This window comes from Bos javanicus, chromosome 8 (assembly GCF_032452875.1).
Source record: "Bos javanicus breed banteng chromosome 8, ARS-OSU_banteng_1.0, whole genome shotgun sequence".
Lineage (NCBI taxonomy): Eukaryota > Metazoa > Chordata > Mammalia > Artiodactyla > Bovidae > Bos > Bos javanicus.
In genome coordinates this window covers 8,183,354-8,326,376 of record NC_083875.1, presented here as the reverse complement: position 1 = coordinate 8,326,376, position 143,023 = coordinate 8,183,354, and the positions used below count along the sequence as shown (strand labels likewise).

The following is a 143,023-nucleotide window of genomic DNA, read 5'->3' as shown; positions in this document are numbered from 1 at the left end:
GTGTTAGTCGCTCAGTAATATCCAACTCTTTGCAACCCCATGGACTGTAGCCCTCCGGGCTCCTTGGTCCACGGGATGCTCCAGCAAGAATACTGGAGTGGGTTGCCATTTCCTACTCCAGGGGATCTTACCAACCTAGGGATTGAGCTCAATTTTCCTGCATGCAGGCAGATTCTTTACCATCTGAGCCACCAGACGAGCAAAGTCTCGTGCATAAAAGATCAACTACAACACATCTGAAGCCCCTTTCCACACCAAGCAATTTAGTACAGTCTGTGTTATATGGCTGAAATCAGGGTACACACCACGGTTGGGTTCTTAACTTGATGTAATTTCCCTGAATTACTTTCTTGCAGAGATATGGTCCAAATTGTAGACGGTGAACTACAATGCCTCCTTAAGATGGTCATGGGGCACTTTAGGGAGCAGAGGGCCTGAACTACCTCCAGTGTCTAGATGAGGACAGAGTCACACCCGATTCCAGAAGAAAGCAGTGGATGATCCTGGTCTTGGGTCACTTTATTCTTCCCAAAAGGATCAGAACTGTTCCACTGCATCCATTTATGCCTGAGGGCTAGCAGGGGCTGGGCCTGGCAGGGATGAGGAGCCAGAGAGAAAGGGCAACAGGAATAATTACTTGGGCTGGCAGCGGCTGGCTAGGTGGACCCTTGGGACCCCAGAGGAGAAAAGAGTGAGGGTTTCTTTAATGGCCACAGGTGTTGGAGTAGAAAATTTTCCATGAAAAGGGGGCTGTTCCACATGATTAAAATAACCACTTGGTCAGCTTGGCAAGTTCAGACCTTGTTTGTTTCACACTTCGCAGCGTGTCCTTCAACTCCATTCAGAGGCTGTTCCAATTGCTAAAGGAATTCCTTTTCTTTTTACTCACTAATAAGGAAGGAGTGGGAGAAACTAGGCCTCCAAGGGCAGGCAGAGGCAGGGTACTTGGTTTTGTTGGAGTCGGAGGGGAGCGAGGCGGGGGATGCAGATGAAGGGAGCTAACTTGGCAGCTGGGAAACCTTGGGGTGGGGGCGGGGGAGGGCCCTGCAGAGACACTGTCCAGTTGGTGGCTGTTTGGCAGGAGAAGCCAGCGGTAGAGTGACTCGGACCAAAGTCCGTCCAAAAGAGAGAGCTCAAGACCTGGTCTTCGCAGTGGTCACAGAAGGGAGTGTTTCAAGGGAAGCTGGGGAGGAAGACAAGCGTGCATGCCCTGGGGTGTTTAGACGCTGTGCATCCATCTATAGGGAGAAGCAAAGACAAGAGGCAGCCTAAGCACATGCGCGAGCTCCACACCCACTGTCCTGGAGGGTTACTGGGTGACTCCCTGTCTAGGGACACCTTTGTAAAATGGGGCTGCTTGAGGAGTGAAGAGGGCCTATTTAGAAGAAAGCATGTGAACAACCAATAGTGTTAACGGTGGTGGGGATCCTTTCTTAGTCCTCATCCAACCTGAGTCTCCAAGGTTCTTACCTGTTCTCTCCATCTAGGATTTAATTGCACTTAACCCACTCCAGTACTCTTGCCTAGCAAATCCCATGGACGGAGGAGCCTGGTGGGCTGCAGTCCATGGGGTCGATAGGAGCCAGACTCAACTTCACTTTCACTTTCACTTTTCACTTTCATGCATTGGAGAAGGAAATAGCAACCTACTCCAGTGTTCTTGCCTGGAGAATCCCAGGGACGGGGAGCCTGGTGGGCTGCCGTCTATGGGGTCGCACAGAGTCGGACACGACTGAAGTGACTTAGCAGCAGCAGCAGCAACAGATAGATGATAGATAGATAGATGCTGGGTGGATAGGTAGGGATAGATAGGTGATGGATTGATTGATATGATTTGATAGATGGGTAAATAGATGTGCTTAATCGCTCAGTCGTGTCCAACTCTTTGTGACCCCATGGACTGTAGCCCACCAGACTCCTCTGTCCATGGAGATTCTCCAGGCAAGAATACTAGAGTGAGTTGCTATGCCCTCCTCCAGGGGATCTTCCTAACCCAGGGATCAAACCCAGGTCTCCAGCATTGCAGGCAGACTCTTTACCATCTGAGCCACAAGGGAAGCCCATGAATACCGGAGTGGGTGGTCTAGCCCTTCTGCAAGGGATCTTCCCAACCCAGGAATTGAACTGAGGTCTCCTGCATTGCAGGTGGATTCTTTACCAGCTGAGCTACCAGAGAAAGCCCAGGTAGATAGATAGGGAGGTGTATAAATAATGGAAACAAACCTTACCAATTCAGCTCTGGTGTCTCCCCGAACTGAAGTGCAGGATGTAGAGAAGTGCTTCATAAAAGACAAGGCCTGGATCCATGAAGCTCTTTAGAGCAAAGGTAGATAGGGGGCTCTGCTTGGACTTGATAACCTGGCAGGACAGGGTTCAAATCTGCCCCTTACTGGCTGAGTGTGGTTGGGGGAGTTGCTGGATCTCCAGGCCTGACTTGCCCCATCAGTAAAACAGGATCCCAACAGTACCTGCTCTCGGGACTACGGTGAGCTCTGACTTAGTGTGGGCAGCAAAGGTGGCTGTATGCTGGACATGGGCTCCAGTTCCTATTCGCTTTCTTCTTTCCTGCTTTCTTGCAGCTTTGCTTCCAGAGCTCCTCCCTACATACAGCCATCTTGTAGCTGGTTTATATCTTTTCAGAGGCAGCACTTCAGACAGGGAAGCATATCTCACTCAAGTCCTGAATGCAAGTCTCTGGAGAAGAGAATCTGGAAGGACCCTCCAGGCTCCGTCACAACTGTAACCCCCTCCAGTCAGAAGTAAAGGACCCAGTGGTGCAAATGTGGACGCAGCTCCGTACCCTCAGCTCCTGCCAAGAAAAGAAACAGTTCTCAGAGAGAAAGGTGGATGCGGGTGACAGGATGCACAGACACCCCTCAGCTCTCTACCGTGGCTCCCCAGAAATAAACATTCTCTCCAGATCGACCCCCATACTGCCTTTCATCTCAAAGTCTGCCCTCCACATCTTCCTGGAATTAAGTCCTTCAGCCCCTACCTTCACCCCAATCTGTCCCCTGTTCCCCCATTTCATCCACACTGGTATGATCCTTCTAAAGCTTCCAGTATGCCCTCCACTGGGTGGGTTAGGGATGATCCCCAAGTGTGAGCCCTACCCCCAAAGTGCTGACAATCTAGCTGGTGACAGCAAGACAAGACATGCAAACCAATTGAAGAAGTGTCTGGTACTAAACCATGAGTCGTGACCCTGAGGGCTCCAGGGATCCAGAGAAGGGAGAGATCCATGTAGACTGGAGTGACCAGAGAAAGCTTCCTAGAGGAGGAGGAACCAGGGTAGGCTTTTGAAGACGGCAGGGATTGGGAAGAACATTCTAGGCAGGCACTAGAGGAATGGAGAGAGTCCTACTGATAAGCTGCCCAGGTAGGGAAGGGGGTGGTGGGAAGAAGAGGAGGAGGAGTCCAGCTCTGGAGGAGTCCAGCTCCGGAGGAGCTGTGACTGTGGTGGGCCTCATGGCCACGCATGGCCCTCCAGATTGCGTGCTGGAGGTCAGTGTGTCCCGGCTTCCCTCCCACCCAACTCAGACAGGCTGGCTATCGGGCTCCCGACCCCAGAGCTGCCCCATTGATTGGCCTGTGAAAGGCCACTTGGTGGGCTGGTTGCCGAGAGACGGCCCCAGAGGCCAGGGCTGGGATTAGCAAGTGGCCCTGTTTGCTCTCATTGCTGGGAGGAAAGAGGACTTTGGTCTCAGCTTATCAAACTGCCCCGGGTTTGAAAGCCCAGGAATGCAGCCTTGGCCAAATGTGCAGGTTCACAGGACACCCATTAATCAAACAGTTCCCTTCCCTCCACCCCAATAACCTGGCCCCCGCTCCACACACACACACACACTCACACTCACATGCGCACACTGCCACTGCACTTTTATATGGCGTCTTGGAAGGCCAAGCCCAGCTGGCTGCTGAGCCTGAAACACCTCAGTGGGGTGTTTCAGGCTGGGCTGGCCTGCATGCTATGTCTTTCCCCTAGCTTTCCTGGGGGCCATGGAGGAGAAGAAGCCAGAACACCACCTTGCTGCCTCTCTTCTCCATACAAATGGAAACTCATTGTTTCCTCAAGATGGAAAGAAAAATATCCTGGGAAGTAACTTATTAAAGTTTGTTAAAGTTTCAAGTAGTAAGCTTTTTAAACAAACATTTTTTTTAAGAAAACAAAATTCCTCTTACACAGTGGGTGAAACTACAGTGGGACGTCACATATCAACCCAGAGGCCAAGCGTCACAGCTTCTAACCCAAGGTTGCTGTGTCTTCAGGGTAAAGGGCTGGAGGTGGAAGCGCTGAATCTAAGAAAAGTGAACTTCTTACAAAAAATACAAAGAAAAGTAATAAATGCGAGTTCTTATTAATAGGTTCTAAAAACCAGCTGCCTGGGTTCCAGACAGGGGCACATGGCTCGAAGCGATCCAGAGTGAAGGTTCACGGCCTTGAGAAGACAGTGTGTTTCTATGCGCAACTGTGGGCTCCAGCTACCAGACCTCGGATGTCAACCTTGGTGGCAGAGAGGGCACAGGCTGGAAGGAGAGATAAAAGGCTGAAATAATCCACACCATCCAGACAGTAGCTGAAATCCTTTGTTCTACTCTGGGCACCATGCTTGAAGTTACCTTAAATTGTAAACAGGAGCCCAACCCAAGGGGCTGAGTTGGCTGGTGAAGCACTCCAAGGTTTCATCCAGTGAGCATGTGCAGACCTGACGTTGCACATCCAGAGAAGTTTGCCAACTCCCCTTGGACCCACGTGTTACCGTCTCTCGACCCCACCCATTGCCCTCCACCCACGGCTGCCACCTTAGCCCAGGCACCCAGTGCCTCTGGCCAAGCTGCCTGCAGCCACCTCCCCTGGACTCTCTGCTCCAGCCAGAGGACACCCTGGAAATGCCTTCTCCACCTGGCAGCTGGCATGACCTTGCTAAATGCCACACCTGATCCTGCCTTTCCCCTATCAAAACTCCCTGGTCTGTGCCCACCCTCGCCCCTGCTAGGGCCTCAGAATAAGGTCCAGCTGGTGCCCTGCCTGGGGTAAGCTGTCGGTCTCCCCACACATTCTGAATCACCTGCAGTGCAGGCGCCAGGCTGCACCCTGGACTCCCATGTCCCAGCCCTTCTGTCTGGAGCACACAGAGCTCCAGCACCCCGCCTGAGTAGCCGTCATGTGCCCTCCAGCACGTGGCTTCCTCTCTTCTGGGTACTGCCCAGCCCCCAGGGGCTCTCCCAGCCTGCAGACTATCACCCTACAGGGCCAGCTCTCTTCCTGTCCTCGCCTCCACCAGACCACCAAGCACATGTCTGCCCTCAGCTCTCAGGCCTGGCCCAGCACCCAGCAGGAACCCTCTCGGTATTTGCCAGCGCATGAATGCCAGCTGTTTTCCAATATCACAGGGCTGTCTTGGGGAAGGAGGGTTCATCCTAACCCACGTGGCACGGTCAGGACGAGTGAGTGGAAGTGACAGAGGGGCAGGAACCCGGTGGGCCTCCCCTCTGCCATAGGCTGTTCCCGGAGGCAGTGAGGACCCTGTCACCTGTGGTCACTGAACAGGACAGGCTGGCCCCTTAAAGGGATGACGACAGAGGGGATTACGTTTAGATGAGAAAACCTCCACAGCTTCCAGTCACACACCAGTCATGCTGAGACTTGAGCTGCCCCAGTCAGGCCCAGCCAGGCTGAGCCTCTGAGCTGTTGAGGAGCCAGACGCAGCCCTGGTAGGACCCAGAACCTGTCACCATTCTGCAGAGGCACGCTGGGTGCCTTTGGGAAGACAAGGAGGTTGGTGGACATGTGACCATCAGCCTGTGGCCTCCAGGGAGAAAGGTAGAGTCTCGTCCCCCAAACTCTCCTCCCCGAGGGCTTCCCTGGTGGCTCAGATGGTAAAGAATCTGCCTGCAATGTGGGATACCTGGGTTCAATCCCGAGGTCGTGAAGGTCCCCTGGAGAAGGGCATGGCAACAACCCACTCCAGTTTTCTTGCCTGGAAAATCCCCTGGACAGAGGAGCCTGCTACTGCTAAGTCACTTCAGTCGTGTCCGACTCTGTGCGACCCCAGACGGCAGCCCACCAGGCTCCCCCCGTCCCTGGGATCCTCCAGGCAAGAACACTGGAGTGGATCACCATTTCCTTCTCCAGTGAGTGTAAGTGAAAAGTGAAAGGAAAGTCGCTCAGTCGTGTCGGACTCTTAGCGACCCCATGGACTGCAGCCTACCAGGCTCCTCTGTCCATGGGATTTTCCAGGCCAGAGTACTGGAGTGGGGTGCCATTGCCTTCTCCAACAGAGGAGCCTAGCGGGCTACAATCCATGGGGTCGCAAAGAGTCATCAGGCACAACTGAGCGACTAACACACTTCGTTGTGGGCCCCCAGGGGCAGAGAAGGAGTCTCCTCCCCCTAAACCTGCAGGGCCTCCTTGAGAGCAGAGCTTCTCACCCAATGCTCACCCATCAGAGTCAACCCAGGTGCCGCAGGGGAGGGGAAGTGACCTCAGCCCAGCCAGCGAGGCTCCTTGGCCTCAGCGGGGCTGTCCTCCCTTGCCAGCAAGGTCACTGTTATCTCCTCTGCGAGTGCACTCGCAGGGCCTGGACGCCCTCCAAATATGTAGAGGGAGTTTTCACCTAACCCAGGACTAAGAGGCCTCCCACGCTTGACATTTTCCAAGTGCTGTAAACTCCAGGCGAGGACAAGAAGGAAAAGCACCGCGAAACACCTTTGCAGCACGGGCTGTGGACGTCACCTGCGTGAGGGCACTGGTCTGTGTGTCAAAGTGTGTGTATCAATGTGTGTGTGTGTGAGCATGTGCCATTGTGTGTCTTGTGCATGTGTTAACGTGCACACATGTGCCTGTGTGTTCACAGGGGTACAGAGAAGCAATTTCCTTTGATCGCAAGGCTGGACTTATGGAAACGTTTTGTCCAGAACCCTCCCCCAGGCTGGGAAGCCAGGGTAAAATGGCTCCCATTCTCAGTCTCTAACTACTCGTTGGATGTGGCCACTGACAGTGCCCTCAGTTCCTTTGACATCTTTCACTGTGAGCCATCTTCATCCTCTACAGAAACTTCCGCTCCCCTGTTGCTGTCAGAGGTGTCACCACTTTGCTGGGTTAAGGGTCTAAGCCTCAAAGCCACTGGGAAAGAGGGGGACGTAATGATCATTGAGAGTCCTGACTCCGGGCCGTCCCACCCCCGGCTTGTGATGCCAGTGAGCTAGCCTCTCGGCTGGCAAATCCAAGAGCGGCCTGAATGTACGATCACACGTGAGCACCTCTCTCCACGTTTCTGTAGTTCCCTGCATTGTAAATCCACTTTTCCAATGTAGAATTAAAAAGCAGAACAAAAACAATAAAGCTTTCTGATCCGTGACTGAATGAACTATCCTCTGTGCCCTGATGCACCCGACACAGAAACACTCACAACCCCCTGGACGTGCTTAAGACTACTGGACGATACACTTAAAACAGTTATGATGTAAATTTTACGTTATGTATAATTGACCACAACTAAAAATGAGAAACATTTTCTGCACCAAATGGATGTTATCTGATTATAGCAACATGTTACCCACTGGTCTCTGGGCTAAAAGGGCAATTTTATAGCCCTGTCATCTCTCACCACGCCTGGCACCTAGTGGAAACCACATATCTTTTAGTAAACTGCAGGAGGCTTTGGAAAGAGGGGTGGCTGGGGTTAAGGAGGACAGAGTGGAGCCTGGTACAGAAGCCACATTCAACCATGAGCACTTGCCTTCTTTCTCTGAGAAAATCTTCTGAAATCAGGTGGGATTCCCTGAGGTAGGCAAGTAGGCAGGTTTAGAGTCAGAGAGACTTGTCTCTGCTCCCTGGAACTGCTTTTCACCTGGGTCCTCTTGCCCTTCAAGGAGACTTAGGTACCAAAAACAAAGGAGGGGGCAATTACTTGACAATCCAATGGCTAGGACTCCATGCTTTCATTGAGCATGGGTTCAGGGAACTAAGATTCCACAAGCCACCTGGTGTGGCCAAAAATAAAAATAAATAAGTAAAATCAAAATAAATGAAATAAAAATGTTTATAAATAAATAAAGGAAATAAAATTTAAATATATTTATATAAATAAAATAAATAACCGTGTCCTACTGTATAGCATAGGGAGCTATATATAATATCCTGGGATAAATCATAATGGAAAAGAATGTACATATGTGTATATGAGTCACTGTGCTGCACAGCAGAGATTAACACAACACTGTAAATCAACTATAAAATGTAAACTTTAAAATAATTAAAATTAATTATTTAAATTATAAAATTATTTATTATTAAAACAAAACTAAAATAAATTTAAAAATAAAAGGTAAATTGTTCTTGAATATCTGTAAAACACAAAAACTTGTAATAGTCACACTATTTTTGATGTCTTCACTTTTAAGCAATATGAAAAAAAAGCAAAACATGACACCTGGCTTTCACTTATTAAAATGAAAGTAAATCTTTGAATTAGAAAAAGGCAGAAAGTAAAGATATGTTGGCTTTAAAATATAAACAATATAGTCTATCTTGAACTAGAAGTGAAAATAAATGCTGCCTGTAATGGGTTTATCATTTTATTTTGGCTGTGCTGGGGTTTTTCTCTAGTTGAGGAGCACAGGCGTCTCATTGCGGTAGCTCCTCTTGTTGTGCAGCACAGGCTCTAGAGCACAAACTTAGGTAGTTGCAGCTTGCTCAGTAGCATGGCTCACAGGCTCAGTAGCTGCAGACCTGGGCTCTAGAGCACAAGCTTAGGTAGTTGCAGCATGCAGGCCTTGTTGCCCTGTGGCATGTGGAATCTTCTCACATCAGGGATCAAATTAGTGTCTCCTGCATTGGCAGGCAGATTCTTTACCACTGAGCAACGAGGGAAGCCCATGTTTTACAAATGATACATAACTGAAGGTGACTATAATAGAATAGCCTGAATGAGTTTATTTCCAGGGTAAATCAAAGCTGTTAAAATATATTTTTTATTTTCCTGCATTTCAAAAACTCAGCAGTTCTTGGGTGCAAAGGAAACCAAAGCATGAAGAAATGTTCTTAATCATTATCAAAAATTATTAATAACCACTTAAGTCCTTAGAGGTATATTTAGTCGACATCCAAAAGAGCCACTAAGAGACATATTTGAAAAGTCGCTTGTGGGTATGGATTGGAGTGTATTTTTCTTGCAACATTCAGAAAACTAAGATCGTGGCATCTGGTCCCATCATTTCGTGGCAAATAGGTGGGAAGAAAGTGGAAACTGTGACAGTTTTTATTTTCTTGGGCTCCAAAATCACTGCAGACAGTGAAATTAAAAGACACTTGCTCCTAGGAAGAAAAGCTATGACAAACCTAGACAGCATATTAAAAAGCAAAGACATCACTTTGCTGACAAAGGTCCATGTAGTCAAGGCCATGGTTTTTCCAGTAGTCATGTACGGATATGTGAGTTGGACCATAAAGAAGGCTGAGCACCCAAGAATTGATGCTTTTGAACTGTGGTGCTGGAGAAGACTCTTAAGAGTCCCTTGGACAGCAAGGAGATCAAACCAGTCAATCCTAAAGGAAATCAACCCTGAACATTCATTGAAAGGACTGATGCTGAAGCTGAAGCTCCAATACCTTGGCCACCTGATGTGAAGAGCCAGCTCATTGGAAAAGACCCTGAAGCTGGGAAAGATTGAGGGCATGAGGTGAAGCGGGGGACAGAGGATGAGATGGTTGGATGGCATCATTGACTCAATGGCCATGAGTTTGATCAAGCTCCAGGAGACAGTGAAGAACATGGAAGCCTGGCATGCTGCAGTCCACGGGGTCACAAAGAGTCATATACAACTGAGTGACTGAACAACAACAACGAATAAGAGAATGTGACTTTTAGAACCAGAACAAAGTTTAAAGAAAATATCCTGAATATAAGAGCCTGCCATCCTTGCATACAGTAGCTGCCCAGTAAATGCTGTCCTGTCCAGTCCTCAGATATCCACTTTGAGCTATTGATCTGACCCTCAAAACAGACCCAATTCTCTCTCCTTCTGGGCCTCAAACTCCCCTTTCTTTCCAGTGAGTAGCAAGCTCACTGTTCCTCGGTTTCCCTCTGCGCAGAAGGAGGGCTTTACAGTTAATATACTGCCGCCTCTGATTGCAGCTTTAAGAGGTGTAACATTTGATAAGCTCCATTTAGCTTGGCTGGGCTGCATTGTTTAAATTATTCAAAGACAGATTGCGCCCCTGCCGTCCCCTCCCCCACCCCAAGGATTTCTGCTCCACTGAGCCCGCTGGCTGCCAGTTACCAGGAAGTAAGGAAAGGGAATCAGCGGGGCAGTTTCTCACTCTAGGACTGAAAATCAGTTCCAGCCGTTGTTCGACACCCATCACACCCCATTATTCCTTGCTAATTGCAAGCCTGGTATGCAGTTAACTCTTTGAGAACAATGACGGCTTTGATTGCCGGGGAGACGCAGAGCTGTCCCTCCAGCCCTCCCCCCTACTCCCGTTGCCCTCTCCCACCATCCTCAGCTGACTCCGCCTATCTGGGATTCCAAAGGTCTCACTTTGAGGAAGAGGAAACTTGGAGAACGGGCTTACCAGGTGGCTCAGTGGTAAAGAATCCGACTGCCTTTCCAGGAGACTTAGGAGACCCCGGTTCAATCCTTGGGTTGGGAAGATCCCCTGGAGAAGGGAAAGGTAACACATTCCAGTATTCTTGCCTGGAGAATTCCATGGACAGAGGAGCCTGGTTGGCTACCATCCATGGGGTCACAAAGAGTCGGGCACAACTTAGAGACTGAGTGTGCAGGCGAAACTTGAAGAACAGCTTGCTCCCCAGGCATTCTGATGGTGGGGCATGTAGGGGGGAGTGAGACACTTGGGGACAGAGCCTGTGTGTAAATGACAGGAAGAACAGACTGTCTAGACTTAGCACCTGCTCGACAGCGCCTGCCTAGGCTGTCATACTTTGGCCACCTGATGTGAAGAACTGACTCATTGGAAAAGACCCTGATGCTGGGAAAGACTGAAGGCAGGAGGAGAACAGGACAACAGAGGATGAGATGGTTGGATGGCATCACCAACTTGATGGACATGAGTTTGAGCAAGCTCCGGGAGCTGGTGATGGACAGGGAAGCCTGGTGTGCTGCAGTCCGTGGGGTCACAAACAGCCAGACACAACAGAGTGACTGAACTGAACTGAACTGAACTGAGGCTGTCAGTCTCAGAAAATGCTTGCTCCTCCTGGCCTGAGAAACAGGGATGGCAAGAACTCAGGCATCTCCTGTGGACAGATCATTCACTGGAACAGTTTGCTTAAAAGCCACTGAATAGGGACTTCCCTGGTGGTCCAACGGCTAAGACTTCATGGTCCAAATGCAGGGGGCCTGGGTTCAACCCCTGGTTGGGGAACTAGATCCCACAAACCTGGTGAAGCCAAATAAACAAATAAAATATATATAAAAAATAAATACGGAAGGGGGTTCAAGAGGGAGGAGATATATGTACACCTATGGCTTTTTCGTGCTGATGTATGGCAGAAACCAACACAATATTGTAAAGAAATTATTCTTCAATTAAAAATAAATAAATATAAAAAAAGACAGTGACTAAATGCAGATGGTTAGCAGGAACTGTGAATGGGAGATTGTTTATTTCCATCTACCGAATTCATTGAACTTAATTTGACAGCTATTCCCTTAGAACAAATAAAAATAATTGTAAGAGAGGGCACATGACCTGCAAAGACTAAAATATCTACTCTGATCCTTTACAGAAAATATTTGCTCACCCCTGACCTTGAGTTTGGATGAAAGGAGACTAAGGCCACATAGCCACTAAATATAGCTCGTGAGCCTTTGTTGAATTGGATCCTGGACCAGAAAAAGGGCGTTAATGAAATAGCTGGAAATTTTGAATAAGACCTGCAGATTAGATAAGAAAGTGCATCCATGTCATTTTCTTCATTTTGATCCTTATACTGTGGTTCTGTAAGATGTTAATATTTGTGAAATCTGGGCATGTGGGAGTTCTTTGTACTATTTTTGCAACTCTTTTGTAAGTTTAAAATTATTCCTAGAGGGGAAAAAAAAAGGTCTACAGAAAAACAGTTACAAAGAGATGGGGCGTTGTCTTCCTCGCCAGAACCCAGGGGCCCGAGAGAAGACAGTCTTACGGTAGGGAAGCACCCAGGAGAGGAACACAGAGTTCAGGAGGCTACCCTCCCCAGAGGACCCGAGTTTGACCTCACGGGCCCAGATGCTGCAGAGAACACAGGTTTGGGGAAAGGATGTGAAGTGAGGGGGGAGGGAAGAAAGATGGTGGAGGGATGTCCATGTGGTGACCCCTCTCCATGAAACCTAGAGCCTCAGCCAACTTACTAACCTTACGAAATACAAGTATGATTAGATTTCTCATGTAAGTTCAGGGCCCAAAGTGGTGTCAGCTGGCAGGAGGGTGAACAGAGCTGGTATACCAGAATGCAAGGACAGAGACCATGGCCCATAAGGAAGTGAGGCTGGTCATTCACAGGAATCTCGGGAGGCCTCAGGGCTTACCCAGGCTGGGAAACAGGAGGGGAGAAAAATGTACCTAAATTGCTAAGGGGCAGATGGAGAAGGAAATGGCAACCCACTCCAGTATTCTTGCCTGGAAAAATCCCATGGACAGAGGAACCTGATGGGCTATGGTCCATGGGGTCAAAAAAGTCAGATACAACCTAGTGACTGAACAACAACAGAGGGGTCCCAAGGGCTGGGCTCCCCTCTCAGGCAGTTGGCACTGAAAATGTGCATACATCCTCACAAGGGGTAACCAACTCTCCCTTGAGAGCATACAGCCAAGAATGGCCTCAGGATGATCAATGGGGCCCCAGCGAGTCAGCCCATTGGAAGTCGATAATGCCTGATTCACTCACAGCCATTCCCGGTGCTGTTGGCTTTTCCGACCACCCAAACCTGGTAACCACTCTGGCGGAGGTCCACGTGCTGTGGTGTAAGCAGCACAACTGATCTGTGGATTCTGCAGCTAGTAGCTAGCAATGAAACAGAAAGTTCTGCCCCCGCCAAAGCATCTTTAAGGAAAGAGGGTGGATTCTTCCCTCAGTGGTAAAGAATCCATCTACCAATGCAGGACGGGTTTGGTCCCTGATCTGGGAAGATCTCACATGCCACGGAGCAACTAAGCCTATGTGCCACAACTATTGAGCCCACATGCTGCAACTACAGAAGCCCTCGCACCCCAGAGCCTGTGCTTTGCAACAGGAGAAGCCACTGTGGTGAGAAGCCTGGGCACTGCAACTAGAGACTAGCCCCACTCCCCATAACTAGAGAAGAGCCCTGCAGCAACAGCACGGCCAAAAATAAATAAAAATTTTCAATTGTTTAAAAAAAGAAAAGAGGGCATATGGAAAGCAGGAGATTCTCACCAAACAGTTCCCTGAGAACAGCTAAAGAGGCAACAAACCTCAAAATATTCACACTGGGAGAGGTCCTGGAGCTTAGGGGAGCCAGCCCACTGCATTGGGCGTTAGAAAGGCTCAGAGCTACTAAGCCAAGAGCTGGGATTCGAACCTGTCTGCAGGCATGACATTGGTGTCATGACACCCATCCTGTGACTCAAGAAGGAATTTCTGGACTGGTCACCTTGGTGACTCCATCAGCACTCACTTCCTTGGCTTTATTTTGGACTCAAAGCTGCCCAAGTGATGAAATCATATTTGTCTTTGCCTAAAGCAGCACTGTATTCTTGCCTGGAAAATTCCATGGACAGTGGAGTCTGGCCGGCTACATTCCATGGGGTCGAAAAGAGTCAGACGCAACTGAGCAACTGAGCATGCACACACAAAGCAGCACTTTAGCTTTTTTTTATTTTAAAGCACAATTCATGGTGAGAAGCATCTTTTTCACTGCAGTCCAATACACATATACTCGTGGAGGTGTATAAAATATCTGAAACAAAGGTCACACAAACTGATACTAATCCTATTTGCAAAGCATTCTGGTGTTTTCTCATTTAGTGTCTTCTTTTCTCTATCATTTAAAAGTAAAGCTACTTGCAGTCAGACAAACACCAGCTGAAGGGAGGACTGTGGTGAACTGAGTGACCCGGAAGTAATGGCAGGTCAGCAGTGAGGCTGTGCTCAGGTGTGGCTGAATGTCCTTATCAGGAAGCTGGAGTTCTGACCGCAAGAGGTTCCCACGGCCTCCGTGGATCCTCTCACTGCTATAGGTCCAAGGACATGCCTCAGCCCAGATGCCTGCTGCACAGTCTCTGATTACAGTAACAATTTATACTTCACTCACATTTTCTCACTAGAAATCCCTCAGAACAACCCAGCAGAATAGGTGGAGTTTTTCCTTTGTTTAACCAGTGAGAAAAGTAGAAGTCAGCCTGCCCAGGTGACTTGCCCACCGTCACCAGGTCTCAGGGCTGAGACCTGAGTCTTCTGATGCTCTTTCCACCACGACCCTTCCCCAACATTTTGATGGTTCTCTGTTGGGACTAGGGGAATCTTCTCTCTTCCTTGGGAAATCTCTCCTAGTTCTTAAACTCTGAATAGACTGGAGAGGTCCTTGAGGAGGAGAAATTTCTAATAATCATCTTGCAGCAGTCTATCCAACTGATAGCCTATAATGGGGGCTTCCACTAAGCCCTTGAGCAAATATTGAGGATTTATACAGAGACAGTAGGGGCTTCCCAGGTGGCCCTAGTGGTAAAGAGCCTGCTTGCCACCAATGCAGGGGACCTAAGAGACACAAGTTTGATCCCTGGGTTGGGAAGATCCCTTGGAGGAGTGCAAGGCAATCCACTCCGGTATTCTTGCCTGGAGAATCCCATGGACAGGGGAGCCCGGTGGGCTATGGTCCATAGGTCAGCCGCTACCGAGTGACTAAGCATGCACACACACATACGGAAACAGTGGATTGCTCAAGAAGAAATATGGGAAGGCAACAGTGCTTCCAGCTCTGCCTGGGAACTCTTTTAAGCTGCTAAGGTCAGAAGTGATTTGCAAAGCCCTCCAAGAAACTTGACCGAATGATGCTCTGTGTTGGGAGTTAATGTTTTTATTAATTGGTTGTGTTTGCAGCTTCTTGAAAATATCGTCGACCCACTGGCATCCACCCCCCGTCCCACTGTAACAGCCTCAACCCAGCCGTCCATTTATCAACACAACCACATCAGGGGATCACCTCCTGGTCTCATCCATCAAACAGGCCACTGTCTGCAGACGTTCCGGGATTTGTTGTATTTGGGATTAAATGCGGGAGGGGGTGGGGTAAAATTAACGGGATTTCTATAAATATAACTTCTCTGGCTCTTGTTAAAACTCGGGGTCACAGGAAATCTCTGGTTTCAAACAACTTCATGTGGAGTGATCCTGTTTACTTGAAATGTCTAGCCAAGATCTAACTTTGCCCCATTAATACTGAATAAATAATTTCCACAGAAGCTATTTTTTGGTCATCTTTGCCAAAAATGTTGAGAAAAGGGGCCAGTACAGAAGCCTTACATGCATGTTTCATGTAAAAGCCACAAAATCATTCGGAACTAGGCTTCCTTAATTTTTTAAGCTGTTTCATGACAGATAAAACTCAGCTGGTGGTGAATCCATCCATACAGAATGATCCATCAGGGCTACCATACTGTGAGTAAAGAGAGAAAAAAAAAATCAAAGCCCCTTGTAAAGGTGGGGATGCTGACTTTATTCAGGACATTCAGGACAGGTGTAGGGACCACTGCAATGGGATTTTACAGTGGGAGAGAGAGAGATGGGATCAACTCCGAACATATCAATGACTAGTGGGGATTTATAGCCAAGGAGCCTGGTGGGGACTAGTGGCTGGAAAATTCCTGGGAGGAAACATCAGGGCTGAGGAAGTTTCTTCATAAATTGACATAAGAGGATTCGTTTTTAATTTTCATTTACTTATTTATTTAGGCGGTACTGTATCTTTGTTGCTGTGCACAGGTTTCCTCTAGTTGCAGCAGTGGGGTGTGGGGATGGGGTGGGGGGAGGGGGAGCCTACTCTTTTACTGCAGTGCACAGGCTTCTCACTGCAGTGGTTTTTCTTATTGCAGAAGTATGGGTTTAGTTGCTCTGAGGCATGTGGGATCTTCCCAGACCAGGGATCGAACCTGTGTCCTCTGCATTGTCAGGCAGACTCCCAACCACTGGGCCACCAGGGAAGCTCCAGGATTCTTGATGAAGGTGAGACAGGACAATCAGACATCACTGGGGTACGGTGTGGGATGAGGAAACTGATCAGACATCAAAGGTGATCAGATACTGAAGTTGGGGAGATTTGGTTAAACTGACTTAGCAGGGTTCTTCCTAAAACTAAATTTTGCAAGGAAGCACACAGATGGGCTTAGGAGAAGGCTCGGGACCCTGACTACAGTTTGGTCAGGCAGTCTTTGTCACCGGTTACCACCAAGAGGCCGTTCCATGAGCTCCATGTTCTCTTCGTGTCCAAAACCAGCTCCCTGAGAAGGGCCTAGCAGACGAATTTACCCAAGAAGTAAATGGCTGTTCAGTATGGTGGTCAGATTGAGCACATAAAAAACACAGAACATCCCGGGACTTCCCTGGTGGTCCGTGGTTAAGACTCCATATTTCCAATGCATGGGGCATGGGTTCAGTTCCTGGTCAGGGAACTGATTCCACATGTGGCCAAGAAATAAAACAAAAAAAATTTTTTTAATATGTCATGTCCAGTTAGATTTGAATTTCAGATGAACTGTGAATAATTTTGAGTATGTCTGTCCTGTGCAGTATTCAGACCCACTTATGCTGAAAGTTTTTTGCTGGTGATCTGAAATTCAAATTTAATTGGGTGTCCTGTATTTTATCTTGCCACTCTACTTGGTAAGGCCCACTATGCTACCTTTCCAAGGGCATTTGATTTTTAAGAGGACAAGAGTAGACAGTAATGGGGTGAGAAGGGAATTTTTGTGGGCCTGTGCTGGTGTGCCAGGTAAGAGGTTTTTGTTGCCCAAGAACTTGCTTGGATTCAGAAAGAGCAGCTTGTCCACTGTTCTCTGCTGTGTGGCTGAGTAACCAAGCTCTGCACCTTGGCCCCTGGGATGGGTAAAAACTGACATTCCTGAGCACCTGGCACTTGACATTTGAGGTGAGGTAGGTATTCTGACTCCATTTTCATAAAAGAGGAAACTGAGGTCAGGGAGATCAGAAAACAGGCCTCAGTTCTCCACCAAGACAAAGGCCCCCAGAGACAGTCTGGGTCATCTTGAGAGGGAAACTGCCCTCCCTTGCTGGGCCTGCAAGGGACAGAGGTAGACACGGATGCAGAGGGATGACCAGACGCTTAGTGGACAAATCTAATAAAATGGGCTCTATGCAGAATGCTCAGAGGGCACTGATACTTACTGGGGAGACTGACGAAGCTTCAGAACCAAAGTGATTTGGGGGCAAATCCATAAAGGAAAAGAGAAGGTTGAATTTGGAAGGAAGTGGAATGAGTATGGATCCAATTTCCGAAAATCATCATCCCACCTGCCATCAGAGCCTCTGCTTCCTGCATGTATGTCCACTCCCACTGGTTTTGTACCCAATGCAATAGGAAATTCCAGCCAAAATTTCAGAAAATAAGAGTTTCCTCAACTTTATTCCTAGGTTTATTGCCCCTGCCTGGCTACAACTGTCTCACACACAGAGCCTCCAAAAATTTCTATTTTTCTCTGATTTGTGTTCTAAGAAAATCAAGGTCAGCATCATTCCAACCTTGAATGTGCCAACAATGCTGCTCTTGAGAAGTTCAAATATCATTGCAGGCCTCCCAGTAGTTCTCAACTGGGGCAATTCTGGGCCCAGGGACAATTGGACGTGACTGTAGGTAAATGGGCTTCCCTGGTGGCTCAGAGGGTAAAGAATCTGCCTGCAATGCAGGAGACCCAGGTTCAATCCCTGTTTCGGGAAGATCCCCTGGAGAAGGGAATGGCAACCCGCTCCACTCCAGTACTCTGGCCTGGAGAATCCCATGGAGGTAAATGGATTGTTACAATTTGACAGCAGTGGGTCTACCACCTCCAGTGGGCAGAGGCCACAGGGGCTGCTAAATGTCCTACAATGTGTAAGACACCTCCCAAATGGCATTATCTGGCCCCAAACCCTGGCCTAAACTACTCAACTAACCCGTGCATTTGAAAAGCAGCTACTGAACACCAACCAGGCCAGACGCTGAACTAGACGCTTGGAATGTGAGATAAATCAGGCCTGGTCCTTGATCTCATCCACTCACACTCTGGGTGAAGAAAAAAGGCCCAGAGACAGAGCTGTCAAAACTGCCTGTAAATGGGGGCTGCACACAAGTCCACGTGGGCAGAGAGAAGAGGAAAGGGTGATTCTGCCCCCCAGAAAGTCCAGGAGGACTTCCAAGGAAGGGCCATTAGAAAAGGGCTGTGACAGATGAATAGGAGTTTGGTAGCAGGGAAGAGAGGAAGAGGACTCAGGCAGTGGGTCAGAGGCTCAGAGACCTGGGGGTGTACGAGTAGCACTGCACATTGCAGAACCCTGCAGTGTCTGTGCAGCTAGAGCATGGCTTGTCGTGAAGGAGACAAGAGGGGCTGGGCAGGTGGGGAGGAACCCAGTCACATGGTCACATTTGAACTTGGAAGATGAACTGTGTGTGGAGGGTGGTCTGGAGCAGGCAGCCCGTGAGAGAGGAGGCAGTGGCAAGAAAGCAGAGGGCGCAGCTGGCTGACAGGTTACGACAGTGATAGGAGAATCTGGGATATTTTAGAACTTAGCGACTGATTCTGTCAGGGAGCGGGGGAGGCAGAGGTCAAGATTTAGAAGTTGCAGGAGAAGGGAACATGCCAATGCGGTTGACATGGAGTGGGGTCTGGAGTGGGGAGTTGCACGTATACTAGGGCTGCAGTAGCAAAGCCCCACAGACCTGGGGCTTCAAAGGCAGAAATGCATCCTCCTACAGCTCTGGAGGTGTCAGCAGGGTTGGTTTCTCCTGAGGCCTCTCTCCCCAGCTTGTCGAGGGCTGTCTCCTCCCTGTGTCCCCATGTGGTCAACCCTCTGCATGTGTCTGTGTCCTCATCCACTCTTCTTAGGACACCAGCCATCCTGGGTTAGGGTCCACCCCAATTACTTCATTAAAAGATTAATTTACTAAATTAATTATTAAATTAAATTAAAAGGTGCCTGTTCCTTAGAAGAAAATCTGTGATCAAGCTAGATAGCATATTAAAAAGCAGAGACATCACTTTGCCAACAAAGGTCCATACAGTCAAAGCTGTGGTTTTTACAGTAGTCATGGATGGATGTGAGAGTTGGACCAGAAAGAAGTCTGAGCACCAAAGAATTGATGCTTTTGAACTGTGATGTTGGAGAAGACTCTTGAGATTCCCTTGGACGGCAAGGAGATCAAACCAGTCAATCCTAAAGGAGATCAACCCTGAATATTCATTGGAAGGACTGATGCTAAAGCTGAAACTCCAATACTTTAGCCACCTGATGTGAAAAGCCAACTCACTGGAAAAGACCCTGATGCTGGGAAAGATTGAAGGCAGGAGGAGAAGGAGGCGACAGAGGATGAGATGGTTGGATGGCATCACTGACTCAATGGACATGAGTTTGAGCAAAGTCCAGGAAATGGTGAAGTACAGGGAAGCCTGGCGTGCTGCAGTCCATGGGGTCACAAAAATCAGACACAACTGAGCGACTGAACAATAATAACAACACACTAGATTAAGGCCCACACCAATTACCTCATTTTTATTTAATGCTTCTTTAAAGATCTTGAAATACAGTCCCATTTTAAGGGCCTGGGAAGTCAGAACCTGGGGTCTGGGAGGCCATCAGCCCCCAGTGGGAAGGCACTGAGCTGTCTCCTCCAACACTTCCCTGGGAGTGGTCAGGGTCCCACTGGTTCAGAGATGCTGACTTACCAGCAGGAGGACTGTAGAGATGTCCCACGGGCAAGGCAACCAGCAGGCTCCCCAGTCCAGAAAACAAGACAAGTCATGAACTGAGCCACTGCTGAGGGATGGGTATGTCATGTGCGGTTCCATTTCCTCCTCACAGGGGGATGCAGGCAGCTCCTCTCATCCTTGTTGTAGAGATTGGAGATGGATGTCCAGAGAGCTCAGAACACTTGCCCATGTTCTCACAGCTCACAGAAGCGAGTTCAGAAGCGGCGCTCCTTGCCTTCTCCGGCACATCTGCCGGGCTGCCCACCAAGCCCAGTGTCTGCTCAAGGCCTGGCACCGTGCCCCTCGGGGGGACCTTTTGCCTCTGCATCATCCATCTCTTGCCTGGCAGAGCCCCCACTTTGCCAAAGATGTGCCCGTGGAAACAACAGGTAGCTCCCAGGCCACCGGAGCCGTGGGTCAATATTTACCCAGTAATTCAAGCGGGCAATAAACAGCTTACAGGTAGCCTCCCTCACACACCACACAAACTTCCTCGGCCCTTGGACTGGGCCCAGCCCCGGCAGGTCTGGGCCGGGGCCTCCCCTCCTCAGCCCCGGGAGCACAGTGGAAACCCCCAGGGGAGCTTTGAAAAATTCTGGTGCTCAGGCCACCACAGACCAGTGAAATCAGAGCCTCGGGAGTGGGACTCAAACCTCAGGCTCTCGGATTCTTTATAAGGCTCCCTGGTGGGCAGCCAAGGCCAAAGGGATGCAGCCATCTACAAATGTGGTGGAGAGATTTACTGTCCCTGTCCCCAAGAGGCGTGACAGTCAGCACAGCACAGCACTCCCTCTCCCCCACATTTCCACCTCCAGCGGACCCCAGGCATTTACTTGCACATGCAGACCCACAATCAGGCATATGCAGGCCCACGCCGGGACCTTCTGTCCTAAACCCATTGGAGACAAGTTTTCTGGGTGATGGGGCATGAGTCAGTTGCCCTGGCTCACCCCACAGATCACCCCAGCATGGACTGTCCTGGCAGTGGGCTCAGCCCTCTGCTGGCAGAATAGACGTGTCAGGTCCCCCTCAAGACGTCCATTCCAGGCAAGGGGATTCCCGCAGGCAGCCCACATGGAGCATCACAGCTGGGGAATGACAGGGGACTTGGCAGTGGTGCCAGTCCTTCTTTTCTGCAGCCCAGAGAGGTGCAGGGGTGTGCCCGGGGCCACACAGGAAAGCCAGCAGAACGACACTGACGTAGCTGCCAGCTACTGGACACTGGTAGCTGCCAGCATCTCTGGCTGCCACTCTGGACTGGCCACTTCTCTCAGGGGACGGCTCCATTCACACACTCAACCCTGACAACCTCAGAAGTACAAGAGGTTTTCCCCCGTTTTAGAAGTAAGGAAACTGAAACAGAGGGGTTTTTTCCCCTCCCTCTTTTTTTCAATTATGGCATAGTGGTAAAGAACCCCCTACTAATGCAGCAGACATAAGAAACACTGGTTTGATTCCTGATAGAACCATTCCTGATAGAATGGTAGGATTCACCTATGGACCCATCTGGTCCTGAACTTTTGTTTGTTGGAAGTTTTTAAATTACAGATTCAATTTCATAACTCAGAATAGGTCTGTTTATGTTTTCTATTTCCTTCTGGTTCAGTCTTGGAAAGTTGTACGTTTCTAAGAATTTGTCCCTTTCTCCTAGGTTGTCCATTTTATTGGCATTGAGTTTTTCGTAGTAGTCACTTATGATTTTTTGTGTTTCTGTGGTATTGGTTGTAACTTCTCCTTTCTCATTTCTGATTTTATTGATTTAAGCTCTCTCCCTTTTTTTTCTTGATGAGTCCATTAAGCGTGCAATAGTATTATGTCTAAAAAATACATATATCTTAATTAAGAAATACTTTATAGCTAAAGAATGCTACCATCATCTGAGAATGCAGCATTGCCACAAACCTTCGATTTGTAAAAAGAAAAAATAATAGTAATCCCCTCAAAAAAAACCCCCACAAAAATGTAGTGAATGAAGAACAATAAAATGAGGTCTGCCTGTACGGATTTCCATAGAAGCTGCTTTATTCCCACCAACAGTGCATACAGGTTCTCCACAGGTTCACCAGTATTAGAGGGGTGACGTTCACACCCAAACATCTAACTGCAAGAACTTGCTTTTAACCATTGAAATAACACGTGTGGAGCTCTTGAAACAGTGGCTTGGGCGGATTAAGTACTCTGTCAATGTTAGCTATTACTGCCATTAACAGTACATTAACAGTAGGGCCACTCGACGGTGCCAGCACCGGCACTACCGTTAACATTACCACTACTATTACTACCCGTGGTTGTTACTACTACCATTGCTACTATTAACTGTGCTGCCACTCCTGTGCGTGTGTGTGTGTGAGTCAGTCAGTTGTGTCCAGTTCTTTGAGACCCCATGGACTGTAGCCTGCCAGGCTCCTCTGTCCATGGGATTTCCCAGGCAAGAATACTGGAGTTGGTGGCCACTGCCCTCTCTGCCGCTAGCCTTATTATGATTAATATTACCATGACTGCTTTGACACAGCCACCACGATAACCACCACACCAGCAGCTGAGTTCTGTCGAGTACTTGCTGTGTACAAAACTCTTCTGCACACAGTATCTCACTGACTCCTTGCAACAACCGCATAGGATGAGCCATGATTACTCTTCACAGAAGGCACAGAGGGACCCGTTTGCCCAGTCACCCAACGAAGGCGGGGCAGAACCAGCATTCGTGGTCCTACCTGAGAGCTTCCCTCCGCTGGAAGCCCAGAACCAGCACGGAAAAAGTGCAGAACTCATCTGCACACTTGATGATGGCGCTCTCATCTGGGGCGTCAGCCTCCAGTCTGGGAACCCCACCCCCAAGGCTTTTGGACAGACCCGCGTCCTATGCTGCTGCAGATCCGAGGCCAGACAGCCACAGCCTGCTGGACTCCCTCATCACAGGAGCCGACCCGCAGGTCAGGGTAAGTGATGGGGTGTGGTGGTGGCTGAGCCGTCATCTGCTCACATTCGGCTGCACCAGCATTCTCTCCTGTTCGCGGGAGACGCCTGACCCAGTAGTCTCGGAAGAGAAAGGTGCCTCCCACCACTCCGAGCAGCCAGGCACGGAGCTGTCTTGTCCTGCGTAATAAACTGAAAGGAATTTTGAGTATCTGGGCAACCAGACAAGGAGGAAACAAAGAGTCTGGGAAGGAGGAAGGTGAGACCAGGAGGAGGGTCAGGGGAGAGGGAAGAGCATGATGGCTGGTGCCCTGCACAGGGGAGCTGCCAAGACGAAATCCTCCTGTCCAGGCCACAGAACCCCAGACAATATGCCCAATGTTGCATTTATTTTAAAGATTTTTAAAATATTTATTTATTTGACTGTGCCAGGTCTTAGCTTTGGCACAAGGGATCTAGTTCCCTAACCAGGGATTGAACCTGGGCACCCTGCATTGGGAGCACAGAGTCTCAGCCACTGAAGCACTGGGAAATTCCCACATTTATTTTTAAACTTATACAATTTTTCTTAAAGCATGGGATTTGTTACAATGTTGCTCTGTTTTATATTTGGGGGATTTTTGGCCCTGAAGCACATGGGATCTTAGTTCCCTGATCAGGGATCGAACACAAACCCCCTGCATTGGGAGGGGAAGTCTTAACCAGTGATCCTCTAGGGAAGGCCCCCAATGTTGCATTTTTTCAAATAACAAAGTAAATCAAAACTTTATTCTTCCTCTGTATATTAACTATATTATAATATTTTTATTACTTTTAATTAGCATTCCTTTTCCAATGTTGCATTTAAATGTGTTTGCTGTGTTTTGTCCTGAGAGGTGACACCCTTTTCCAATTACCCAGGCCTTTAGCAAAAGTCAACCTCACTCAAATGTGGTCCATCTTTGACGCTGTGGGACATGAAAGAAGAGGAGTGTCATCCAGCAAGTTTGAGAGAAGACCCTTCTGTCAGTCATTACTGGAAAGTAGGGGCCACCCATCTTTCCCAAACGCCTGAGTCAATTCTGCCTGGATCCATGTCCTCAGCTCTTTTTCAAAATTAACCGCAGTAACTGGAACTGAAACTCCGTATCCACTAAACACTAAGTCCCTATTTCCCCTCCTTGCAGCCCCGGGCAATCCCCTATTTTACTTCTGTCTCTATGAGTTTGGCCACTCTGGATACCTCGTATAAGTGAAATCTACAGTATTTGTCCATCTGTGGCCGGATTCTTCAATGACCATAATGTTCTCAAGATTCCTCCATGCTGTAGCCTGGATCAGAATTTCCTCCCTTTTTAAGGCTGGATAGTATTCCACTGTATGGATGGACCGTATTTGGTTTATCTGTTATCCATTGATGGACACTTGAGTTGTTTCCACTTTTTGGCTTCTGTGAATAATGCTGTTACGAACAGGGATGTCAAAATCTTGCTTTCAGTTCTTTTGGATTTATACTCCAAAGTGGAATTGTTGGGTCATCTGGCAATTCTCTTTAATTTTTTGAAGAACCACCATTCTGTCACAGCAGCTGCCCCATCTTATAGTCCCACCGGCCATACACAAGGGTTCCAATTTCTCCACATCTTCCCCACACTTGTTACTTTCTGTTTCCTCAGCTCTTTTTAAAAAGTATTTATTTATTTAGCTGAGCTGGGTTTCATTGCGGCATGCAGGATCTAGATCCCTGGCCAGGGCTTGAACTGGGCCTTCTGCATTGGTAGCACAGAGTCTTAGCCCTCGGACCACCAGGGAAGTCCCCTGTTCAGCCCTGTCTTCCCCACTACAGGTCTCAACCTCCCTCGACTTACTACAAAAGTGATCAGTGGAAATATTCACTCTCCCAATGTATTTTCCCTCCAGAACTCCCAATTTCTGTAGGGTTCTGTGTGCTCAGTGTTTTACTTAGGTGGTGGTGGTTTAGTCGCTAAGTCATGTTTGACCCTTTGCAACCCCATACATTGTGGCTTGCCAGGCTCCTTTGTCCTCCACTATTTCCCAAAGGGAACTATATTCAATTTCCTATGATACCGAGATAGTGGAAAACAATATTTTTAAAATGCATATGTGTATAGAACGGAGTCCCTTTGTTGTATAACAGAAATTGGCGCAACAGTGTAAATCAAGTATACTTCAAAAAGAAAAAGACACCTGACTCTGGAAAACAAAAAGTGTGGGTGGTGGGAGGCGAGGGAAAGGTAATCAGCACCTGTTGAATAGTTCCTCTGGGCAAGCACTGTGCTCTATGTTTAACATACTCTACATCATAGAACTTTCACATTCCTGAAGAATATGCAATATTAGCCCTTTTACAGATCAGGAAGCCAAGGTTTACAAGGAGTTAGCAGCTTGCTCGTTAATGTTGGGGATGTAAGCTCAGATGTACCCATAACCCCAAATCCTGCTTCTTCCAAATGGCCAGCTGCTGCCTACTTCTGTTTCCCCACCTCTCTGCTGTGATGGTGAAGAGGGCAGGGTCGGGAGGGTTGGGGTGGAGGGTTTGGGTGCTGAGACTTCAGACCATGGACCAGTGCTGAGCAGGCCCAGGGCTGACATTCACCTTCCCCTCCAAGTGAGCAGTCTCTGGAGGTCTGACCTCCACTCAGACGAGACTCACTTGAAAGCAGGGTGGTGTTTATACATTTATTATGACCAGATGGTGACAGGATGCCTGGCTTCCAATCAGTCACCATCTCCTGGCTCAGGAAGTGAAATCAAGGTCAGAGTCAGACTGATATGCAGAGAGTCCATGCAAAGTGAAATCAGCACTTTAAAAATTCGTATTTATTTATTTGTGACCGTGCTGGGTCTTCACTGCTGCGTGGGCTGCTCTCTAGTTGCAAGAGCAGGGGCTGCTCTCTAGCTCCAAGGCACAGGTTTCTCATTGTGGCAACTTCTCTTGCTGTGCAGCACATTTCTAGGGTGAGTGGGCATCAGTAGTTGGGGCTCCGGGCTCTAGTGCACAGGCTCTCAGTAGCGGTGGTGCTTGGGCTTAGCTGCCGCCACGGCATGTGGGATTTTCCCGGATCAGAGATCGAATCCGTGTCTCCTATGTTGGCAGGCAGATTCTTTACCACTGAGCCACCAGGAAAGCCCCAAATCAGGACTTTTTGTTGTGATAAAATGCACCTGAGATGGACCATCTTAACTGTTTTCAAGGGCACAGCTCAGTGGTGTGAAGGACACACACTGCCGTGCCGCCACCGCCACCGTCCATCTCCAGGAGGTTTTCATTCTCCCAAACTGAAACTCCATCCCCATTAAACCCTAACTGCCCCCCTTCTCCTCAGCCCCCTGGCACCCACCCTTCTACTTTCTGTCACTGTGAATCCGACTATTCTAGGGACCTCGTGTATGCAGAATCATCCAGCGTTCATCCCTTTGTGGCTGGCTTATTTCACTTAACAAAGCATGTTCAAGGTCGAACCTAGGAATTTTAAGAATCCTTTGCATCAAGTGCTTCAGCCTGGTGAGTCACCCGCTCTGTGGAGGGATCCCACACCAATTGGCCTGCACTAGACAACCACCCAGGAGCCCACCCCGGCCTTGCCCTGTGGACCACACCTCCAATACAGCCGTGCTGTGACAGCAGCTCTCCTTTTTGTGTCTGCACCCTTCCAGACCTCGCTAAAGCCCCCAGGTGTCCAGATTACTTTTCTATTTTTTAAGCACTTCTAAAAATTATTATTATTAATTTTTGCCCACACCTTGCAGCATGCAGGATCTTATTTCCCTGACCAGGGCTTGAACCCATGCCCCCTGCAATGGAAGCACAGTCTTAATCACTGGACCACAAGGGAAGTCCCCCGGATTACTCTTCACTAACTTGCTTTGGAGGATGCTTCCCATGAAAGCTTCGTGGGTCCCTTAATCTCATCAGGACTAAATATATCCCCAACCACAGAGGGGCTTCCCAGGTGACTCAGTGGTAAAAGAGCTGCCTGCCAAGCAGGAGACTGAGGTTCCATCCCTGGGTGGGGAAGATCCCCTGGAGAAGGAAAAGGCAACTCACTCCCGTACGCTTACCTGGGAAATCCCATGGAGAGAGGAGCCTGTTGGGCTACTGTCCATGGGGTCACTAAAGAGTCAGAAGCAACTTAGCAAATAAACCACCACCACCACCACAGGGAGGAGGGGTGGAGGCTCCCTTGGGGCAAGCATCCTTAATTAGGAGCTCCTGGATCTGGAGGTTCTTGGTCACTTTCTGTAGAGCTGGGCGGTTGCGGCCCTTCTTCTAGTCTTCTGCCTGCTCGAGCCATCCGCTGAAACACACGCCCCTTGCTTCACTTTTCCAGAATGAAGATGACTCCTGGGGCCTCCCCACCCTGCCTCATGCCAGCTGCCCCGCCGTCTGGCTGTCTGCCTGTGCCCACCTCACTGCTCGGGGAAAGAACTTCTGTCGGCCATCCCTTGAGGGTCAAGGTCACTTGCCCCTCCTGCCCACCCTCTGGCTGCCCAGACTTCCTGGGCAGCTCCACCCTGCCCTCCTGGGAGCACAGGCCTGGGATTGCATCACGCACACCTTTAGACTGCCAGTGCCACATGGGCAAGGACTCTGCTATTTGTCTTGGCTACACCTTTTTCATTAATTCCCTGCTGCCCTCGTTTACGGCCCCATAAAACGACAGGATTAGAAAGAAATAAATAACCAATTGGCTGTTGGTGCTCCCTTTAACAGGGGAGAGGTTGGGAGGGTCCTCCTTTCCAAGTCCAGAAGTGAAAATGTCACCTTTCACCTCAACAAGGTGAGGAGCCCAGGAGACCTTGTGAAGCTCACCAGGTCCCCTCTGAGCCGGGTCCTGTCTGCTTCCAAAAGGCCCTTCTCCCCAGGCCAAGTTGCCTTCACGACCCCTCTGCTTCTCCTGCCTCACCCCATCTTCCAGCCTATCTGTATCCCTGTGGTCTTGTTACTTGTAACAAGGGGGTGGGAGCAGCTATGGGCTTCACCCCAAACCTTCACCACCACCCCATTTTCCTTCCTGGATCCCAGGAAGGAAAAGTCCTCCCTTTTCCTGCTTTCCCAGGAAATCCATTCTACAGAGGCTCTCTCACCTTGTTACTATTAATAACTGGTGGAGAATAAAATCAAGAGACCATCCCCAGAAGCACCCTCCTCATCTCCTTCCAAGCCCGGGGGTGGGGCACTGGGGACCACTTGCCCCAAGGGGCTTGTGGGGAGCAGCAGGACCAGCCTGCCCTTGTTCCCAGGGAGCCCTGGACCTCTCACACCCTCATCAGTCATCCCAGCTGACTCTCTGGAAGACCCAGGTGACAAACCTCATCACCTCTCTCTGTGGTGGAAGCCTCACTTCCAGGACGATGTCCCAACTCTGCATTGTAGAAATCACCTGCCTTTGCATCTTCCTCTCTGGCCCATTTGTAAAAAGTGAGGAAACCGTCTTTTCATAGATAGTCACACACGCTGCTGTCATCCCCTCCCGTCTGGGCCAGGACACTGACCTCCCCACCCTCCTTACTGCTGCATATAGTAACCTTGCTGGGCAACACCAGGGGCCCCAGGGCTTCATGCCCAGAAGTCCTAAATGATTCCCCACCTTACACAGAACGGAGCGCTCAAAGCCCTGAGCACCCTGACCCCAGCTGGCCCTTCTAGCACTTCCTCTGTGACCTCGGTATAAGTACCTCATATGCCACAACCAAGAGCGCCTGCTCATCCTTCAGAGAATGGGTGTATGGTCTTCACTTTTTTCAGAGGAATATGGACTTAAAGAAGAATTTAGTTCTAAAGAAGGAGTTACCATACTGTGTCTGATGGTGGTGGGAACAATCCAGGAAAGAACAGGTGAGTCTAAAGAGAGAAGGGAGGTTTGCTAGAGCCATGTCCTTGAACGTGGGGAAGGAATGAAGTCAGCCAGAAGACAGGGAGACAGTGGCTCATGTAAGAGCAAGGACAGTGTGGGTATGCCCAGACGAGAAGGAGAGGCAGACAAGCCCAGAGGCAGAGGCAGGGGCTGGCAGCACATGGGTGGCTCCTGTTTTCTCAGTGACATAAGAAGCTGAGACAGAGTGGGTGGATGTTGGAGGTCTAGGAAGAAAGAAGGAATGAAACACAGGCTGACGGCAACTATGAAAACACACATCTATGTCTGTGTAGCTGCTTCTCTGTCTACATACCAGCCCCCTCTCCCTCTATGAAGCCTGGAGAGAAGTAAATCAGAAGGTGATGTGAGGCTCTATCTGAACACATGTTTTATGAGGGGTTCCTGCTTTCTTCTTTGCATATGTTTTCCAAAACATATCCAGTGAGTGTGAATTAATTTTACAGTTAAAATATAATTTTTAGCAACAAAAATAAAATTAATCACAGGCTGGCGTCTGAAGTAGACAAAATGGTCACCTTAGAAAGTAACCTAGGAGGATCTTAAACTAGAGTCAGTTGAAGGGAGAAGGCAGCAAACACCTCAAAGACAAGTGACAAAATGCCTCTGTCCAAGCTAGTCTAATATTACAAGCCCTAGTGGCCACACAGACCAAGAATGGCTTAAAACTAAGACAGGCTGACGCTAAAGCACAGACAAGAAAAACAAAAAATCCACTGGACTACATCAAACTTTGGTGCATCTGAAGACTAGGATTCTAGGCTTTTACTGCCGTGGCCTAGGTTCCATCTCTGGTGGGGGACCTGAGATCCTGCAAAGCCATGTGGGGAGTGGCCCAAAAAAAAATTTTTTTTTTTTTTACAGATACAATCAGTGAAGTGAAAAGGCATCTTTCAGAATGGCATCAAATATTTGCCAATTCTATTCCCGATTAGGAGTTACCATCCAGACTATGTCAAGAACTCCTACAACTCAGTTCAGTTCAGTTTACTCAGTCATGTCCGACTGTTTGCATCCCCTTGGACTACAGCATGCCAGGCCTCCCTGTCTATCACCAACTCCTGGAGTCCACCCAAACTCATGTCCATTGAGTCAGCGATGCCATCCAACCATCTCATCCTCTGTCGGCCCCTTTTCCTCCCACCTTCAATCTTTCCCAGAACCAGGGTCTTTTCAAATGAGTCATTTCTTTGCATCAGGTGGCCAAAGTATTGGAGTTTCAACTTCAGCATCAGTCTTTTCAATGAATATTCAGGACTGATTTCCTTTAGGATGGACTGGTTGGATCTCCTTGCAGTCCAAGGGATTCTCAAGACAGTCCTACAACTCAACAATAGAGAAATCAGATCACCCCATTTAAAATGAGCAAAGGACTTGAATAGACATCTCTCCAAAGAAAACACACAAAGAACCAGTAAGTACATGAAAGGTGCTTTCACGAATCATTCAGTTCAGTTCAGTCGCTCAGTCGTGTCCAACTCTTTGCGACCCCACGAACCGCAGCATGCCAGGCTTCCCTGTCCATCACCAACTCCCAGAGTCCACCCAAACCCATGTCCATTGAGTCAGTGATGCCATCCAACCATCTCATCCTCTGTCATCCCCTTCTTCTCCTGCCCTCAATCTTTTCCAGCATCAGGGTCTTTTCCAACGAGTCAGCTCTTCTCATCAGGTGGCCAAAGTATTGGAGTTTCAGCTTCAACATCAGTCCCTCCAATGAACACCCAGGACTTATCTCCTTTAGGATGGACTGGTTGGATCTCCTTGCAGTCCAAGGGACTCTCAAGAGTCTTCTCCAACACCACAGTTCAAAAGCATCAATTCTTCGGTGCTCAGCTTTCATTATAGTTCAACTCTCACATCCATACATGACCACTGGAAAAACCATAGCCTTGACTAGATGGACCTTTGTTGACAAAATGATGTCATGAATCAAGGACATGCAAATCAGAACTAAAAAAGGAAAATAAGTTTACACTAAACAGCTGGTGAAAAAATGCCAGCAGATCTATGCAATTTTGAAGTGCTTTATCCAGGAAGGGTGAGGCTGTTTCACTGCAGTGTTTGAAGCATGAGTTGAGACTCCTTGCTCACCCTGTGCAAGTTCCAGGGCCATGAACTTGAGCTCAGGCAAAGCTGGCACTGTTGCTGCCCTCCTGCATCCCTGGGCACACTCGCCAAGGACCAGCTCAGGAGCCGGGGTGGGAGAGGCTTGGGCCAGGCCTCCCTGCAGGTAAAAGGCAAAGCCCCGCCCAGCTCTCTGACTCCACCTCCCGCATCCACTCACCACCCCCAACCGCCTTCCGGACACCAACAGACTTCAGAGGTCAGCAAAATCCCAGCCAGCCCTTCACATCTAATTTCAGCCACCCTCCCTCACCACCTTCACCTCTCTGCTTCAATCCATCCCTATTTCTTTATCTCCAAAACTCAGGCTCCCTGCTCCCCCAAAGAGCCATCTCCATGATTGTCAGGGGTGCGCTCTTTTCTGCATCACTTTGTTGCTGGTATGAGGCAGCAACTTCTCCCTTCAAGCCTATTCTTTCCCACCAGGGCCCTTGAATCTCACGGACCAATTTTTAAGTCCCTCCAATCTATAAGTCTTCTTCCATCAAGCGAGACGTTACCTGTCCTCTCCCCTGGGGTAGTCTAAACATGCATCTGAAGAAAAAGACATTTATTGCCTAGACAATTGAAGATAAGACAAGATTGTCTGTCTGCCCAAATGCCTTGGGTTGGGCCAGAGTTGCGGCATTGTCAGAGTGATTTTAGCACAGACTCTGCTAGACATGAGGCTCTTACAAACTCTAGATAAGGCCCTGGTCTTTATAAGGCTTGGAGGAGTGGAAGAGAGGCTGGGAGTTGCATGAGACTTGCCACTGTAGATAAGGAGGATATATATTTTGTTTAACCAGACCTGTCCTTTGGCTGGAAACCCCAATGAAGTAGCATCCATCAAATCCTTTTCTGATTTACATGAATCCCTGATTCCCCTGATAAGGAAAAGTGTAAGTCAACACAGCTCTGTTGTAATTGGGTGTTACCTGCTCAGATACCAGACTTTTTATCTATAGATTCTTTTGCAGGCTCCCTTTGGCTTTATCTGCTTTGTAGGTGCGACCAAATTATCGAGTGTGTGTGTGTGTGTGTGTGTGTGTGTGTGTGTGTTCCAAGGACCTGTTCATGAATATGTCCCAAAGAAATGCATCAGAGAATTAGTGATTGGAATCCAAAGAGGGGGGGAAAAAAAAGGAAGATGGCAGAAAGATGATGAATCTATTTAATAATCATACCTAAGCCTTCCCATATTGTCTGCTCCATGAAGATATCTGCAATCCATCAACCATACCACAGGGAAGCCAAACTCAGGGCTGCCCTGATAAGAGGCTGATGCTGGGATAAATCACCCACACCTCCAGACTCAGTTTCTCCACCTATGAAAGGGAAAACTGTATGTACCACCATGTAGCTATCGTCAGGATAAATGAGCTGTGTTTCACCAAGTGATCTTAAAACAGGAAGGCTGGTGGATTAAATAAAGATTTACAAAGAATTATGTCTAAATGATCATTATGTATGATGTGCTTTGGGACGGTGATAGATGATGCCTGGAGAGATCGCCAGAGAGAACCTACTTCCAGTGGCTCATTTTCCAAACGGAAAAAAAGAAAAACACACATACTCCCCTCCCCACTTTCCCTCTGCTGGTCAGGTCAGTATCCAGGGAAGATAAGTTCGAGCTACAAGTCACTGGGAGCTCAAAGTCCATCCTTCTCTCCTGAAGAGTGATACTTAGAATTTTTAGCAAGGTGGAGAATCAGCAAGGATACAATGTTAAGCAACCTAGCAGAATACAATGGGGATTGACATATATACACTACTATGTATAAAATGGATGGCTAGTAGGAATCTACTGTGAAGCACAGGGAACTCTGCCCAATGCTCTGTGGTGACCTAAATGGGAAGGAAACGCAAAAAAGAGGGGATATATGTATATGTATAGCTGATTCACTTTGCAATACAACAGAAACTAACACAACATTGTAAAGCATCTGTACTCCAATAAAAATTAAAACAAACAAAAAGCAGACGTATACTACAATTGCAGTTGTGCTGAGTGTGTGTCTGGGGAAAGCAGTATTTCAAAATGAATGGAAATAGTCATGCTTGAGGGTGTGTTTTCGTTTAAATGTTAGTCTCTAATGTTACTGCATTGGCACTGGTCTCAAGTTGTGACGCTCTCTTTGCCAAAGTGCTTTTATACAGAAGTGTAAAAGTGTACTCCACCGTGACTCCCCAGTCTCTTATCTTGCTCTCCCCGGTGAACTAGCTTTAAGTTAGACATGTATTTCCAGATCTTTCCTAGCTACAAACCTGACTCTGAACGTTTGTATTGATTTTTTTTTTCATTGAAAAGGGGGTGAGACTCTCAAGTCTCACTACTCAACAACCAGGAGCAACCTGTCCTGGGACACAACAGTGTGTGTGGGGCGGAGGACGGGGTAGGATGTACTCTCCACTGGAACCAGGAAAATGTGACTGTGGACCGAGGTGAGAACAGTTCATTCACCTTCCTAAGGGGAGACTTTACTCCCAGAAAAGCACTGACTCAGCCTGGCTCCTCCTGGCTCGGTTTCTTCCCCTTTAGCCCAAAAGCACCCAAGTGTGTTGGCCTGTGGACTCAGCCACCACTGATGAGTCAGAGGCCAGTCTGACGGAGGGAGGCTCGGAGGCAGCAGTAAGTCAGTGTGCGTGAGTGACCTGAGAAAAACAAATCGTAAAAGAAGAACCCTGAGGACAGCAGGTGCAACGAGCAAGCATCATGTGGCCTGTATGTGGATTACCTTCCTGGGAAATCCACCAGGACCCAATTCAAACACCACCTCATAACACACTCATTTATGCTGAGCTCTGGGTGCGCATAATGGACTAATCCAAACCTTGGAACAGGTTTCTTTCATGAGCAGGTGCTCCAGTCACCCCCAAATATAAGGAACCCACCCCCTATTCACACACAGGGCTTCCCAGGTGGCACTAATGGTAAAGTACCCGCCTGGAACGCAGGAGACAGAAGAGACATGGGTTCGATCCCTGGGTCTGGAAGACACCCTGGAGGAGGGCATGGAAAGCCACTCCAGTATTTTTGCCTGGAGAATTCCATGCACAGGGGAGCCTGGCGGGCTACAGTCCATGGGGTTGCCTGGAGTCAGACACAACCGAAGTGACCTAGCACACACGCGTGCATACACATACCATTCCCATCAACACACCCCTCCGTCCACGGACCCCAAAATTGTTGCAAGTTTTCTCCACACTTAGAGTTGCCACATTTGCAAATAAAAACTCTGTACACCCAGTTAAATTTGAATTTCAGATAAATAACAAATTCTGTTTTAGTCTGGTAACAAAAGAGTTAACATTCAAGTCACTGGAGCTCCAGAAGAGAAAAGAAATGGGTACGGCTGAAAATAAATTTTAAAAATTTAAAAAAATAAAAATTAAAAATACTTAAAAGTTCCAAATCTGAAAAAAGATATAAACTTGGAGATTCAAAAAGTTTAGTGAAGCTCAAACAGGATAAATCTAAAGAAATCCAGTTCCTCACAACCTATTTAATATAAAATAGACCTTTTGAATAGCCCTGCAACTCTTAAGAAAGCTGAATTTATAATTTTATTCCCCCCCAAAGAAATATCCAGGCCCAGAGGATTTTATTGAAGAATTCTACCAAGTGTTATGAAGAAATCTCACCAGCTTCACACAGTCTCCTCCAGAAAATATACATGGGGAGACGTTTCCCAGGGCATTTTATGAGGCTAGCGGTACCAAAAGAAAACTAAGAAATACACGAAAAGAACATGACAGACCAATGTCTCTCATTTATATAGATGCAAAAATCTTAACAAAATGTTAGCAGATAGAATACAACAGCTCAAAAGAATTACGTACCATGACTAAGAGATTTATTGCAGAGATGCAAAGTTGGTTCAGTAGTTGAAAACTATTCAGTGTAATTCACCACATTAATAGGCTAAAAAAAGGTAAGTCATGAGATCATATCAATTGGTACAGAAAAAAGCTTTCCACAAAATTTGACATCTGTTCATGATGAAAACTCTCTGTAAACCAGAAACAAAGGAATATTTTCTCGTCCTGATAGAGAGCATTTACAAGAGACCTACGGCTAACATCATACTTAATGGTGAAAGACTGAATGGTTTCTCCATAAAATTGAGACTAAGATGAGGATTTCCACTCCCAACCCTTCCGTTCAACATAGTGTTACCAGAAGTTCTAGCCAAAATAATAAAGCAAGTAAAAGAAATAAAAGGAATACAGGGAGAAATAAAAGCATGGCTATTCGCAGATGATACGGTCATATAAATAGAAAACCCTAAAGAACCTATGAAAGAAAGCACTCTGGAATGCATAAATGAGTTCTCTATGGTTGCAGAATACAAGATCAACCGTTAATTATATGGGATCAAATGACACAGAACTATACACATGGCACTATGTCAGTCTCCTGGTTTTGATGTTGTACCTTATGTCAGACGTAATCATTGAGGGAAACAGGTAAAGAGTACATGTACTCTGCGCTGTCTTTGCACCTTCCTATATGTATGCAAATCCGTGGTGTATCAGCAGCCAAGGGACTTTCCTATGAGAAAAACCTGTAAAGAGAAGAGCCTGGGGCTGTAATGAGTTTCCTCCCATTTCAGTACCATGTCTCTCTTTCAATTAAGCATAGATGCTGGTCTGGGATGAGAACAATAACTGCACCTTCTTCCTTTTAAAACATGGAATGTCAGAGCAAGGCATGATCATTTAGAATTTGATATAAATTGCTTGTCAAACCATTAGAAGAAAGGAAATTTAGTTTATTTCATTCCACAGTCTCCACATTTATAAGGACCAATCAAGTCAACAGAATCCTGGATTCTTCTGTTTGTGCAGCCTAGGACTTTTTCAGTTCTAAGAGTCTAAAATAATTCAGATTATCTTAATAAAGGCAGAGTTGAATCTAGGGGATTAAAATATGTCATAAGAGTCTTCACGATCCAGCAGGCTCTCTTCCAAATGTGCAGCCTGAAGACATACATCCCACCAACTTTGGAACCCAGCTGGAATAGACAGATGGCTTTCTCCGGTTAGAAAGTCTCAGGAAAATTCTGAATACATCTTCAAATTGGCCAGCTTGGGATACCTGCTCCAACTAAGCCACAAGGAACAAGTATCCCATAGGAAGGAGGATTCTGCCACTTGAAGAAGGGATGAGAGAAGTCAAGACCCAGGACCAGCCCTCCAAAGGAGTCCTCTCTGCCCTTGAAAGGGAAATTACCAAGTGGTCCCCATCCCTGCAGACTTCACTTTCCAAAAAGAGAAACAAGATGAACCCAAATGCACAATTCACATATAAACACGAGAGGTAGGAGATCGGGTGGCACCAGCAGTAAAGAATCCACCTGCCAATGCAGGAGACATGGGCTTGATCCCTGGGTTAGGAAGATCCCCTGGAGAAGGCATTGGCAACCCATTCCAGTATTCTTGCCTGGAGAATCCCATGGACAGAGGAGTCTAGCAGGCTCCAGTCCATAGGATTGAAAAGAGACACGGCTGAAGTGACTTAGCAGTAGCAGCAGATTGCAAATATGAACACACTGAATCTCAGCTTTATGAAGACATGGGTTGAGTAAAAGGCCAGTAAAGCGTTAATAATGAAGTGCTGAGCTGGAGTGTCCGGAGGGACAGGACTCAGATGGCTCTCATGTGGGGAAATGCCCAGGGGCAGTTTCAAAGGAGGGAGAGGGCTTTGCCTCTTGAACACACAGGATTAATGGGAAGGTCCAGTGAGAACAATGTGAACACTTGGTCACCGTCACCTGTGACACAGTTGGCTGTTGGTGTGATTTACCAGGGAGGATAGGAGGACATCCCCAAGCTGAGGAGGGCACAGTATCAGAGTTAGCCAGTTCAGAGAGTCAGCAGCACAGTGAGCAACATGTCAGGGTTCAAGGGATTTCTGTGAACCTAGATAAAATAAAAGGATATGTTTGTTCTCTATGCCCATGTCTCATTTCTGCTTTGAAAATAGGTTCATGTGCACCATTTTTTGGAGAAGGCAATGGCACCCCACTCCAGTACTCTTGCCTGGAAAATCCTATGGACGGAGAAGCCTGGTAGGCTGCAGTCCATGGGGTCGCTAAGAGTCGGATACTACTTAGCGACTTGACTTTCACTTTTCGCTTTCATGCACTGGAGAAGGAAATGGCAACCCACTCCAGTGTTCTTGCCTGGAGAATCCCAGGGACGGGGGAGCCTGGTGGGCTGCCGTCTATGGGGTCGCACAGAGTCGGACACGACTGAAGTCACTTAGCAGCAGCAGCACCATTTTTTCTAGATTCCACTTATATGCATTAGTGTATATATGGCTGGTTCGCTTTGCGGTATAGCAGAAAAGGATAACACATTGTAAAGCAACTGTACTTCAAAAATATTAAAAAATAAATAAATAAAAGGATAAGAAAACATGAACATGGAGAGCTCAGGGTGGTGCCTGGCGAGGGTGAGAACCCAGCGCAGAGCCACCATTCAAAGCCGAGGTCCTGGTTCACCAAGTCAACATGAAGAGCAGGAAGGACCGGGTATGATCAGGTGGGAGGCAGACCCAGAAGGTGAAGCTGGAATGGGGTTAGACCAAAACAACCCCAAGGGCCACGAGAACTAAAAAGTCTGGGACTTTCTCTAAGAAGTTTTCAATAAACCTGCAGCTGCTGCTGCTAAGTCACTTCAGTCGTGTCCGACTCTGTGCGACCCCATAGACGGCAGCCCACCAGGCTCCCCCGTCCCTGGGATTCTCCAGGCAAGAACACTGGAGTGGGTTGCCATTTCCTTCTTCAATGCATGAAAGTGAAAAGGGAAAGAGAAGTCGCTCAGTCATGTCCGGCTCTTAGCGACCCCATGGACTGCAGCCTACCAGGCTCCTCCATCCATGGGATTTTCCAGGCAAGAGTACTGGAGTGGGGTGCCATTGCCTTTCTCCGAATAAACCTGCTAAATCCAATCAAATTATGACCCCAAAACATTCTGAGTTTAGATGGTGGTGATGGTTTGCACAGCCTTGTGAATATACCAAAAGCCCCTGAACTGTACATTTTAAAGGATGAATTTTACTGTTTGATTCCACTTATACAAGGTACCTAGAATAGTCCAATTCATAGAGTCAGAAAGTATAAGCATCTCCGGTTATAAAGTCTCAGGAGAATTCTGAGTATATCTTCAAATTGGCCAGGGGCCAGGCTCAGGGTGTGAGGTGGGTTGGGGAGACAGGAATGGGGAGCTAGTGTTGTTATTAAGAGGAACAGAGTTTCCATTAGGAAGGTGAAAAATTGGGGAGATGGATGATGGTGAAAGTTGAGAGTTGCACAATAATGTGAATGTATTAAGCACCATTGAACTTTATAGTTAAATAAGATTAAAATAGTATGTTTTATATCATGTGATTTACCATAATAAAACAATACTTAAAATTTTTTTTAATTAAAAGAATGAATTTTATGATATTCAAAATTTATCTCAATGTTAAAAAAAAATCAAAGCCTGACAGGCTGGGACAGAGAACAAAGGTCTGAACAGAGTGAATATACAGAGCCAAGCCAGAGCCTGGCCCAGAAGGCACTTGTCTTCAAACTGTCCTTACCTCTGCCCACATGACAGGGACCTCCCAGCCCCAGGGGACACACTTACCAATACTTCTGTCACAACAATGCGGGGGAGCCACCTGCCGAACACAGCACAGCCACGAGCTCCAGGGCCAGATGGAGCGTTCACAGATGGTCAACGCTTGTCAGGCAGCTGTCCACAGAGCTCCAGCCTGGACACAGGTCAGCACAGGTAGCCTGAACAGGGTCACTGGGCTGAATTCAAGCTTCCCCTTCTGTCCACAGTTAGTAATATTTTATTTATTTGTTCATCTATCGATTCATTCATCTATGTGCCTGGCAACATACTAAGTGATTCCCATCTCAGGAATCTCAGGTTCACGGGAACCCTATGAGATAAAAATTATTTTCATACCCATTTCACACATTTGAAGGCTGAAGCTGAAAAATATCCATTAATTTGCTCACACAAGAGTAAGAAATGTGATTTCTGGAGGCTATCTCTTAATCACACGTTCAATGTCAAACCACCCGGGAAAATAGAAGTCTTCAGAAGAAAAGTCAGAATTTCAGAGGGATCTGATGAAGGGGGAGGTGAGGGCGATGAGAAAGACCATCACTTTTCACGTTCTACAGTACTTTTAATTTTAGCAGTGGCTATGCCACACTTCCATAATAAAAACTAGTAAAAAAAAAAAAAAAAGTGTGTATGTGTGCACGCGTGTGTATGTTTGAAGATCAGGGACAGCAGATCTGTAATGAATGTTCCTCAGAAGTTCTCTCTCTGATCTTCTCCTAGGGGTAGGTTTTGAGTGGTTTTTAGAGAGTTCTGGCTGGTTTCATTAGCAGTTAACATCATCTTCATCATCCCTGGGTTTTACCCTCTGCCCTAATACAGAACAAGCAGGGGTGTGTAGATGACAGTAAGTTTTTTGTCGAACCAACATACGAAGGAGCAGCTGGCAGGGGGCTTCCTTACCCCTTGCCTCATCTGAGTTCCTGGGCACATCTCACCACCCTACTCCCCGCCCATGGGCAGTAAGAGAGTAAGGGCTCCCATCCTCCCAGGAAAGACTGGCCCTGACCTGGACTGTATGGCCAGAGCCCCAGCTAGGCCTCAGGACAACTGAGTTTCAAGTTCCCCAAAATATACAAAACCTCTGGAAAGTTTGAAACCACAGGGGACAAAAATGGGCTTGCCTCTACCTCACAAAAAACGTTCAGTAACATGGGAAGAAACAAAGACACAGGAGATTGCATTAATGCTCCCGTGATTAGTTTTGCTTTTTAAATTTCTGAACATAAAAGCGTGCTGTCTGGAACTTGTGTTTCTCTCCTTGACCTTGTTGGCTGGACAGTGAAGCTGTGAGGACCCCAACTTGTGGTCACGTGTGGAAGATGGAGGGAGTGGACAGCAGAGCGGATGTTGGGAGCCTCTGAGCAGGCATCGATCTGCCTGGATAGAGCCCCAGCTGGAGTAAGTAGGTGCAGCTGCCTCAGCTCTTCATTTTTTCAGGGGGATGGAGACATCCTCTACCCATTGTAAATCAGAACTCCACAAGGGGTGGGAAAAAACAGCATGACGGGGACTTCCCTGGCAGTCTTGTTAAGGCTCTGTGCTTCCACTGCAAGAGTCACGGGTTTGATCCCTGCTGGCGGAACTAAGTTCCCACATACTTCAGGGCTGAAAATAAAACAACAAAACAAAAACAGTACGCAGCTCCTCAAAAAATTTAGCTTACACTGGTCCATATGATCCAGCAATTCCACTTCTGTGGATATAACGCAAAAGAGCTGAAAACAGAACTAGAATAGATGTTTGCACACCCCTGTTCATAGCAGCATTATTCACAATAGCCAAAATAGCCATTCACAGATGATGATAAACAGAAGTGTTGTATATGTGCAATAGAATATTATTCAACCTTAAAAAGGAAGGAAATTCTTTTTATTTTTTAATTGGTGGAAAATTGCTTTACAGTGTTGTGTTGGTTTCTGCCATACAACAATGCAAACCAGTCATAATTATATTAATATATATATCCCCTCCATTGGCTCAGATGGTAAAGAATCTGCCTGCAATACAGGAGATGCGGGTTTGATCCCTGGGTTGGAAAGATCCCCTGGAGAAGGAAATGACAACCCACTCCAGTATTCCTGCCTGGAGAATCCCATGGACAGAGGAGCGTGGCGGCTACAGTCCATAGTGTTGCACAGAGTCAGGCATGACTGAAGCGACTTCGCACACAGCCCACCCCTCCATCTGGAGCCTCCCTCCCCTCTTCCCATCCCACCTTTCTAGGTCGTTATAGAGCGTCAGGCTGGGCTCCTTGTGCTATACAGCAACTTCCCCCTTGCTATCTATTTTGCACATGACAGTGTATATAAGTCGATGCGACTTTCTCAATTGATCCTACTCTCTCCTTCCTCCATTGTATCTACAAGTCCATTCTCTACATCTGCGTCTCCATTCCTTCCCTGCAAATAGCTTCATCTGTACCAGATCACGGCATCTGGTCCCATCACTTCATGGGAAATAGATGGGGAAACAGTGGAAACAGTGTCAGACTTTATTTTTCTGGGCTCCAAAATCACTGCAGATGGTGACTGCAGCCATGAAATTAAAAGACACTTACTCCTTGAAAGAAAAGTTATGACCAACCTAGATAGCATATTGAAAAGCAGAGACATTACTTTGCCAACAAAGGGCCATCTAGTCAAGGCTATGGTTTTTCCAGTGGTCATGTATGGATATGAGAGTTGGACTGTAAAGAAGGCTGAGCGCCGAAGAATTGATGCTTTTGAACTGTGGTGTTGGAGAAGACTCTTGAGAGTCCCTTGGACTGCAAGGAGATCCAACCAGTCCATTCTGAAGGAGATCAGCCCTGGGATTTCTTTGGAAGAAATGATGCTAAAGCTGAAACTCCAGTACTTTGGCCACCTCATGCGAAGAGTTGACTCATTGGAAAAGACTCTGATGCTGGGAGGGATTGGGGGCAGGAGGAAAAGGGGACGACAGAGGATGAGATGGCGGGATGGCATCACTGACTCCGATGGACGTGAGTCTGAGTGAACTCCGGGAGTTGGTGATGGACAGGGAGGCCTGGCGAGCTGTGATTCATGGGGTCACAAAGAGTTGGACACGACTGAGTGACTGAACTGAACTGAACTGTACCGCTTTTCTAGGTTCCATATATATATGTTAATATACAATACGTATTTTTTCTTTATGATTTACTTCACTCTGTATAATGGGCTCTAGTTTCATCCACCTCAGTACAACTGACTCAAATTCATTTCTTTTTATGGCTGAGTAATACTCCAAAGAAAGGAAATTCTGACATAGGCCACAGCAATGGATGAACCGTGAAGACACTGTGCTCGGTGAAATAAGCCAGTCACCAAAGGACAAATACTGTGTGATTCCTCTTTGTATGAGGTGCTTAGAGTAGTCAAATTTAAAGAGACAGGAAGTAGAATGATGAGTAACAGGGCCTGCAGTGAGGAGGAACGGGGAAGTGTTATTTAACGGGGACAGAGTTTTGGTTGAAGAAGATGAAAAAATTCTGGAGGCGAATGGTGGTGATGGCTGTACAGCAATCTGAATACAATTAGTGTCACTGAAGTGAAGTCGCTCAGTCGTGTCCGACTCTGCGACCCCATGGACTATAGCCTACCAGGCTCCTCTGTCCATGGGATTTTCCAGGCAATAGTACTGGAGTGGATTGCCATTTCCTTCTCCAGCGGATCTTCCCGACCCAGGGATCGAACCCAGGTCCCCCGCTTTGTAGACAGACGTTTTACCATCTGAGCCACCGGGGAAGTCACTGAACTGAACTCTTAAAAGTGGTTAAGATGGTAAATTTTATGTTATATATATGTATGTGTGCTCAGTCACGTCTGACTCTGCGACCCCATGGACTATAGCCTGCCAGGCTCCTCTGTCCATTGAATTTTCGAGGCAAGAATACTGGAGTGGGTTGCCATTTCCTACTCCAGGATATCTTCCTGACCCAGGGATCAAACCCACATCTCTTGCATCTCCTGCACCGACAGGCGGATTCTTTATGACTGTGCCTGTGTCTACATACTGTGTATATATATAAGTATATGTATTTACCATAATAATTGTTTAAACTTCATGAAGAGAGGCTACAGGGGAAAGGGCAGTCCTCTGGTAAAATTAAGAGACCCCCCCCCAAAAAAAAAAGCGGGTATGACCGTGCTTCTGCATCACCATCTTGTCCTGCTCAGCCCACACATTAGGAATTTTAATGATCTGACATCACAGGGAGTTGTACACTAAAATCTTCCTGTGGCATAGTTTCTACAAGTTATTTGGCAGGGGAAGAGTATAGAGACAGATAACAATAATAGACACCTTATTTATCACTTCCAAAAATATTCATAACTAAAAATTCTTGGAAGGAAAAAAATATTTATCTTCCCTTATGTTTTCCCTTTTTTCCCAGGCCTTCATCTCTCTAGTTGCTTTTCCACCAAACATTTGTTCTTTAATTTCTGGCAGTTCTTTCACCTTTTCTGTTCTGGGTTTCTGGACTACATTTGGAAATAAGTAATAACTTGTATTACTTATAAATTGTTCTTTCCTTTCCTTGCAGAGATTGTTGTAAGAATTCTGGAGACTGTGAAGAGGGAAATATGTTAAAAATACAAAGGCATTCTGTTTCTTCTTATTATTATTAAGAATTGCCTTTGAGGGACACTGACTCCACAGGAGAAACTTACCCTAAACAATGCCAGACATGACAGGAGAGAATTCCACAGCAGACCTGTCAAGAGACCTGGTTTGCCTGGTTCCTCAAATCATGCTGCAACTGCCTCTTCCTGTCTCTTTCTGTGTGCCTGGCATAGCCCACAATTCTGGGTCACCTGGGGGACAGGGAAGTGTGGTGGCCAGTAGAGCTGTACCTCCATGCAATGTAAAGGGATGAGCTCCCCATCACCAAGGGTATTCAATTAGAGTGCAACTAGTCACATCACAGGGAATTTCTGCTTTGTGAAAGAGACTGAATTCTGAGGTCTCTTTCAATTTTAAGAACCCATTGATTTCTTTATTACTGGACTCAGTTCATTCGCTCAGTTGTGTCCGACTCTTTGCGACACCATGGACTGCAGCATGCCAGGCTTCCCTGTCCATCACCAACTCCTGGAGCCTGCTCAAACTCATGTCCATTGAGTCGGTGATGCCATCCAACCATCTCATCCTCGGTTGTCCCCTTCTCCTCCCACCTTCAATCTTTTCCACATCAGGGTCTTTTCCAATGAGTCAGTTATTCACATCAGGTGGGCAAAGTATTGGAGTTTCAGCTTCAGCGTCAGTCCTTCCAATGAATATTCAGGACTGATTTCCTTTAGGATGGACTCGTTAGGGGAGGGAGGTAGGAGGGGGGTTCAGGATGGGGAACACATGTACACCCATGGCAGATTCATGTTAATGTATGGCAAGACCAATACAATATTGTAAAGTAATTAGCCTCCAATTAAAATAAATAAATTTATATTTAAAAAAAAAGGATGGACTGGTTGGATCTCTTTGCTGTCTAAGTGACTCTCAAGAGTCTTCTCCAACACCACAGTTAAAAGCATCAATTCTTTGGCGCTCAGCTTTCTTTATAGTCCAACTCTCACATCCATACATGACCACTGGAAAAACCATAGCTTTGACTAGACAGACCTTTGTTGGCAAAGTAACATCTCTGCTTCTTAATATGCTGTCTAGGTTGGTTATAACTTTTCTTCCAAGGAGCAAGTGTCTTTTAATTTCATGGCTGCAATCACCATCTGCAGTGATTTTAGAGCCCCCCAAAATAGGAGTCAATTGATGTGTTCTTATATGGGCTCCATCCCCTTCCTTGCTGTGTGACTGGACCACAGGCATGTTCCTAACTTCTCTGAGCTCAGTTGTCTCAATTATCTCTTATTATTATGTAATCTGCCTTCCTGATCCTATCCTGAGGAGTCCAGAAAATGCTACAGAGCAAATGCTTTGAAGACCTTATTTTTTTTAATTGCCATGCTGGGAAGAATTGTACTGCTGTTATTATTACTCCTGCGCTCAGAGGACGACTGCACAAACCAACCAAATACCACAGGGCAGCCCTCCCCGCTCAGAAGGACAAGACTAGAGTCTGAGAGGGACTTGGGGTAGAGGAGCCATGCTCTGAATCAGCATTTCTCCCCAAGAACAGCGATTCCTTCCGTTTCTTTCCTGTTGATCTCTGGTCCTTCTGAGCGGGCGAACTTTCAAAAGCATCTCTGGAACCGTGTGAACACTGACTATTATTTTTTTTAATGTCCAACTAGGGCTTCAGTTCCTAGGAGGGTTTCCTTCCACTTGCACACATACCAAAAAAAAAAAAAAAGGCTTGCTGAATTAATGAACCACTTCTCTTATCTATTTTTCCTGTTATCTAATTCCGAGGGGAAAGCTGGGAGCTCCGAGGGAGCTGGGAGACAGCTCACAACGCCTCCCTCCCACCCGCTGAGAACAGCCTGGAGTCCCCGGGACTGAAGGACGCTTCGAGGAGCTGCAGGAACATCGCTTCTGCTCCGGGTGAGTCCCCACCTGGCCCCCTTGGTGACCCCTTCACCAGGGCAGAGCAGGAGATGCACCGAGGGAGTCGGGAGGGCCAGGAGCAGAGAGGCTGGAGGAGAGGCGGTCGGTGGGGGGAGGAGGTCAGGGAGAGGACCAGCCAGTGTGGAGCGAGGGTGCACAGGGCTCTTGGGCCTTGGGGACAGGAAGGATGAGATTCTTTGCAGGCCAAGTCACAGAGGCAAGGCTTCCTTTCCCACTTTCGCTCTCTGGTTCATTTTCTTGGTTTCTCTTTCTTACAATCGGGTGGCATTTTAGTTTCTCATTTCCTGATTCGGCTTCCTGCTTGAACAATCAGAAGTTGATGGGGATGAGCAGTCTCTCAAGAAAAAAAAAAATAAATGAATATGCACCATGCAAAAATATCAAGTGATTGGGCCAGTTGCCCCTGGGCCCCTTGCCTCTGCTTCCTCCAACACACCCAATGGCCCTTCTTTCCCCTGGAGTCCCTGCTGTGGATACTCTGTCTTGAGAACCTGGTTGGAAAGCTTAGGAGAATCCTTCCTGACCCAGATCAGACTTGCCCAGGATGCTTTCGGGGCAGAAAAAAAATCTCACTGGCATTTTTTGTTGGTTTCATTGGTGAGTTAGTGAACAGGCCTCACGGCCTTCAGGATCTGATCATTTTCTTTACCTATTAACAGGTCGAAAGTCAACCAGGCTTGGTATCCGGTTTAATTTTTCGTTAATTCTGAAGCCAGACTTGTGGTGGGAAGGAGGGGATGAGGGTGGGTCTTGCAGGTGTACCTCAATGATCATGCTTTTCTTTTCTGAGTTCAGTTTGTACTTGCAAGAGTTTGGTTGCATATGGTTTTTGCAAACACATCAAATTTACCTCTGCTCCCTATAAACCCATTCCTTGGACAAATGAGCTTTGGATCTTATTAGTAGTTGAGAAAAGGAGATACAGTGGCAAAGACAGAGGGATAGCTTTGAGAGGGCACGGTTGAGAATGACAAATTAGTGCTTAAAAAATGAAGGCTCTGTGGGGTTTGAAACCAGGCAGGTTGAGCTTTTTCCGCTGGCCCAAAAGTTGGAAATAGATAATGGCAGATTTTAACTCTGTAGCCTTTCAAGGACTAGGCAGCGTTCTTCGGGAACTGGGAAGGAGTTAGTGCAAAGTCTCTTGGTGTCTGTACAGTTACTACAAATATTAGCTCTGCAAAGAAGAGAATGGAAACTTTTCCTGTTTCCCTCTTGCAGTCTTTCAGCCAGGTGGTTCAAAAGTTCTGCCTGACTTATCTTTCCCCTGCCCAACTCTGAGTCCCTTCACCTTCCCCATTTCCCCCAAAGGTTTTTATTCTCGGGCTTCTGTGTGTTCTCCAAAATTAAGGGAATTTGAGAGGTTTTTAGCTCGGCAAAATCAAGGAAGTGCCCCTCTGAATTGAATGAAAATCATACTGTGAAAGGCTACTAGAATCCCATGATTTATCATCACAAAATTGATTTTTTTTATTATTAGTAGTAATGTGTTGGTTTTTGTTTGCTTGTTTATTTCTGTTAGTCTTATTTGAATAAATAAGCCTAGCATAAAAGGATATATAAAAGTCCTGCTTTATAAACTTTTTAAACATAATTCATTAGAGTTCATTTGTAGCAAAACAGACATATCCTGTTTCTTCTAAAGAATTCATTCCTGAAAGTGACTTTGCATTTGTGAATTCAATTGGCAGGGAGGTGAGAATCTCAGTTTCCTGTGGTTGGTACTGAGGAAATATTAATAAGTTGCTCTTTATCCCATTCTATTTCTCAAGCCCAATAAAATATCCATTTCAAATGACTTTCTAATGCTTTGTTATATTTGCCAAGTGATTTATGGGGCGGAAAATTGTAGTTCAGCGTGTGTAAGTGCAGAGATGGTTTAGCGCTGGGGACAGTAGAAAGGAGGGGGTTTAGGGTTGGGGCAGCACAGAGACTGAAGAAATTCAAGCTATCAATCTCCAACTGTCTAAACACAGCACCAAGTGGAGATTTGAGACAATTATCCGAATAATTGGGGTGGGGGTGGGGAGGCACTTTCACCTGAACTGTCTGGATAAAGGGGAGGGCGACACAGGAAAAAAACTAGCACGGGGAGGGCTCTGCTTCGGCTTTTTCCGGGATCACGCGAATTCGAACGATTTTTCTTTAAATTCTCCGAATTAGACTTAGGGATGGCAAAGAAAGCTTTCCAGAAAAAGCTTAAAAGGGGCTCCCGTCGCACCACTGGGCAAGGCGGAGGGTGGGTGCCCCGCCCGCCGGGCCTGCGCCGCGGGACGCCCCCGCCGGGTCTGATAAAGCCCCGAAGCCGATCTAAGGTCAATAAACCAGGCGGCGTCAGGCTCTGGCGGAGGGTCGGGAAGGACAGGGGCGGGAAGGGAAGACAGCCGTCTTGAGGCTGTCAGCGAAATGGAAAGGAACGGAGGATCGAGGAGGTCCGGGTCCGGGCGCCGGCGTGGGGCGCGCGGGGCCGAGACTGGGCCGCTGTGTGGGGCGCGCGGCCCACAGGAGGGAGTTGGGCGGCCCGGCTGGGTGGGTCCCCTCGGGCGCGGCCCCCTGACCGGCAGTGAAGGCGGCGACCTTGAAAAGTAAATCGGATCCCCAGCGATCAATCGTAACTTCGCCGAGAGTTTGAAGAAGGAAACGAAAAGTTTGGGGAGGGAACAATTCTTTTTTTTTTTTTTTAAGAAACGGAGGAGGGGTGAGGTGGAGACTCTCAAATAATGAGAACACTCAATAAAACTTCTGGGATGCTTGAAAAAGCCAGGGAATTGTCCCAAAACGAGAGAAACTAGGAGAAGGATGACAGTGTTCATCATTAGTCATCCATTTTAATCCCTTTTGTATGGCGTTTAAAAGTTTACAAATTCCTTTTACATATAGTTCTTGTTCCTCCCACTCCTCGCATGGCGAGAGGAAAGATTGGAAGTAGTTATTCTGCCCAAAGTTACAGCACGTCGCCAGGGTTCCCCGCAAAGGGACTCAAACCGGTTGCTAAGTCACTCCTCGTCATCAGAGAAGGTCTTCCCAGGCAAGAGCCCGGATAAGTACGCAGCCCTGCGGAAAACCGGTGCACGGAAGCCTGGACCAGCGATTGGGGTAGTTAACAGCCGCGATCTGGTCCTTCCCGCTGAGCAGTCTAGTGCAAAGCCCGGACGAGAGCAGATGCGCGATGAGCTGCTGCTGCTGGTGGTGGAGGGGGCTCCCCTGGAGGCTCACAGGATCCCGGCTGACACAGCGCCTAGAACCGACGGATTTCCGCAAATAAACACCACCCGCCTTGAGTTCTTTCCACTCTCCCACGCTTGGCCCACGAGGCTGCGGGGTCCAACTTATTCGCATTCCTGGCGCGGCCGAAGCTGGTTTGGTTTGAACTTATTTCAGCTACTGTGGTGCTATGTAGGCCAGGCCACCTCGGACGGGTGTCGAGTCCGAGGTCTCCAGGGTCGGGTCTCAGGCCCTGGGAACCCCGCGCAACCGAACTTCCTGAGCGCAGCAGGGCTGGTAGGCGAGAAAGCCCAGGCCGCAGGCGCGGTCAGTCGAGTGACCTCGGGCCTGAGTGTGGCGCTGATCAGAACGCCGCCCTAGCTGCCCTCTGCAAGGGAGACCCCTTTAGGGGTCTGGGGATGCAGGATTCAGGACGCACTCATGGCGGGGGCGGGGGTGGGGCGCGGTACAGGTTAGGTGGCGGGCAGGAGTAGGTGTGCTAACTTTGCCTGCCTCCTCCGCTTCTCCCTCTGTGAGCTGAGCTCTAGCGGCCCCAGGCGCCGTTGCCCCCGTGGTCGGAACAGCAAGGCTTGTAGTGCAGCCCCGTCCCCCCTGGTGTCTTTCCGGTCGCGACTGCCCTGTGAGGTTCCTAAACAGTCCAAGAATCACTGTAGGAGTTTAATCAGAAAGGTTATTCTTACACACAAATCCCCAGTTAGGCTGTTCTGCATCTCAACATCCCGTACGGAGCATCCCCTATCCCCAGGATCGAGGGTCGCAGCGAACCTCCGCAGACTCCGAATGGCACTGGATCACTCATTTCTTGGGCCGGCTTTGGAGGATTATGGGATCTGGGAAGGAAATAAATGGCAAACACCCCGGGCTGGAAGGCTTAGTGGCCGCGGACACCTGGTTCAGGGAGTCTCGCTCAGCCCGGCTCAAAGAGCCGTAGTATTTCAGGCACGTTCCCTGCCCGCGCGGGGGCTGGAGGTAGATTTTGCGCAGCTTCTGGACTTGGAACTTACATAGGATAAAGGGTTCCCGGGCCTGGGCACGCGGATTTCTGGGGGTGGGGGGGGGCAGTGTTTTAATCACTTCTCAGCCCGCTCGCCAAACTCGACTGTTCCCCAGCGAACCTCCTCCTAGTCTTGGATAAAAACTCCTGGCAGATCCTTCCCATACGACCCGTCTCTAAACTCGGGGGCAGAGGCTGCAAAGCCCACGCAGATGCCCGCTTGGGGGTGAGGGCGGGGAGAGGGGGGGCCGGGGTCCAGTAAGACGTGGGCGGGTGTCGACTTGAGGCTGGGGTTGGAATGGCTGGTGCTTTTTCTTTAGCTACTGAGAGGTGTAATGTCTCCCTCACCCACCCCAATCGTCGTTCTTAGGGATTTTCTTTATTCGTTTAATATTGTCTTCTTAACTTAGACGCTCCGCCTTTAAATTTTCCTCTGGGTCTGGCTTGATCTTTCCTCATCCCAGCCCGAGACCCTTACTCCTTATGATAAATTCGTTTTTATTAATTCGGGTGTCCAGTTCCCACCCAGAAATTACCCGATGATGTCCTGTTGGATGAATCAGGGGCCTTCCTGTTCGCGACTTATTTTAATTCATGAATGTTGAACTACATGGTAGCAGTTTTTCTCGCCTTTAAGGAATTTCTTAAATTCCCACCTCTAATTAAATAGCACCCTACAAATTATTTTCCAGCTTCTAGGTGGACGTCTAACAAGATTCATTCTCTCAAAATCATGATGCAATGGTGTTGATATTGTTGTTTTTTAATGTTGTAGAAACATTTACTACTGAGCCAGTTGATTTGTCCTACCACACGATTTATTATGGCTTTCCACTAACTCCAAAGATTTAGCAGGAAACTGATACGGTATAAATAGATAACTTTCAGTTGTTCATCAGCTAAGATTTTGTTTGCTTTCTGTTATATCAGAGTAGTTACAGTGTAATAATGATAGAACAATTAGTCTCTCCTTGTAGATAAGTCATTATTTTGAGCATTTATTATATGTTTTCTGCCGAATTTGTTGTTAGAGCCTACTTGAAAATGTAGTTTCCTGTAAGAGTGCTGATTAATAATAGATCCTTTTCATTTTCAGAAAATGACTGGAGATCACGAAAAGATAGCTCATACCAGGGGAAAATGTATTGAGGTTTATTTCTTCAAGAAACTTTAACAAAGAAACTCTAAAGAAACAAAATCATTAACAGATAAAACTTGACCACAGGGAATTCAGAGTGGAGGTCAGAAAACATAGAGGAAGCTATGCTTCCTCTGCAATGATTCAAAAACAACAAAAATTAAGAAAACTACTACCCTACTGGTCACCGTATTACTGCAAAAGTCTCTCTCTAGTATTAATTGAAGGGAGGGGAGCGGAGTGCATGGGAAAGGTGTTCAAAGTGTTCCTAGCTTCTGGAAATTTGACAAGCAGAATCTACCAGTCTGAGAACTTCTCACTAGAATTCAGCAGATAGTAGCTACTGAGCACATCGGATACCTGCTTCCTAAAATGCTATGGGAGTAGCGGCAGGAGTTAGGGTTCAGGGCAAGTTCTGAGAAGAAGTTCTAGGAGGAGACAGCCTGGAAGCCACAGGGATTTGTTAGCTCTCCCGGGCCTGTCGTTTCCCGGGCTTGGCACGGGGCTGCCTTAGAAAGCTCTCAGCATGGTGGCCGCTCGGGTTTGCTCCAGCTGCGATAACGAAGGGGCCGGCTATCTAATCTGGACAGCAGCATGAACAATCCATTAGACCTCGACATTTATCTGAGGCGGGGGAGGAAGGAGGGATAGGGGCTGGCGTGCCCCACCAGGACTAGGAGGCACTGAGCTGGCCCATTGGAGCCTGGATTGGGTGTGGGTGGGGGGTGGGGGGAACTGGTGAAGCAGAGTTTGTGTGGACTCACAATTCACCCTTGCTTGGTGTGCTTCCGATGCTGGTAAATTACAATTTACCTATTATCAGTGTAAGGACGAATTAGGATCCCTTTGAGTTTGGAGTATTATATGTTTTATCTTAGGCAGTTCAGTGTACACTTCACAATGTCTCATTCATACTCCACCCCAATTGCAGGGCACTGTAAGATTCCAATTTTCACCAGGATTCCCAGGACCTGGGAGACCTAAATCCATCCACCCATTCTTTCATTCAGTCATTCGGCAAACATTTACAAAGCTTCTCTCTGCCAGGCATTGTGCTTCGTTCTGACAGGTTAAATTATTTGCCCAAGACGAGGGCTATGCTGGCGACAGAGGCGGAACCCTAAATCAACTATTCCAGCCCTGTGACTGCTCACTTCTTTCCCCTAAAACACACAAATCAGAAACACAGGGAGTTGCAAGGGCCTCAGGGGTTATCCGGTCCAGCCTACCATTCAATGCAGGAATCCCCTCCTCAGAAGGCAGGCTACAAGGCCTGCGTGGGCTTGAATGTGGCTCCCAGGACTGGAAAGTCTGTTCTGGGAGAAATCAGCCTCTGCCTGCCTTCACCTAAGCTCAGGATGCTAAGCCCCTCCAGCTACTGTGAACCCCCAGGTGTCCTGCTAACGAGCTGGGCTACCTTCCTTTCAGACTTCCCCTGGGAATGGAATCTGCAAGTACAGGATATTAACCCCCAGGTAATGCTTGGGCACTATAGGCCTTAGTCCAGCTGACCTGCCTCCCCCTCCCATAGTGGGTATTTGCTGCTGGGTCAGCAATAGCCAAAGAATCTTCAGAGCTTGGATTTTTGTCTCAACACAACTACCTACAAGCTGGGTGACCTGGAGCAAATTATTTCACTTCTGTTTCTGGCATATTCTAGAAATAAGATACATGAATGTGCTTCTCAGTATTGGAGGATACCACCTTCTTCAAAGATAAAATACCCCCTCATTAGTAATGAGATTGTTGTCATTTGCTGTTTAAAAACTTCAAAGTTACAAAAGGCAACTTCTGGACAATGACCTCATCACAGAGAACATTCTGGAAACTTTAGAACTGATGAGAAACTAGGGGCACACTGTCACTCGGTGAGTGTGAGAATTTAGGCTGTGTTAGAATAATGTGATTTGAATCCCACCTCCACTGCTTACTGGCTAAGTTGTGTTCAACTCTTTGCACCCTCACGGGCTGTAGCCCACCAGGTTCTTCTGTCCATGGGATTCTCCAGGCAGGAATACTGGAGTGGGTTGCCATTTCCTTCTCCAGGGATCTCCCCAACTCAGGGATCGAGCCCACACCCACATCTCCTGCATTGGCAGTCAGATTCTTTAGAACTGAGCCACTTGGGAAGCCCCCGCTGGCTATATTGTCTTGGGCAAATTACTTACCACTTCTGTGCTTCTGTTTCTTGTATTTTGAAATCTTCACAGACCTTAAAGGGCAGAGAGGACCTCTCCCAGTCCCTAAAATAATCTCCATAATGTTAGTTCATTATCATCAATATCCCTTGTGGGTTTGGTTTTGTTTGTTTCTTAACCTGTAACTTCAAAACACTTCAATAGTTAAATTTGTCTACAAATGGGTAGACATTTACTGTAAAATTGATAACTATGTTTTAAAATTATCTCACCCAAAATGGAGTGTTGCTGGTGGGAATTTTAGGTGCAGCCTTTCTGAAAGGCAATTTAACAATATGTATCCCAAACCACAAATATTCATATTTTTTGACCCACTTTTTCCAGTAGTAGCAATTTACTCCAAGGAAATAATCAGAGGTTTACAAGATGCTTTGCTTGCCAATATTTGTGTGAACTTGACAAGGACCCTTCAAACATATATTTAGTTTAGTGAAAAATAGAAAATAATATAAACTCTTAAAAATAAGTTACATAAACTGTGCAAAATCCATAATGTAGCCATCAAACTATTTTTTCTTAAAATATTTAACTCATGGGAAATCTCATAATATATTTTTAAAAAATAAAAAGCAGATTATAAAAAAATAAAAAGCAGATTATGGAATACTTTATACAGTGTGAGACTGGCTGAGTGGGGTGGAGGGAAGAGAGAATCAGATAGATGGAGAATATTAATGTTCTCTGTTTTTCTTTCTAGGTGATGTGGTTAAGGATAGGTTGTGTTTTCCTGTGTTATACTTATTTGTATTCTCCAAATGAACTACAATGAGCTCCTGTTTCCTTGAAACTAGAAAAAGAAATTATTTGAAGGGGGTGGGGATAATTGGTCAGCTCCAAGATCAATTCTCTTGCTTCCTAAGATTTCATGACTATCGTGCTTATGACAAACACTTATTCATTTTAGAGAATTTAAAGTTTCCAAAACTCAATGGACTCAAATTCCAAAAACAGTCCTGGACTCTAGAGACGTTTATACTTGGTGGGAGTGATTTTTCCACACAGATTCCCCCTCCTCCTTTAGAAAATCTTTTCAAAGTCATCCAGATTGTCTCAGAATTTCACTTGCAACCTTGAGTGTTTCTGAAATTGAAAACAACAGTCTAAGTTCTTGTAACTTTTTCCTCTTCTCAAAACTCCCTTTGCTGGCAGAAGGATGTGCTGGAATGTGAGGCCAGGTGCTGGTCCAACTGCAAATAAAAGCTGCTTATTCAGACCCAGGAGAAGAGGAGGAGGGAAGGCAGACATTTAGTGTTGGCCCAAAAACCGGAGAGGGTTTTCAGAAGGGAAGACCTCTGTGAAAGCAAGGAAGTTAACCACTGAGAATGCATTGTAGGACAAAATAAATTACAAGTATCTAGTGAAATAGTTTTAATTTGTAGAGGATTAAGTAGCAATTTATAAAGAAGAAGGCTGCCTTCCTTCTACTTTATATGTGCATTGTGTGATGGGGTTGCAGGGGAAGGTGGTAACACAAATAAATGGAAACAAAATCCCATCATAAACTCAGAGAGCCTTCAAAGGTCTTGTATTGAGATTTTTAATTTAATATAACATATTGGGTCAACAGAAGATAAAAGTAGCATGGAGCTGAAGGCTGATTTCATTGATATTAATTGTGGAATAAACAAGCAAATTTTAAAAATTGGAGTCTGAATACAGTAGGGGATAGAGATTTAAAATACCGCTCCTATCCTCTCTCTCCAAGCTCTATACTTTTTGTTTGTTTAACTTTGAGGTCAGCCTTTGGTTGGTTGGTTGGTTGGTTGGTTTGGTAATAAAGGCATAGGAATAGAATTTTGGTAGAACTGCAGAAGTTTTTTGTAAACTGGAGTGAGTTTCTGTCCATCCTGCCCCATCTGTGAGGCAAGCAGGGCTCTAGTAAGGCACCATATTCATCTTCACGCTATATTTGCAGGCCCCCTTCGCTGCACAGTCATGGTAGTAGGTGATGTCTTAAAGACTGATCTCACAGGAGCACATTCTAGACATCTTTGCTAACTGAATTCTCTACAACAAAAATTCTTATCAACAACTGATTTCCCTTGTCTCGGAAGGGAACAAACTTAAGCCTTGGACAGACCATATGTACCTTCCATCTGGCCAGGATACATCCCAAAGCAAGGGGTATAAGAAGAAGTAAGGACAACCAGAGTTACGAAGGGTGCATATTTCCAAAGCCTTTACAAAATGCTTTATTTTTCTATTAACTAGGATTTTCCTAGATCTGTGGGCCAGTAGATACAGGCTGATTTTCTTAAGACTGCGCCATTTAGCATTCTCATAAATGTCTCATCAGGCAAGATTTTCTTGAATACACACTGACCCCAGGGAAGTATCCTTAAGTACTTTATATAGTTTTAAAATAATTTCCACATGTAATCAAAATAGAATGAGAGAGGTCAAACAAACCTTCCCTTGACCCCACTACAAACTGATTAAACAAACTGCCTCAATCGATTGCCCGATTTGTAAATTGGGGACAAGGAGTAGCATTTATTGGAGTTCTTTCAAGTACATATTACATTTGATCCTCACGTTTGATTGCTCCCTGGGGCAATCAGTGTGGATATTAATAGTATTATGCCCGTTTTATAGGTGAGGAAACTGAGACTTGGAGATGTTGCATTGCCAAAGGTCACATCGCTAATAAGTAACAGAATAAAATTCAAAATGCCCTGCTATATCTAGCTTGTGCTGCCTCCTCCACCTTCCAGGAGTATGCCAAGGACTCCTGAGATGGTCCGTATGAACTAATTTGTAAATGATCTCATCAGGATCCCTTAATTTACTCATCTGAAAATCTGGAAATCAAGGAATGACAGAGCTGCAAGTCTCTTAAAGCCTATTTAACTACCCCACTCCCTTTCATTTTACAGGTGAGGCTCAGGGAGGTTAAGTGATTTGCCAAAGGTCACCCCACAAGTTGGTGGGAAATGACCAATGTCATTTTTAAAAATTAGTTAAAACAATTTCCTACCAAGCCCATTTTTATGGCTTATTTTAAGCAGGTTAATAAGTATACCAGGCATAGCTTTAAACCCAACTGAGTAAATGCTGACACTAGTTTATAGATTCAACAGATAAGTAGCAATAAGGAATTATTCATCTCTCATTTATCATCCAGCCTCTCCAAGGTGCAAGTTATAAAGTGAAGCAAATAGCAGTTTAAGAGCCCCCATACATGGGAGATCAAAACAGTGAAAATAAAGTGGTTCAGGAAGCCATCATTTACAATGTGGCTTGGCCCCCAGGTCTCCTGAAATGTGAAAAAAGTGAAAGAAATTTGTGCATTTCACAAATAGACACTTTCGTGGTACAGACTTCCATATTTCGCTTCCAGATGCATCCCGTCTTAATTCATCCTTTGGAGTGTGTATTGAGCACCTACTGAATGCAGGGCACTGTGGAAGGTATGGAGAATGATTAAATACTATTCCAGCCATCAAGGACCTTTTGCGCTTAATAAAGTGGCAAAATAAAACACACACACACACACACTTGAACCTCAGTTAGTGGGTATAAAGGAGGAAAGGGAGACTGCCCTGACTGCTGGGGAAGCCACAACAAGCAGCACACTGAGGAGGTGTCCTTGCCACAACCTTGTCCCCAACAACACTTCTTTATCATAAGCACAGTGCTGGGAACCATCACGGGCAGGAAAAAAAAAAAAAAAAAGGCTGTGAATTGACTGCCCCAGTTAAGAAGGAATCAAAAAAACCACATTTCCTCCACTCAGCTCCATGTTAAATACAAACAAACTGGTGAAGAGATGGAGGGGGTCCCCTAGGATGTGAACAGATGTTAGAATATTTGTAACATATGCTGATGATGAGTAAAATTAACAGTTGATTTGCTTATTTGGAAGGTGAGCTCTAATGAATTCTCATATTGTTCTTCAGGAGGACTGGCTTATTTTATTATTTTTTAAAAGTCAATCCCAGTACCCCAAGGGTAAGCCTTGAGGCCCAAAGGTCAATGTCAATAACAGGGCAGTCACAGATCCGTAGTGACTTTGCTCTCGCTGCCCAGACAAAAGACACTGTGAGGCTCCTCTTGGAGCCCCACTCTCAAAAAATGGAAGCATTTTCCAAGATATTTACTCAAAATCCTTTAATTTATGGGACTTTCCTGGTGGTTCAGTGGTAAAGAATTCTCTTGCTGATGCAGGAGACACAGGAGACATGGGTTCTATGCCTGGATCAGGAAGATCCCCTGGAGGACGAAATGGCAACCCACTCCAGTATTCTTGCCATGGACAGAGGAGCCTGGTGGGCCACAGTCCATGGGGTCACAGAGTCGGACATGACTGAGCGACTGAGCACAACAACATCAAACTTTAATTTGTAGATGAGGAACCAAAGCTCAGAGAGTCCAAGTGGCAAAAGGTGACCATTCAATATATGTGAAATGATGAGTGAAGTGTGTATTACAAATAATTACGCAGGACGTGGGGGGCATAAACTGGGACATGGGATCATCCCATGAAACAATAAGGGTCATGACAAGGACCTAACCCAGAACCATGTCCATTATACCTCTCAACCTGCCCACAACTCGGCTATCTTATTTCATTTTGAAGGCTGGAATGTTTATGAGGATAATTGAAAGCCATTGTGCAGAAACATATTATGTACCCAGTGCCCCTTTTGGCTTGGTTTATCCTCTGTCTAGGAGGTGCAAGGAATGACTGTCATTTTGAATGTCTCTGACTCCCTGAGACCCTTTACTGCAGCCTCGTTCCCCCGCCCACCCCCACCGGGGCTGAGCCTGGTCACCATCTTCACCTTCCTGCAAAGCGTGGGGGTGGTGGGACTCACCATGTACTCTGGCTACCCCAGAGCTCAGTGTGCCTTATCGCTAATCCTCTCACCCTGGTGATAGCATCAGGGTGAGGAAAGCTTGGCCTTGGGATTCAGATTTATAGAGGGGAGCTATCAGTTCCTACAGCAGCATATTGAAATGGAAGAATAGGGTACGACCAGCTCTAATACTGGCTCTGCCACTAAATAGCTGTGTGACTCTGCACAAGCCTGTAGCCCTTTTCTGGGTCCTAATCGCCTCATCTATTGAATGAGTGGATTGGACCAGAATCCCCAAGGCCCCTTGCAACTCCAGCTCTCCATATCAGTGTCAATGTCAAAATAAGAGACCAAAGGTACATGGGTCATAGTCACTCCCACAATAGGGGCACTCAGGCTAAGATGCTTGTGAGGCCTCATTAGGCATCTTCTGTATGTGAGCTTTTCTGTGTTTGCACAATGGAAGGGACCACAGCACACGTTTTGCCGTATCCCACCAGTGGCTCAGCAGTGAAGAATCTGCCTGCAGTGCAGGGGGCACAGGAGACACGGGTTCAATCCCTGGGTCAGGAAGATCCCCTGAAGGAGGGCATGGCAACCTACTCCAGTTTTCTTCCCTGGAGAATCCCCATGGACAGAAGAGCCTGGTGGACTACAGTCCATGGGGTAGCGAAGAGTCAGACGTGACTGAAGTGACTTAGCTCGCATGTAACATGGTACATCATCTTCAGTCATAAACGATAGGGGTTTATACTGTGTGAAGACAAACTGAAAACTTCCATTTTCTGAGCTCAATTCAACAAACTTTTAAAAACATCTATTACATATTAGAAGCTACGGCAAATACAGAGATACCAAATAGGATTTCTGCCCTTGATAAAGCTGAAATTTGGAAGAGAGGGTTATGGAGACAGGCAGACATGTGGAGAGACTAAAAGGAACTAATGTGGTAAAATCTGGATAAGGAGGGGGGAAGGGATCGATTCTGGGAATTGAAGTCTTTAAAAATGGATTTTCATTCACCTGTCAATGCAGGAGACATGGGTTCAATCCCTGGCAAGATCCCCTGGAGTAAGAAATGGCAACCCACTTCAGTATTATTGCCTGGGAAATTCCATGGACAGAAGAATCCGGTCTGTGGGGTCACAAAAGAGTTGGACACGACTTAGCCACTAAAAAACAACAATGTGAGGTTAAAGCTCTTGTTTTTTCCCTTTTTCATCCCTCACAGTACCAATGCTTTGCTCATAGTAGCAGCATTTGGGTTCTGGAATCAAACTACTTGCTTGTAAATCTTGGCGCTGTCGGCTAGTAAGCTAGGCAAGTTATTTAACAGTGCTGTGTCTCAGTTTCTTCATCTGTAAAATGGGAGAATAAAGTGATTGCCTAGATAAATGAGATAGTCAATCTGTCCCACATCGTTGGCACCATGCCTGGATATAGTAAGTGCCCAGTGGTAGCTGTTACTCAATAAATGTTTGTCTAGGAAATGGAAGTTTTGTCTGCAGTCTGAGCCTTCTATCATAGACATGCAGATGTCTATGATATAGACATTTTGGGTTCCTCATTGAACACACTCATTATCTGTGGCTAAAATTGAGTTCAGACTTAAAGGTCTGGTGTTCCTACCCTCCCTCTGTGTGGGACCAGCAGCGAGCCCCTTGTTACAGAACCTTTAGAGGGACAGAATGGAACCATTTGGAGATGCCCACCTGGGGAGCTTTAGAGTCACAAAGTGTTGATGTAGGAAAGGATCCAGCCTCTGCTACTTACAGACAGAAAACTAAAGCGCAAAGAAGCGATTTGCCTGTGGTCCTGCAGAGTCAGGATTAGAACCCCAAACTTCCAACTCCAAATCAATGAGTTTCCACCAGACACCTGACCCCTAGATCCGACTCCCTGGCCAAGGCTGCTTTTTGCTGTGAGTCTCTTGGGCCACACTGCCTCCTCCCACTCTCCCTACTGTGTCCCAAAGAAAAGGCTACCTGTTCCCAGTTCTTAGGTCACATCTAACGTAGAATGAAGGCCCTTACTTGTCAGAGCTAGCCCCCAACTCAGACTGGGGTGAGGGGCGGGGCGGGGTGGGGGGAGACAAAAGAAAAATCTGAGCCCTTTAGCACTTCCTGTTAAGTTGTCTCCAGAGCTGACTTACTCCTTCAATTCTCACGAAAGTGCTTTGCAGGTGCTATGAGCATGGCCCCTCCCCCCACAGGAGTGTCACCAACAGAGAAGGTGACCCTGGGGGCTTTCAGTAGAAAGTCAGAGGAAGAAGACAACTTGCCCTAGTTACAAAACCTGTCAGGAGGTCAGAGTGCCCGCTTTTCTGGTCTGAAAGACAATGGGAAGGAAAACTGACCAAAAACAAGATGGAGGAGGGTGGAAACGGGAGAGTGAGCTTGAGGTTGCGCGTGAACTAAGGTGGATCATATTTTTTCAAGCGAGTAAAGGGTATTCGCTATTATAAAAGCGCAATTGAAACATTCAGTTCAGTTCAGTCGAAATGTACAAAAATGGAAGGGGGGCGGATTCCAAGCTGGAAACGTACCGTCTTTACATGTAGGTGCACTGACTTTCATTTATCTACCTGTCTTGGTTTCTATCATTATGTAAAAATTCGATGAACTCAAATGGAATGTGCGCCGGGGTCCTGATTTTGCTGCGCTCGCGCGGGCGTGAGTGATACCCGAGAAACTGACGATTCCCGTCCTGAGCTGTGTAGCCAGAGATACTACGCGGCCCCTCCGCTGGGAAAGGCGCTCCTCTCCCGCGGCGCGCGGTTGGAAGAGGGCGGGCTACGGGCTCTGACCCTGGCACGGACCGCGGCTGCCGGGTAAGAGCCGAGGTCCGGGCGCGGGACCTCCGCCCAGGAGGCTGCGATGTCGGCCAGGGGGAAGTGGCGCGGGCGAGCGGGGGCGGGAAGCTGGGCCACAGCCTGGAGGAAGCTGGGCCGCGCACCGGGCGCCGGGCTGGGGAAGTGCTTCAGCGCCCGCCGCCCCCTCCGCGGAGCCGATCCGGGGCGCGCCGCGGGGCGGGGGCGGCCGGCCGGGGGCTGACCCCGAGCGCCGCAGAGTCTGCGCCCGCCTGCCGCCCCGCGCTCGCCGCCCGCCGCCTCGGGTTACGCGGCGGCTGTCGGCGCGCACCTCATCAATAAGGCCTGACAGGCCGCCGGCTCCGCGGCCATCCATCACCCGCCCGCGCGGCCCGAGGCTCAGGGCACCCGGCGCGGGGGGCGGGCGCGGGCCAGGAGCCGACGGCCCTTCAGGAGAGCAGGACAGGAAAGTCCAGCCGTCACCGAGGAGCTGGACCGACTCCACGTGGCGCGAAAACAGCCCCGCGCAGCTCGGAAGCAGCGTTTTCTATCCATCAACAAATATTTGACTTTATTCCAGTTCTTAATTTCAGAGTCTTTTAAGGACATGCTCATTTGTTTTTAAAGAGCCACAAAGGTGCTTAGAAATGATTTAACACAGCCCGCCCATATCACAGATGAGGAAACTGAGACAGAATGGGAAGCGGGCATGCCTGAGGTCACGCAACCTGGTGGCGGTGAAAACGACAGCCTAGGTCTCCTGACCCCGGATTCCCAGCCCACGCGCCGGCCACTTGGGCACTGGGCGGGACCCACGATCCATATGCATGATTGTCATCAAATATGTGGAATGAACGAAGTCCTGCGTGTTGTAGGTTCTCGGTGTGCCCGCTAGTGCATGAACTCTACAAGGTCGACACAATCTCTTACCCCGAAGTCAGATCGCCTCCTGCGTGTGTGTGTGCGCGTGTGTGTGTGCACGCGTGTGAGTGCGCGCGTGCTGAGGTCTAGAAAGAGAAGAGTGAATGAGGCAAATGTATGGGCGTCGGGGGGGGGGACACCTACATATAAAAATAATAGAGTTCCTTGAATTATTTACTTCCTCTTCCCACCTACTCCCCTACTCTCCGCCCCTCCAAGCATTAAGGTGGTTTCTCTTCTAATTTCTCTGTTGCAGCACTTTTCCGTTGCCTGTTTGCAGGGTTCTTTTTCCTCACTGGTCTGAACCAGTTTGGAGGTGGAGACGTGTGTTCATCCTTAGATCTCCAAAGTTTGCCTGATGCATGGCATACAGCAAGCATTAAATACATGTTTGATATGTAAATTGCAATTCTTGTAAGGGAATCCAAGTAATACAAGTTCAGTGGACACTGAAGCTGAAAGAACTCTCAGATTACAGTGTTTTGTCTCATTTCAGGAGAGACAGAGACTGACTCTTGGTTTACTCAAGGTTGCCTGGTAGTAGGATCAAATCTCTCTTGGTCACAGGCTCTCCCAGTTGTGACTTCCTGCATGCTTTTTACTTCTTCCCTTTCCTTCCCACCTTTTGGATCTTCCACTGCCAAATTAGCAAGCTTTCAAAGGGTGGGGAGGAGAATAAAAGAAATCGACAGAGCCAATCTGTTGGCTTTATTTCTAACAGGAAACAGTGTTTTGTGGGGTTTTGTTCTGTCTTTGTAGATGGTGGTGTTTTGTGATTGTTGGTGCTATTGATTTTTTAATTCACGTGAACAGGATGAGATTAAAGCCAAAGACCAATGGGTGTCTGTTAATGTTAGCATTCGTTTGATTGGAGTTAGAAACAATGATATCAGCAACTCTTGGAAGGGGTAGAAATGAATGCACACACACTCACACCACTTTTGTTGAGCGGGAAAGGCATCAGAGCCATCCTATGGTCCAGGTAGTCAGTGGCTTTGGGCTGGCTTGTGATGTCCACTAGACCGTGATTTCTGTAGATACAGGTAAAAAGTGTAATTTTATCTGGAATAATGTGCACTTTTTTCTGGTTACTACCTACCTGGTTATCTACCTACATGGTAGCCCTTCCACAGGCAGGAACTGCAGCTGAATGTAATGAAAATTGATATAAGAATCAGAGTCAGAACAACTTATCCTGCAGAACTGTTGTGAGGGTTGAATATGATCGTTTACAGAAAAGGTCATGTTTCACCCAATGGAAAGGGAAATACAGTTCTCTTCTTGGGGCCAAACTCATGCTCTCAAGGGCACACTTTGGCTTACTCTTACTTCATGGGACCAGCCGGATAAAACCCAGTCTCCTGACTGACTAGGTTCTGGCCAACTGGGTCTCTCCACTCTTCATTTCCTGCCAGCTGGTTGCCTTGGGGAGCAGCAATGTGACTGAAAGTGACTTAGCAATTTCTGAGCTTCTTCTACATGGTCCGGGGACTGTCAGGATGAGAGAACAACCATCCTTCCTGAAATAAGGAGGGCCAAAAGAAGAGATGCAAGGTTGTCTTCTGTATATAAATCACTTTTCTGAAGTATCTTAGGTGGGAGTGAAACATGTACCAGGGATGTGAAGTCTCACTAAAGACTGGAGATGTGTGTGTGTGTGTGTGTGTGTGGAGACAGAGAGAACAGGGAGAAGAATTTTATCCTGCCCCAGAAATACTCTTCAACCCCCTGGTTTTTCAAAGATACTTTTTCAAATCCCCTCTTTCTGATTTATTGAGGTAAAACTTACATACAGTAAATTCACCCTTTTTAGTGTACAGTTTTGTCAAATATACAAATGGTGTAACCACCACCACAATCAAGACATAGACTAGTTCTAACACAGCCCCAAATTTCCTCCTCCCCCTTTGCTGTCACCCCTCCTCCACACTCCTGCCCCTGCCAACCTCTCTTTGCTATCCCTATGGTTTTGCCTTTGTGACAATGTCAGATAAATGGGTTCATTTAGTCTTTTGAGTTCCACCTCTTTGATGCAACCCTAGGGCACTTGACATTCTTTCATGTTGTCGGGTGTATTTGTAGTTCATTCTTTTTTGTTCCTGAGTCGTATTCCCTTGCATGGATGTCCCTCCATGTATCTATTTTCCAGTTGAGGATCATTTCTGTGGCTTCCAGTTTGGGACAATTATGAATAAAACTGTAAATTTAAAGATGCCAGCAATCCTCTTTTATAGGTTAAAACACAACTTACATTGAGCTTGTCTTATCCTGAGGCCAGTCGCAAATAATTCATCTGCTGAGCAGCCATGTTCAGGAAGTCTGGGGAGGGGATGTCACAGTATGTAGAGGTAGGGAGGTTGGGAAGGAAGAGAAGAGGAAAGAGAATGAGAGTTCAGGGCTTTTGAAGAGGAATAAAGACCAGTTACTCACCTAGTGAAGGAGAATTTGATTGTTCTTGTCACATAAGGCTGTGTCTTATGTGACAACCCTCCATCCCATCCTTACCCCACACCAAGAAGTGTGTGGGCGATGGGAACAGGGCATCTCCAGAGACTTCCTGGGGTAGAGGTGCAAAGATTCTTGCCCTCACAGGGGAAAGATTCCAGCCTCTGTGAGCGGTGGTATGAGATGGGAGCAGGGAGATAGGCTCTGTGTGCCGAGGCTCCTGGGGTTGGGCTCTCCACCCCCCAGAGCAAAACCCTGCCAACTCTTCCCCAGCTAGGTGCCGATTATTCCATTTCATTTGGACCCTTGCCTCTCTATTTTTCCCCCTTTAGTTTCTGGAGCTTTGGCATCTTGCTGTTGATTAGCACCTCTGCTACAAAGGGCTTGGGCTGTGGAAGAAAGCAGACTTTAAAGGTAGAGCACCCTTGTCTTTCAGTCAAACAGGCGGATGCAGGAGAATGCACAACAGGGAAGTTGAAACTAGCCTAGAGAAATGGAACATCAGGGATCTTCCAGTCTTTCTCTTCACTCAGGTAAAAATACAACAAATACTCTTTTGACCAAAATAGGTAGGTCGAGCTGTGTGGGAAGCTCCATGCCTTCCACTTCCTTCTTCTGCTGTTGCAAGAAACCAATCATTTACAAATAATTAATAAATAACCAATACTCTGGCCACCTGATGCCAAGAGCTGACTCATTAGAAAAGACTCTGATGCTGGGAAAGACTGAGGGCACGAGGAAAAGGGAATGACAGAGGTCAAAATGGTTGGATGGCATCATTGACTCAATGGACATGAATTTGAGCAAGCTATAGGAGATGATGAAGGACAGGGAAGCCTGGCGTGTTGCAGTCCATGGGGTCGCAAAGTGTTGGACACAACTGAGTGACTAAACAACAACAACAATAAATAATTATCTCTAAGTGCCCAGTGTGTGAAAGAGGGCAGTCCACTCCCTTCAGGCACCTGCTGCCATTGAGGAGTGGTGGCCTCTGATCTAACTTTGGGTCCATTACAGGGAAGTCCAGGCCTGGGCAGAGAGGCTCCTCCCCCACGTGCAGGATCACAGGGCTTCCAGCCACCAGCCCCCAGGTCTGCTCAGCTCAGCCCTGCAGCCTCGGCTCTGGGAGCGGCCTGCCCGGGGTGGAGAGATTTCCAGGGAATGGGGGGCAGGGAGGAGATGCTGTTTTTGCACTTGAGCTTTGCGCTTCCTTGACACTTTCCTGTCTCTCGCTCTGCCGCCACGTCGCGGCGCCTGCCTGGGCGTCTTCTCCAGCTCCGGGGTCACCTAGGGCTCAGTGGCCCCGGGAAGGGTGCAGGGGGAGGCCTGTGCGGAAACCGGCCCAGGCTGGCGCTGGAAACACCGCCTCTCCGGTGGCCCCATAGGTCCCGATATGCATGTTGGGGTATTGGACTGGCAGCTCTCCAGGCGCTGGATCCCCGTCACTGCCCGCTGCCCTCCTGGGAACGGGGCGAGAAGGGTGGTGGGGGCACGATTTGGAATTGAAGTTGCCCTGCGGGGTCCCCTCTCCTCCATCCGGCAGCCCTGGCCTTTCCTTCCCAGTTCTCTCCTTGGCCTCGTCTCTCCCTAGGGGTCTCGCTCTCTGTTTCTGTCGCCTGGTCTCTTGACTCCTATCTCTTCTTTCTCTGAGTCTGTGTTTCCCTCTCCTGTCGACACCCCCTCTTTTCCAGGGTCTCTGTTACTCTCTGCCCTCTGTCAGTCCTTTCCCAGCTGTTTTTTTCCCCTAACACTCCACACGGCCTAATACTCTGTATTTGACTTACTTCTTCTCTTTCTCTTATAGAATGTAAGCTTCCCAGGAAGAATTTTTCTCTATTTTGTTCTATGTTGACTCCCAGCAGCACAGAAAGCTCCTGGCACCGAGTAGGTGCTCAGTAAAAATAGGATGAATGACTGGATGAATGAATTGTCTAAGGACGGAATGAATCCTGTCCCCTGCTGAGTCTCTGGGGAAGCCCCTCTGGGCTCTCAAGCCAGTCTTTTCTCTGTCCTTTCTGCCTGCCTTCTTTGGTCTCAGCTTCCTCTTGTTTTTGTCTCTCTCCATTCCTCCCTCACTTTTTTTCTTGGTCCTACTAACTGACATGGTCCCTCCAGCTTTCCAAAATGTAGGGGTCCACGCCCTCCACCCTCCCTACCGGGAGACAATACACCTGGCATCGCTTTTCGGCCTTTGTCCCAAGGAGCCTGGCAGCTCACGTCTCCAATTGCTGTAGGCTCAACGCCTAACCCGGTTCCTAGCAGAACTCAACCTCTAAAATCCTGACTACACCTGGAAATCCCTTCTTCCTGCAGACCCCAGAGTCCTTGGTCCTTAGAGGCAGCCTAGATTTGGGTGGGAGATTTGTAGGCAGCTGCACAGATTAACACTCCCCAGAGACTCAGAGTGGGCCTTCCTCTCCCCGTGTCTGGCCTGGGCCTCAGGGTTCTACTTAGAGAAATGGCGGTGACTGAGCACCTACTGTATGCCAAGAGACTCACTCCCTTTTGAGACAGTGTTCTGTGCTCCAATTCCCAGCAACCCTGAGAGATTCTATTAGCAATTCCTTTTGTAGTTGTAATCATTCAACAAACATTTACTGGGCAGCTACTATGTGCCAGCCCCTGCTGCCCTCATACATCCTGCATTCTGGCATGTATGGGGGAGGAAGGGGTGTGTACAAGCAACCACAGATAAACGAATTTCTAACTGTGGGGAACAGAAGGCCTAGGGATTAAGCTAATTCACGTTTTTTTGTATTCCAGGAACATTTACTGTGCTCTTCCGCTGCACTGGGCACAGCCAGTGCTGCAACTTCAATAGTCCCTGATAGAGGAGGAGGGAGGGAGAGTCCACAAGTGAAAGAATGGTGCCCACATCACCAAGAGAGAGCCCAGAGGTGGCAGCTTAGGTCTCAAAGAGTAGGGCCCCGCCAGTCAGCTCAAAGACTCTGCAGGCTCAGGGCAGCCAGGGCAGTGGGTGCCAGAAGCTTCCGCTAGCGCTAGTGTCTGTTCCCTTGCCCTCCAGCCCCACCCCCCACCGAAGTCCTCTGTGAGGAAGGGGAGAGGGATCCAGGCTGGGAGAAGGAAGAGGAGGCATGAGAGGGCGTCAGCCTGGCCGCAGGGCGCCCGGTGCTCCGCGCCCCGCGCCCCGCTGGCGGCAAAGCCGGGACTTGCGGGCGCCTGGACCGGGTTTCAGTTCTGGCCTCTGCTGCCCCGGGACCTGAGGATCACTCTTCCCATTCAAAAAACTTTTGGCATCCTTCCCGAAATTAATGAAAACGTAGAGACTCCTTTTAGCCTTTCTTTCCCTTCCCACGGGCTCTTAGATTATGAGACAGGAGCTGTTTTATTTAACCTTGATTTTAATTTTTAAATGTGAGGCATATTCAATGAAATTTAGAAATATTTGAAAAACAAAACGAGGGTTTTTTTTTTTTTTTAAAGCATTTCGTTGTAGAAACTCGATATTAAATAGAATGCTGCTGGTGCTAAGTCGCTTCAGTCGTGTCCGACTCTGTGCGACCCCATAGACGGCAGCCCACCAGGCTCCTCTGTCCCTGGGATTCTCTAGGCAAGAATACTGGAGTGGGTTGCCATTTCCTTCTCTATTAAGTAGAATAAATAAAAGAATTAAGACTCAGAAATCTAGATTTGAGACCTACTTCAGAGAGCACTGGCTTTGCCACCTCCAACAATGGTTTTAACCGCTCTGGGTCTCTGAGTTTCCGTTTGTTCGAGGACGGGAATCTCTCTCCCTCTAGCACAGCGATGCTGTTGTTTCCTCGAAGGAAAAAAAAAAAAAAGGAATTCGAAAGTGTTCTGTAATCTGGAAATGACTCTAAAATATGGTAGGATGTGCCAAAAACTCTAGTCCTCAGGGCCGGAAGCAGGAGGAAGCGTTTGCGGTCTTTGAGTGAGAGCATGGCTTCGCCTTGCAACACCGGGTAGTATTTTTACAAGTTTGACAATTAAGAAGCCGAGCTGCCTTCTCCTCTCACGTCTGCCGGCCTTGAGGCTGGTAATTCCTTTCCGGGGTGCAGAGCACTCTACCCTCAGGAAGGGGGCGAGGGTCTCTATGCCCCCCTCCCACCAAGAATTCCCAGTGCCAAGGCACAGGGTTCAGGAGGGAAAGAAGGTCTACTAGCTTAATTCGTTCTGCATTTTTCCGTCCACCGGGATGGCCCTGCTCCGCACGCTAGTCCTTGGTGCTCCACTCGCGGAGGGTCGCGCTGCGCTCAGTGCGGGCTCCGCGAGTGAGGACCGACTGTCGGAGAGGGAGAAGGAATCGCCCGCAGCGCGAGGCCCCGCGGGGCAATTGGAGGGCAGCGAGGGGACTCGAGCCGGAAAACGCTTCAGCGCGGGTCCCTTTGCCTGTCTGCCCAGAGTCCCTGTGCACAGACTCGCAGAGTATCGTCCACACCTCGAAAGAATTCGTTACACAGGACGAGGGGTGACTTTTCTGGTCCCCTCTCTGGTTCTCTCTCTTTGCGGGTTTCTTGATTAGAAGACTTTGGGGGCCCACTGTTCTTTCCGGCGTCGTTGGTTTTTAGGGCTGGCGGCCGCCGAGGCTGATTTCCGCGGGGTCCCCAACGACTGCACCAGCCAGAACCGAGATTGTGGCACCGCCTTGCGCTTGGCTTAAAGCAAGCCCACTCCGGTCCCACCAGGAAATCCGGAGAACCCCACACGGAGAGACCCTCGCTGGTGTCACTGTGAATCCCATCGTCCACTGCTTATTAACTTCTTTTTTCAGGGAACTAGAGTTCCGATCCCTTTGTCCAACGTGTCCTGCCTACAAACCTGTCTCTAAGGTATGGACCGGCTCAAGTCCCAGAGGGCTTAATGGAGCAAGAAAACGCATCTTACTCTTGTGTCCAGGAGATTTTTTTTTTTTTTTAAGCGTAAAGCACATTTTAGTAATTCTTATTTCTCTAAAAATCTCACCACTTGACTCTTCATTAGACCCAGACTCCTAGTAAAAGAGGTCAAAGAATTTCACAGTATTACATTTTCCTTGCAGTCTATGGGAAAGAAAAGCGGAAAGAGGACGTGAATGGGGTTGGGCCATATCCCAGGCCAATTCAGAGCCTTCTCCTTAAAAATAGCCAGGAGTTCGAACCTCCAAACACAACCGCCCCCCCTCCTCCGACCCCCCTTCCTAGCGGCCTCCTGAACGTGGGAGAAGCCTGGGAACTTAGCGGCAGCCGATAAACCTCCTCCAGCCCGCGGGCCAGCGAGGCCTTGAAATGCTCTCTGCTCCTGGCAACGGCGAGCCGGCCCCAGCGGCTCCCGCCTCGCCCAAGGGAGGGAGGGGGCGAGCGAAGGAAGGAGGGAGGGAGCGAGGGAAAAAGAAACACCCTAAAAGAGTGGGCGGCTCGCCAACCACCCTCTGGACTGTCCTTGAGCTGGGCCCTTTGGGAAGAAACTTGGGGCGCTGGGCCCAAAGGTGGGAGCACACAGAATACATCGACACAAAATTCTCGGTCCCAGTAGCCTTCGTAGAAGCAAGGAATCTTTCGTGGACTCCTGGGCTTCAGCACACAGGAGAGCACGGGGGTTGGGGGTTGGGGGCGGTGAGGTGTGGCGTGGGTGTGGGGGCTGGTAAAGGAGCTCTAGCGCAGGCCTTGCCTGGAGCGGCCCCCTAGTGAATCCCGGCTGCCTCGAAATCAAGCGCTTAGAAAAATCAGGCTCTTCCATCAGGGGTCTCACAACAGCCACATACAGCAGGGACTGCTAAGTGACCCCTCCATTGCACTGGAGACTGGAGGTTGGGGAAGTGGGGCGAGGCCCCCCGCCGGTTACCGGGCTAATGCGACCCTCAGCACGCGCTCTCACGCCGCGGCCGACCCGGCACTGTGAAGGTAGCCTGCGTGGGAGTGGCCGTGTCCTTGGCTTTGGGGAGGACGCCCAGATGGCCGCTCCGCCAGATGCTAAGCTCCAAGGTCCAGTCTCCAGGTTCATCCCTTTTCGCCCTCTGGGGGTCGCGCGGACGGGAGGCAGCTCTGAGACTTGGGGCATCGCTGGAGCCACAAATTTCCAGGGAGAAGAGAGATGCGGACGCAGCTTCCTGCTCGGCTGAGCTCAGCCTTTCAACTCCTGAGAAAGCCCTCGTAGGCCCCTGACGCAGGCCTTTTTCTTCGTGGCTTTCTCGCTCACTCCAGTGGGAAGGAGGACCCGTTTCAAAGAGCGCAGGGGCCGTGCACCCTTCTCGGCTGCATCTGAAAGTGCGCTGGTCGGAGTGTCCCCGAGAAAGCGCCTTTTTCCAGGTCCAGCCTAGGGGATCCCCAGGACCCTCCTCCCCGCCCCCCCCCTCCCTCTTGAGTTCCCAGGCCTGGGATCTGCAGCACTAAACTCTGCCAGGCGCTGGCGAGGAGTTGGGGGAAGCTGGAGAAGGGACCGACACCTAGCACGCCACCCTCAGCTTCCGGGGCGCGAAGGGACCCGGCGGACAGCAGCCCAGGGAGCGGCGTCGGTTCACCCAGCCAGCAGCAGCCCTTCCGCCCCTCTGCTGGGCACCTCAGTATTCTCTCTTTCGCCTGAGCCTCTCTAGATCTCCGCACCTTTAGCTCAGGGAAGAGACTTGCCCGCGCAGCCGCGCTCAGTCCTTCCTCCGGGATTTTCCTGAGAATCCCCACGAGTTGGCCACGATCCCTTTGGGGGTTTCCTTCCAGCCAGCCCCTAATCCTAGCCTGGTTCTCGGCGCCCGGATCGCCCTTGCGCAGGCCGGGAATCCAAGACCGATTACCGACTGCGGAAGCGGGTCTCGCCTTGTATGTACCCTTACTTCGGAGGCGCACAGGTTTCTTGCAGGGAGGTATCCTGGCCCCCTCCCGACCCCTCCAATCTGGCTTGAGAAACCTGCGCTTGGGATAGAAACACGACCTTTGGCGGGTGGGGGGTGTTTAACCGAAAGCTCTTGAGAGCCACCGGCCGGCTGTTATCTGGAGCTGAAGGCTGCGGTAATCGATGGGTTATTTTTACGCGGTAATAGGGCCCTGTGATTGCTCTATTAACCTTTAGACCTGTCTGAGGGACTCTCCGGCTCGCAGCCCCGCTGCGCTGGGGCCTCTAGGCACTGACGCCGACTCCAAACTCAGGCCTGCCACCCTTCTCGCCCGGCTCGGGGCGGGGTGCTGAGCCCCTGGAAGAGTCATCTCGTCGGAGAAGCCCCGCTGGATTGCTGAGCTCCCCGAGCCCCTGCTAAGTCTCTTAGATTAGTGCGGCGGCGCCTCAGGCTGCAGAGAAATCGGAAAAATCTGAAGGCAGGAGGCCGCAGGGGCTGGGAGCTTCGCCATGAAAGCGTGGACTTTTTGCACAAACACAAAACTGTAGGCAGGAGCCTCACGGACTCCCTGGGCTACTGCGAAGGTGAAAGGGAGGGCGGGTTAGGTCTCCGCGCTCCGCTTGAGGAGGCTCATCCAAGTTTGGTGTCTCTTCCACTTACCCGGGATCTTGGACTACGAGGATCCCCACTGCCCACTATCACCCGGAGCCTTGCAGCCAGCCGGGGCACTCCCCGGTGACCCAGTGCCCCACACCCGAGCCAGGGTCGCTCCCAAGAGGTCACCTTCCCCTGATCAGCCCCGCCCCTCGCCCACCGCGTCCCTAGCCTCGGCTGGAACCCGACCACCAGGAGGCGTGGGGAGGAGGGACGAGGTGGAAGGCAGGGGAGGTCTCATTAATAAAGCTGACCCAGGGCAAAACCGCAAAATCGAATCGACCTCAGGCAGGGCGTGAGGTGGGGTGAAGCCCCGCGCCCAGGCAGAAGCACTTTGGCGTTTTCCGAGGAGATCCCAGAGCCTGGACTTTGCCTGCTGGGGGAGTTTTTTTGAACAGCCCCGCAGCCCGGCGCCCGGTGGAGGTGCAGCCGCCTCGGCGCACCCCCCGCCCCCTTCCCTTGCACGTGACTCCTGCGGGCCAGTCAACGCCGGCGAGCCGGGCCCAGGGGCCAGGGGCTCCGCGCCGCGAGCCGGGGGACTCCGCGGCGGCCGGCAGGGAGGCTGCGGGAGCTCTGCCGCCGCCTAAGCTGCCGCGGCGCCCGGGGGAGCGCGCGCTGGCCTCCAGGAAGCTCGAACCCCGGCAGGTACGGCTTTTCCCATCCCTCTCCCGGCTCTTTCTCCCTAGTCGCGGAACCCCGATCTCCACCGTGCGGGCTTGCCTGGGAGTAGAGAGAGGTAACTAGCGAGTGGAAAGGAGACGTCGGTCATCCCGGGTCCCTAACCTTGCCCAGAGTCGGCTCTCCTTTGGCTTAGCAGTTTCTTTAAAGCTAAGTGAGATTTAGGGGCAAAGTGGAGAGGAATCTTCTACGAGCTTCTGGATTTTTTCTGTATGAACTTGGACGTTTTTAATCCCCGCCCCTCGTGCGGATTTCCCAGCCCTTGTCTGCCCCTCGCAGGACTGGGCCTTGGTGGCGATGATGGCCGTGAGAAATCATCCTGACCAACTGACCCGGGACCGGCCGCCCAGCGGCTCGAACACGTAGAGACTCAGACGGAGGACTGTCGCCCATGGGCGACAGAGTGGCGGTGGGAGGCGGCGCAGCTGGGCCTCAGGGCCCCGGGGAGGCGCTCAGAAGTCGGGAATGGCTGCTGAGCGCCCGCTCTTTTTATGCCTCCCAGTCTTCCCATCCGGGGTCCAGGGAACTAAACGCCCCTCACGCAGCTAGCAACCCCACCCACCCACAGTGCTTCTGGATGAGATTAGCTGGGGTTGGGGGGGCGGGTGGTAGGGAAGGGCGGGAACCCGGCGTAGAGCGGTGATGTCCCTCAACTGGCCAGGGCTAGCTACCGCGTCCACGAAATTCTGTCGCTTGACCTTGGGCTGGGGGGTGATCTAGGGGATCAGAGGATGCCCAAGTGGTGAGCTGCCACTAGGCTGAGAGAACGAGGGGCCTTGGGGTTGGTCTCAGAGGGTGGGGAGGGACCCAGGGCTCGTGGGAGTCCGGGCCAGCGCTGCCGGGAAGGTTGGGGAAGCGCCTCGGGGAAGTATTTCCTGTGTTTCTCAGAAAAGGAACTGCAGCCTAGAGCAGGTTAGAGGCTTTAAAAGAGAGAGAGTTTTTATTAGGGTGACGGGGTGGTTCCCACCCACCCTACCCCCCCACTTCTGGATCTTCACGTCCCCCTCAGCGATCAGGTTCATTATTGCCAGAGAGTGTGTGCGTTCGGGAGTGACAGTTTTCTAGGCAGCAGGCCGCGGGGGAAGGCGCCAGCAGAACCGAAGGAGCAGGAGTGACTGTAAATGGACGAGAACGTTAGGGCGCTCTCCATCCTCCCCGCTGGCAGAATTTATCAGAAAAGGGCTGTGCGCTAACTCAGTAAGGAAAAAAAGCATTCCTGTCCGGCCTGTGAATCGGGGTGAACTGGGATGAGTGATCAGGAGGAGAGGGAAAACTGGGCGCAAGTCTGAATCTCCAGAGGCCAGACCTTTTCTGCCATTCTCAGGAGTTCTGTCTGTATCTTCTCTGGGTGGCCTGCGTCGGAGTCTCAATTACAGAAACAAGCAACAGTCTTTTAAAGGGAGCAGTTAATTTCTTGTCTTAACAGAAAGGTCTATGGTGGTATTTTCTCCACCTTCTATTGTTCAGTAATCCAACTCTTAGGTAATGTATCAGCCATTTTAAAAAGGCAGAGAATGCAGTAAAGACAAATGTTAGACTTATGGCATTTTCAGCGTTTATATTTTAAAGCTTGTTAAGTTAGCATCTGTATGTATATTGGAAATTGGATTACAAAATTATAAATCTTCCTTTCCTGCAGCTATGTGAGAAAAGAAATATATAACGTTTGTTTTAGAACTAGGGGGGTATTCCAGAAAATTCAATGAAATAGGTCAACTATTGGATTTTAAAATTAAATACTGAATATTTTATTAAGGTAAGCCTGTGTAATTTACTTATTGAAGCCTAGGTATTCCATTAGGTATTAATTTTTTGTGTTCATTTTTGAAGGGGAAAATTGATTTCAGGTCAAATTTTTTAATATCCATCCTCTAACTAAACTTCTTATTGGAAGGAAATGTTCACCAAACCAATAATTTATCAGAGTTTTGAAAGCAAATAATAAACCACTTAAGAGTTAACATATGACTATATAATATAGTGCTATCCTATTATTATTAGTGATGTTATTAATGATGAAAAGCATTATATATTATATTAGAAATTCAATTTCCAGAACTTTTACTGGAATAAAGATGACCATTTATTATAGTACATAATACATCAGAAGCACTTTCTTTTGATACATTAGAAATTTTTAATAGTAATAATAGCCAAGTATATAGAATTTAGAATCCTCACAGTGACCCTACAAGATAATTACCTTTAATATATGAATTTTTGCAAATGAAGAAACTGAAGCATGGGGGTTAAGTAATATGTCTACAGTCATTCATTTAGTAAGTGGCAGAGCCTGGATTTAGTACATAATTCAGTTAATAACTCTATAAGTTTGCTATTGCAATAAAAAAAATTGTTAAGAGTACCTGCATTTTCTTAAGGAGAAAAGTGGGCACGGACTGGACAAACTTAAACTCTGGAGTCCTTCAGATTTTGTCCCCCACCTCTTTTAATTGTACTTTGATCTTAGAGGAGTTTTAAAACTTTTGGATGCTTCAGTTCTGCCTTTTGTAAAATGAGGAGAGAAACTTCTGCTTAGTGGACTTGTAAAGAAAATGACCTGGAACCAAGCAGGTGCTTCAGAACGTAGCATGCTTGGTTTTTATCAGAAAAATTGCCTGGTGAAATCAAACACAGGATGCAAGGAAACAATCAAGTCCTACAAACTGTTTCTGTCCCCCAAGCAGTCTCATTGGTGTTCTGATTCCATACGTGGCTGGACCTGTGATTCCATGTGCAAAACCCACTCAATGAATTGGAGATCCAGTGAGTTCTATAGTTCTGTAAAGCGACTGTACATTTCTCTCACTTTTCTCATCTTAATATCCAGTCTGCAAAATCTCCAAAATAAAACTATTTGTAAGAAACGTGTATCTTGTCTAATTTGATATCCACATTGTATAGTTGTATAGATAAGAGTTCACAAGCCTTTTCACTGAGATTTACCAGACGCTGTGTTCATTTATAAATATTTAGAATCTGCCTCTAGTTTAAAAGCAAAAAAAAAAAAAAAACCCAAACAAACAAAAAAGATTGCAAACAAAATTTTCTTAGATTGCTGTTTTTTTTTTTTTTTTAATAAAGTTTGTCCCTGTCTTCCACGGGCAATCTAAAGTTCTTTCACAGTCAGGATCAGTTGGGGATAGGTGGGGGAGAAAGGAGTTGGGGAGAGATTTCTTAGATTTCTAGGCTCTTCGTGGAAACCCGAAACCCTTGGTCTTTTAAAATACTGTGACAAGAATATGCTAGAAATAAGGTAAAATAAAAGTCCTTCCTGACAAGCAACACAAAAAAGAAAAACGCTGATCGAGATCACAACCAGTAATTTACACGTCCAATAACCGCAGAGCCCTACGCCTCTAAGGCGCCCCTCCCCGAGGCTTCCTTGCAGCAGTCACACCCCACGGGCCTCTGCAGATCAGCTTTCCGAGGAGCTGGGCCCCTGAGAGTGGCGATTTTGTTTGTAGGGCGAGAGAAGCAACCAAGCTTAGGGGAAATAGGCCCTGAAAGCACTGGATGACCTTGTTTCCCTCTGTCGTTCCTTCTTTAGACGCGGCTACATCTCGGAGGAAAGGAGCCGGCCCGGGCCTCAGCCTTGGAGCCAGCCTACCGCACCCTGTGCACCAGGCCGGGGTGTTCTGACGACCGGCTGGCCCGCGTCACCCTGCAGGACTCCGCGCCCCGGCGCCATCCCGCGCCTTCGGATCCTCTAGGACCTTTAGTGGACTCGCCCCCCACCCCTCAACTCCACCACCAAGGGGAACAACCACAAATTCAATTTGGGATTTTCCTGAGTAAACCAGAACCTCAGTCTTTTTGCTCAACGCTGGATTTAATATGTATATATTTTTGAAGGATTTGTGTGGTTTTTTTTAACCTTTGATTTTTGATCTTCGGGTTTTTTGACAGCCCCTCCCCTGTACGTTATTCGTTTTTTGTTTTTAATTTTTGTGTTACTATTTTCTCTATCCGCATTACTCCTTGGCCTGAGGACTCGGACGCTGCGAGCACGCGCGGGGCGATGTACCAGAGCCTGGCCATGGCCGCCAACCACGGCCCCCCTCCCGGGCCCTACGAGGCGGGCGGCCCGGGTGCCTTCATGCACGGCGCGGGCGCCGCGTCCTCGCCTGTCTACGTGCCCACGCCGCGGGTGCCCTCCTCGGTGCTCGGCCTGTCCTACCTCCAGGGCGGAGGCGGGGGCGCGGCCTCCGGGGCCGCCTCTGGCGGCAGCTCGGGAGCCGCGCCGTCGGGAGCAGGGCCCGGGACGCAGCAGGGCAGCCCGGGCTGGAGCCAGGCGGGAGCCGAGGGAGCCGCCTACACCCCGCCGCCCGTGTCGCCGCGCTTCTCCTTCCCGGGCACCACTGGGTCCCTGGCTGCCGCCGCCGCCGCCGCCGCGGCCCGGGAAGCCGCGGCCTACAGCAGTGGCGGCGGGGCTGCCGGCGCGGGCCTGGCGGGCCGCGAGCAGTACGGGCGAGCCGGCTTCGCGGGCTCCTACTCCAGCCCCTACCCCGCCTACATGGCCGACGTGGGCGCGTCCTGGGCCGCGGCCGCCGCCGCCTCAGCCGGACCCTTCGACAGCCCGGTCCTGCACAGCCTGCCCGGCCGAGCCAACCCCGCGGCGCGACACCCCAATCTCGGTGAGTGCTGCATGCCGCGCGAGTACCCGGGGCCGGAACAGAAGCAGCCCTGAGCCCTGTTTGGGGCATTTAATTTTTCACAAATATATGGGGGTGGGGGCAGAAGGTAGAAGGGATGCGTGAATTTCCAAGGAAAGCAGACTGGGATACCGAGCCAGGCGGCCAGGGTGATGATGGCGGTGAAGGTCACAGCTCCAAGGAGCCCAGATTCAGTGAGATTGGGCCTGCCCTCTACATCCTTTCCCGAGCGGGAGAGACGACTGCAGGATGGCAGGGGCTGGGGGAGCCCTCCGCGCGGCCCCAGACGTAGGATGCGTCTGGGCCGCCGTGCACCCAGGCAGCGCCCATTTTTGGGTGACTGGGGAGGCCACCGGGCGCCCATGGTGTACAGCGCCGAGACCACGGGGTTTCTGCTCCCACCGCCTCTCAGTCCTCCGCAGGGCACTCATTCCATGGTTTGGGCCCAACATCTTCTGGCTCCATGTGGCGGCTCAGTTAGAGGATCCCTCTGGGCCGTAAATTTTCCTGTTGAGTATCTCACACCGGGAACAAATGAGGGACCCTAGCAATGGAGAGGGCTTCCCTGGTGGCTCAGACAGTAAAGAATCTGCCTGCAATGAGGAAGACGTGGGTTCGATCCCTGGGTTGGGAAGATACCCTGCAGGAGGGCATGGCAAGCCACTTCAGTATTCTTGCCTGGAGAACCCTCATGGACAGAGGAGCCTGGCCGGCTACAGTCCATGGGGTCCTAAAGAGTCAGACAGGACTGAGCGACTAAGCACAGCAATGGAGATGGGTTGAATTGGGACCAGTGCCAGGGGTGTGTCTCTGGGTTGTATCTCAGGGCCAGAGTGTATTGTGACCTTGGCTGGTCGGCCAGACCGAGGTGCCCAGGGCTGCGTTAGAAGCACTCCCCAGGTGGGTGTCCTGGCAGACAGGGAGCTAGGCATAAGAAGTCCTGGCACACAGGTGCTTCTTTATAATGCCCACCTGTGGAGACTGTGACGCAGGTCCGCGTGTTCAGCCTCCTCCTGTCCCTAGCGCTGGGGTTAGAAGTTACAATTGTAACAGGCACAATGTTGTAGTTCCTTTGAACGTCAGACCTGAGAAGGACAGCATGCGTGTGCCCCTTGGCCTGATTTACAGATGAACAAAATGAAGTCCCAGGAAGGGCTTCCGTGCTGAGAGGAAAAGGAAGTGGCACCACGAATTCAGAATTCAAATGTCCTTTGGTCCTGTGGAATTTCAGGCAGGGACAGAATCGGGTTTGGATGGACGGGTTTGGATGGACGGGGCTTTAGAGGAGGAGGGGAAGCCCAGACTTGAGAAATAAAGTTAACATTTATTGACTGCCTACTAAGTGCTAAATCCTTTCGCACTTTGAAGAGGAAAGCTTTGTCCCTCCCTGGTTTCCAGTCTCGGGCTGGCTCCAAGAAGGATCCTGGCTTTGAAGGTTTTTAAATTATTCTCTGGCCCTGGGTGGCCTAGGAAGGTCCTTAGGGGTGTCGGACCAAATACACATCTTAGGTAAACTGATTAACCGTGCATGTGGCGCCCAGGTTCCCCCTCCCCCCTCACGGGGGAGCCAGACGGCAGCCCCCCCAACCCCAGGGAGGAGGACCCCCCTCCCCCAGGCTGCTAGCCTCTGGGAGGACCTTGAGAGATAGCTGGACAGCATCTCCATACAATGGCAGTTGGAGGTGGGAGTACTAGGGGTGGGGCCCTCAGGCCTCCCATTCTTGGAACTCTCCTGAGTTCTCTCTAGAACTCACTCTAGAACTTCCATTTTAAAATAGGAATGGTTCAGAGTTTTACTTCTTTTAACTTGGGAGTGGGCTGGAGAGATTGCTTCCTAAACTCCTGTAATCCTGGACTGAGAATTTGGTGTTAGAGGAAGAAAGAGAAGTCTGAAATCCAAAGATGGGGGACAGTTTGTGGTCATGAGAGTTACAGTCGCAGCAATGTTAAAAGAAAATAAAAGTACCGTTTGAGAAGTGCACTCAGTGAGTATTTAGATTAAAAAACATAACCCCTACCAAGCAGGAGGGTATTGGAGTCAGTAAAGTTTCCCACATTCCACTGTCAGCAAGCTGACCTTTAAGGATGGCATCCTTGCTGAGAAGTGTGCTCTGTTCTGTGTCCTCCTGGTTCAGCAAGTCCCACCTGAAGACAGCCGTTGGGTCTGGCCAAGCCGTCGGATTTTCTCTTCTGTGCACAGCCAAGTGTTTTAAGTGGTCAAGTTATGAAAGGTTCCATGTTATCTATGTGAGGGGAGGAGGCATGTTGAATTTGTTGGCATTCACGTCTCCAGTATGTTCTCCAGTGGCACTTATATCAAAGCCAGTTAAAAGCAGTATATGTACATGTGCTTTTTATATGTTCCTCCCATCACATGAGCCCTCTTGTAAATGCCTCATAGCTTTATCAAGGACCATCACTGGCATGTTAACTGATGCTGAGTGGTAGAAGGATTAAGACTGATTCTGTATTTTTTGAGAGCTTGCTGTGTGGAATGAACACCAGGTCCTAAGACCCACTGAAGGGCTTCCCTGGTAGCCCAGCCACAAAGAACCTGTCTGCCAATGAAGGAGATACAGGTTCAATCCCTGGGTGGAAAAGATCCCCTGGAGAAGGGAATGGCAACCCACTCCAGTATTCTCGCCGGGGAAATCCAATGGACAGAGGAGCCTGGCGGACACCAGCAACGCCTAAGACCCAGTACGGTGTGGGGGTGTGGCAAAAGCAACCTAGATCCAGGTGCCCCTGTGATCTTGGGCGAGGTACTTACCTCTCTAAATCTCCTCTCTTTTTCCGTAAAATGAGATGATTGTAACTACTTTTAATGTTGTCTTAAAGTAGAAAAATACTGTAATGTCTGTGAAGTACTTGGCTCTGGCATCTCAGAAATGATGGCTATTTTATTAAACAGTCACTCGCTATCATGCAGAGTGACCAGTTCTGATTTTCTAAAGACTGGGGGTTTGTTTTTTTTTTAGGATTGGTAATGTTTCATGCTAAACCTAGAAGAGGCCCCAACAAATGGGGATGGTTGATCACCCTAAAGACACAAGAAGGCCAGTGAGTGACTCAGCAGGGAGCTATGGCCATGAACTGATAGTAGAGGAGAGATGACAGATGTGTGCCTCCCTTCTGTCTAGGAACCTGGAAGCCTTCACCAGGGTGGTACTGTCTGCACTTGGCACTGAAGGGTAAATAGAACTTTACCAGGAGAAGTGCCTGCAATTTGAAAAAAAAAAAAAAAAAGATTAAGAAAACATATGCCCTCATCTATAAGTCACATAGCCTGGTACCATGAAATAATACAACCCAGTTTGGTTTTTGTTTAAATAATATATTTGTCACTATAGGTAAAACCACACAGACTAACTCACCCTTCACTCAGAAACTGTTTTTAATTTCAGTGAGGAGAAAGAAGCAAATACTTTTATTTTCTATGAAGTATTAAGCATTAATATTAACAATAGTTCACATCTTGCCAGAGTTCTTTTTTTTTTTTGGTTATTGGAATAAGGGAAAACCCAAAGTAATAAAAGCAAACAAGGGCCTTTGTAGAGCTCTGGACTTCAGGTGGATGGAATTACTCTGCCTTGACTGCATGTATATAAACGTTAATTCATTCCAAGTTCAATATGTGCGTGACACACCATTGAGTTCGTGAATTAGGCTGCACTAATGGAATTATGTGACCTTACTGAGGCCAGGTACAGAGTATCACTCATGTTTAAGTGCCTGGCAGAGGCTGGGCACTTAGCAAATATTTCAGTGGAAATCCAAGAGGGAGTTGCCACAGTCCTCTGCCCAGGACAAACCACACACTTGGGCTGCTGAAGAGGCCAACTTCAGCAGAGAGAGGGACTGTGTACAGATATCTAAAATGCAAGAGTCTATGGCCTTTAAGAACGTCTCTGGTGGTCCAGTGGTTCAGACTCTGAACTTCCACTGCAGAGGGCATAGGTTTGATCCCTGGTCGGGGAATAAGATCCCACACGCCACACAACATGGCCAAAAGGTTTAAAACAAAAAATCTGTGGCCTTTAAACGTGTTGTTCTATGTGCGCAGATACTAGGCTTGAGAAGAACACTTTCACACATGAGACTGTAGTTGTTGAAATGGAATGTGGGCGCTGAAAGTTCTTAAGGATACAGTGCGTGACCATCTGCCAGTGGAGCTGTGTTCAAGGGCTCGGGTCCACGGAGGTGTGCGTGTGAGTTAGCTATGCAGGATGATATAGCTGTCTCCTTGTGGAGAACACAGCTGTTAAGTAGGCATATCCGTTTGTCAGAACTCATGGACATGTACCAATAGAATGGGAGCATTGAGAGTTCCCTGGTGGTCCAGTGGTTAGGACCCCATACTTTCACTGCCAGAGTGTGGCTTCAGTCCCTGGTCGGGGAACTAAGATCCTGCAAGCTGTGAGGCCTTGGATGAAAAATTAAATAAAAGGGAGTATATAAAATAAACAAAATTGCCAAAAATAAATAAAAGGGAGTATATAAAATAAACAAAATTGCCAAAAATAAATAAAATGGGAGTATTTTATTGTGTGTACATTACACCACAATAAAGTTGATTTTTTTACCAGTTAATGCTTGTAAATACTTAAGGCTGAAAAGGAAACTGGAAATTATATGTAAATATATCTTAAAGAAAATAACATTATGATAGATGTTACTGGAAAGCTATGGAAATATATTTTATGATGAAATAATTCTTTTGTGTAATAGAAAAACAAGGGATTATATTTTTAAAGGAGCTCAACAATTTAGAATCATTTTAAGGGTTGATTAAAAAAAAATAACAGTACAACAAAATGCATGTATAACAGTGTTAACCAGAGGTTTCTTTGAAAGCTTTGTCTTATTCGCTGTATTCTAAGAGTTTGTTCATGGTGTAGGTTGGTGAGTTCCACAAACCTACACCATAAACAAACTTTTAGAATCTTTTGGTAACTGCTTATCAACAAAGCCAGTTGCTTTCTGAGCCAGTTCATTTATGTAGGGAACTTTGTAAGATAGACTCGTGAGTAGCTTGTTTGGCTAGAGAATGATTCGTCAGTCTTTGAGAAACCAAAGTTGTTTAACTTTCCGGTTACCACCCCAAGTAGGTCAGTTGGAGCTGGGGCTGGACTGCGGTGCTGGCTTGAGAACCAATTAAATGGGGAAGGTGTGTGGGGGGAGCCAGGGGTGTGTCACTGCTTCTAGTACGATTTGTCACCTGCCCAATTGTGTCCCACCGAAAGGTCAAGCCACATTTGCTAGGTACTTTCTAAGCACTCAGGTAGAATGATGCACGGGAGATGGTTTTAGATAACACTTTCTTTGGTATCCCTCCCTATTTTTTTTTTTTTTTACCTTAAATGAGCTAAGAAAACAAACATACTCTGAGATGGGGAAATAGGAACTCTGATACCTGTGGATGGAAGTGAAAATTGGAACAACCTTTGTGGAGAGCCCTTTGTGATGTCTGACAAATGACAAAACTGATACCCTTGACCTGGAAATTTAACTTCTAGGAATTGATTCTGCAAATATAAGGGCCTATGTTAGTTGCAGCGCTGTTTGTCATTGGAAATAATTATTCCAACCACAATTGGAAATAATCTAAATGTGCATTATCAGGCGACTGTTTGCTTACATATGGTGCATACAAACAATAGGAGATCTTGTCAGCGTAAAAAGTTAGGAAGTTAAAAAAAAATTAACACTGTTTAGAAAAAAAAGAATTTATATTCTTTGAATATGCAAAAAGCTCTCCAGAAAAAGTTAGAAAGTTCATTATGCAATGAACCTAGAATAAGCTTGGAATCCTCTCCAAGACATGTATAAGCGCAGGATGTATGTGTATTTGTATTTTTTAAAAAAAGGACAAGAAAAGATTATGTACGTTTGAAAATGTTTAATTTCTCTGTGGAACTGTTCACAAGGAATTTGTAACAATGCTTGCCCGATGGGATGGGATGGTGGGGGGTGAGGGGAAAAGGACTTTCACCATATATGCTTGGGAACTTTTTGAGTTTTTAACCATCTTAACCGTTTTTCATTGTCATTTTTGTACTTCTTTATTAAGTCATTAAATAACAAGAAAATACATTTCACATCCAGGGAGGTTAAAGTGAAAGTTTATTTGTTTTGTTTTTTACCATTTTGTTGTTGTTCAGTGGCTAAGTCACATCTCTTTTCGACACCATGGACTACAGCACACCAGGCTCCTCTATCGTCCACTGTCTCCCAAAATTTGCTCAAATTCATGTGCATTGAGTCGGTGATGCTATCCAACCATCTCGTTCTCTGTCACCCTTTCTCCTCATGCCCTCAGTCTTTCCCAGCATCAGGGTCTTTTCCAGTGAGTCGGCTCTTCACATCAGGTGGTCAAAGTATTGGAGCTTCAGCTTCAGCAACGATCCTTCCAATGAATATTCAGAGTTGATTTCCTTTACTATCTGAACCATTTTTAAGTGTACAGTTCAGCAGTGTTGTTGTGTGTGAATGCTCAGTCATGTCCAACTCTTTGTGACCCCGTGGACTTCCACCCACCAGGCAAGAATACTAGAGTGAATTGCCATGTCTTCCTCCAGGGGATCTTCAGAACCCAGGCATTGAACCCGCATCTCCTACATTGACGGGCAGATTCTTTACCACTGAGCCACCTGGAAAGCCTAAGTTGTTTTTAGATTGTTGTAAAACAGATTTTCAGAATTTTGTTTGTCTTGCAAAACTGAAACTCTATACCCAGTAAACAGCAACTCCAAATTTCAAACTCCCTACCAGCCCTTGGTCACTGCCTTTCTGTCTCCATGATTTTGACTACTTTAGATCCCTCATGTAAGTGGAAATCAAACAGTATTCATCTTTGTGTGACTGGCTGATTTCACTTATGGTCTTCCTGGTGGCTCAGCGGTAAAGAATCCACCTGTAATGCAGGAGATGCGGGTTCTATCCCTGGAGAAGGGAATGGCTACCCACTCCAGTATTCTTGCCTGGAAAATCCCATGGCAGGTTACAGAATCCGTGGGATCACAAAGAGCTGAACCCTGAGTAACTAACAGCAACAACAAGGGCATGTCTTCCACTTTCACCCACGTTGTAGCCTGTGATATAATTTCCTTTCTTTTTAACGCTGAACAACATTCCCTTGTATGTACTACGTTTTGTTTTTCATCTGTCAGGGACACAAGTTGTCTCCTCCTCTTGACTGGTGAATAGTGGTGCTGTGGATATGGGTATACACGTGGAACCTTTTTACTTTTGAGTCATATAACTATATTACCAGTTTAAAAAAACATGAAACTGGTTAAAATTTTAAAGACACATAAGTATTCGTTAATTAACTTCCTGAAAGTCTCCCTTCTTTCAAAAAAAAAATAGTGTTCTATATTTAGAGTTTATGGATGCACAGGAAAAGCACTTTAAAACATAAATTGTTGTTTATTGAATGTGGCTTTTGATTTTTGCTTATCCAACAGGTGATTGCTTTACTGAGGGGTCCAAAAACCCTTATCCGACCCTCAGTAATGTCTTCTGGAAGCAGATCTCAGTCCGAAATTGTCAGATGCCACTCCCCGCCCCCCACAACTGACATGACTTCCTGAGATGCCCTCACTGGTGCATACACTGGCCACCATTCTTGGTGTGGGTACTTTCACTCAGATTATATTGGGGCTAGAACCAGAAAAACTAATAACCCAGGGCAGTGATGGGATTGTGTTAGAAAACCAAATTACCTTCCTCCAGGGCAAGGTAAGTCAGTCTTTTAACCACTTCTTTTCAGCCTGTCCTTTTAAGACCTTTAAGGTGTACTGGACTTAGAGCTGAAGCAGGTTGCAAATATCGCTGCTTCTGTTTGCTTAAGAAAGAAAAAGGACCCCTGGTTTTTTCCATTGCTTTGCTCTAGAAGTGGGCAGTTCTTCCAGGTCCCGGGATACTGCTGTTTTAAGATCTTGAAGGGGCCCTTTTTGACATCCAAAAGTGTTTGTCTGCTGGTGACTTCTTTGACCTGCAGTCCTGCGTAAGTTGCTGGTGATAAGTCTCTCTCATGGCTTGGAAAGTATCACTCTGTTACATTACCCTGCCATGGCCCATGAAGTGGTCTCAGGTAACACTCTCCAGGCAGGATTATTTAAATGTTTTATTGGCTAATAAAACTATTCTTCTGTGTAGAGCTGTTCTTCTGTTTCCTTCTAAAGAAGGTAAAGGAAGATAATATGAATGGGGTTATAATAGTAACCTCTGAAGTATTTTAATTTATACAAAAGAAGTTTACAAGTTTGGGTACATTAATGTTTGGAAACCAGCTAACAACACTTTAGGGATAGGAACCTTTATCTTGTAATACACACACACATACAATGCCTGTATCATGCATATGGGGCTTCCCTTGTAGCTCAGCTGGTAAAGAATCCACCTGTAATGAAGGAGACCCTGGTTCAATCCCTGGGTTGGGAAGATCCCCTGGAAGCAGACATGGCACCCCACTCCAGTATTCTTGTCTGGAGAATCCTCATGCACAGAGGAGCCTGGCAGGCTACAGTCCATGGGGTTGCAAAGAGTTGGACATGATTGAGTGACTAAGCACAGCACACAGCAAATCGTGCGAATATGCAAGTAAGCTGAATCCATTCCGTGAGGAAGTTGTCAGGTGAGAGGGACTTGAAAGTTCTTCTTGAGAATTAGATACTGTGATCTCCATTTTGCAGAAGAGAAAACTGGTGCTCAGAAAGATTAACCTGTCCCGGTTCTCTCTGGTAGCCAACAGTAGGTCTGACTTAGAACCCAGGTAAGTCTCAATTTCCAGGAATACACTTTCTCCCCGTTTGCCACCCTTTCACTTGCCCTAGTTTAAGGGCACTCATCCTTTCAGATCCTGAAGGTCTGTCGTGGTCAAAGGTCTCAGGTCAACTTCAGGCATGTGTATTACTTTGTTCTCCGCCTGCTCTCTCTCCCCACTGTGGTTTCTCTTCTGTGTTTTCCTGTTTCCTACCAATGTCTCGCCGTCTCCCTTTGATGCTGCAGAACTCGCTGTGCCACGAGTCCCTGCCTCACAGAAGCGTCCTTTCAGCATCCCGATTTGGGGGTGTAGAGATTAAAAGAGAGATTGCCCAGAATTGAGACCCTCTAAACTAGAAAATTCTTATTCCTGGGGACTGTTGGCTACAGAAGAAGGGCAAAACCATATGCCTCTCACAAAAATCCTTTTCTAGAGTTTTCTGTATTACCTTTTCTTTGTATTCTCTTTATTGCCTTTTCTTTGGAGGTCAGAGCTGAGAAAGAAAGAGGGGAATCACAGTAATTATATTGTTTAGTGAACATGTGAATAGACGCCTGGATCAAGATAGTGGATAAAACCCTAGGCTGGAAAAGCCCATGGACTTGGTCTGAGCTGATCACAGAAGCCATCAGTAGAAGCTTTCTCGTTTCTGGCAGGGGGCCTAGGGTTTTATCTATTACTGCTCTGTAATCAGAACTGAGCCAGGATATTCAAGCCTCTTATCTGAATGAAGGGAATTGGGTTTTCTGGCCTTCAGTACTTTGCAAGAGCCCTCGAATTGCCTTCATGTCTTTAAATAATCTTTTTTTTTTTTTCTGCCAAAGACAGACAGGTAACCCATTCCATTTGGTTCACGCTTTGCAAGTGGAATGAACACAGAACGTAAGGCTGTCACTCTGTATTGAATCGTCATAGACTGACTTTATTTTTGGAGGATGAGAAATCAAGGAGTTCCCACCAGAATTTGGTGGGAAGTTTTGAGGATTATTAAGCTACAGGCTTTGAGATTCCTTGGTCACAGATCCAGTTTTGCTTCTTAAAATTGAATTTGGTCCTTAACATATTTTTTTGATCTTCCTTTTTTGCTTCCTAGTTTAAGTCTCTATTTCTACTTCTAGAAATGCAGTCAGACTTTATCAGCGCCATTCAGTATTGATCGATAGCAACTGGTGAGCAGGTTAATTATAATCGCAGAATAAACGCTGAAGTCTCAAAGTTCACCACTTTTGCAGTGTTTCCAAACCCCTCGGGGACCATGCCAAGAGACTCTCATTGACACATTCAGAGCAGGTGTGGGAGTTTGAACCCAGGCAGACAATCCGATCTGATTCAAGACAACCCAATTTGGCTTCTTATCTGCAGCTTTTCCTATCTTATGATGTCTGTCATTTCAGATTTAAAAAACAGTTCAGTCAACTGAGCTGGGAAATGGCAAGTTACATTTTCTTCTGATAAAAGTTTTCAAGTTGCTATTTTATCAGATTGGGTTGAAGTTGTATGTGTTTCTGTCAAGGTCTGCAATGACCTTTTCAGATATTTTATCAGGTATTAGGTGGAGAGACCTTTTTTTTCCCTTCATTCTTCGACCCAGCAGAGAATGACCTGACTTCCAAGATCATAAATCAAACCAGGTAAAGAGAGGCAATAATACAGGTTACCCATCAAAATTGAGTAGGCGGGGAAAACAAACAACAAATAAAACCTTTCCCTAGCATATAGAGAGAACTTAACTTGACCCTAAATAAAGAATGTGGTTCTCTTGAGTGTACATTTAAGAGGGAAATACTGCTTATTTGAGAAAAGAAAATATTTTCCAGGTCAAAGATGGCTTCATAAATTTTTTTTTCAAATAGTATCAATAAAATGTAATTATTTTTATTTTATTAAACAGTGTGTATTTACTATGGAGAAATGAAAAACTCTTATAAACCAATGCACAGAGTTGTAATCTTACCGTCCAAAGATAACCACTGTTAGGCATTAATCCTTGACTTCTTAGTTACCATATACAGGCATGTGTATATCTATATATTTAAACAGTCATAAAAAGTTACTGTTTAGTTATTTAAACATTGAAGAAAGTTTTTATAAGATTAGTGACCCAGACTGGCTCCTAAAGACTGATCCCTTAAATCAGGGGTCCCCAACCTCTGGGATCTAATACCTGATGATCTAAGGTGGAACTGATATAATAATAGAAATTAGTATTTCCATAAGAATAGAAATAAAGTGCACAATAAATGTAATAATTTGATCGAATCATCCTAAAACCATCCCCCTGCACCGTCCGTGGCAAAACTGTCTTCCACGAAAACAGACCCTGGTGCCAAAAAAGTTTGGGGACCACTGCCTTAAATAGAGGAAGACTGGGGAAATGACTGAAAGAATGGGCAGTAATAAATAGCCAATCAAATCGGAGCATAGTTCTCAAATCTTACAGTATGTTGTGCTTAGCCATTTTAAAGCTAGGGCGTTTTTCTAAGTTGTAAGTGGTTGCCCTCTTGAAGTGAGGTGACCAGCTACAGGATATGTAGATTTTCGAGGCTCTGACATGCAGGAAATATGAGTGTGCTGCTTCCAACCCACTTTTAGAAGGGGAGGCCACTGAGGTGAAAGCGCATCAGTCTGGCGCCAAGAGTCCCTGCGATCCTGTCTCATGCTCTCATCTTCCTGCTGTGTGACTTTGCACAACTTTCTAAGCCTCTCTTAGTCTGAGCATCTGCATTGTCAAGGTTAAGAAATCAGGCCAGGCACAGAAGTAGTGAGAAAAGGGTATTTAAAAATCCAGGGTCTGGGGAATTCCCTGGCAGTCCAGTGTTTCGGACTCCACGCTCCCAGTGCGCGGGGCCCAGATTCGATCCCTGCACGCTGCAACTAAAAGCCCACATGCCCCAGCTAAGACCCAGCACAGCCAAATTAAAAAGACAGAGAAACCCCAGTCAGGGAACTAAGATCCTGCAAGCCACATGGTGGAAATAAACTAACTTTAAAAATCCAGGATCTGATGGCATCGCCCATGACAATAGTTCACTGGCTTTGTCTTTCCTCACAGCAATGGTACATGTAATGGTTCTGAGCTTGCTGGGCATCTGTTCGATTTCATTCGTTCTGGGTAGTGTAGGTTTCCATGACTGCATGTGTGTGTGCTAAGTAGCCTCAGTCATGTCCTGCTCTTTGTGACCCCATGGACCATAAGCCACCAGGCTACTCTGTCCATGGGATTCTCCAGGCAAGAATACTGGAATGGGTTGCCATATCCACCTCCAGGGTATCTTCCTGACCCAGGGATCGAACGTTCCCTTACATTGTCTTTCGTTCTCCTACTTTGGCAGTCAGGTTCTTTACCACTAGCACCACCTGAGAATCCCATTTTAAGCAATGGTATCTGAAATTTCAGGTTTGATGGGTTAATTTTTTTTTTCTTATACAAAATAAAATACTTTAAAAACATCTGTGGGAAAGCATGGGTTAAATGACTCCAGTGTTGGGGGTCTCAGTGTGTTGTTCCTTTGGTTTTGTTTTTCTGTTGTTAACTAAACCCATTCAGTGCCTGAGGTTCTTGGAGACCTGCAGAGGGTTAGAGCTCTGTTAACGACACCAGTACAGACACATCATTTGTCTCATCAGCCAACCAGCCAACAGATTTTTTTCCCCCCCTGCTTCCTGGGAGCTGAGCACTTGCTAGGCTTTGGAGATTGAAAATGAACAAGGTTGTCTCTTCATCCCAACAGCTTACCATCTGGCAGGGGAGTTAAAAAAGTGAGGGTCTCAGTGTGTGGAGAGCACATGGAGATTTACTCAGATTTACTCAGCCGGGTAAATCTGGGTTCCTCGAGAGCCCAGTATGCTTCAACTGGTAGAGGCCTGCTTCCTGCAGGTCTGGACTCCAACGGGGGTCTGAAACGTTTAGGAGTTTGCTGCCTGTGGGGGAAAGACATGGTAAGCTGAGGCTCTTGAGTTGGCTTTTCTGCAGTGTTGGGGGTGAAGTGTGGGGGAGCATGTGGCCAGCAGAGGCATCTGGAGAGTTCAGACTTGGCTTGGGAAGGCAAGACTTAGACAGTGGAGGGGCAGGATTCAAGTAGCATTTTGGATCTATCACTTTGGTTATAGTGTAGACAGGTTAAAATTAGTGGCTCTTGTTTGTTTTGTTTTTGCCTCACTCTTGCAAGGTGATGACAGCCTTCCCCCTGCATTTCTGTGTGTATGCATGCTCAGTCGTGTCTGAGTCTTTGGGACCTCAGGGACTGTAGCCCACCAGACTCCTCTCTCCATGGGATTTCCTAGGCAAGAATACTGGAGCAGGTTGCCATGCCCTCCTCCAGGAGATCTTCCCGACCCAGGGATCCAACCCGAGTTTCCTGTGTCTCCTGCATTGACAGGCAGATTCTTGATGCCTGAGCCACCCACCTGTTCCCAATTAGAGAAAGATCTCAAATGGAAAGGAGGAGACGCAGTATAGGGATGTTGAGGAGCTGTTGTGTGTTTATGTGTGCTTTAGAGTAGGGCATAGTGTGGCTGTGTGGCTTGTGTCCATGCCGAGGTGGAAGAAGGGGCAAAAATCCAGGTTGATTCTAGCTCCCAAACCCAGATTCCCTGCTGTGGGAAGCATGGGGATGTGGCTAATCTGACCTCAGAGGTGGAGTCCCACCCTCTTTTGTAACCCCACTCCCTTCTTAGTGATTCTGTCTCTAAAAGTGAGATGTAGGGACCAGGAGGGTCTTGAATAGGAATACAGGTAATGACGGTAGATTACTGTTCATGCAGGTGTGCAGAGCCAGATGCCACAGCACCTACTTCCCAGGGGGGTTAGAGGTGAAGATGAAGATTTTACGCTCACTTCTTGCCTTTCATACACATTTAAAAAAACATGTTAATTTCCAAACATATGCAAAATTGAGAGTAACTACTCATCTTGCTAGCTTCAACAAATGTTGACTCAAGACCAGCTGTATTTCATCTGTATCTCCCCCATCCCTCATACTATGTTATTTTGAAGGAAATTTTAGACAACTTATCATTTTATCTCTAAGTACTTTGTACATATCTCTAAAAGATATGAGGACACTGAAAAAAAAATGTAGCCTGAGGATCAGCATCACTCTGATACAAATTAACCATCACACCTTAATATTAAATATCCAATTGGTGTTCAGATTTCCTATTTGTCTAACTTTCTTTAACAGTTTGTTGAAATCCGGATCTAAAACGTCCATTCACTTCCTCTGTTAATATGTCTCTTAAGTCTCTTTTAACCTGAGTTCCCCCTTTCGCTCTTCTTTTTCTTGGAATATATTTGCTAGGCTTCCCTGGTAGCTCGGTGATAAAGAATCTGCCTGCCAACCCAGGAGATGGGAGTTCGATTCCTGGTCTGGGAAGATCCCTGGAAAAGGAAATGGCAACCACTCCAATATTCTTACCTGGGAAATCCCACAGACTGAGGTGAAATGAGTCCAAGGGGTCACAAAGCATCAGACACGGCTTAGCAAATGAACAGCAGCAATATTTGCTAAAGAAACTAGGCTTTTCCATTAGGTTTCCCCACAACCTGGATTTTATTGATTGCATTCCCTTCATTTAATGAGTTTCTCTATCCCATGTTTTTTTTTTTTAAACTAACTAATTATATATTTGTTTTTGGTTGTGCTGGATCTTCGTTGCAGTGAGCAGGCTTTCTCTAGTTGCGGGGCTACTTATTTTTGCAGTGCACGGGCTCTAGAGCACACAGGCTTCTATAGTTGTAGCGTGAAGGCTTAGTGGTTGTGGCGCTCAGGCTTTAGCTGCTCCGAGGCATGTGGGATCTTCCTGGACCAGGGATTGAACCCGTATTCCCTGCATTGGCAGGCGGATTCTTAGCCACTGCACCGTGAGAGAGGACCCCCATCCTGGATTTTTTGTGTAAATCTGTGATTGGAAAAATTGGCTAGATTATGTTCAGCAGCTGAAGGTCATTGCCTAGATCTGTTACTTCACTGGGGTTGCAAATGGTGACATTCTAATACTCTCATTCCTTCTTCATTTATTAGCTGAAATGCATCTATGACAGCAAAAAGACTTTAATTTATCAAATATTTGGTTACTCTGAGATACAGTTTATATAAGAAAAGTAGGATAAATGCTTGCTTCTTTCACTTTACTTTTCAATGTTCAAAATAATGAATTCGTTCACTAGCATCCTTTCCAAGATTACCAGTGGAATAAAAGCTTTCTAGTATAATTAAGAACTCATGGATTTAAACATACTTGATGTGTTTTAGTCTATTTCCTTATTATCCTAATTGATGTTCACGCTGTCCCGTCTTTGCCAGAGGGAACTTGTTCAAATTGTCTCCTGAGTTCTTTTGACAAAATCTTGGCTTGATCCTTTCCTGATTTGCATACTGTAAAATGTTCCAAGTTCTTCTTATGCACTTCCTCCTCCCAGACCTGGGTTTGGCCATGTCTCCAAGAAACACTGGCTCCTTTTAATGAGAAATGGTGTTTGGACACCACTCTTAGAGTTGGCTCTGCTAGTTGAGCTCTCTGCTATTGGATGAGTCATTCAAAATAGATAGGAAATACTTCCCCTGTCCACCTGAAGATAAGATAAAATACATTGTGTGGTGAAGCTAATACTTCCAACTCAAATTTAGGACTGAAAGGCTTTCACTTCCCTTTATGTACCTTTTGTATTAACTGCTGTAAAATATACACAGCATAAGATTGGCCATTTTAACAATTTTTAGCTATCATTTCAGTGGCGCTAAGTGTGTCCACATGTTCACACGTCCACCACCACTTCCATCTCCAGGACTTTTTCATCCCCCCCAAATGAAACTCTGTACATTTTTCCTCCTCCTCCCAGCCCCTGGCAACCACCATTTTCCTTTCTGTCCCTAGGAATTTGACCATTCAGTTACCTCATGTAAGTGGAATCATCCAGGGTTTGTGCTTTTGTGTCTGGATTATTTCACGTAGCATATGTCCACAGGGCCCATTCATGTTGTAAGCCTGTGTCAGAATTTCCTTCCTTTTTGGGCAGCACCACATGGCACATTGGGTCTTAGTTCCTTGACCGGGGATTGAACCCATGCCTCCATATTGGAAGTACAGAGTCTTAACCACTGGACAACCAGTGAAGTCCCTTTGCTTCCTTTTAAATACTGAATAATATTCCATTGCACGGATAGAGCACATTTTATTTATCCATTCACCTGTTGATGGACACTTGGGTTATTCTGCCTGTTGTGAATCAAGCTGTTTGCCCACAGATGCACCAATATCTCTTCAAGTTCCTGCCTTCACTTCTTTTGGGAATATACCCAGAGGTGGGATTGCTGGGTCATGTGGTAGTTGTGTGTGGTTTTTGAGGTACTACTATAGTGATTTCCATGACAACTGCACCATTTTACATCTCTCACGCATCTTTTGGAGAAGGCAACAGCACCCCATTCAGTACTCTTGCCTGGAAAATCCCATGGACGGAGGAGCCTGGAGGGCTGCAGTCCATGGTGTCGCTAGGAGTCAGACACGACTGAGCGACTTCACTTTCACTTTTCCCTTTCGTGTATTAGAGAAGGAAATGGCAACCCACTCCAGTGTTCTTGCCTGGAGAATCCCAGGGGCGGGGGAGCCTGGTGGGCTGCTGTTTATGGGGTCGCACAGAGTTGGACACGACTGAAGTGACTTAGCAGCAGCAGCAGCAGCATGCATCTTTACATCTTTAAATCCTTTCATCCATATCAAGAATCTCACTCTCAAAAAACCCCAACAGAATTCCTCGTTTGCTTTATGCCATCCATAGAGTCTGAGAAAAGCAGTATCGATGCTAACACTGAAGCTTGGTTGCTGGAACCTGCTCTGTCTGTTTTGATCTGGGTTTACCTCCAGTGTTTCCAGCCCTGGGCTCTGGGCTCTTGTGCAAGTACGTGAGCTGGTTGCTCACAGCGACGCCCCCTGCCTCTTGCTCCCTGATACAGCTCTGCAGCCTGGAGGACCACCTTGGCATCTTGGATATTCCCCCCCCCACACATCTTGGACCTTTTCCAGGTGCAGCCTAGTTCTCCTTTTGGGGTTGCCCAGGTTGACACCATGGGGCCGCATGTGGAGGGCCTTGAAAATCAGGCAGAGGAGTTCGGGCTTTGTGAACAGGGAAAACATGACTGAGACAGTAAATTGAGAACATGTATACACAGAGGCGGGGCTTTCCAGGTAGGCTCAGTGCTAAAGAATCCATGTTCAACGCAGGAGACACAGGAGATGTGGGTTTGTTTCCTGGGTCTGGAAGATCCCTTGGAGGAGGGCATGGCAACCCACTCCAGTATTCTTGCCTGGAGAATCCCATGGACTGAGGAGCCTGGTGGGCTGCAGTCCATGGCATCGCAAAAGAGTCAGACACGACTGGGCGACTAGGCATGCGTGGCCTCATTTTTCCTTCTACCCTAGTCAGTTCATTCTGGCTTTTTAAGGCAAACAACTTTGTTTCTTCTCACTCACCTGACCATGGAAGAACTAGAAGCAAACAAGGAAGAATTAAAGAAATAAGGTTCACGCTGCCTCTCTGTAGGCCAGAGGGAGCAGAGCTGGATCTTGTCATGAATGCACGAGAGCTGGGGTAGGCTCTGGGCTGGGAATCTCACTGTGGGCTCGTCTCTGTGGGCAGCCTTTGACTCGCCCACAGACAGAATTCCTGAGACTTGTGCACGACCAGCTTTCTCAACCTGTACACACCTGTCTATCCTTGGCGCTGCCCTTTAATCTGGATTATAGTTCTACTAGATGGGAAGTGTTGCCAGGGTAAGAATCCCACCTCACTTATTTTGCCGTCCGTGATACAATTACAGGGAAGATACTAAGTGAGCGTTTAATATCTGAAAAGATAAAATCAGGAATTCATCAGAGTCTGTGGCCCCTTCGGCTCACATTTTCATGCCTGCAGTCTGGCCCCACTGAGACTTTGAGAGGAGGGGATCATCCTTGTAAAAGGAACCTGAGAGGCAGAGGTCCAGGGAGGAGCATGATCAGTTTTACAGGGAGAAGGAACTGGTGGGACTGGGTGTGGGAGGGGAGGAGGTTGAGGAGTTGTAAGAACCATGTTCAGGGGCTTCCCTCTTGGTCCAGTGGCTAAGACTCTGCACTTCCGATGCAGGCAGCCAGGATTCGATCCCTGGTCGGGGAGTTACAGCCTACAGGTTGCAACTAAGACCCAACGCAGCCAAATAAAGATTAAAAAAAAAAAAAAAGAATCAGGCTCAGGCAGCCCAAACCTAGTAGGCCAGGGGAGAGAGGAGAGCATAGAAAACTCCAGTGATGTGTTCTCAGAGGTAACAACAAGACAACAGGGGATCTAGGGGTGGGTCAGTGTGTTGGACACGGTGGTCCTGAGGCGTGGGGGAGGGACAGGTAGGTGGCAGGAGGCAGATAAGCCAGTCTGGAGTCTGCAATCATCACTCTGTTTGAAGCCTTGAGAACAGGAGAGAGCCCCCAGGGTTGTGGGGAGAGTTGGTGGGGGAGTGGGGGTGGGAGGGTGGGGGTGGCTAGGCAGCACTGGCCTCTAGTGGAGGTGGGAGTGGTAACAGGTTAAGAGATGCCTGGCAAGAGGAACCAAGAAAGGAAGATGAAAAAAAAAAAAAATCGATAGTTATGTGCAGAGAAGGCAATGGCACCCCACTCCAGTACTCTTGCCTGGAAAACCCCATGGATGGAGGAGCCTGGAAGGCTGCAGTCCATGGGGTCGCTAAGAATCAGACACGACTGAGTGACTTCACTTTCACTTTTCACTTTCATGCACTGGAGAAGGAAATGGCAACTCACTCTAGTGTTCTTGCCTGGAGAATCCCAGGGACAGGGGAGCCTGGTGGGCTGCCGTCTATGGGGTCGCACAGAGTCAGACACAACTGAAGCGACTTAGCAGCAGCAGCAGTGCTCTCCATGTTCACCTTGTAAAATTCATGCGACCTCATTCCTTGATCTCGTGATGCTCTGCTGGGCCCTGGCGGTGCCCTCTTTGACTTCCTAAACTGCTTGACCCCCGCCAACCACACACCAAGCCTTCGCATCCTCTTAGATTCTGGCCCTGGAGCCAGAACCATACAATCTCCCCCTGCCAACATATGGAGACTTGTAGCATTTCCCTCAGCAGATTTGTCCTTTGCAACTCATTGAGTGTCTGAATCTGTGCTTCTCCCTCCTCCTCACTGCGAATAGATTCCTTGAGATCCTTTTTAGAGAGCCTCTTAAGGCACCCAGGAGGGTTTTGTGTATACGGGTAACCGCCTCTCAACCTCATCATAACAAACCGGCTCAGGAACTCAAAGATTCTCTGTAGAAACAAACTCTCCCATCAGACTCTGTTTAAAGGGCGTAAGTGCCTGTTGATTTGGAAGGCTGGTCTCTGCCTGCCTGAAGTGCTTCACAGAAGTGACAAGACACTCTCCTTCAGGGAATGTTGATATTAAGTTTCCTGCCCTGTGTAAACACATCTCCAGGAATGGCATTAATAAAGGGGACCCTTTCCCAAGACAAAGCACAAGGGGCAGTGGGGGGCGAAGGACTGGGAGGACGGATCTGCTGGGCCAGGGAGAGCTGGCCGAATGCACCGTCTGACCAGCTGTTCCCGGTGAAGGCAGAGCCCATTAGCCAGACCTCTTTTTGGCATGTTCGGAACTCTTGCTTATATTTCGTGTTGGGACCTCCATCTTTTTATTATTTGGCAGCTGATAACAGAGCGGCAGAAGAGGCTTGTGGTTGAGGGCACGAGTCTGGAGTCAAGACACCTGATTTAAAATTCCGGCTCTACTACTCACTGCAGTGTTCTCCAGCGTTCACGTCCACTTCATCAGGTTATTGAGAGTAACAGAAATAATGTTCCTAAAGCATAGCATCCTTAACTGTTAGTCATCAGTCACCTATGAATAAATATTCACTATTATCACCAAGCAGGTATTATTTCAAATAGGATTTTTTCAGTTCTACTAATGAAAGATTAGGTTGCCAGGTGGAATTAAATTGGAGTTTTGTAAATATTTGTTAGGAGTTACCTTCTTTCTCAGTATTAGTGTACATTTAGGCATACAGTTGGACATATCCAGCTTAACATCTGATTTTTTTCTACATATGGGGGCACGTGTATGAGTGAAGTGAAGTGAAAGTTGCTCAGTCGTGTCTGACTCTTGCCACCCTATGGACTATACAGTCCATGGAATTCTCCAGGCCAGAATACTTGAATGGGTAGCCTTTCCCTTCTCCAGGAGATCTTCCCAACCCAGGGATTGAACCTAGGTCTCCCACAGTTGCAGGCAAATTCTTTACCAGCTGAGCCACAAGGGAAGACCAAGAATACTGGAGTGGGTAGCCTATGCCTTCTCCAGGGGATCTTCCTGACGCAGGAATCAAACCAGGGTCTCCTGCTTTGCAGGAGGATTCTTTACCAACTGAGCTATCAGGGAAGCCACATGTACATATGCAGATGTTAATTGGGGTTGTAGGTACTTGGAGGATGACTTTTGTCATAGCTTTGGAATGTTTTAAAAATCCTTCTAAGGAAGTTGGAGCCAGTTGTCTGCCTCCATCAAGAGCTGAAAGAAAGGGGAAAGCAAAGAAACCCTTTGGGTTGCACTTAGAAAGGAAGAGAGTACAGGCCCTGAGGAGGCCCAGACAGGGTCTGTCTCTGGGAATCTGACAGTAAGCGAGACCCCCTTCCTCACTGAGCCCCTTCAGTGGACTCTTCCTAGAGTTCCAGGCCAGCATCACTTGGTTCACACCATCATGGTGCTAAGTTGTATTTGCCAGAAAGCAGGGGCCAGGTCGCCTGCATGGTGGATTTCTACCAGGAAATGTACCTATCCCACGGTGGCTGCTGGATTCCCAGTGGATTTGGATAAGAATATGAGGAAAAGGAGGAATTGTGTATTGGGTTTTTGTTTTTGTTTTTTAAATTTATTTAAGTAACCCAATTTATGCATCTTCCTGGACATTCCTACCTCTGAGTGATTTGGGGGGCTGGAATTGATCCAGGGTTCTCTGTACCTCTGTCTCTACTGTGGGAGTGATGTGGGCTTGGTGTCCCTCTCAGAAGAGGTGATCAGGCTGTCTATAAGGTGAAAACTGCATTGTCCATATGGGCTTCCCTCGGCTTCTGACTCCTTTGTAAAAACAAGTGGATTGGAACCATATGCCTCATGTCCAGCTCTGACCCTCTGAGAGTCAGTGAGGGTGAAGTCTTGGGGTGTGTGTTGGAGGGGGTGGATTTTAATGACTTTAGCACAAATAGAAATAGAGTGAAAAAAATAGGAACCTCTGAAGGATGATTTATGCAGCTACTGGCAAAAGCAGGCGTCTTTGGGCCTTTCCTTAGGGTCTGAGGACAACAGCCCAGCAGAGGTCCAGGCAGCGAGGAGAAATATGAAGCCTGGGTCCCCATCCTTATCCATGTCCAACCTGTCCAGTTGGTGAGCCATTTGGAGGAAGTTGTGACATTTATTGGTGGCACTGAGGCCCAGCAGACACTCTGAGAGTGAAAAAAGGAAAAAGAAAATAAAACTAATACAATAAATGAATATAAAATATATTCTGATATCCATGTACTTATGTCTTGGTTTAGGAACAAAATGTCTTCATCTCTAGTGAAAAGTGGGGAAAAACTCATTCCCCCAACTTTAGAAATACTCTCAAATAGGATGGAAATTCAAACCACATTGAGGGAAAGACTTTGAGAACTGGTCCATACCTCTCAGATCTCTGGCTGGTGTAAATTTATTTACCTGGTAATAAAATAAATGAGATTGGAAGGGAAGAGGCAATGTTCTCATTATTTGCAGATGAAAGAATGGTCTGCTTTGGTAAACAAATATGTAAGATCACTGTGGAGAAAGCTATAAAACTTAAAGACATATAAAAAAGACATGAACAAATGGGAAAAGATATTGTGTTCTTGGATTGGAAAGCTTAGCAGTATTCTTCCTTCCAGATTCCCCCTCAAAGAAAATCTATAAATTTAATGCGGTCCCAGCAAACATCCCAACAGGATTTCTTAAATTCAACTTATCAAGATGATTATAAAATTTATATGGATGAGTTATTGTGCAAGAATAGCCAAGATAGTTTTTATGAATAAGATGTAAGAAGAGAGAACTTGTCCTGCCAGAAATCAAAACAAATTAAAATAAACAGGTACTGGCACAGAAATTAAGGCAATGATGTTCATTACAGCCCTGCTGTATGCAGCAGTGAAAAATTACTTGCTGAAAGACAGCCAAGGCATTAGGAAAGGGGAACCCACGGTATAAAAAGACTGGCAGCAAGCAGTGGATCCTTTCAGATATCAAAGTGCAGCTAAACAACTTTGGGAATTATGGATTAGAATGTAAATGTACTTTTACCATGTAAAACTAATAAATATTCTTCAAAGAGTGAGATAGATCTTTGTTGATGGTGTGTGCTTAGTCAGGCAGTTGTGTCTGACTCTTTGCAACCCCATGGACTGTAGCCCACAAGGCTCCTGTGTCCATGGGGATTCTGCAGGCACGAACACTGGAGTAGGTTGCCATGCCTTCCTCCAGGGGATCTTCCCAACTCAGGGATCGAACCCATGTCTCCCGTATTGCAGGCGGATTCTTTACCATCTGAGCCACCAGGGAAGCCCCTCTTAAGGCATAGGAGGAGTTATTTCCTCAGGGCAAGAATTCTTAAAGAGAATTTTTTTTTTCAAGCTTTCTCTGGAGTCTAAAGAATATTATGACCACACTGTCAAAAACCTTATTTTTCCAGGGTCATAGTTTTATAACCAAACTTTAGACCAGATATTGCTCAAATTGGCCCTGATAACAAGGGCAGATTGGTACCAGCAGGGATTGTCCCTCTGGGGGAGTGGGGGTCTGAGTTTGATCAGCCCCAGGCTGTTGATTATAAGAGAAAGTCCTGGGCATAAGGGAACTTCAGTCCATTTTCCTATCCTATGTCAATAAAGATCTAATATTTTTAGGCCTTTTTTGGGGGGAGGGTGGGGGAAGTGTCCAAATACACGTGCTTCCATGAAGAAACTAAGCTGCAGAAAGGCCTGTATGGTGCGATCCCATTTGTGTTCAGGGCAGATGGCACTGTGCCCTGATGCCTGGGGCCCTTCCAGGTGCCCCTTCCTGGGGGAGGATTACATCTCCCACCCTGATAACATAGGCTTGCCTGTGAGACTTGCTTTGATCAAGGCCATGTGACTACAAGTCACTTGCGCAGATTGCAAGCACAGGTATGAAGAGTCATTATGTAGCGCTGACATCACTTTTTTGCCCCTGCCATGAGACCAGCATGACCCAGATAGAGGTTGCACTGTCAGTCTGGGTCTCAGATTGAATCGAATTACACACATACAACAGAACTGCAGCCAGCTGACGTGTAGTATGAACAGCAGGAAACAACGCTTCAACATAGTAGACCACTGAGATTCTGGGGTTGCTTACTACAACATAACCTAGCAAAAGATGTCTGATACATTGTTAAATAGCACCCCAGCCAAACATAAGTGTTTGTTGAATGTATATGTTTCTCTTTAATGCATCTATATTTGTTACAACTTTTAAAGCAGATGTGATTTGAGTACTACATTTCCATTCACAAAACTTGCTGGGTTACTGTTTAGAGGTTTTACAACATGCCTTGGTAGGCTTATAATTTTGCTACTCTAAACAATGTTTTTCTTTGGAAAATAAGTCCTGTGGAAGTTATTCCCCTCAAGTTGGTTCAGTTTAACATGCTAATTTCTAGAGGTCTGGCACTTGCAATGGATAACTACCAGGGATGGAAGGTTTTGAACAAGCCTAATACATCCTAGAGATAAGTACAAGGATTCCTGTTGCAGTGGTTATTGTGGCAAAAATTGAAAACTACCTAAATATACATCATAATGAAATAGAAAAATTAAATGCTCTGTGTTAATATAAAGAAAAACTGTAAAGCAAATAAAGTAGCTGCATATGTATCAACATAATTAAAACTCAGAAACATATTAACAGGCAAAAATAAAACTTACAGAAAGCTACAAATATCATGTTATTTCTATGAAGCTTAATGAAGCTTAAGACATGCAAAAAAACTATGTACTTTTTTGGAAAACTGTGCACATATATTTACCAGAGTAAAAGCATTCACATGAATTGTAAACATATTCAAGATCCACTGAGGGAAAGAGGAGACTGGGATGATAGGAATCAACAATCTGCAGTGCTTTATTTCTTTAAAAAATTGGAAGGAAATATGGTAAAATGTTAAGATTTAACAAAGCCAAATGCTGGCTTCAAAAGTGGTGTAATATTCTTTTCTTCTCAATTACTGAAATAGTTCACAGTTAAAAAAAAGTAAATTTGTAAACTTGGTGTACAGTATGAGGGTATTCATGTAAAGTAAAATTTCAATTTATACAAAGCCATGCCTATCATGTTCAGAGATACATATCTATGTGTGTAAGAGGATGAACAGGAATTGGAAGAATATACAGTGAATTCAAAATAGTGATTGGATAGGGATGGTGATAAAGAATAAAAGGAATTGTTATATTATTTTTGGTACTTTTTGTAATTTCTAAATATGAAAATTATAATTAATAATATAGAAAATGTCTGGAAATAGAAAAATTGTTAACCTCCATTGCTTCTAGGGAGCAGGATAGTGGTAATGGTGGAGACTTGTATCTTTCGTGTGCCATCTTTCTGTACTGTTTGTATTCTTAAAGCAATAATGATTTATACAATTTAAACATAAATATAGGGATAAATAAAATACATATATACATGAATGGAAAGAGTTCCAGTGTAGTGCCAAGTCAGATGATTCAAAAAGTAGGGAGTTAAAGGGGTTCCCTGGTGGTCCAGTGGTTAAGGCTTCACCTTCCAGTGCTTGGGGTGCGGGTTCAGTGCCTGGTCAGGGAGCAAAGATTCCACATGCTTCCTGGCCAAAAAAGCAAAATATAAAACAGGAGCAATATTGTAACAAACTCAATAAAGACTTTAAAAGTGGTCCACATTAAAAAAAAAAAATACAACCTAGAGAGTTAGAAATCATCTTTTCCAAATATTTTATTTCTGAGTTTTGGAGACCAAAGCAAGAGAGGTAAAGCTGCTGTTGGTGAATGTTTTGGCTTGTAATGCTTCTGGAGCGGGTTCTCATTGCTCCCAGCCTATAAGTTTAGTAAATGTAGTTTGTGGTATTGAAGCAGTAATGGATCTCATTCACATCATTGGTAGAGAGTCCTGGGTAACACTCCTGCAGCTATACTAATCCTAAATACATCAATCCTAAAGAAAATTTTCATTGAAGAAAGGGTTCTGCAGCTTAAAAAAAACCCAAATGACAGAAAAGTACTCTGGTGGTTGGAGGACCTCCTCAAGGCCACTGTGTGAGTTTAAATGTATCGAGGGGGATTTGGGAAAAGTCTGGGTCATCCTTTCACTCAATCAGCTGCACTTCTCTGTCTTTTTTTTTTAATATAAATTTATTTATTTTAATTGGAGGTTAATTACTTTACAATATTGTATTGGTTTTGCCATACATCAATCCTAAATAAAATTTTCATTGAAGGAGGGGTTCTGCAGCTTTAAAAAAACCCAAATGACAGAAAAATCGCTGTCAGAGTCATTTATACATTTGATCTGATATTAATCCAGATAATTTTTGAACTAGGAAGGACCTTGATATGTGGTCTAACACTCCCATTTTACAAAGAAGGTCCTAAACATAGGTGCATAAAATGAGTGCTATCCGGTCCATTGCCTGGGAGGAACACAGTCTCCTGGCCCTACTGTAAGTGATCTTCATCTTTCTTTTTGTTTTATGTTAAGTGAATGCAAAGCTAAACAGAGCCCTCCTGACTCTCCTTAGAATCCATGTTTCATGCAAAAAGCTTGCAGGATAACTAGGTGGATTAGTGGGAGAAGAAAATATAAACTGCTGGTGATTGAATTTAACCTGGGTTTGATTAAATAATCCCTAAGAAACCCCCAGAGGAGGAAAGTAGTCCCATGTATACAGTGCTACACCTTAGCTCCCCTCCCCTTCTAAAAGGCGTAAATCTCCCTGAAATGCCTCCCTAGCATTCAGAGCAATAAAGAGGTCACATTATATCTCCATAAATCTCCCCGGCTGGCTGGCTGGCTGCTGCCATTCCAGGAGGTGAAAGGGAAGTTGTTTCCTTTTGACGGCCACTGGGCTGGAAGGAAAAGGCTTTTCCCTCCAGACCCATTGTCTGGATCCCTGAGGGAGCTGGTCTGGCAATTTGTTCAGTATTTCCTTTCTGTCCTTCCAACCTGTCACAAACTTGAAGAGAGGTTGCAGAGTCAAAAGGGCCCAGACTGGCCTGGTATAAGTCTCCTCCAACGGCCCTGATAAAGGGCCTGGCCATAGTGCCTTCTCAGTCTTCCTAATTAATAAAAGGAACAGGATCTAAACAGGCAGCGTGCATGGGTATAGCCTAGCTTTAGAAACCAAGCAGGATTCGCCAGGGGGCTGGGAACTAAGCTGGTCGAGGAGACTGGACTTGGGGGCACCTCGGGATAAGAACTGGGGTGCTCTGAGAGATGGCAGTGGGTCAATTAGACTGAGAACCTGCTTGGGAAATTGTGGGAGATAAGATGCTCTGATGGGAAATCAGAAAAAGGAATCTTCCCTGCTCTAAATTAAAAACATCACTACATGAAACAGTGGTGATGCTGGTGGAGGCTTATTATTTGCTTTATTGCTTTATTTAACCTATAAAAGAGTTATTTAATTGCAATGAGGAGATAAATTAACATAGTTCAGTATTCGAAAGGTTCACAAGGGAATACAGTTGAAAAGTACTCCTGAGCCACCAGATTATAGTCTCCCTAGAAGCAGTCAGTATTATCAGTTTCTTGTCTGTCCTCCTAGAGATACTTGGTGTGCGTACTAGCAAATATGATAGTTTCAGGTGAACAGGGAAGGACCTCAGCCTTGCAGATACGTGTATCCATTCTCCCCCAAACTCCTCCCCCACATAACACGGAGCATAGTTCCCTGTGCTATACGGTAGGTCCTTGTTGGTTATCCATTTTAAATATAGCAGTGTTGGACGCCTCTTCTTTTTTAAGAGAGTCTTCTATGCCCTGTTCTGTACCGTCTAATATTTCATAGCATATTTTGTAAAGAATTCCTTGCTGCTGTTGCTGCTGCTGCTGTCACATCAGTCGTGTCCGACTCAATGCGACCCCATAGACAGCAGCCCACCAGGCTCCTCTGTCCCTGGGATTCTCCAGGCAAGAACACCGGCGTGGGTTGCCATTTCCTTCTCCAATGCATGAAAGTGAAAAGTGAAAGTGAAGTCATGTCCGACTCTTGGTGACCCCATGGACTGCAGCCCACCAGGCTCCTGCATCCATGGGATTTTCCAGACAAGAGTACTGGAGTGGGTCGCCAGTGCTTTCTCTGAAAGAATTCCTTATCAGTGTATAAAAGATTTTCATTCTTTATGGCTACACAGCACACCCTCATTGAGTTAATAATAGTCCCATATTGATGAACATATAAGTTGTTTTCCCAATCCTCTGCTGTTACAGGAAAAAATGCCACATTAACTATGCTTGTACGTGAGCCGTTATATGAAAGTGCCAGGGCATCCACAGGGTAAATTCCTGGAAGTGGAGTTTCTGGATCAAATGCACTTGTGTTTATCCTCTTGCCAAGATATCCTCATGTTGCCCACCTCCCTATCCCCGTGCTCTGCTCTCCATCAATGTCCGGTCTGCGTGTTTACCCACAGTCCTCTCCCAGGGCACAATTAGGAGACTGAGGCAGGCTGGCGGGAGGCCTGGACTCTGGGGGAGCCAGAACCAGCGCCGGACTTTGTCCACAGCGAGATTGGCAGGCAGCTTTTGACTGGCTTGTCACGTACATGCCTGCACTTGTTGGTCCTGCCCACTGTGGAAAGGACCTTCCTCTCTCCTTCTGTGGGGTGGGAAGAATAGCCTGTGCCTTAGTGGCTACCTGAGCCCTGAGGTCCACGTGCAGAAGGCATTTGGTCATTGGAATGGGAGGATCCTGGGAAATTGTAGGAATGAAGTTGACATCTCCAATCCCCTGGCGCCTAGGCAGAGATGCTTTTGAAAAGTAAATTGAACATGATATTAGTTATTTCGCAACAGCCTTATTAATCTGCATTATGCAGGTAATATGTAATATACAGGCTGTAAATTTCACTCATTTAAAGTGTGCACTACAGTGGATGGATGGTAATATGTTCACAGAGTTGTGTGTCTGTCTCACAGTCAACTTGAGGACATTTTCATCACTCCATGAAGAACCCTGTACCTGTCAACAGACATTCCCGTTCCTTCTCCCCCAGCCCCTGGCAACCACTAATCTACTCTCTGTGGATTTGCCTGTGGATTCTGAACATTTCATATGAATGGGACCACGCACTCTGATCTTTGTGACCGGCTTCTTTCACGGTATTAATGTTATTTTTAACCATCCATTTCCCCTGAGCTCAGGGATTTTACACTGCTGTTCCCTCTGCCTCCAATGCTGTTCCCCCCAGTACAAAGATGTTTGCTTAATTAGCTGCTGATTTAGTGAATTTTGAACTGTGTTACAGGAAGAGAAAATTCTTGACATAGTCTACTAATTGTCATTTAAAAAATCAACCCAAGTTTTCTTTTTTTCTTTTTTTACTGTATCTTAGTTTTCTTACTCATTCCCCTACCAGTGAATATTTGAGTTGTTGCTAGTGTTTTGCCATTAACACCTAACATATAAATATTTCTGCCTTCCTGTCTGTCTCTCTCTTTATCTCTGGGAGCGTTGGGGAGTCTTTTCGATGTATTTTAATGAATTATTAGAGCAATTTTATCACTAGAGTTGGCTGATTTTTAATGCATTTCGTGGAGTACTTTCCTGTATCCATCCATCCATACATCCAGATGGATGTATAATATACATATATATATATACACACACACACACAGATGGGTGTATATGTACACTATGTGTATATGTGTATTTATAGCTAGGAGAACTTGTGGCCCTGTGTATATAATTCCCTCAACTGAATTATGATGTGTGTCCAGGAACATGGATCTCAGTGACCAGGCAATCAGGCAGGCCAGGAGCGGAGCCTTCAGATGTACACTGTCCTACTGGTGTGACTGCTGCCTCATTGAATGCTTTAGGGCGCTGGATTTTGAAATCTGTTCGGTCAAAATGTTCTGAGTTTCTGTTGTGTGCCGAGCACTGCAGATGAAGTGAACCAGCCTGAGAGCAGCATGGGGCTGGGGAGGGCAAAGATCAGGTCACAGAATGTTCTGGAAGCTTAGATGACTTACTCACCATCTACGGACCTTGGTTTCCTCCACCAAACGTCCACATAGTCACCCAGACATCTCTTCTAGTTTTCAAGACTTGTGTGCCCACCCTCCAGGAGCCAGCACAAGAGTACCAGGATGAGGGGCTGCTCAGAGCTTATCAGGCGCAGAGAAGGAATGCGGGTGTGTTTTGGGCTCAGTACCCAGAGTCCAGGAAGCAGCAAATATTTTCAGTGGCCGATGCCCACCCAGGGCTCCTGTGGCTGTAGCTGAGCCAAAGGCTAAACCCAGCCTGAACCTGGGGAGATGGGAGATGTTGGTGGCCAACTAGAGAACCCGGCATTCAGAGCAGTTTGGGGCACCTCTTCCCTTGCATTCTGCATACACCTTGTCTGGGAGGTGGTGACACCGAGAAACGAGTGTCTGGGGGACCCCGGGGGAGTAAGTGTCAGGGTTGTAGGTCTTATACTTGAGTTCTGTCAAGAGTGGCCATAAGTCTGATGTTAAGCCAGTTACCTGCCGTGAACAGCCAACTTATTGGAAAAGATGCTGATGTTGGGAAAGATTGAAGACAAAAGAAGAGGGTGGTAGAGGATGAGATGGTTGGATGGCGTCACTGACCCAATGGACGTGAACCTGGGCAAACTCAGGGAGAGAGTGAGGGACAGGGAGGCCTGGCGTGCTGCAGTCCACGGGGTGGCGAAGAGTTGGACATGACTTAGCAAGTGAACAACAGAACGGTAACCCAGAATAATTAGTAACAAGCACCTTTCCCTCAGAAGTGTTCTACTGTAACTTGTGAGTTATGTGGTATCCTAGCCAGTCCAATGGAGTGGGTGAGGCGGGGGGAGGCAAAGAGGAGGAGCTGTTGGTTCCAGGTTTAGAGGCGGGAGGCTGCAGGGCAGGGTGTCCGTTGGATGCAGCAGCTGACAGAGACCCAGGCTAGTCCTCACTCATGTCTGCAGGGTTCTTCCCCGGGCCCCTTGGGGAAGACTCTGGGCAGCTCAGCCACTGGGTAAAAATGGACAGGATGTGGGGAGGGGGAGCCCACAGAGGACCAGGAGACCACTGGGCACAACAGTGTTTGTAAGAACATTTATTGTCAGAAGGATAAAATATCAACATTAGGAAGAGTTTTAAGATCGAAATTAAAACACAACACAATCTTTTGAGTGTCTCTTTCTTTCTTTGTCTACTTTGAAGACAGTTTCCCAAGCCTGTACATCACAAGTGGAAAGGGGCCATGGTGACCCTCTCCCAGGAGTCTACATGTGTTTCGCTTATAGATACAGCAAGCAAAATAATATTCTCAGAACCTAACACCATGGATAATCATGAGGCGGTCTGTATCCTTCATGGACTTAACCTTGCACAATGCAGGAGGCTCAGGACATCATGCTCACCAAGGACCAACTGTGAATTCTAAAGCACCCAGAGGGCTTCCCTGGTGCTTCAGTGGTAAAGAATCCACCTGCCAATGCAGGAGGTACAGGTTTGATTCCTGATCCAGGAAGATCCCACATGCCATGGAGCAACTGAGCCCACGCGCTATAACTATTGAGCCTGTGCTCTAGAGCCCAGGAGACTCAACTACTGAGCCCACATGCCGCAGCTATTGAAGCCATCGTGCCTTAGAGCCCGTGTTCTGAAACAAGAGGCTCCTGAGCAGTGCAACTAGAGAGTAGCCCCCGCTCTCCGAAACTAGAGAAAAACTCACACAGCAAAAAAGACACAGCCAAATAAATAAATAAAAATTTAAAGCTCCCAGAAATTTCTCCCACGTTAGTGACTACCCCTTCAGTCATGGGGAAATCTTTACACTGTAATTATATCCCTGTACCTGGGGATTCTTGAGGGTCACAAAGAGGCAGGCCAGGAGGCATTTCCCAAGCTGGTGTGCTGAAGGGCATTGAAACGCACGTGCCTTGAGATGCTTCTGTGGTGCCGGTGAGCTGGATAAACAGGCATACATACGTGGGTGCTGGACTTCTTGTGGTCCTCGCTGCTAACACGTCATGTCATGACTGTCTTTCACAAAGTGATTTTTGAATTGCTCATGTTCAAAAATCACTGTCTGCTACTGGGAGGAGAATCAGGCCCCCGGCAAGATGGTCAAGCCATCCATCTGCTGGCAGAACCTGGTGGAACTCTGGGTCCACGGTTAAGAGACTGGCCAGTCTTTCTGGGTTGAAAGCTGAGCTCCTCTATTTACTGGACAAGACTTACTTCTCTGAACCCCACTAACACACCTCTTTCTGGGCCTCCCTCCCACTCTGCCCCTGCTGTGAATGCAGACCAAATAGGAATGGAGGCAGACACTTGGGAGCTTGTAGAGCTTCAAGAAAGGATCAGCTGGTCCACAGAATGGAAAGGCTTGTCTCTTTCCACAGCTTCTTCAGTGTCATCATTGGTCGCCCCACGGAATCTTTCTCTCTTTGACGTGTCATTTTTCTTAACATATTCAGTTCAGTTCAGTCACTCAGTCGTGTCTGACTCTTTGCAACCCCATGGACTGCAGCACGCCAGGCCTCCCTGTCCATCACCAACTCCCAGAGCTTGCTCAAACTCAAGTCCATCGAGTCGGTGATGCCACCCAACCATCTCATCCTTTGTCATCCCCCTCTCCTCCTGCCTTCAATCTTTCCCAGCATCAGGGTCTTTTCCAGTTAGTTAGTTCTTCACATCAGGTGCCCAAAGTATATTGCTGCTGCTGCTGCTGCTGCTGCTAAGTCGCTTCAGTCGTGTCCGACTCTGTGCGACCCCATAGACGGCAGCCCACCAGGCTCCCCGTCCCTGGGATTCTCCAGGCAAGAACACTGGAGTGGGTTGCCATTCCCTTCTCCAATGCATGAAAGTGAAAAGTGAAAGTGAAGTCGCTCAGTCGTGCCCGACTCTTAACGACCCCATGGACTGCAGCCTACCAGGCTCCTTTGTCCATGGGATTTTCCAGGCAAGACTACTGGAGTGGGTTGCCATTGCCTTCCCCGCCAAAGCATATTAGGCAGTATTAATCCTTGGCATCATGCTGCAAATATTTTCCTCCAGTCTATCATGGCAAGAGGTTGTTCTTTCTTTCCTCCTTTCCTTCCTCCCTCCCTCCCTGTTTCTGGTGGTTCCTTCCTTTCAGGATGTCCTTGCTTACTTGTGATTTTTTTCTTAACCTGACTCATTCTTTAACTCTCACCTCAAGTCCAAAGCCAGGCTCCTCGGTAAATGCTACTGGAGTGTGTGTGTTGGTGGAAATCTATTTCCAGTACAATTACAATATTCACCTGAAGAAAAGTTTAAAGGCCTCTCATATTGCTCAGTGGCTATTAAGAAATGTAGTTCAGGGACTTCCCTGGGGGTCCAGTGGTTACGACTCTGTGCTTCCACTGCAGGGGGCATGGGATTGACCCCTGGTCCAGGAGCTAAGATCCTATAAGCCACATGGTGTGGCAAAAAAAAGTAGGAAGGAAGGAAAGAAAGAGAAATATAGTGGGTCACATGTTTCATACAGATTCTTCTCAGCTTCCTTGTTTGTAAATTTCTAAAGCTATCCTGCCCCTCATGGGTCAGGGTTGGGATGTAGTGGGTACTCTCTGTGCAGCTCCCGCGTGCCCTGCCGGGCACTCAGAGGCAGGCCCCCAGCTCCCGCTCCGCAGGGCAGCTGCAGCCCGGCCCAGCAGGAACCGCTTCTGTTTAGCAGGAGCTTCCAAAATAGGTGCTCTAATCCTGCCAGCCAGCCGGTCGCTGCCTGAGCTGTGTCTGCCCTCCCCGCCCAGCTGCCTGTCACCGGCTGGGCCTGACGAAGCCCAGAAGACCGAAGGCTCAGTCGCTGCCCAAAAACCTCGGGATTTGTTTGCTGCTCGTGCCTCAAACCGAGGCGCCAGCCCAGGGACAGAGCCTGGCCTGTCAGGAAATCCAGGCACAATCTCCGCTGAACTTTGGATGGGACTTGGGGCTGGGGTTCAGCAGGGACCTCTGGGTGGGGCTGGACGTCTTGAAGCCCCTTTGGCTCTGTCCCGTCTCTGGGCGGCCCCTCCACTCTGTTCACCCGGCCTGGCCTCCCACCCACTCTGGCCTTGATTCTGCACCACTGAATTGGCGCTCTGGGCATGGATAATTTCCATTGTGTTTGTGTGTTTTCCCTCCCGAGATAGACTGCAGAGTGACCTGGGGCAGCTGAGGATGTGCTGGAGGTGGAGGTGAGGGGTGGGGCCTAGTGATGCAGCCCAGGCTTCATTGCAATTTGTCGCATTTAATTATTTGCTTTGAGTTCTGCATCCCCAGCTAGATCGAGACAACTTAGGGCAGATATTTTTGCCCCAGTTTTGCCTAATATGGGCTTCCCTGGTGGCTCAGACAGTAAAGAATCTGTCTACAATGCAAGAGACCTGGGTTTGATCCATGGGTTGAGAAGATCCTCTGGAGAAGGGAATGGCAACCCACTCCAGTATTCTTGCCTGGAGAATTCTTGGCATGGACAGAGGAGCCTGGTGGGCTACAGTTCTTGGGGTCACAAAGACTTGGACACGACTGAGCAACTAACACTTCCACGTTTTACACTTTGCCTAATATATCTCTATGTCCAGCACTTGCTTCAAAGGCAAGCAGACAGAGTGGACACACACACACGGCATGTATCTGGGCTCTGGTGCCCCCACCAGAAACACAGGCACCTGACGGACTCGGCATCTGAGGACTGAGGGAGAGGAGGGTCTCCTCCCTCCCAGCTCTGGCTCAAGACCCAGCAAGTGGTAGCCCCCCTGAAGAGGGAAGGCACGAGGGGCACCTTTGCAGCAGAGCAGAGCCAGCTTTGCAGCTCCAACCCAGCGGCTGGCATGAACGTGGCCGAGTCCATCAGCCTGAGCTCGCTCTCCGGCTGTAGGGAGACAAAACAGCTTTCTCGAAGTACCCAGTGGATGTTGCCAGCTGTAATCCCGGTCTCTGAGTCCTCTCACTTCTCCCCCACCACCTCCCCTCTCTTCCTCTCCCGTCAGCCCCTCTCCCAGCCCTGACTTGCTGGCCAGCCTGTGGGTGGGTTCCCCAAGATTGATGGAGCCGGCCGGGAGAGGTCAGCTCCCAGCCTGTGTTTGCGTCAGCTAGCCATGGGGGAAGTCAGGGTGGGATCCTTCAACCTCCTGGCCCACATTTTTCTTGCAGGCACTTGGGTGGGCGTAGTCTGCCTTAATTCCTAGGCATATCCGTACTATTAATAAATTGGGCACAGAACAAACCAGGCTGGGTTTTCGCCCCTCCTTTAAAACATTTTTTTAATTGGGCATGGATGGAAGTGAGGAGTTAAATCCCCATTCCTGGGGTGAGGGCTCAATTCATTTTCTGCTTTTGGTTGCTAAAATGATCGTGAATTAAGAGTTCCCATGAGGAGCAGCCCCAGACCACTCAACCTGTCTGCAAGTTCACTCTGCCTATAAGTCTCAAACTGGGTCAAATTTAAGAGCGATACACCTTACAATTGAGAAAAGGCCAGATTCCCAAATCTAGCTCTTCTATCTGTTCCCGCTCCCAAAATCCCAGCCCCCAGTTTCTCCCTGGTTGTTCCCACTCTCTCCCAACCCCACCAGCCCTGACAATAACCCATCACTGTTATCTCATTGGGTGTTTGCAGACCTCTTTACAGCCATTGTTGTGAGGTTTTTTTCCCTCTTATTTGCAAAGTACTTTACAACTTTTATTACAAGTCTTTCCTCTGAATGTGGGGTAACACTGACCCACTTCTGAGAGCTGGATTCCCATTGCCTTTCTAAGTGGTTGGTCCAGATCCCAAGATGCCCGGCACTGGGTGGGTGGGGCTTTTGAAAGTCAAGGCCATGGCCATGGCCTTCCTCATTAGAAATCAGGCTGCTGCCCACTTGCCCTCGGGAAGTTCCACCCAGGGCACGTCTATGTAATGAGGTGGTTGTTACCAAGGTTCACACAGATGTTAGTGCTGGTTTGGGGCTCCCAGCCTGTAGCCTCTCACCTTCCCCAGAGTGGGAACTAAGCAGTAGTGTTTGAACTTTCTTCCCCTTCTTCAGTCCATCGGGTTCCTGCTTGTGTCAGATGTAAGAGAATAAAAGGTGCCTTCCCCCATGGCATAGTGGGAGTTGCTGTAGATGATCAGAAGTTTTGGTTTTCTTATTTTTTTTTATCGTATTTAAAAGCTAAGCAATTATAACATTTCAGAATGATACTTTTAAAAATGAAAAAGCCACACAATTTATTAGCCTAATAGAAGCCCCTTCCTGGTGGTCTCAGCTGCTGTCACAGCGTATAGGATGTTTTGCAAGTTGCATTTTTTTATTTAACATGGGAAGTAGGCATTTTTCTCTATCATTAGGTTGTCTTCGTCATAATCATTTACATGTGTGCAACATCCCACTGAGTAGGTCAGATGACAAGATCTGTCTGGTAGAAGACATGGAGACTTTACCCATTTGGAGGTGTGGTAGGTTGTAGGCAGACGTGGTACATTTACGATGCTTTTAGGAAGCTCGTCCTTAACGGCTTTCCTTTGGCTGCTGTTGTAATGCCCGACTCTTCAATCTGGGTCAGACTTCTGCGCCTTCTACCCTAGACAAGCAGTCTCTGCCACCATAATACCCCACTTGCTTAAGATATGGGTCCCGGGGCTTCCCTGGTGGCTCCGTGGTAAAGAATCCACTTGCCGACGCAGGAGACATAGGTTCCATCCCTGGTCTGAGAAGATCTCACATGCCGTGGAGCAACTGAGCTCATGTTCAGCAACAAAAGAGGCCACCGCGATGAGAAGCCCATATATGCCCTGTGCACTGCAACTAGAGAGCAGCCCCCACTCGCCACAACTAGAGAAGGCCCTTGTGCAGCAATGAAGACCCAGCACAGCCAAAAAAAAAAAAATTTTTTTTTAAAGATACATGGCCCAAATGAGTTCAGTTATGCTGTTATTCATTGCTGATACTGTGGCCTAGTTTGCCCAACCAGGGCATTAGTGTTCATAGCTCCTATGACCTCCATCAGAGTGCTTAAATAGCAGGTACTCAGTAAATATTTGTTAGTGACAAATACATACTTGCCGACCTCCAGTGCCTTTCCCCAGCCTGTAAAATAGTTGCTTGACTGTGTAACCCATTCTGTGTGGCAGGTGAGAAGGTATTTCTAAGGCAAACCTTGGTGTTGGGTTCTCAACGCTCCAGGCCAGTAACCAGCAGAGAGACTGGAACTGCTAGGGAGGCTCCTGAGATGAGACCCTGTCTGGGAGGTAAAACAGTAAGTGTGAAAAGAAAAGGGAATGTCCCCTCCAAAAAAAGAGGAATGGATTGAGAGACCTCTGTTTGTGCAGCCTTCTTTAGATGAATCGGAACATAGGAAAGAGGTTGGTTTGCTCATCTTTAAAAGAAAAAGAGTGTGAATCTTTATCTGTGAGAGGCACGTTCTGAAATATTTATGAGTGAAATGGCAGAAAGTCTGAGAGTTTCTTAAAAAAAAAAATCAGGTAGGGAAAGTGGGTGGAGGTATACATGAGATACGATTGGCCACAAAATGTTGAAAGCTGGATGGTAATTAAATAAGAGTTCGTTTTCCCATTCAGGCCACATTTGGGCCTGAAAAAACAACAACAACAAAAAGAATAATTGAGTTGTACTGGGTTTGGAATGGAAAGGTGGCTGTAGTTAGACCCGAATGACGAGTATCTTTTGAGGCTGTAGCGCCATCTAGTGTTGATTGCAAACACGCTACAAATGAGGACATTGTAAGCGCCTCTCCTTGGTCTGAGGGCCTTTTATGAACTCCCTTGGCCTTTCCAGCCCTCTCACCAGAAGGCTGGGCCAAGGGAGCGGGGCAACAGGCACGGGTGGGGTGGCAGTGGTGGGTGGAGGGTGACGTGCAGGTTGTTGACGCCTCCCCCGGGTTTGGGAAAGAAAGCTGAGTCCAGGAGTCGTCACGTCATGTGGGGCTCTGAAGGCCGGTGACCTTGCTGGAGGGTTCTCAGTGTGACCTGGGTGCAAAAATAGCCTCTCTTGTGACTGTGTGTGCTCAGCTCCCCAGACTGAGCAAACAGCCCCTCACACCTGCACACTGTTGACTCACAGTTACTTGTTTGCAGGTGCAAATGACTGTTTGTGTACCCAGACTTGAGGGGAGGGCCCCCCACCATCCTTTCCTCTCTTAGCTCATGTTCCCTTAGAGCAGGTAGTGGGGCCACAGAACTGGCAGAATGTGAGACCTTAACCCCCAGGGCAAGGGGGCTAAGTCCTGATGGCAGAGAAAGGCGTTACCCTCCTCCTCAAGTCTCCCCGTGAACTAGAGAAAAATCCACTCTTGCTTCTCGTAGTATGATGAGAGCAATCTGGACACCAGAGTGGCTGTATTTAGGGACAGAAAATTAGAAAGAATGTAACATTTTTCAAAACAGGAAGCAATACTATGGAGTCAGAGAGACTTCTGGGAGTTCTCAGCCAGGCTTTAAATAGATAACAGGGAATAAGAAAACCGGCCCAACCTATCTCAGCAGGATGACACCAGTGAAATGTGTCTGTTGTTACCTTCTATAGACATTAGGACTTCGTTAGTGGGCCAGTGGTTGACTTTGAGCTCCCGATGCAGGGAGCTTGAGTTCGATCCCTGGTCAGTGAACTAGGTCCCACATGCCACAACTAAGACCCAGCATGGCCAAATCAATTAATCAATCAATCAATAAGTAAATATTTTAAAAAATTCTATAGACAATGGAAGACAAAGGGGGTTGGGAGGGAGGGGCCTGTGAGCGAGTGCAGGGGAGTGGCAGGGATGGCCACGTTCCTGTGGACAGGTTCCACTCTAAGGCATCATTGCTCATAATATGCACCTTTATCCCTTTGTTCCAATAAGCAAGAAAAACGTCAAGGTATGACATAGCATGATCATACAGATATTGAAATGAGAAAAATGAATTACGACCTTCTCATGCAGGGAAGTTTGAAAATTTCAAGAGCTTTCAAAAAAGAGAGTCCCTTTTGCTCAGTAATTCTATATCTAGGGGAATATTCTGAGAAATAACCAGAAATGCTAAGAGTAGTTTACTGAATGAGCTGTGTCTACAAAAATCAGAAACTGGGTAATGACTTAGTAAAAATTCAGTGAGAATAAAGGATGGTGCATTTCTGTGATGGGATAATATACACTAAAGTTTCTGAAGAATTTCTAATATGGGAAAATGCTTTGATATGAAGTGAAAAGACAGGCTCAAAATGATATGGCCTGACCTCAAGTAGGCAAACCTGTGTCAATGTGTAAAGTATTACAAAGGATGTAATAGAACAAACTTAATAACATGGTGATCTTTGAGTTATAGGATTACATGTGTTTCCTATATTCTTTGTACACATTTCAGCATTTAACTTTCTTGAAGTAAATATTTATTATATTTTTATGGAAAAGGAACTGGAATCTCAATTCTGAAAGGGAAAAAAGAGAGAAAGAAGGTCTTGAGTGGAACTCAGTGTCGGGTGAGACCCCAGCTCTGAAGCAGCGGAGGGTCCAGGTGCTGGTGGTCTCTGCCGCCCTGCCTTCCCCTTCTCACAACCAGGGAGAGCCCTGCTGTGTCTGTGATGTCGGCGGTGAAACGTCCACTCCCCAGGACAGGCCTTGGAGCCGGTTCTCCAGGGTGAGGGCAGAGTGAGGAACGACATGGCAGCCCAAGGTGGCCCGTCTTCCACTCCTTGCAAGGGAAGGCCATCGTTTCTGTGGTCTCTGATTTCTGGGCATAAGCAGAGAGCTAATCCTCTGTGTTGCTTCCCACCCAGTAGATATGTTTGATGACTTCTCGGAAGGCAGAGAGTGTGTCAACTGTGGGGCCATGTCCACCCCACTGTGGCGGCGGGACGGGACGGGACACTACCTGTGCAACGCCTGTGGCCTCTACCACAAGATGAACGGCATCAACCGGCCCCTCATCAAACCCCAGCGCCGCCTGGTAAGCAGGGCCTGGTGCCACGTGGCCAGGGCGGGGGCAGGTGCCACGTGGCCAGGGCGGGGGCAGCGGGCTTGCTTCTCTGCTTCTCTCAGCTCCCGGCTTCGGGCTCAGCCTCAGTGGGCAGCTCCTGGTTTCGAATCTGGGGTTTCAAGTTATCTTTCAAAGAAGGTGCAGGTTGAAGGATTGGGTGGGTGGCAAAGAGTCATTTCGTCCACCTTCAGTGTTAGTTTGAACTGTGAGGATGGTCCAGCCCATTCAGTTCAACCCCTTAATTATGCAGAAGTGAAAAGTGAGGCTGTGCCTTGCCTGCATTGTGTGGTGTGTCTCCTGTGCTCACGTCAACCCTGTGAGGAAGGCTGACTCTTCCTTTTATGTTGTGACTCACTCAGTTTTCAGCTGATCCGTTGACAAACCCAAAGATTATGTGAGGGTGTGCTGGGCCCTGTAGCTGGGGAGGAGATAGAAGCAAGTTTTTGGCTCCTAGTTTCCTGGTCATCTCTACCACGATTTAATTTTGACCAATAGCTTTCACAGATATTAGGGAAGGAAGAACAGAGGGGATAAACCGTGGTGCTTGCTTCCCTCTCTTGAAGTCAGTGTTTGAAGTCTCTGGGATACAGTAATTGTCAACTCCCGCCCCTGAGGCCCAGGTTAATTCTACTTTCCGGAGAAGTTTTTCTGCCTACAGTGCCCAGTGGTTGCTGGGCTCTTCCCTGACGTGAGTGACAGATAATGTCGCTGACGCAGCAGGAACGACCAGGATTTGCTGTCTCCGGCAGCCCAGCCCTCGGTCCCATGCACCCGTGAGAGGCTGGGGTACCCGATTCCCATCATCCGGGCATCGCAGCATCGGAGCATCCCTTGCGGTGGCCCCGCCCCGCGATTGCTCCTGGTGAAGCAGATGCCATGGCACCTGCCTTGGGCCTGAAGGGTCTGTCTCCTGTGTTGCAGTCTGCCTCGCGCCGAGTGGGCCTCTCCTGCGCCAACTGCCAGACCACCACCACCACGCTGTGGCGCCGCAACGCCGAGGGCGAGCCAGTGTGTAATGCCTGCGGCCTCTACATGAAGCTCCATGGCGTAAGGCTCCCTCCGCACCACGTCCCGTACTTTCCTCCACAGCTTGGGTCTCATCCCTCTTCTTCCCCACAGATCATAATTCATTGTCTCCTTAAATATACTTAAATCTGGAAGGTCCAGAGACTGTCTTACAGCAGTCTAATAAGGCTGCTGTAACGATGCCATAGACTGGGCAGCTTGGGTCTCCTGCATTGCAGGTGGATTCTTTACTGACTGAGCCACCCGGGAGGCCCACGGAGCAGCTTGTGTGTGTGTGTGTGTGTGTGTGTGTGTGTTAGTCATTCAGTCATGTCTGACTCTTTGCAACCCCAGGGACTGTAGCCTGCCAGGCTCCTCTGTCCAAGGGGGATTCTCCAGGCAAGAATTCTCCAGGCAAGTTCTCTAAAGTGGTTAGCCATTCCCTTCTTCAGAGGATTTTCCCTACCCAGAGATCTAACCCAGGCCTCCTGCATTCCAAGTGGATTCTTTACTGTCTGAGCTACCAGGGAAGCCCTACTGGGCAGCTTAACCAACAAAAATTAATTTCTGTGGTTCTAGAAGCTAGAGGTCTGAGATCAGAGGCCAGATCAAGGGAGGACCCCCTGTCTGGTGGCAGATTTCTTACTCTGTCCTTACATGGTGGAAGGGGCAAGGATGCTGTGGGGTCTCCTGTATAAGGCCACTAATCCCATTCATCAGGGCTCAACTTCTTGACCTCATCACCTTCCAAAGGCCTCACCTCCTAATACAATCACCTTGGACTATAGGTTTGTGAACATGTCCGTTTGAGGGGGATACACATTCAGACCATAGCAGAGACATTGCTAGGGAACATCACTTCCATCTTTAATACTACCTAAGTCTAATTCCCATTTTACCGATGAAAGAGACTCAAAAGTAGTCTGTATATGTGGTAGTATGATATATAACAAAGGTAACAATTCAATGGATAAAGAATAGCTTTTTAAGAATGCTTGTATTGACCCAGTCTGGAACACAGAAATGAAACTTGGCCTCTGCCTCCTACCAAAATCAAAAATAAACTTGGGTGTATTAAAGATATGAAATGTAAAACCTCTTTAAAAAGGGACAGTAAAAATACTAGAAGAAAATATAGAGGGAGAGGTTATATAACCTTGGGGATGGGAGGAGAACTTTTCTTCGGCAAATTTTCAAAACTCTTAAAGCCATAAAAGAAAAAGATATATTTGGTTGTATACCAATTCATATTAGTATATGGAAAAAGATACCCCAAGAAAGTAAAACCAGGGGGTAAGGGGAGAGGGAAATGAGGAGTTCCTGTTTAATGAGCAGAGAGTTCAGTTTTGCAAGATGAAAGTGTTCTGGAGATGAATGGCGGAGACGGTTGCATAACCGTGAATACGCTTGACAGTGTTGAACTGTACATTCAATAATGGTCAAGATGGTAAGTTCCATGTGACATGCACTTTATGACAGTGTTTCTAAAGTACTAATGTGGGCGGGGGTGCACATGAGGGCAGGATTCTTCTGAAGTCAGGATGGTGTTCAAGAAGGTTCAAGGTGGGCGGAGGGGAGGAGGGCTGGGAGGGAAGCACACTTTCCTCCAAAGGTGGAGGTGCTGGCTCATCTGACTAGGTCGACCGGAAGGCAGTTCAAGTTCACGGATGCTACTGCCCCCTTTTATTTTTTAGCCACTCTGGTGGCTTAGTTCTCTGACCACAGAATGAACCTGGGCCCTTGGTAGTGAGAGCGCAGAGTCTTAACCACTGGACTGTCAGGGAATTCCCTACACTTCCTTCTTTAACAATTCCGTGTTCATATCTCAAAAGGGGCTGTGGCTTTTCCTTTGGCTTTTGCAGGTGTGGCCTGTATTAGTCCCACAGGAGAGACTAGCATAGACCCGGGACTGAACAGTTCGGTTGGCCAGGCCTGAAAGAAGTCAGATGTAGGCAAGGCGGCAAGGCACACTATTTTAAAATACTAGAAAGAGGACCCTGCCAGTCTGCCGCTTTCCCTCCCCCAACCCAAGACAGAGTTCAGTGTTTTTATTTTTTCTGTTTTCCCACATCACCTAAAATCTGGTTATTTTCTATTTGTCTGTCTTTCCCAACACACTGTGAACTCTACAGGCAAGGAACTGTGTCTTTAAGTCTGTTTCCCCAGGGTCTAGTACAGTATCCCAAAATATAAGTGTTCAACTCATCTTTTTAATAGAATTGATTTCTTGCTCAAAAGGAGTTCCAGGCCTGATTGACTTAGGCTCAGTCCCAAAGTTTGTAGAGGAATTGCACAGATCTGGCCCTCCCAGTGTGTATTTCTGTGTGTGTGTGTGTGTTGTGTAAATACTGTCACAGATCATGTACAACTGGAAAATCATGTGTGTTGACTTGCAACCTCCTAGGTCCCCAGGCCTCTTGCAATGCGGAAAGAGGGGATTCAAACCAGAAAACGGAAGCCCAAGAACCTTAACAAATCAAAGACACCAGCAGGTGAGAAAAAGATCTCTGTGGAATTCTATGAATAACTCAGTAGCCCTCAGAGTGAATGAGTATCCTGTATGCTCAGGTGGGCCAGCCCAGGCTGCAGAGGTGTAATGATAGCGTCGTCCATTCCCCGCCTTTCAAGACAGAATGAATAACTTAGTGCAAAAGTAACATTGCCATGGAACGTATTGGGAGCTTTTAAAGCAGGTTCAACTCTTGTCATGCCTGATTTTTGCCAGTTACAAAGATTGCAGAGGTCCAGCTAGACCAGTCTTGGAGGAGAAAGGAAAATTACTCAGCCCCTCCATCTTTAGTGCTGCAGCTACTGAAGAACTCGAGTCCTTTTGGCTCGCTTTGGGCTAAATGGGGTCAAGAAACACTGGGCCCATGAGTTGTGTTCAGTTAGATTTGGATATTGATTTGTAAGCTAGTGTATAATTAACATTGTGTGTACTTTGTGCTTTACAAACCTCCTTCACAAATACTGTCTCGTAGATCCTTAAAGACCCTCACTAGACCCCATTTATGATCCCCATTTTACTAATGAGCAAGCTGAGGCTCAGAGAGGACAGTGACTTAACAAGGGTCACATAGTTGTGAATGGGTAGAGCTGGGATTAAAACCCCTGTGGTTTCACTTAGGAAATATGGAAATTCTGTTCAATATACGTTCTGCCTCTCAATTTCTAGATTTCAAGATGAGGACTACTTGGGTCCCCTACCAAGAGCATTCCCTGCTTGACTGACATGCACACACAGCTATATTTAAAATGGATAACCAACAAGGACCCACTGTGTAGCACAGGGGACTCTGCTCAATGTCACGTGGCAGCCTGGATGTGAGGGGAGTTTGGGGGAGAATGGACACACATATACGTATGATTGGGTCCCTTTGCTGTCCACCTGAAACTATCACAACATTGTTAATCAGCTAAACTCTAATACGAAATAAAAAATCTAAAAAAAGAGCACTTCCTTCTCAGTCAGTACCATTGTCAAAGATTTTACTGGAAAATGTGGCAGGGGCAGAGAAAATAAGTCAGCTGATCTGATGGGAATTTTATCTTCTAACGTAAGGCCTGACAAGTTCGGATGACTTTCCCTGTTCCACTGCTGAGAACATGACCGAAGTGCTCCTTCTCCAGGTTCCACAGTGGCTTGCCCCTGCTGGCAGTCACGTATTATTAGCACGTGCAGTGTCTCGTAGCTGGTCTTCGGCCTTTCCTCCCCCTTGCACGTTGTGTGTGTGTGTCCAGCACCTTCCCCTGGGAACTTCATCTCCTTACATGGTGGAGTCCTGGGGGATCAGGTGTCAGTTCAGGTGTACGATCCCCAATCCGAAACTCCAAACCCAGGGAGCTAGATTTGGCAGCAAGATGTAATCTGAACTGACACAGGCTACTTATAATCTTTATTTATCCCACGTGTGAATATTCACGTTTTGCTGGAGAACTATTAATGTATTTAATTACTGGGTGTTGTCCCAGACCCTGCCTCAGATATTCTATAATATACAGGTCTTGCCCCATTTATAATCCAAAAGTTTTGAATCCTGAGACATATGTGGCCCCAAGGATCTGGGATAAGGGGGGATGAGCCAGTCATCTGAAAAAGTTCCCTTGAAATTCTGCTGTTTCTGCTTCATCATGAGAACTGCCACCCTGCCCTGATGAAGGGCCCTGCTTCTTCTCTCCCCAGCAAGTGTAGACAGAGCCATTAGAGCTGATCTGCCCTGGCTGGCTCCAAGGGCCACCGTCCGTGTGTCCCGGGCCCTGGGCTGGGTGTGCTGACTCTGCCTTGTTCCAGGTCCCTCAGGCAGTGAGAGCCTCCCTCCCGCCACCAGTGCTTCCAGCAGCTCCAGCAGCGTGGCCACCAGCAGCAGTGAGGAGATGCGCCCCATCAAAACAGAGCCCGGGCTGTCATCCCACTATGGGCCCAGCAGCTCCCTGTCGCAGGTACTGCCCATGGGGGAGTAGATTCTGGGTGGCCAGGCCCCCAGCAGAGGCAAGGGGCTGTCCACACAGGGGTATATTTCAGCATATCTGATCAAGCTACAGCGATTTGGATACACAGCCGTGATACACTCTGTGCCAGGCTTCCCTGGTAGCTTAATGGTAAAGAACATGCTTGCCAATGCTGAAGACGCAGGTTCGATCCCTGGGTTGGGAAGAACTCCTGGAGCAGGAAATGGCAACCCACTCCAGTACTCTTGCCTGGGAAATCCTGTGGACAGAGAAGCCTGTCGGGCTACCGTCCAGGGAGTTGCGAAGAGACACACACGACTTAGTGACTAAATGGCAACAACTGTGCCAAGGCCAGTGAAGACGGGCTGGCACACAGCATGACTGCAACCCGAATCAGACTGTGGGCTCGCTGGGGGACGTGGCGAACCCATCGCAGGCCTTGGGAGGCAGAACAGGGCTTTCTGAGCAAGTCTGTCTCCTCAATGAGGGTGGCTTGATCTTGGCGGCAGGTAGATTTCAACAGGAGGATGAGGTCCCTCCTGGCCTGTGGAAGCTGCAGCGGGCAGGGTGGGAGGCTTGGGGTTGATGAGGGGTCACAGGCAGGATGCTATTGTAATTAGAGCTGGCTGCAGGTCCAGCTTCACACGTGTCCAGAGATGGGCCAGCGGGACCCTCCTGTCCCTCTGTCAGATATGATGGCAACCCTGCTCCTCCACCCTCTTCCCTCTGTGGCTCCCCCATTTGGGACCAGAATGCCTCCAAACTTGGTCATGGTCTCCCATTAACTGACCTCTTCTCCTCCTGTACTTGAGGTGAGCATGTCCTAATGAGCTTTGTGCTGTCAGAGTGAAGAGAATCCTGTGGGACCAGGAGAGCCAGGAGCCCCCTCTGGGCAGGGGGAAATGGCTTCTCTTTGGAAAATAGAGATTGATGGTGCTAAGATTATAGAAAATGTCTGATGCAATCATCAAAGGCATCTGAGAAACCAGAATAGTCACAGAGTTACCAGGTCAGTGCTCAGAAGCAGCTGGTCAGTCAGGAAGACCCGTTGCCTCTCATACCTGGGGATCAGGGGGCCAGCAGTGCGGCATGGTACCTCTCCTGCCCTTGTCTTTTGACCCTGTCCTCTGTTCCCCTTCCTGGGGTGCGAGCCAGCCTGGGCACAGCTACAGAGCAGGGCTCCCCTCTCCGGTAGGAAGGATCCCACTGATGGTATTTTATACCTTTCGCTTTCAGACGTTCTCGGTCAGTGCGATGTCTGGCCACGGGTCCTCCATCCACCCGGTCCTCTCTGCTCTGAAGCTCTCCCCGCAAGGCTACGCGTCTTCTGTCAGCCAGTCACCACAGGCCAGCTCCAAGCAGGACCCTTGGAACAGCCTGGCCTTAGCTGACAGTCACGGGGACATAATCACTGCATAATGTCACCCCTTCCCTCCTCGGATTTCTGCCCGGACTTGGGGACACGGGGGACAGCAGAGACGAGGCTCTGGGCTCCAGGGTGCCGGCCTGCTCTGTCTGGGAATGACTCCAGACGACAACTGGGAAGAAACTTGAAGTCAATGATTTGCTTAGGGGATTTTAGCGCATACCTTTTTAAGGTGGGGGACTGGAGAGCTCAGACTCTGATCAGGAGGAGCCCACTCCCTTCACTAGGAGCACACCTCAGCCCCTCCCACGGAGCTGCAGACTTTCTCATTTTTCTGCCCCATCACCCCCGACAAGAGACGAGAAGTCCTTCTCCCCTGTTTCCACCACTGCACCCAAGATGGTGGCCTTTCCACGGTGCTGCGGGCACCGGGGATCCCAGGGCAGGTAGAGCGGGCATCTTTTGTTGGACGTGTGTTGGGATCCCTCGGCCCCGCGGCCGGTCCTGCCCTCGGCCAACACTCCCCTTCGGGCTCAGTGCACCCGCATCCCTCATATTGAATCTTGACTCCAGAAACACTGCGTGTAGGGCCAGTGTTACCAGATGCTGCGTGGGGAGAGTGGCTTCCTCAAACTCGCTACCTGGCAACCTTGCCTCCCTGCAAGTTCCTTCCGCGGCTCAAATCGCTCCTTCTCTTCACCCCCGCCCCCCTCGAGGCCTCTGAAAAGAAACCCCCCTCCGCTGCTCTTGGTGATTCTGCTCGGCCTGCAGTTTGTACTAGTCCCCGAATCCTTCTTCCGCCCCATCACGCTCAGGGGGGTTCCTGAGTAAGAACAAGAAAGGTCCTGCTGCTGAAGCGAATTTGACTAGCAGTCATCTAGGACTTGAGATCCTTCTGGACAGGATGTCTGGTGGACGGCCTCCCCCAACCCGGCGGGGGCTGCGCTGCGTGGGGCCGGGTTGTTGGCCTGGAACTTGCGGATGCGCTGTGGTTCCCTGGAAACGCACCTGCTGCCTGGGCCGCGGGCCGAGTCCATCTGAGGGGCGCGCTGCCTGCACCCGCGTCCTTTCTCCAGCAGAAGGCGTCTGTCCAGGAGGCAAAAATGCTAGGGATTTTCCAATATATATTTAAACAAACACAACACAACTCATGGAAGAAAGACGACGGGTGATGAGAGAAGATACAAGGGCGCGAGGGGGCGCCTACCGCTCCCTCGGTTTGGCAATCGGCCTCCTCTCCGCGTCGCTATCTCTACTCACTATCCGTGACCCGGGGCTCGCGAAGATGCTGCGTTCCGTGCCCTGGCTGCCAGCAGAGTGTAGCTGACTGCCCTTCCTCTGTGCTACTCCACAAACACCCAGCCCCCCGCCCCGCAATCCTCCCGGAGGTAGCAGAGTTATCTTTAAGCCCAGGTTCTGTTTTAATCATCATTTACATCGGCTTTCTTCTACGAAAGCCGCCCCCCACCCCTTGTATACCCTTCCCTAACCCACAAAACTGCTAACGTTGTCTTAAGGTGAAATGGCTGTAAAATCAGTATTTAACTAATAAATTTATCTGTATTCCTCTTTCCCTTCTCCTCCTCCCTCCGCGGTGTTTTCTAAGAGGTTCACTGCTGCCGGTTGCAAGGCAGTCCTGAGCCACCGAGGCCCCTTTGCTGAATCACTTCTCCGTCCATTCCTTTTGGCAGTTGGCGGAGACTTCCTCTGTAGGTGCTGGGGGTTAGTGACGAGGACACGCATCCAAGCCCTGCTACTGACTAGTCTGTGACTTGACAGGTAACCTCTAGGTTTGGTTACCTAGGGCGGGTTGAACCAGCCCTTAACTGAAGTTCCTGTGGCCTTTTAGAAGTTGCCACCCCAGGAAGGGGGCTATCTTTAGAGCTGCTGGCAAACACCGGTAGCTGGAGTGTGAAGGAGAGCTGCGAGGTAGTACTCTCCAGTCCACCTTATTTTACAGTGTGTACTGGAGGGTCACGCTGAGTTGTTTGCCATCTTCTCCATTATGGTTTGATCCAAACAAGCCCCCCAAGGGTTCCATACCAGTAGGAGAGGAGGGGAAAAACCTCTCCTTTGTCCATTTTGTCTTCACTTAGGCTTATAGACTTGCTTACTTGCTTCATCTTAAAAGTGGCGTGGGGTTGAGGGGGGTGACTCCAAGGTTTGTGGAACAGAACCCAGACAGGCAAATCCGCTCCCACTCAGAACTGTTGGTAGCAGCTTCCTGCCTCTCAGATGGCTTATACCCAGTTGGTAACTGAAAGTCTTTGACCTTTCACAGCACCCACGTTATTTTTTGAGCAAATGAGGATAAAAAACTGTAATAAGCACTCGATATAAAATTGGAAAAGCCTTTAAACTGGCTATGAAATAGTCAAACCTATTCGATGCATCTACCATCCAGAAAGATGAGTAATTGATAACTCTAGCAAAGAGTAGCAAAAAAGATTCAGAAGCAAAAATAAACCTACCAGGATTTATATTAGCCTTGGGGAAGATGTGTTTTCTGATGATGAAGTCTTAGCTGAAAACATTTTTGCCACTTCCCTTTAGGAATGGCTTTCAGAGGATGGAGATACATATATATATACCTACACACACAGAACCAGAAGATTGACCTCATTCCTTATATGGTCATAACTTGTGCTTCACCCCAGATGGTAAAATCCAGCTTTATTCATCCTCCTTGCTCACCAGACTGTGTTGATTTTTCAAATCAAATGTATCCTTGCTGCTGCTAAGTCGCTTCAGTCGTGTCTGACTCTGTGCGACCCCATAGACGGCAGCCCACCAGGCTCCCCCGTCCATGGGATTCTCCAGGCAAGAACACTGGAGTGGGTTGCCATTTCCTTCTCCAATGCATGAAAGTGGAAAGTGAAAGTGAAGTCGCTCAGTCGTGTCTGACTCTTAGCGACCCCATGGACTGCAGCCCACCAGGCTCCTCTGTCCATGGAATTTTCCAGGCAGGAGTACTGGAGTGGGGTGCCATTATCTTCTCCTAATGTATCCTTAGAAGAGGTCAATAATAATGTTAGTCTCTCAGTCGTGTCCGACTTTGCGACCCCAATGTCTGTAGCCTGCCAGGCTCCTCTGTCCATAGAATTCTCCAGGCAAGAATACCGGAGTGGGTTGCCATTCCCTTCTCCAGGGGATCTTCCCAACCTGGGTCTCCTGCATTGCAGGCAGGTTCTTTTACTATCTGAGCCACCAGGGAGGCCCCAGGAGGTCAAGAGGAGGCCAAGTTGCTACCAATCAGGATATTTGAAAGGATGCAATTCCCAGATGGTTGGAAAGTGGCTAGAGGAAGGATGGGGAGGTGGGGGTGGGAGATGGCATCCTTAGAATAAGTGTCTGCCCTAACATGGTGAGTGCAGCCCCTGGGGATGTTTGTTCAGGTTGAGACATCCCTCATGGTCCCTTTCAGGCTCACCCCTCACTATGACAAAAATTTTGAAGTGCAGATCAAATCATTTTAACACTCGGGAGCATGAGTCCTTAATATTTGACTTTTCGATACCTTTAGGGGGTAAGTAGTAGCAGATTTAGCCATGATTATGTGCTTCACCCCAGATGTTTGGCTTGGGTGACAGTAGTGAACATGAGTTTATATTCACTGAACGTGCACCAACTAGACCTGGGCTGGGGATTATTTGATGCCCCCTCTTCTAAGCCCCCAGAACCTACTGATGTGGACACTAATGCATGAGAAATTCGGTCATTTGGCAAGCTGCTCTTGGAGTGGAGGTGATTGGTTTTCAGTTTTAAAAATCATTTTCTGACATTGGAGACTACTCTTCAGATTATATCCTTGCCTTGCTTGAAGCTGGAACACAAACAGGCCTCCATCCTTAACAACACAAATAGGTATCTTCCCAGAACCAAGGACGAGGCTCAGAGCTTCCAAGTGTAGCCCGGGAAGTGGAATCCGTGCTCCAGGGGACTCTGGGCCCTGGACACTGTTCCTTTCTTTACAGTAACTGAGCCTCTGTTCTGTAGCCTCCTGGGAGCACAGCTGTTCTGTGCCACCCTGGCTCCTGTGCGATTATCTCCCCTCCAGTAGCTGCGGCAGACCAATTTGCAAAAAGACATCAGTGACAAGGAGAACTAAATGATCCAAGCAAAGATGGCACTAAAGCATACCTAGGTTCTCAAAGTCCAGTTTTCTTTGGTTCTGTGCATGGCTAGAACACTGGCTGAAGCCTGGGAAATTGTGGGCTCAGTTGTACGGAGAGAGGGGCAACCACACACAGCTGTGCTCTGGGTTCACAGGAACAGTGGAAACAGAAAAATCCTGTAAGGTGCCTGCTGGTGCTCTTAGGCCCTGACTTAGAGGTGGTGTCAGGAGGTCTTCAGAAGGACCCAAAGATGGAGCATCTCCAGTGAAGGCTGATAAATGAGAACCCCCATTGCCCCCCACAACACACACTCACACTGCATCCCCGCGCTGTGTGGTGACTGCCTTCTGTCCTACAGCTGTGGTGGCCTTGCTTCACCTGAGAAATAAACATGACCGCATAGGTTTTTAACCAGATGCACCTGAAGTTCAAATCACTGCCGGTGGTTTCAGTTTCCAAACCACTGAATCTCTGACAGCAAGGAGTTCATCCAGATGAAGTTCAATACTGGTAAATGATACCAGTGAACAATACAAATAGACCCCTCTTACAACAAAGATATTGTAGTCTCTTGTGCTGCTTCTCTTTTAAAATAGGTTTAGTCTCCGCCAAAAAAGATTTAGTCCAATGAAATGGGTTGTAATTAGAGATGTGAAACATTTAGATTTTTCGTTCCCCTGTCCTTTTCCAACTTATGAAAATTTTTTTAAAAAATGAAAATTTCATTACTTCTAGGGTTCTTGATTATCTAAGACTTTAGGGCTGGGATGCGGGACAAAAACGGTAAGACTGAAATAACAGAATCCTAAATAGGATTGTTCTCTGCCGAACAAAGCAATGAGTGATGCCAGCTAAGGCGCTTTAGAATGTAAAGTTGTCGCTTCATTATTCAAAGAATCCCCAGACTTCGCTGTAGGGATGTGGCCTGGAAACACTTTCAGGAAGTTTTCTGGTCCAGCCCCCCTCAGTGACATCCTTGCAGAATTCCTTAATGTGGCTTCCATCCTGACCACAGCTAGTTTCCCCATTCCAGCCTACCCCTGCAATAGTGCCCATGTTTGGAAATTATTTTGCCTGCATAGTTATTGGGCTTCTCCTCACTTTAGATTAAAACCATAACCACATATAAATTACACTTCAATTTTTAAAGAACAAAAAGCGTAACTGCTCACCTCTGCTGACAAGTACTACCAGATCACACAAGGATAGGTGTGAGGAATTCCTGGTAGCCCCTTCCTTACAGGAGGATTTGAGTCTGGGGTCTGTGGGAGTATAGGGGAGTTACAAGACACAAGCTGCTAAAGATTAGGGGCAGTATAGCTAAGGTTTCCTTCGAGTAGCTGGTTGCTGCTGCAGCTGCTAAGTCACTTCAGTCGTGTCCAACTCTTAGCGACCCCATGGACTGCAGCCTACCAGGCTCCTCCCATGGGATTTTCCAGGCAAGAGTACTGGAGTGGGTTGCCATTGCCTTCACCCACCAGTAGCTGGTTGCTGCTGCTGCTGCTGCTAAGTCGCTTCAGTCGCGTCTGACTCTGTGAGACCCCATAGACGGCAGCCCACCAGGCTCCCCGTCCTTGGGATTCTCCAGGCAAGAACACTGGAGTGGATTGCCATTTCCTTCTTCAATGCATGAAAGCAAAAAGGGAAAGTGAAGTCGTTCAGTCGTGTCTGACTCTTCGCGACCCCATAGACTGCAGCCTACCAGGCTCTTCCGTCCATGGGATTTTCCAGGCAAGAGTATTGGAGTGGGGTGCCATTGCCTTCTCCGCAGTAGGTGGTTAGGGAGAGTCAAATGGAAGGGAAACAACCCAGCTAGAAAGAAGAATACCTGGATTGGGAGACCATGCCTGATGCACTTAAAGATCATGAGGGGATCTCAGAGATCATTTGGTGCAAACCTTTTTGTCCCACCATCATCAAAACAACAACAACAACAACTGCCCCAAGGTCACAGAGCCCCATAAAGAGGGGTGCTTCCTGAGCATCTACTCTAACTAGGCATAAAGGTTGTCAGATACCGCCCTTGCAGTTAACACACTCACCATATGAGGGCGCCAGCGTTCTCTCTCTTGTGGCCTCCAGAATGCAACAGCGTGATTTTCGAACATTCCATCTGAGACTAGCCCAGAAATTCGACTTAAAAAAGTACCTGCCACTTATTGAGCACTCCTGCACGTCAGACACGCTAGCAGCTGTATATACTTATTCAAGTTTTCCGAAATCCTTATAAGCACGTTTTACACATGAAGAAGACAGACATGGACTTTCTTAACATCTTTTTTTTAATATGGACCATTTTAAAACTCTCTACTGAATTTGTTACAATATATTGTTTCTGTTTTATGTTATGGCTTTTTGGCTGCAAGGCATGTGGGATTTTAGCTCCCTGAGCAGGGATCGAACCCGCACCCCATAAGTTGGGAGATGAAGTCCTAACCACTAAACGGCCAGCCTTGGAATTCCTAGCCCAAGGATTTTAAGTAGCTTGCTTAGTACAGAACTAGTACAGGCAGAACCAGGATTCAAATCTGACTCCAGAATCTTGAACATTTATTAAAGCCCACCCCCGCCACTCCCAAAGAGTAGAAACCTAAGACCTGGAAACCCCGCACAACCTGGGTCTAGGTACCACTCCAAGCTGAAGTCTTTCAACTTCTCTTCAGCTAGAACCACTGGGGAATACGGCTCACTATCGACAGTCACAAGTCCAAAGAAGGGGACAACTGGAAGAGATCCCTGCCCGGAGCCTCACTCTCCGCCCTCCAAGTTCCCCAGGTGCCCCTGGAGACACATGAAACCTCCGCGATGCGGTTCAGGACCCCCAGCTCTTTCACTGCACCTGTTAGGACTGAGGAGCCCGGAACCCCTACCGCCCCAGGCATGAGCCCCGCCTCCAACGCTCAGCAGGGGGCGGAGCCCCGAGCGACCCCACCCTCGAGGGAGGAGCCTCACCCTACGCGTCCTGGTCCCCAACCTCGCATCTGCCTCTCCACGAGGCTCCGTGCGGGCCTTTGGGGTCCCGGACGGGCCCAGAGCAGGTGAGTCCAGCCGCGAGCCCCACCAGCGGCGTCGCACGACCTGCGCGGGTGAGGACTGGGAGTCGCGTCCTCGGCGATAGCGACCTCCCCACCCCGAGTTGGAAATGCAGGGCTTTTCCCCAGCTTTACCCTCATCACCTGTTAGCCGCATGAAAACTCAGTTACCGAACATTTTAGAAGCATCCCTCATGAAAACCCGTACCCCGGGTCGAATTTTTCTTTCTTTTCGGCTGTTTACCACTTTTTAACCTACCGCCCCACCCCCCACCACCCCACCACCCCCAGTGGAGTGCAGTGACCGTCTGCTCCGTCTTTGCACCCGCCTCTCCCGCACATCACCCGGAGGCGGCGTTGGGAAAAGCAGCCATTTTAGACTTCTGGGGAGTGGGGGAGGGGTGGGGATGGTGGGGGGGGCGTCGATCTGCAGAGGAAAGGGGACTCCGGCGACGCCCCCTCCCCTCCTCCTTTCTTTGTGGTCCGCAAGCCAGCCCCTTAGCCAGCGTCGCGCGGTTCACCGTTCGGGGGAGGGGCTCGAGGGTGGGTGGGGTGTCCCCTTGGAACCGGTGTCCCTTTGGCTTCTTGTCTCTTAAGGCTGTAACTGAGCCCAGCTTTCCATCTCCATAAGTAAACCTAAAAAACGCATGCCCTTGTGTCGAAAGATCTTAAGGATCAGATGCATTTCAGACGGGAGCTTTTCCAGAAGCTTCCTCTGTTGGAGAGGACCAGGGCGCAGAGCTGGCAGAAGTTCAGGTCGACTTAACTGTGGCCGGTCTCCCTGCAGCCGCGCAGTTTTGTCAGGATACTCTGTCGAGTGTCTTGAAGGTCTGATTAGGGGCAACCACATTACATTTTAGTGAGTGTAAAGCGCCATCAAAGTAAAAATACATATTAATGTTATGGAATGTGGTGCTAATTAAACAGTGAGAAAACATGGATTGTAAGAGCCACACCCATTTCTGAGATTTTTAAATTCTTTTCAGAGTTACTGAAATGCAGTAGCTACCACCATGCCAGGAAGCTGCTTAGTTCCTTGTGTTTTCATCATCATTTGCAGGCCTGTGCAGTTGAGGAAGCTGGTGGATAAGTAGTATAAGAGTGGGGGGGATGCCTTCAGTGTCTTAGAAGCTGGGGTGCTGAGCTCTTAGACTCAAACATATGAATGCCCCCCCACAAGACCCCAGTGGAGTGTGATGATTTGGGGCAGGAAGAGATGGGGGTGCCAGGTGACCTACATCAGGGTTAAAATGAAACCCCAGCTGTTTCTCAGTTACCAGGGCTAATTTTCTCTAGTTAAGCTGGCTGTGGATCTGACATGACATGACCCCGTGACTTGTCACGGTCCTGAGCGCTGCGTGGTTGTCACTTATACAGTGCTCCTGCTAGCAGGATGGTCCGGGCATGCTGAATCGGCATCTGTGTCTGTGTCCCTTACAGCTTTCTCTGTCCCAGCCATCTCTCCACTGAAAGAGGGGAGACAAAGCACCAGCAGTGGGCTGAGATGATTTGGGAAGGCAGACAGAGGAGGACAGAGAAAGCATGGAGATGAGCTAGGGCCGCAGTCCAGGAAAAAAGTTGACAAGGGCTGGCTCCTGTTCAGGCTGCAGGGTCAAAGCGGAGGACGCTTGTGGTGTGGTGCCTGGCATGTTGTTGGTGCTGCCTGGAGAAAGGTGAGGGTCTGGATGAGGCAACCCTCCTTGGGAAACTGGCTTATACCCTGCTGCAGCTGGACTTACTTTTTAAAAATTTTGGGGGGGGCATTTTATTTATTTTTATTTTTTGGCTGTGCTGGGTCCTTGCTCTGCATGGGCTTTCTCTATTTGCAGTGAGCCGGAGCTTCTCTTGTTACAGAGCACAGGCTCTAGGCACTTGTACATTAGTAGTTGCAACTCTCGGGCTCAGTAGTTGTAATTCACGGGATTCACAAATGCTCCGTGGCATATGGGATCCTCCCAGACCAGGGATCGAACCCATGTCCCCTGCATTGGCAGGGGGATTCTTATCCACTCCACCACCAGGGAATTCCTGGGGTTTCTCTTTGATCTGACCACCTCCCTCCCCAACCACATTCCCTTTTTGGCTGTATATGCTCTTAAAGTTGATGGCAAAAACGTGGCTACTTGAAAGTTTGGAACCCACCAGAAATGCTGGAGAAACCAGCTAAGTCAGCAGCCTCTTTCCTCGTTTCTGCCTGCAGGGATGCCAGAGGGGCCGTCTGTGAGGAAGTTTCACCATCTGGTTTCTCCCTTTGTGGGGCAGCAGGTGGTCAAGACAGGAGGCAGCAGCAAGAAGCTAAACCCCACAAGTTTCCAGTCCCTCTGGCTGCAGGACAGCCAGGTGAGTTCACTGTTTTCCAGCACGTTCGTTCCATACCTCACCCCGGTGGGCCAGCTCCATCAACACAGCCTGTCCCTCCCCTCAGTTTCTGTTAAGACTTTCCATGCAGTTATTTCCTTTTTCCTGAGGGTAGCCACACTGGGACTCCATGCAACTCCTCCGCTGACGTTTCTCAGCCTCAGGTCAGTGGCACAGTGGCCCATGGAACTGTGGGTGAGCTGGATATTCATGTTCATGGTCTGAAGTGATTCTGGTGACTCTAGCTGAGTCCACTGTGCACTTTTGGTTGGAAACAGTATTTAATTCTCTGGGGCCAGCAAGGAGGTGAGGAAAGAGCATAGCCTTTAAAAAAATTTTTTTTTAATTTACTTTTTAATTGGTGGAGAATTGATCATAGCCTTTGTTCTGGGTTTCAGCCTGGCTCATCTTTGCCCTCAGCATCAGTCGGTATTCCCTTAAGGGCTCACGTGGCTACTTGCCAATCTGATTTCATGCCTCCCCCTCTGGCCTGCAGCTCACCCTGCCTTAGATCTCTCCCCAATCATGCTGAACTATTTGGAGCTCCTCTCACAGCCCTTCTTGCTTATGGTTTGACATGCTGATCTTCCTTTTTCTCCCTACTCCACCCCCATTCCTGTACCTTCATGTTACCACGGTAATTCCTAGTCTCCTTTGGATTCAGCCTTGCCATCACATCCTTTGAGAAGCCTGTTCTGCCTGCGCTGGGTTGGGGGGAGAGACCCTGATGCGCTTCCAGGGTACTTTATATGTCCTCCTGTTGGCCCCTCATTCCTAAATTTGTCCTGTCTTTTGATTGCAGGAGACAAATAAACAGGACAGGGGCTGTGACCTCAGCATTATTGTATTCCTAGCACTTAACTGAGTGTCCGGTACTTAGGAGACTTACAGTAATTGGTGGTAGAGAAACTTATGAGCTCTGCTGCTTCTTAGCTGTGTGCTCCTAAACAAGGTACTCAACGTCTCAGCTCTAGTGTCTGCTTGAGTTGTAAAATGGGGTAAACCACCTACCAGTTAAAATTGAACTAAGTAGACTTTATGCCTGGCACATAATAGGCACTCAGTAAATACTAGTTCTCTGTCTTCCACCTTGCCCTTCTATCTCTCTTTCCTTTCTCTCTCTGTGTCTCACACATACATCCCAGTCTATAAAACCTCAGTTAGAACTGAAAGATGTTTGTAAGAGGTCTGCTAGACCTTCACATGTTTTCTGCATTTGAAGGAGGGGCTCAAGGAAGGGAGAGTGGTTAGCCCAAGCTGACATAGGCTGGCAAGGGGCAGAGACTGGAGCCCAAGCCCTCTAACCTCCAGGTCTGCACGAGAGCACCTGTACTCTTTGTCCACACTGTCCTGCAAAGTTTGCAGGACACGACTAATGTCCCTTTGTCTCTGGATCCCAGAGGCCTGCATCTTAGCATCTGCTGTCACAGAGCTGGCTCGTAGAAAATAATTTTTCATGACAGACTCAGAAGACTGGCTAATCCATTAAAAAATTGGAAGCATTTCCTCTTGGGCATTCTAGAGTGGCCCTGCATCCAGCGTGCATCTCTTTCATTGCTGATACGATTGTTCCACTTGCTACTAATCATTTTGAAAACTGTATACTAAGTGCTCATATGACTGGAACAAAAGGCAGTCCCGAATACTCAAGTTGGGAAAGCTTCATAGAAGAGGCAGAAGGGGAGACATTTATATTAGGATAAATGGCTGGATGCACCTCTTCCAGTCTTCCCCTTTCTAGGTCTAAAAGGCTCAGTCTTTGTGGACTGCAGTAACAGAACATGTCACACCAGGTGGCTTATAGCAACAAAAATTTATTTCTCACAGTCTGGAGCATGGGAAGTCCAAGGTCAAGGTGCCAGCAGATTCAGTGTCTAGTGAGGATCAACTTCCTGGTTTGTAGACAGGTGTCTTCTTGCTGTGTCCTCATGTGGAGGAAGAGGTGGGGGAGCCCTCTGCAGTCTCTTTTATAAAGGCACTAGTCCGATGTATGAGGGCTCTATCCCCATGACCTGATCACCTCCTGGAGGCCCCACCTCTAGACACCATCATATTGAGGGTAGATTTCAACATATGAATTTTGGGAAGACACAAATAATTCTATACCAAGCCTTAGATCATGTTCATCTTTTTCTAGGTCCATGGAAAGAAATTATTCCTTAGATTTGATCCAGATGAAGAAGCTGTGTCCCTGGGCAATTCCCCACTGTCAGAGCCTCTACGAGAAGGAGAGCAGAAGGACAAAGCCAGGCACCACCAAGAAGCCTCTGACCCGTCCTCCTGGTCCCCGGGAGGAGGCAGTGCTGTCCCCAGTGGAGACGATGGTCTGCAGTGTTTGGGGGGAGACACCCCTGCAGGAGGCGCTGAGAGGTGGCTGCAGGTCAGCTTTGGTTTGTTTGGCAGCATTCGGGTGAACGAGTTCTCCAGAGCGAAGAAGGCAAACAAGAGGGGTGACTGGAGGGACCCTGTTCCCAGGTGAGGCGTGGTCGAGTAGGCCATGGGCTGGGACTGCGGTTGTGCAGGGTCTCCGGGCTTTGCCTGGGCCAGGCTCTCCACCTGCCCTCTGGCAGCCCATTTCTGGGAGAGAGAACCCACTTCCCTGGCCACCGTGATGGCAGGGAGACTGTGGTCTACACCAGGGGAGGGACAGGAACCACCTGGCAGCTTGGAGAGCGGGGATAATTTTCCCAACGAACATGGCCTGAGTTATATCTACTTTCTTTGAGTGTTTGGGGTCATTGTTTTTAAGTTTTTTATTGGATTTTGATCAGGACAATAGCCTGTACATTTTCTACTTTTGGCATCAAAGTTTGCAGCCAAACACATAATTGATCTTTGCTTACATTTTATATACATAAATGAAGATAAAATGTTCATTAAAAGTAAAACATTCTGATAAAAACCAACCAAACAAAAAGTAAAACACTCTGTAAATGTTAAGAACAGGTAGTTGTTTTGATCACTCAGATTTTCTCCATTCTTGCTTATTTTTTGCTTATTTAATATGCCAAGCTCGGGAAGAGGAGCATTGAAATCCCCCACAGTAGTTGTGTTTTTATAGGTTCTCTTTGTCTTTCTTGGAGAAGGAAACGGCAACCCACTCCAGTATTCATGCCTGGAAAATCCCATGGACCGAGGAGCCTGGTGGGCTACAATCCATGGGGTCGCAAAGAGTCGGACACGACTGAGCGACTTGTGTGTGTGTGTGTGTGTGTGTGTCTTTCTAAGCACTTTAGGGGCTTTGTTTTGCTGCCCTGGGTCGCGGGCATCAGGGTCCCTGACTCTCACAGTTTCTTTATAGCTTCATTATTAAATAATCCTGTGCCTTCTGACTGCCTTTGGCCCTAATTCAGTTTCTTTTGACATTAACAGTGCTGTTCCATGTTTGGTTGGCTCACTCCCCGTACTTTTTTTCCACTTGTTTATGGGTTCATTTTTTTCCACTTATTTTAGGTAAGTTTGTTATCAACAGTGAATAGCAGGCTTTTGTATCTCTTTAAACTCAAACTGAAACTCCTTGTTTTGAAATTGGGTAACTAGGCTATTTGGATTTTCTTTCATCTGCAGTCTTACTGTCCCTTGTTTTCTTCTGTTGGATTTATCAGGATTTATCACGTTTCTTTTCTTCCCCCTCTTTTTTTAAACCCCTGTTAATTGGGAAGTACTGCTATTCATCTTCATCCTATTGGTGGTAATCTTATCTTTAAATGATACCTGTTTTTTTTCCCCCCTGGGTTAATAACTATCAATTTTTTGATAGCTTTACATTAATAATCTTCTCCCTTATTATGAACACTGGTGTTTCACTCACTCTCCTGCCACCCCTCCCTCCAAGTTGAGACTTTTAAAATATTACTATTTCTACTTCTATACTTTTCTGTCATTTCTACCCCATCTTCTGTGTCTGCTGAGCTAGTTTAGAATTTTAGTTCCAGATGGCTAATTAACTAAATTGTTAGTTACGTATAATTAAATTCAGTGATATTAAAAACATACGAGGGGTGTCCTTTGTTAGGCGCCTCCTTCCCTCACACTTGGTTTACATTCTCAGGTGCTCTGCCATGACTGTAGACCTCAGATCGTACAGTAGATGTTACAGGGTCCTGTGCTGATATCTTCACCCATCCTTTCCATCTTCCTCCACCTTGAATCCTGCTGATTTCATTTCCATTTGGGATGTATTTTTCCTTGAGTAATCACCTCAAATACCATGCACAGGTGTTTTTCTGAGTCCTGTTCCTCTCAAATTGTCCCTTAACTTTCACATAAAGATGCGTGAGTCTTGGCGTCCAGCTGCAGCCTGAGTCTCTCCCCTCACAGAGTGACCCACTGTTGCTTATCGGGGTTCATGGAGGTTTCTTCTCTGTGTCTGCAATTCAGGAAGCCCAGGGGAGTGAGTGTGATCTTGCCCAGGATGGGAGAGGGGCCTCCTTAGCATCGGCTCTGCCCTCCTTCCTAACAAGCCCTGCTTTGGGCCGTAGCCACACCTCCTGAACTTGAGACTCTTCTGTATGTCCCAAGTTGTCTTCTATGTATTGTTTTGATCAGGAAAAAGGAGAATATATATTTTTTCTTCTAATTACTCCATTTGGCTGTGAGAGTTTGACAGTTGTGGCAGAGCCATCCCTTTTGTCCTCTGGGACCTGAGCTTCTCCAGGTTTGTCCTGCGTGGAGTGGGAGCCCTGTGTGCACGCAGGACCAGATGCCGCTGGCATCACCCTGTGGACTGTGGCCTCTCCTCTCTTCCCAGGCTGGTCCTACATTTCAGCGGGAGTGGCTTCCTGGCCTTCTATAACTGTCAGATGACATGGCGCTTCTCTTCCCCTGTGGTCAGTCCCGCCTCTGACATATTGTCAGAAAAGTTTCACCGAGGACAGGCCCTGGAGGCCCTGGGCCGGGAGCAGCCCATCTGCTATACGCTGTTGGACCAGCGATACTTCTCAGGCTTAGGTACGGCTGATGGCAGAGGGTGGTCCCCCGATAGACCTAGTGAGAAAGTCCCTTGTCCGGGAGGTGGGACACTGGGACCCACCACAGCTCTCAGGGCTCCTTGGCTCTACTTCCCTCTTTTTTTTTTTTTTTTTTTGCCTTGTGGCATGTGGGGTCTTAGTTGTCTGACCAGGGATTGAACCCATGCCCCCTGCATTGGAAGTGCAGCATCTTAACCACTGGACCACCACAGAAAGTCCCTTCCCTGTTTTTTAAAATGAGGGAGTTATCAGGCTTTTCTGACTTCTCTCCTACCCTAATTATATTGTTAGTCATAGTTGGCCTGACAGCCTCCTGGAGCATGACCTTCTAGAGAGCAGGGGTCACATCCCTCCATCCTTTTTTTAAAAATTTATTTTTAAATTGTCGTATATAGTAGGATCTGGAGAAGGCAATGGCAACCCACTCCAGTACTCTTGCCTGGAAAATCCCATGGACGGAGGAGCCTGGTAGGCTTCAGTCCATGGGGTCCTGAAGAGTCGGACACAACTGAGCGACTTTCACTTTTCACTTTCATGCACTGGAGAAGGAAATGGCAACCCACTCCAGTGTTCTTGCCTGGAGAATCCCAGGGATGGCAGAGCCTGGTGGGCTGCCATCTATGGGGTCACACAGAGTCGGACACGACTTAAGTGACTTAGCAGCATATAGTAAGATCATGACAGTTCCTGCACCCAGAGGAGCACAGGCTTCTAGGAGCAGCATTTAGGGTAATTTAGCAAGAGAAATGAAGGCAATGGCACCCCACTCCAGTACTCTTGCCTGGGAAATCCCATGGATGGAGGAGCCTGGTAGGCTACAGTCCATGGGGTCGCTAAGAGTCAGACACGACTGAACGACTTCACTTTCACTTTTCACTTTCATGCATTGGAGAAGGAAATGGCAGCCCACTCCAGTGTTCTTGCCTGGAGAATCCCAGGGACAGAGGAGCCTGGTGGGCTTCCGTCTATGCGGTCACACAGGGTTGGACATGACTGAAGTGACTTAGCAGCAGCAGCAGCAGCAGCAAGAGAAATACTCTATAAACTAGCTGCTATTGTGGACAGTAATCATAACAGCTGACGTTTTTCAGGTGACTGACTCCACCTTGCCAGGCACACAGTTCCATCCTTACTGCTCTTCTGCAGGATGGCCACTTACCAGTTTTTCCTTCATTCAGATGAAAAAATTGAAGCAAAAGACCCTTTGCTCTAAGAGCACAGCTGAGATATGAACCAGGTAGTCCACTGGTGAATTAGAAATTTTGTCTGACTGTGAAGTGCTTGGAAAGAGCAGTCTTTTCACCCATCCGTCACTCCACGCATGCTAAACGTCTGCCTGCCACTAAGCCCACTGTCTCTCCTGGAGGAGAGTGTTAATAACCCAGCAGACTTGGACTCAGCTTCCTGGAACTTAAGATAGACTGTGATAAATGCCTAGTGGAGGTTAAAGAAAATGCACTGTTGGGACATTTTGAAGAAACTTACTGATTCTGAAAGGAGAGGTCAAAGTTGATGTCACAGCAAATGAGACAGGAGTAGAAAAATAATAAAATAACACCTTCTAATCAAACCAATATTATAAAGCAATCATCAATTAAAAATAAGTAAATATTTTAAAAAATTAAAATGTAAAAAATAACACCTTCTGAACACTTTCTATATTTCAGGCATTAAGCTTGACATTTTAAATAATAATAGCAGCTAGTATTTATTATCAGAGAAGGCAATGGCACCCCACTCCAGTACTCTTGCCTAGAAAATCCCATGGACGGAGGAGCCTGGTAGGCTGCAGTCCATGGGGTCGCTAGGAGTCAGACACGACTGAGCGACTTCACTTTCACTTTTCACTTTCATGCATTGGAGAAGGAAATGGCAACCCACTCCAGTGTTCTTGCCTGGAGAATCCCAGGGACGGGGGAGCCTGGTGGGCTGCCGTCTATGAGGTCGCACAGAGTCGGACATGACTGAAGAGACGCAGCAGCAGGAGCGGCAGTATTTATTATTACTCTCTACATACCAGCATAGTGCTCAGCATTTGTATGTATGTGTGAGAATTCTCATTTTCTGCCCACGAAAACCGGGTAACCCACCCCCATTTTAGAGAGAAGGAGACAGAAGCTGAAGGAAGGCAGGAAACTCTGTAGGGTCAGGTAGCTGGGTCTGGTTGGGCCAGGATTCACAGCCAGGCACTCAGATCCAAGCCTCTTTTGTTAATCTCTTTGCTATAACTTGGGCCATGTGTGAGTTTTATGTCATTTCATCTTTACAACCACCTCTGGGGTGTGTGCATACTAAGTCACCTCAGTTGTGTCCAGCTCTTTGCAACTCTATGGACTGTAATCCACCAGATGGGTAAGTGTTAGGAAATCCTTCGCAGATGGTGTGACTGACTCAGTGCAGTGACTCCCTTGAGAGCCCCAAGGACGCGTGGTTCCTCCTGAGGTGCTCCCTACGCTAGCTTTGCTCTGTTTTGTTAATTTTGTGGCCAGCTTTTCTTATGGACGTTTCCTTTTGCCTTCCCTCGTCCCCTCCCCACCTTCTTCCAGGGAACATCATTAAGAACGAGGCCCTGTTCAGAGCCGGGATCCACCCGCTTTCTCCAGGCTCCCTCCTGGGTCTTCCACGCCTCGAGGCCCTGGTGGATCATGTGGTGGCCTTCAGTGCAGACTGGCTGCAGGGCAAATTCCAGGGCGCACGGCAGCACACGCAGATCTACCAGAAGGAGCAGTGCCCTGCCGGGCACCAGGTGGTCAGAGAGTCCCTGGGGCCGCCGGGGGGCTTCCAGAGGCTCACGTGGTGGTGCCCCCAGTGCCAGCCCAGGTTGTCAGCAGATGAGCCCAAGCAGCTGCAGCCCTCCTAGAGCGTCCAGCCTCCTCCTATATGGAGCTTTGCCCTGAAGGGACTGTGATGCCTGAGCATTGCAGACAGAGCTGTGGGCAGAGATTGGGACTGGGCACAGGAATTGGGTGGTTGGGATGCTAGGACTGTTGATGTCCATCTCACTGGAGTTCGGTCTAGGGCGGTTTTCACAAAGTTTGATTTTGTTCTCTGCTAGTTTTGGTTAATTCTTCCTATCTGATCCCCATTGTGAAAGATGAGACAAGTCACAATGGCACTTTAGGGAAGACCTCCCAAAATGACAGTGTGGCAGAGCAAGTGAGAGCCAGTGGGAGACAGCCAGGCCCAGCTCTGCTTTGCAGATGTTTTATTTGGTTTGGTTTTGGTTTTAAAACACTGGCTGGAGTTAAGATCCTCCATTTGAGAACCAGGAAAAGGGAATTATCATCCTTCTTTTTTCCTCAAGAGGGATCCAGGGCTGAGGGGGAAGTAACAGGAGAGTAGTGCTCGAATTTAGCCTCCCGATTGGACCCTTCCCATGGGACAGAGACACCAGGAGAAGGAGGAGAGACAGGATCAGGGAGCTGGCCATGTTCCTGGTGTGTCCAATGGGTTATAGAAACAAAAACAAAACCTTGTTTCCTCCTCAAGGTGATGTATTTGTGACTACTGACAAGCTCACCAGTACAGGGATCAAAGTTGTTAGCGAAACCTCGAAGAAACCAGGACATGGAAATAAAGCTGTTCATTACTTTGTGCTGTCATCTTTATTTGGTAGGAAAGATTCTTTCACCATACGTAACTGAGCTCTTTGTGAAGGCACCGTGTGAGACGTGTTGAGTTGGCCAGATGGGTCTGCTTACAAGGAGCGGGGCTGGGAGGAAGACAGCCATGCACTCGTTACTCTTGTCTGTCTGAAGTCACTGAGCTGCCCACGGTGGGGTGGGGAAAGCCACCTGATGGCAGGCACTGGCTGGGGGCCAGGGGGTACCCACACAGGCCGCTTCCTGTAAGTTAGTGTCTGCAAGGGGCTGGAGTACAAGAAGGGCTGGGCTGGGCAGACATCACAGCCTGCATGTGAGTGGACACTCACTGAGATTAATAGAAAAGGGAAAATGCTGTTGGCAGTTGTTGAGAAAAGAAGCCACAGAACTAGAAACAGCAGTGAAAGTGGAGAGGAGCAGAGATGGGAGGGTCACCAAGGTGATGGATGTCAGCTGACTGGATGTGGAAATATGGCTGGGGAGGGGCTGAGGATGGCTCAGGCCTGGCAGCTGAGAGCTAGAGGAAGCCACCCCGACTTTGCCCTTGAGATAGAAAGTCGGAGGAACTGAGCAGGTTCCATGAGGAGACAGACCTTGTGCGCTGAGCTTGGGGTACCTGTACCGAAGCAGAGGACAACAGCCAGGAAGCTCGCTGCCAGTGCAGGCTTGCAGACATGGATTTGGGAGCTTTCCTTGGAGCGGAGGGCAGTTCGAGAAGGTTAACAAGGGTACTCGTGCGGCCTGAGAAGGATGGTCACAGGAGAGCCTTAAGATCTTTTGTATAAGAAGCAAGAGATGACAGAAGCCAACTGGAGATCAGATCGAAGAGGAGGAGAGAACTCTGGGGGCAGCCAGTGGTGCACAGGACAGAGAAGAGGCCTCTGAATTTGACAGTAGGGCAAATTTGAGGTCATGACCTTCGAGAGCCAATTGTGCAGAATGGCAGCCAGTCTGTAGGGGCTGAGGACTGGGTGGGAGCCCAGTGAGCTGTGAGGGAGCTCTGCTCTTCAAGAAGGTGGTCCTTGAAGGAAATGAGAAAGAGGATCACAGACGGAAGTGATGTCAGGATGTGTGTATGATCAGGTGAGGGGGAAACCAGGATGAAGAGAAATACAAGTGCCAGCATGTAGAGAAGCCTGGGCTCGAGTAGGAAAAGAAAAATAGACACAGAGAAAATGAGCTGGAGGTGAGGTCTTTTGAGGCACAGAATAGGAGTTAGGGAGCTTTTGTAACAGCTGTGAGGGGAAGTTAGAGCTCAAGGGAAGGTTGTAGAACCAGGCTGGAGACCAGAGTAGTTAGTTGCTCCATTTCCCGACCTTGTCCAGCAGTCTCTAGTAGCTTAGGGTCAAAAAGAAGAGCTATGCTGGATGAACCCATAGTGGAAGGTTGTCAGGGTAGGAATGGTAGAAAGCCAAGAGGGAAAAGGAGATTCCTTATTTTATCATTTAAGTTGTTAAAATTCAAGCCACATAAAATTTTATAGAGCAAAACATGGGAGAATAATTCTCAGTCTACTCTGTCCTCTCAGGAACTGACTTATCACTTCTCTGACTTCAGTCTGTAATGAGGAAAATGGTAGCACCTAGTAGCTGAGTTGTGAAGGTTGATGACCACGTTTTCAGTTCTTCAGCAGAACTGCATGGACTGGGTTCCATGTGGAGGTGACAGGGAAGCAGAAACACGAAAGAGACAAAAACACAGAAAACACGGCTGCCGCGCCCGCTCTGAGATACCATTCATCCTGGCAGGAGGTTCGTGGCAGAAAGTCTCAGGTTAGTTCTGCGAGGAGGAAAGGAAAAGCCAGTAGAGGCAGACTGAATGAGGATGAGAGAAGAAGATGGTGCTACAGGACCTGCAGGGCTAGGGTGGGGTGAACAGTGGGAATGACGCCTGTGGCCCGTGTGCCTGTTCGACGGGAGGAAAGGCTTTGCTTGACAGGCTGCAGGTGAGGGGTGGAAAGTCCAGGTTTCACTTAGGAGTAAGAGGTGAGATATTTGGACTCCGCAGGTGTTAGGGAAAAGATTTACTTACGAGCTGGAGTTTCATGATGATTGACATTGTAAAAAGCTTGGAATTTAATGTGAGGCTTCAGTGGCCTTCAGTTCAGTCGCTCAGTCGTGTCTGACTCTTTGTGACCCCATGGACTGTAGCACACCAGGCTTCCCTGTCCATCACCAAGTCCTGGAACTTGTTCAAACTCAAGTTCGTCAAGTCCATGATGCCATCCAACCATCTCATCCTCTGTTGTCCCCTTCTCCTGCCTTCAGTCTTTCCCAGCATCAGGGTCTTTTCCAATGAGTCAATTCTTCACATCAGGTGGCCAAAGTATTGGAGTTTCAGCTTCAGCATCAGTCCTTCCAATAAATATTTAGGACTGATTTGCTTTAGGATTGACTGGTTGGATATTGCAGTCCAAGGGACTCTCAAGAGTCTCTTCTCAGTGGCCTTAGCTATTCAATAATTGTTTTTTTAATTTTTTTTTACAAATGAATAGGATTTATTAAAGAGAAGGAAAGTACTAAGCTCTCAGCATGGACACTGAGGTGGGTAAAGAGTCCCCCAAAAGGTGGGGATTATAGCAGTTTTATATCTTTACTAGTATTAATTACATTTTTGGTTGCTTCCTTGGATCTGATTGCTGATCATTTATCAGGCCAAAGACACATTGAAAAGCAGTGACAACCCTAGACAGCATATTAAAAAGCAGAGAAATTACTTTGCCTACAAAGGTCCATATAGTCAAAGCTATGGTCTTTCCAATAGTCATGTACAGATGTGAGAGCTGGACAATAAAAAAGGCTGAGTTCTGAAGAATTGATGCCTTTGAACTGTGGTGCTGGAGAAGACTCTTGAGAGTCTCT

The 143,023-nt window shown here is 47.7% G+C and overlaps 2 protein-coding genes across 5 annotated transcripts; both read left to right on the top strand.

Annotated features, from left to right (window-relative positions):
• The first annotated feature begins 69,091 nt into the window (after positions 1-69,091).
• Positions 69,092-123,656, top strand: GATA4 (GATA binding protein 4). Of its 3 annotated transcripts, none has more exons than XM_061424997.1 (7): positions 69,119-71,588; positions 75,172-76,258; positions 115,066-115,235; positions 116,187-116,312; positions 118,675-118,762; positions 120,562-120,710; positions 121,956-123,656. In XM_061424997.1, exons 2-7 carry the CDS (start codon positions 75,643-75,645, stop codon positions 122,136-122,138), a joined length of 1,332 nt encoding a protein of 443 aa, XP_061280981.1. In that variant the 5' UTR covers positions 69,119-71,588; positions 75,172-75,642; the 3' UTR covers positions 122,139-123,656. The 3 variants fall into 3 exon arrangements, with proteins under 3 accessions (XP_061280983.1, XP_061280981.1, XP_061280982.1); XM_061424998.1 differs by having other exon boundaries at positions 69,121-71,588; positions 115,069-115,235; XM_061424999.1 differs by lacking the exons at positions 120,562-120,710; positions 121,956-123,656 and adding an exon at positions 120,454-120,555 and having other exon boundaries at positions 69,092-71,588.
• Positions 123,657-129,157: 5,501 nt separating this feature from the next.
• Positions 129,158-140,152, top strand: NEIL2 (nei like DNA glycosylase 2). Of its 2 annotated transcripts, none has more exons than XM_061425004.1 (5): positions 129,158-129,238; positions 131,433-131,572; positions 133,728-134,065; positions 136,341-136,540; positions 139,107-140,152. In XM_061425004.1, exons 2-5 carry the CDS (start codon positions 131,435-131,437, stop codon positions 139,418-139,420), a joined length of 990 nt encoding a protein of 329 aa, XP_061280988.1. In that variant the 5' UTR covers positions 129,158-129,238; positions 131,433-131,434; the 3' UTR covers positions 139,421-140,152. The 2 variants fall into 2 exon arrangements, with proteins under 2 accessions (XP_061280988.1, XP_061280989.1); XM_061425005.1 differs by having other exon boundaries at positions 129,206-129,286.
• Positions 140,153-143,023: the final 2,871 nt, after the last annotated feature.

Coding starts and splice junctions, on each gene's coding strand:
- GATA4 (XM_061424997.1), top strand. CDS start 75,643: ATGTACCAGAGCCTGGCCATGGCCGCCAACCACGGCCCCCCTCCCGGG. Junction 76,259..115,065: donor GGCGCGACACCCCAATCTCG/GTGAGTGCTGCA, acceptor CTTCCCACCCAG/TAGATATGTTTGATGACTTC. Junction 120,711..121,955: donor CCAGCAGCTCCCTGTCGCAG/GTACTGCCCATG, acceptor TTTCGCTTTCAG/ACGTTCTCGGTCAGTGCGAT.
- NEIL2 (XM_061425004.1), top strand. CDS start 131,435: ATGCCAGAGGGGCCGTCTGTGAGGAAGTTTCACCATCTGGTTTCTCCC. Junction 131,573..133,727: donor TCTGGCTGCAGGACAGCCAG/GTGAGTTCACTG, acceptor ATCTTTTTCTAG/GTCCATGGAAAGAAATTATT. Junction 136,541..139,106: donor GCGATACTTCTCAGGCTTAG/GTACGGCTGATG, acceptor ACCTTCTTCCAG/GGAACATCATTAAGAACGAG.